The sequence below is a fragment of the Erithacus rubecula genome (genome assembly GCF_903797595.1).
Source record: "Erithacus rubecula genome assembly, chromosome: 26".
Classification (NCBI taxonomy): Eukaryota; Metazoa; Chordata; class Aves; order Passeriformes; family Muscicapidae; genus Erithacus; species Erithacus rubecula.
In genome coordinates, this window is record NC_136678.1 from 3,492,588 (window position 1) to 3,614,483 (window position 121,896).

The 121,896-nt window shown below is 54.1% G+C and overlaps 6 protein-coding genes across 8 annotated transcripts; 4 read left to right on the forward strand and 2 right to left on the reverse strand.

Annotated features, from left to right (window-relative positions):
* Nucleotides 1–8,360: 8,360 nt before the first annotated feature.
* LOC306812615 (green-sensitive opsin) lies at nucleotides 8,361–12,317 on the reverse strand (the record flags this gene model as incomplete). Its single annotated transcript, XM_079327356.1, has 5 exons — nucleotides 8,361–8,492; nucleotides 9,127–9,366; nucleotides 9,825–9,990; nucleotides 10,239–10,407; nucleotides 11,957–12,317. The coding sequence occupies 5 exons, from the start codon at nucleotides 12,315–12,317 to the stop codon at nucleotides 8,361–8,363; spliced, it is 1,068 nt and encodes a 355-aa protein (XP_079183482.1).
* Nucleotides 12,318–26,378: 14,061 nt separating this feature from the next.
* MLN (motilin) lies at nucleotides 26,379–31,502 on the forward strand. 2 transcript variants are annotated; one of them, XM_079327379.1, is made up of 3 exons: nucleotides 26,379–27,534; nucleotides 29,012–29,128; nucleotides 30,243–30,528. In XM_079327379.1, exons 1-3 carry the CDS (start codon nucleotides 27,409–27,411, stop codon nucleotides 30,507–30,509), a joined length of 510 nt encoding a protein of 169 aa, XP_079183505.1. In that variant the 5' UTR covers nucleotides 26,379–27,408; the 3' UTR covers nucleotides 30,510–30,528. The 2 variants fall into 2 exon arrangements, 1 of the variants encoding a protein (XP_079183505.1); XR_013776887.1 differs by lacking the exon at nucleotides 26,379–27,534 and adding an exon at nucleotides 31,062–31,502 and having other exon boundaries at nucleotides 29,093–29,128; nucleotides 30,243–30,345.
* Nucleotides 31,503–35,687: 4,185 nt separating this feature from the next.
* Nucleotides 35,688–47,790, forward strand: LEMD2 (LEM domain nuclear envelope protein 2). The gene is made up of 9 exons (XM_079327043.1): nucleotides 35,688–37,150; nucleotides 38,210–38,250; nucleotides 39,273–39,348; nucleotides 40,531–40,607; nucleotides 41,252–41,331; nucleotides 43,735–43,880; nucleotides 44,749–44,850; nucleotides 44,938–45,040; nucleotides 46,063–47,790. The coding sequence occupies exons 1-9, from the start codon at nucleotides 35,701–35,703 to the stop codon at nucleotides 46,211–46,213; spliced, it is 2,226 nt and encodes a 741-aa protein (XP_079183169.1). The 5' UTR covers nucleotides 35,688–35,700; the 3' UTR covers nucleotides 46,214–47,790.
* Nucleotides 47,791–50,418: 2,628 nt separating this feature from the next.
* On the forward strand, nucleotides 50,419–66,235 carry IP6K3 (inositol hexakisphosphate kinase 3). Its single transcript, XM_079327367.1, has 6 exons — nucleotides 50,419–50,906; nucleotides 55,030–55,359; nucleotides 60,262–60,424; nucleotides 61,376–61,548; nucleotides 62,159–62,334; nucleotides 64,823–66,235. Exons 1-6 carry the CDS (start codon nucleotides 50,807–50,809, stop codon nucleotides 65,273–65,275), a joined length of 1,395 nt encoding a protein of 464 aa, XP_079183493.1. The 5' UTR covers nucleotides 50,419–50,806; the 3' UTR covers nucleotides 65,276–66,235.
* A 1,293-nt stretch (nucleotides 66,236–67,528) lies between these two features.
* Nucleotides 67,529–71,173, forward strand: UQCC2 (ubiquinol-cytochrome c reductase complex assembly factor 2). 2 transcript variants are annotated; one of them, XM_079327261.1, is made up of 5 exons: nucleotides 67,561–67,699; nucleotides 68,887–69,051; nucleotides 69,905–69,979; nucleotides 70,255–70,324; nucleotides 70,986–71,173. In XM_079327261.1, the coding sequence occupies exons 2-5, from the start codon at nucleotides 68,935–68,937 to the stop codon at nucleotides 71,078–71,080; spliced, it is 357 nt and encodes a 118-aa protein (XP_079183387.1). In that variant the 5' UTR covers nucleotides 67,561–67,699; nucleotides 68,887–68,934; the 3' UTR covers nucleotides 71,081–71,173. The 2 variants fall into 2 exon arrangements, with proteins under 2 accessions (XP_079183386.1, XP_079183387.1); XM_079327260.1 differs by lacking the exon at nucleotides 68,887–69,051 and having other exon boundaries at nucleotides 67,529–67,699.
* Nucleotides 71,174–72,123: 950 nt separating this feature from the next.
* On the reverse strand, nucleotides 72,124–114,435 carry ITPR3 (inositol 1,4,5-trisphosphate receptor type 3). The gene is made up of 58 exons (XM_079327255.1): nucleotides 113,986–114,435; nucleotides 108,537–108,607; nucleotides 104,583–104,704; nucleotides 101,793–101,879; nucleotides 101,537–101,695; nucleotides 101,340–101,438; nucleotides 101,172–101,255; nucleotides 100,016–100,162; nucleotides 99,832–99,927; nucleotides 98,755–98,805; nucleotides 98,190–98,332; nucleotides 98,003–98,102; nucleotides 97,225–97,385; nucleotides 96,442–96,583; nucleotides 96,079–96,240; nucleotides 95,823–95,995; nucleotides 94,768–94,887; nucleotides 94,231–94,413; nucleotides 93,896–94,147; nucleotides 92,806–92,950; nucleotides 92,513–92,660; nucleotides 91,523–91,719; nucleotides 91,265–91,394; nucleotides 90,922–90,979; nucleotides 90,607–90,772; nucleotides 90,307–90,471; nucleotides 90,069–90,137; nucleotides 89,597–89,722; nucleotides 89,346–89,468; nucleotides 88,992–89,192; nucleotides 88,361–88,612; nucleotides 88,150–88,275; nucleotides 87,797–87,922; nucleotides 87,580–87,700; nucleotides 86,024–86,208; nucleotides 85,767–85,915; nucleotides 85,538–85,646; nucleotides 85,306–85,396; nucleotides 84,933–85,102; nucleotides 84,340–84,514; nucleotides 84,081–84,265; nucleotides 83,603–83,803; nucleotides 83,191–83,301; nucleotides 82,344–82,439; nucleotides 80,840–80,941; nucleotides 80,542–80,628; nucleotides 79,862–79,972; nucleotides 79,295–79,487; nucleotides 77,946–78,071; nucleotides 76,941–77,113; nucleotides 76,696–76,860; nucleotides 76,022–76,214; nucleotides 75,613–75,708; nucleotides 75,205–75,329; nucleotides 74,854–75,019; nucleotides 73,857–74,017; nucleotides 73,258–73,419; nucleotides 72,124–72,974 (listed from the first exon to the last, which is right to left on the reverse strand). Exons 1-58 carry the CDS (start codon nucleotides 114,072–114,074, stop codon nucleotides 72,906–72,908), a joined length of 7,995 nt encoding a protein of 2,664 aa, XP_079183381.1. The 5' UTR covers nucleotides 114,075–114,435; the 3' UTR covers nucleotides 72,124–72,905.
* Between the last annotated feature and the right edge of the window lie 7,461 nt (nucleotides 114,436–121,896).

Here is a 121,896-nt window from a genome sequence, read left to right on the forward strand (position 1 = left end):
GAGCCGATCCTGCCCTCGGCTCCGGCATCGAGGGTTCTGCTGCCCCCGGTGATCCCTGCGGGGCAGGAACTGGGGGCAAGGAGGGGGAATTGGGGAGGGCAGAAGGGAATTGGGGGGAAGGAATAGGGAATTGGGGGGTGGAGAAAGGAATTGGGGAGTGAAGGGAATTGGGGGGAAGGAATGGGGAATTGGGAAGCGAAGGGAATTGGGGAGCGGGGTGGGGAATTGGGAAGGAATGGGGAACTGGGGAATGGGGAATTGGGGAGTGGAGAAGGGAACTGGAGAGCAGAGCGGGGAGTTGGGGAGTGGAGAAGAGAATTGGGGGATGGAGAAGAAAACTGGGGAGTGGAGAAGGGAATTGGGGGGGCAGAACAGGGAATCGGGGGGAGGAGTGGGGAATTGACGGGCAGAGAAGGGAGTTGGAGAGTGGAGAAAAGAATCGGGGAGCGGAACAGAAAATTGGGGAGCGGACCAGGGAATTGGGTAGTGGAGAAGGGAATTGGGGGGAAGGAGCGGGGAATTGGGGAGCAGAACAGGGAAATTGGGGAGCAGAACAGGGAATTGGGGAGTGGAGAAGGGAACTGGGGAACAAAGAAGGGAATTGGGGAGCTCTGGAGCTCCCCTGCCTGCTGAACCCTCCCCATCCACCCCAATCCCTCCATCCCTGACCCCAGGGACAGATTGTTCCTCTCCCCTTTCCCTCCAATCTCCTCCCTTTGCAGCCCCCCATCATTCCTGCCGCTCTCCCCGGGCTCATTCCCGGCACTTGACACATCTCAGCCGCACGAAGATTCATTTTCCCCGCTGGGATGCCTGGAAAGGGAAGGGGAGGTCACTGCTGTGCTTCGAGCTGGTTTGGAAGCTGGGAGAGCAGAGAGGATTTAATGGCACCTTAAATATACGGCTGATTGTTGGGTCCAATTCTCATTTGAAAGCAAATACAGGCCTGGGAATTAAGGGGGAAGATGAGTTTCACTAGAAAGTAAATAAAAATTAACTGGTGGTGATATAAACATACCTGGGTACAAATGCAGGCGTGTGGGGTTTGAAATACACTCAATTAGAGAAACGAGAGTTTGGGGTTATTTTTAATAAAAGCTTCATGGCAAAATTTCAAGGACTTACAAACAATAAAAACACCCCCAGCTCCACATCCAGCTCGGGATGTTTATGGCTGTTTAGTGCTCTGAGCATAAAATAAAAGCACCATCACAAATTAGCTGGTTGTTTTTGCCACCTCTTGTCCCCTGATCTCTGCAGGTGCCTGCAGACCCTGGCTGAGGGTGAGGAGGGGACCAGGACACCCCGGGATGCCTCTGGAAATGTGTCAGGCTTGCTGTCCAAGCTGGGAAATGGGGGAGGATGGAGTAATTAGAGGAATTAATTAGGCAGGGCGGCCCTTTGGTGGCATTTTGGGGTATGGGTGCAATTAAGCATCACCCTGACGTTGCTTTCACAGGGTCTGTTTATTCCCGAGGGTGTTGGTGCTGCTGGAGCAAATGTGGGGTGTGATAAAACTGGGCTGAGGCAGCTTTTGAGCAGCTAAACTTGCACTTTGTGTGGGCAGCGCTGCTCTGGTTTGGGAACCGAGCTGGGGTCGATGAATCCACCCAGAAAATCCCTAAAATGAGGCAGGAAGAGAGAGAAAAGAGAAAACAAGGAGGGAAAAAGCTCCTGCTGGACGCCTGTGGTTGTTCCCAAACTTCTCGCAAACAGGGAACAACAAAGAAGTGAAACGAGGAGATAATTAAGGACGTAATTGCACACACACAACTGCTTAATTAAGCTTTTCCTCTTTAAACCTGGCAGGATCTGCTTACAAGGTGCGAGCACGAGGGGAGGCTGCCCATATGCTGGGCCATCTGTACCACAGGCGGGAGAGGGAGGAGGAGAACGAGGAAAAGGAGGAAAAACAGAAAAAAAAAAAATTAAAGAGGAAAAGGAGGTGGTGGGTGCTGCCCTCAAAAAAAAAAAAAAAAAAAAAAAAAAAAAAAAAAAAAAAAAGCATCAGTTCTGTTCTGGCCATGTGCCAGTGGCTGTGCCTTGGTCCCTCCCTGTGCCCATGGCATGGATTTATCCAGCCCCCTGAGCTGCCTCTGCTCAGGATTTCCTGGCTTTAGGAGCTCCAGGATTCCCCAGAACTCGGGGCAGGGCAGGATGAGACCCATCCCTTACTTCTTTGGGATAGGAAATAGGAAAAACTGTATTTTTTTGTTCGTTTAAACAAGCAGGACTCAGTAATGCTCAGGATTTTTGTCCCAGCTCGGTCCTAAAGGTTTTTCTCCTCTCTGACCCTTGGGTATAAATCCAAATAAACCCTCTGGAATATCACTGGCTCTAATCAGGCCCTAAATTCAGGTGCCAGCCCCTCCTCACCACAGCCCTCAGTGAGGGCAGAGAAGGGGCTCAGTCCCTGGGCCTGGGGTCCCTCCTGGCTGCAGTCCCAGCTCCTCTTCCCCTGTTTCAGGACACATTATTAATGTTATTAATTAATGTTATTAATGCTCCTCCCTGCCTCCTTTTAAAGGCTGGACAGCAGGGCCCCCTCTGGCAGGGATTTTGGGGGAAAAAGAGTTCCCTAAAGCATTTTTAATTTGATAATTGTGTGCTGAGCCTCATCAGGCACCTGAAGGGGCTGAGATTGGGTTTGGAATTATGAGTGAGGGGTGCATGAGCAGGACAAGTTGTGACAAGATCCATGTGTTCCCTGAAAGGACCAGCAGAGAAAACCAAATTAAACCCCCAAACCTGAGCTCAGCTTGGCTGCTGTGGGGGTGTCCAGGGATGCAGCACAGAACCAAACACGGGGCACAGAGGAGTCTCAGCCACCCCTGACACAGATATAATTACAGAAAAAAATTCACAGAATGGCCAGGTTGGAAGAGACCTTGAAGATCGTCGAGTCCAACCCACCTCAAGTAGAGCATGGCACCAGGTGCTATATCCAGGATTTATTTAAACACACCCGGGGATGGTGACTCCAGCACCTCCCTGGGCAGACACATCCCAGCTCGGGGCAGGAGGAGAAGGGGGTGAAGCTGCTGTAAAAAAAAACACTTCGGGGCTGGGGGTGAAGCTGATTTAAAACCTGAGTTCGGGGCTGCGCTGGGTGCGGCAGGGATCGGGGTCGGAGCTGTCACATCCCTGCAAGGAACAGGCTCTGCTGCCATCTACCTCCGCTGGATCCGCGGGGCTCGGGGCTGCCCCGCTGCTCTGGGGAGCCCAAAATATCCCGAGCTGAGGATGGAAAGTGCTGGGAGCTCACAGCAGGAGCACTTGGACTCTCCTCTCCCACCTCTGCTCTTGCTCCGTGCTCTCCCTCCCAGGGATTCCTCGCTGGGAATGCTGCCCTGATCCCAGCAGAGGAGGAGGAAAGGAGGTGGAAACATCCCCTTGGCACCACATTTCAACAATATTCTGCTGCCAAAATCTTGTGTCCCTTCAGCTCGGCCCCCGAAGGCACCAGGCAGTGACAATTTGGGGCATCAGCATCCTCTGACACCTTCTTCCCTTCCCTCCCTGCTCCCCGGGTCATCCTTCCCTTTGGAGGGGCAGGACAGCCCTGCACATCTGCATGGCACAGCTGGCAGGGCACATCTGGACGGGATATTCCTCAAAAGTCGTGGCTGTGCTGATCCTGGTCCTTCCTCCCCTGGCATGTCCCGATCCTTCCCTTCCCGACACGTCCCGATCCTTCCCTTCCCTGCTCCAGGCCATCCCCTCCCTCTTTTTGTGCCCAATTTGCACTTTCGTGTCACTTCCCCCTCCCAAATCCCCGCTCCCGCTGATGTTCTCTAGACCTTAAAGAATATTTAACCATCTGGTAAATTATTTATCCCTCGGAGGTTCGGTGCGCTCGGGGCAGCTCGGGGCCCTCCTGGAGAATTAACGAGAGCCATAAATCAAAGAGACATCGGAGAAATTTCCCATTCCCGGGCTGGGCCCCCAAATGCCACTCGCAGGGTGGGAGCCGGGCGCTGCCACTTGATGCTGCTGCTTGTTTAGGAGCTTGTTAAATTTAGAAGTTAAATAGACTCCAGGAAGCGGATGAGACACAGCAATCGCCGGCTGAGGGGGGAATTGGGTGGCTGCCACCTCCTAATGCTCCTTTTGAAGGTGGTTTTTTTTATTATTATTATTTTTTTCCCCGGCTTTGCAAAGCCATTAATGCAGGTCTGGGGGAGGAGGAGCGGAGGGGGATGGGGACAGTGGCGGTGCTGGGGCTGGCCAGGCTGTGCTGGGGGTGGCACAGGGGACAGCAGTGCCCCAGGGGCTCCTGGCAGCGCTGGGAGTGGAAAAGCTCCGTGTTTTTTTTTTCCTTTTGTCTTTCAGATGGGGTGGGATGGGGATGGAGCGAGGTCTCTGCATCCCGCTGGATGTTCCTGCACTGCTCAGGTGCCTCCTGCCCAAGGGACAGCGACACATCCTGTCCTGGCTGTGCTGAGAGCCCCCAGAAAGGATTTGGGAGGAGCTGGAACAGCTTTCCCTCCATCCCCAAACCCTCCTGCTCCCCCTGCACCCTCAGCAGGGTTTGTCCTTGTTCCCACCCTTCAGCAAAGCTCAGGCTCACCCCGAGGGGCACAGAACTGGGGTCCCTCCTCCCCCTCCAAAACACAAACCCCAGCTCCCCTTCAGTAATAAATGAATTAATTTATGTCCCCGTGGGATGGTGTGAAGCTGCAGCCAGGCCCCCGAGGTGGGAGCTTCACCCCTCCCAGCCTGCCTGAGCCCTGCTGCTGATTCCCCACAGAAATGTGAATTTGGGTTTATCACGTCTGCCTGGCAGGCAGCAGGAGCTGCACAGCGAGCTGGGGGAAAGCACAAGGTAATAGAGGTATTTATTAAAGCAGGGAGGAAATTTATATGCTATTCCTGCTTTTTCAGCTCTCAGTCATTGCTGAGGGGAGAGGAGGAGTGGGCAGCCTGTGCAGGAAATCGCCAGGAGTCTGTTTTCTGCCCATTTGTCAGTCTGATGAACAAGAAAAATTTGGGCATGCTGGGTGAAGGAGAAATGGAGAGTCTGGAGGAGGCTGGAGAGCACTTCTGCACGGCCAGGAGCAGCCCCAGGTGCCTGGAAAAACCTCCCCAGATCCCTCTGGAGATTGGGAATTGTGTCACCAAGGGGTTGGGGTCCTGAGGGTCCCGTGGCAGAGAGCTGAGAATGGGAGGGTGGGGAGGGGGAGATGGGAGAGGGGGTGTGGGGAGGAGAAAAGGGATTTGGGATGGGATGGGGTGGAGGAGAAAAGGGATTTGGGATGGGATGGGGTGGAGGAGAAAAGGGATTTGGGATGGGATGGGGTGGGATTTGGGATGGAGGAGAAAAGGGATTCTGGAACGGAAAGTCTGGAGGAGAAAAAGGGGTTCTGGAGAGGATGAGAAAGAGAAGGAAAGAGAAAAGGGGCTCAGGATGGGATGGGATATGATGGGATGAAGGAGAAAAGGGATTCTGGAGAGGACAGGCTGGAGGAGAAAAGGGGTTCTGGATGGAACAAGCTGGAGGAAAAAAGTGTTCTGGAAAGGGCAGACTGGAAAGAGAAAAGGGGCTGGGGATGGGATGGAGGAGAAAAGGGATTTGGGATGGGATGGGATTTGGGATGGAGGAGAAAAGGGCTCTGGGAGGGAAAGTCTGGAGGATAAAAGGGGTTCTGGAGAGGATGGATCAGAGGAGAAAACGAGCTGTGGAAAGGACAGTCTGGAGGAGAAAAAGGGCTCTTGAGGGGCTGGGCTGCAGGTGAATGGGTTCAGGAAAGGACAGGCTGGAGCAGACAAGGGATTCTATCAGGGCTGGGCTGGGGCAGGGCCCTGGCAGTGGGGTGAGGTCGATGCCAGTGTCCAAAGCCATCACCCCAATCCCTGCAGCCCCCCTTGGCAGGGCCCTCCCAGCTGCTGGAGCGTTTGGCCCTTCCTGGAGAGGAGCACTGGGGAGTGCAAACCCAGCCAGTATTAAGTGCTAATAATTCCTCCCTTTCATTTGCAGTTATCCACCTCCATGTGAGAGGCTGGGATTTTGCTGACACTTTCTGACTGGGAATTGAATGCTGCCTGAATCATCCAGCCAGGGCCATTTGTTCATAAAAGTAAGGAATTGCTGTTTGAATCCTTTTATTGCTGCTAACGTGACACAGGCAGCCGTGATGGATTCGGGCTGGGGATGTGACACAAAGGTGGCCGTGCTGGGAAGTGACACAAATGTGGGGGCTCCTGAACCCTCCTGGGTGGGAGGCAAACACTGCCTGAGTCTCCCTGGGCTGCTGGGGCTGTGCAAAATCCCCCTGGCACTGTCAGGGGCACTCCCAAGCTGTAATCCCAGCAGTTTTTCCCTTAAGGAGCAGCTTTTCCCCCTGGCATCAGTGTCTGTGTGTGATGGCACAGAGGGAAGAGGGGAGTGCTGGAGGGTTTTAATCTTGTTCCTGGAGCTGCTGGAGTGGCTGGACAAGGAGATGTTTTTCCTTTGGCAGAGACAAATGGGCAGAGCCAGACCCTCTGGCACGGAGCTGCTCCTTCTGCACTGATGGGATCAAAAAGAAATCCAGGCAGTGCCACTGCCGCCTGGAGAGATCAGCCTGGGCAGGATCAGGATTGTGGGGAGCAGCACAGGACCCTGGTTTGGCCCTTTTGGGGGGCTCTGTCTGTGCCCAGGGCTGTGGGGCAGAGACCAAGAGCACCTCAGTGAGATTTACCCTCATCCCTGAGGATGCTCCAAATCAGGATGTGATTAACTCCGAGCTGCTTTTCCCCCAGTGCTGCTTGCACAAACGAGAACTGATTTAAAATGAATCGAGCCAATTACTGCAGTTTTCCCAAACCAGCTGACAGCAGTTCTGGGATGAGGAGGAACAGTCCCAGCTGCAGAAGGGTGGGAGTCAGACACTGAAATGCCCTTTGGGCCTGAGATTCCAGCTGTCTCCATTCCCTGGATAAGTCTGGCTGCTTTCCTCTGTTTGAATCTGAATTTAGGTGGCAGCAGTGCCAGGCCAGTGGTGCTGGAGCAGCTGGTGGTGCCTGCTCTGAGTGGGTGATGCCAGGATGGTCCCTGCTGGTTGCAAATGCAGTGCCTGGATATATCTGTGTATTTATGGAAAAGTGGAAAGAAAGAACTCCTGGGTGATTTTTCAAGAGGAACTTTTGAATGAGATGCTTTCTGCCATGGGAGGGTTGGGTCTGTTGGGCTGGGCGAGGTTTGGGGTTTTGGTTATCTGGTGGCTTTCCCCATGGTTTGAAGAAATCAGTCGTGAGCTTGGATATTTTGGGGTTTTTTAGGGATTTGGTCAGTGGCTGGGCAGTGAGAACTGTGCTCTGTCTCTTTTTTCCTCTAAACACCTTTGATGCCCAGCTAATGGGGCTGTCACCTTGTGGGGAATGGTGTCACCCACAGATCCCCCTTCTTTTGGGATTTTGGGACTTTGCATGTTTGTGTCTCCAGGAGCATCATCTTTTTCCCCCCACTGACCACCAGCATCTCATCCCCACAGCCCAAGAGAAAGGACAAGGACTGAGCATCTGTGTTTTTCTCTGTGCTGCTTCTGTTTATTGTGTGGTTTTTTTTTAAATCCCTACTCCTTGACTGCAGACATCCTTGTGCTGACATGAGATTATTTATTTATAAATATGTACAGGAAAGCGCCCGGGTCCCAGCCCCTCCCTCCAAGGTTGGCTGTGCCTGTCCAGCCAGAGCAGAAGTGGAAGGGGAATTTCTCTGCTTTGGAGTTGGGATGAGGAAAAGAAAGGAAAGGGCTGAGAGGGATGGAGACTTCAAAGGACGTGAGCAAATATTTACAGGTTCCAAGACAAAAAAATATATCTACAGTGTTGTCTTGGGGATAGAGGGAGTTGGGCTGGGAGCAGAGCCCGCTCGAGGCTCCGTTTGTTACATTGATTTATAGAGAGTGCAGGAATCGATTCCTGGTGGGAATCCCAGTGGAAGCACGGCTCCAGAGAACTCCAGGCTCAGGGTCCTGCTCCTGGGGCTTAGCCAGAATATTTAGATTTTTGCAAATGAGGCCTGGATGCTGCTGTGACACTCCCAGGAGCCCAAGGAAGGGCGATGCTGGTGGGGAGCAGGATTCAGGCAGGAGAAGGTTTGGGGTCCCCACTGCTGTTTGAACTCAAAGGGGACAGGTAGGGACAGTCCCCCAGAGGTGAGGTGCTCCTGGGAGCTGGGATAAGAGTGGCAGAGCTCAGAGTGCCACCTGTGGGTCCCCATGGAAGTGTGGGTGGGGTGTGCACAGGACAGGCTATGGCAGGACAGGCACAGCTAAATTCTGCTGCAGGGGAGGGGCTGGGGCACGAGGGAGAGGCTGAGGGGCGTCTGCCTGGGTCCCCGAGCTCTGCAGGTCACCCCAGTGTCAACTGTCCATGCTCTATGCGGGTGATACTTGGCTGGAGGAGACGGAGGAGACCTCAGTCTTGCTCTGGGACACGCTGGAGGAGGTGTCTTCATCCCCAAAGGGGTTCTTGCCACAGCAGATCGTGGTGATCATGCAGTTACGGAACTGGGGAGGGGAGATAAATGAGAATGTGGCACTGGGGGGCCAGCAGGAATCCCTGCAGGGACTGAGATCCAGCCCCTCCTGGGAAGGATAAGGTGCTGCAGGAATTCCTGCAGGGACTGAGATCCAGCCCCTCCTGGGAAGGATACAGTGCTACAGGAATTCCTGCAGGGACTGAGATCCAGCCCCTCCTGGGAAGGATAAGGTGCTACAGGAATTCCTGCAGGGACTGAGATCCAGCCCCTCCTGGGAAGAATAAGGTGCTGCAGGAATTCCTGCAGGGACTGAGATCCAGCCCCTCCTGGGAAGGATAAGGTGCTACAGGAATCCATGTAGGGACTGAGATCCAGCCTCTCCTGGGAAGGATACAGTGCTACAGGAATTCCTGCAGGGACTGAGATCCAGCCCCTCCTGGGAAGAATAAGGTGCAGCAGGAATTCCTGCAGGGACTGAGATCCAGCCCCTCCTGGGAAGGATAAGGTGCTACAGGAATTCCTGCAGGGACTGAGATCCAGCCCCTCCTGGGAAGGATAAGGTGCAGCAGGAATTCCTGCAGGGACTGAGATCCAGCCCCTCCTGGGAAGGATAAGTTGCCCGTGGAGCCCCCAGAGGTGCTGCCCATCCCGGGGCGCCTCACCTGTTTGTTCATGAGCACGTAGATGATGGGGTTGTAGAGGGAGGAGCTCTTGGAGAAGAAGGCAGGCACTGCCATCAGCGTGGCCGTGAAGTCGGCGCCCTTGTTGGTGAAGATCCAGAACGCCACCACGGCGTAGGGCGTCCAGGCCAGCATGAAGCCCAGCACCATGAGGATCACCATCCGCGTCACCTCCTTCTCCGCCTTCTGCGTCGTGGCTGATTCCTGCTGCTGGGCAGCTGCCTGTGGGCACAGAGGGTGCTGAGGGGCAGCTCCCCATCCCCAACCCACGTCCCCTGTCCTGCCTGAGCCACTGCTGTCGCAGGACGCTGAGAGTCGCATGTCGCAGTGGCTTCCTGAGTGTGAGAAGCTAAAGAAGCACTTCATTAAAAAACCAGACCATATTTATAGAGTGGTTCACATGTCTCAAACAGGACAGTAATTCATTGGACAACAGGAGAAAACATCTCCTGTCACATACAGCACAAAACTGTTTCTCAGTCAACACCAGGTGTTAATCTCTATTTATTAACTCCTTTCTGTTTACCAGAAAGTTATCCTGGGAAAAGCTGAGAAACTGAGAAAGTTTCCCAGCCTGAGAAAAAGAGCTCAGACCCCGAAAAAGGCCTGGCAAACCCTGGCTGGGCCTTCAGTGGTGTCCACAGGCTGCCCTGTCCCCGTCAGTCCCCTGCGGCCGTTACCTCGCGGACTTTGCAGACGAGGCGCCCGTAGGAGAAGAAGATGATGATGACGGGGATGATGAAGTGGATGACGAACATGTAGAGCACGTAGGACTCGTTGTGGAAGTCGGGGTTGTGGGTGTAGTAGTCAGGCCCGCAGGAGCACTGCATCCCCTCCGGGATGTACCTGGTGGGGAAAAGGTCGGGATCTGCTCCTTGGGTGGAATTCCCTGAGCATGGGGGATGCTGCAAGGGTGGCACTCATGGTTTAGTGCACTCCAGCACGCAGTGCCAGCTTGCTGTGACACTCCCTCCCATGGAATGGGACACTCATTCCCCTCCTCTGAGGCTGAGCATTCCCGTTGGGAGCCGCCTGCTGTCCCTGTGTGGATGGAGGGATCTGGGAGCTGCTGCAGGAGGGACCCTGGGGCTCACCTGGACCAGCCGAAGAGCGGCGGGGCGGCGCAGGAGATGGCCATGACCCAGGTGAAGGCGATGCCCATCATGGCGTGGCTGGCCGAGAAGCGGAAGTTGCCCATGGGCTTGCAGATGACGATGTAGCGCTCGATGGCCAGGACAACCAGCGACCACAGGGCGACCTGGCCTGAGGGGAGGAGGGGGACAGCCCATGGAGAGGTCAGAGCTCCTTGGGCTCCTGCTTGCTGCTTCCAGACATGGGGATCAGCGTGGGATAAGCAGCATCCTGCTAAAAAACTGGGAATCCTCCACTCATCACATGCAGAAGCTCTGGGAGCTGAGGGGATGCTGGGGGCGGAGGAGGAATCACCGTGGGGGTTTTAATTAATTAAAAATCAAGGGGGTGAATCCCACCTGGGCGTGGGGAAGCACAATTGCAGGCAATGCTGCCAGATGTCTCCAAACCTGTTGATTCCTTTAAATGTGCATTTCACGAGCCTTCCACTGGCGCTGGAACAGGGGGAGGTGTGGGGAGGGCTGTGTGGGTGGGTAAACGTGCACATGTATTTCTGAGGGATAATTAAACTTTGGGGGATTTGGGAGCGTTCAGTCGGTGCTGTAAGCCTGCTAATGCCCCCAGCTGTGATAAGCTGCTGATAACGACACCCTGTGCTGGGATTCGCTGGGGACCTGCTGCTTCCCAGCCAACTCCCTTCCCTGGGAACAGGAGCCTCCTCCTCCCCTGAGAGGTGCAAACATTGAAAAGGCAAAATAATGCCACCCAAGGCTCACTGAGTGGGGATGGGGCAGACTTTGGGATCTTCTGACCCCAAAGCCAAGCCTTTCCTTGCTCCTTGGCTTGGATCAGCATTCAGCTGTGCCTTTGGCAGAATATCCACGTTTTTAAAATAAGTATTTTTAGAAGAGCATCATGGCCTTGTTTAGAGGAATGAAAGCACAGTCCTTGTGGTGGCTCTGGGTGTCTCCAAGGACTGTTGGCTGTCAGATCCATCATGAGGTGTGGCGTGGGCAGGGCTGGTTGCGTGGGCTCTGGCTGCTGAGTGAATTCTCCCTGTTTTTCCACAGGGCAAAATGTTGTTGTCCCTGAGAAATGCCTCAAGGAAAATCCCAAGGGCATCCAAATCTGGTGCAGCTGGGACAGAGCTGAGCCATCCCTGCAGAGCCTGGGAACAGCCTGGATCCTCCTCCCCTTCCTTTTGCCCCTGGATAAGCTCTGAGCCCTCTCATCTCTCCATGCCTCTAGCTCTTCTGTGAGGTTCCCTTCCTGGGGGATTTCTGTTCCCCTTCTAAACCCTCCATTTCCCCAAAAAGGGAAGCCTTTGGGCAAAGGAATAATCATGGAATAGTGAAGGTTGGGAATAGACCTCTAAGGTGATCAAGCTGGTCTGAGCTGCTTGGCATTGATTGGGGAACACGCTGTGGTCACCCCTGGCAGGTCTCTGGTAACCACCTTGATGTGACACCCCCAGTGACCAGCAGGGCCAGGTGACCCCAAGCTGGATCCTGCAAACGAGGATCCCATTCCAAACTTCCTTTCCCTGCCACAATGCCATGGAGGTTTCTTTCTATCGACGCCAAACACGCAGAAATCTGCAGTTTTAAGCACAGGGTGAGGGCGAACAACGCTGCACACCCCAAGAGTGCCACGAAGGGATGGAACCAGACTCCCAAAGCCCTGCAGAAGGAATACCCAAGCCCCCACCCCCAGCCCTTACCTCCCAGCGTGGCAAAGAATCCCTCCACGGCGCAGCCGATGGGGCCGAACACGAAGTAGCCGTTCCAGGCGGTGTAGAAGGTGACGGTGAAGCCAAAGCAGGCCATGCACAGATCAGCCACAGCCAGGTTCACCAGGATGTAATTCAGTGGCTGCCGCAGCTTCTTGTGCTTGAAGGTGACCAGGAGGGTGAGGAAGTTGATGGGGAAGCCGGTGGAGATGAGGAAGAAGATGTAGCAGCAGACGAGGCGATATTTCCAGGGCTCGGCCAGGTAGTACTGCGGGTACTCGAAGGGGCTGCGCACCACGCCCGTCTTGTTGGACATAGGCACGTAAAAATTGATCCCCTCCGTCCCGTTCATGCTGCCCTGGCTACGGGAGCTGCACTGCCTCAGGGGTTTGCTGCAACGAATTGAGTTCCCACCCTGGTTAATGGAAAAAGGGAAACCCCACCCCACCCCACACCCAGTGAGAGGATTCCCCTCCGGTCTAAAAAGTGGAGTGACAGGGAGCAGCAGAAGTTGGGATGGAGGTGGTGCCCTGCCCTGCGCCGTGCTGCCCCCGGGGTGGTTTTATACCCTCCGGCCTCCTCGGGGGAGGGGGCAGCCTGACGAGGGGCTCGGCTAACTTTGTGTGACAAGGGCAACGGGATTGAGAGGGGTTGATGGTTTAAGCACCCTCTAAGCAGCCAGTTGGCCCCAAAACCTGCATTAAAGCGTATTAATTGCCATTAAGTGTTTAATGTTGTTTAAGGTGTTGGGGGCAGGAAGGGATGGGGTGGGGAGCGCTTGGGAAGAGGGACAAAGGTGGGAGGAGCAGTGGGGAGTTTGGGAGTGGCTGATGTGGTTATGGGGCTGTGCTGGGGTCCACAGGTTTGGGGTGTCCCTGGGTGGCTGAAAGACCCTTTGAGACCATTTGGGGACTGGGGAGTGGCCAGCTGTGCCCCACTAACCTTGGGGAGGTCACTGGAGGAAGACTGGACTGAGCTTTGTGGGTCTGAGCTATTGGCTGGGCTCTGTTTCAGTGCCTGGTTCAGTGTGGGGGCTGCTGGGGTCCCCATCCCAGGGCAAATCCAGGCTCTGCTGCAACAGCCAAGGGCCTGGAGCTGGGCAAAGGTAGGAGGGGAAGCCACTTCCCATCCCAAAGGTAATGCAGTTGGTAATTTTTTGGTTTTGGGGCAGGGCTCTTGGTTGTGTGACTCTGATCACACCCCTGGTTGTGCCACGGGGCAAAGGACAGCAAAGATGTCCTGAACTCCCTGCAGAGAGTGCAGAGAGACCAGCCCAGCCTGGGAGAGCCAGAGGGATGGAAGGCAGGCTCAGCCTCCCAGGCTCTCAGCACGGAGTGTGGGATCCCCATCCCAGCATGGCCAGTGCCAGTGCTCCATCTCATCCACCTTCCTCTTCCCCATTTCCTCCTTCTGGGTCATGGGTGCTCCTTCTCCAGGGGACCTGCCTAAGGCGCCTTAGGGAAGCTCTTCCATTAATCCTGGGGATGTGGGGCGTTAAGGGAGCTGATCGGATAACGAGGTAAGCTGGGCCTCCTCCTCCTCCTCCTCGCTGCCCTCCCCAAGGCACAGCCCATGGAAAAAGTCACCGTTGTCCCGTGGGATGAGCGAGGTCTCCTGCACGCCTGGCGCGTCTCTGAGCTGGAGGCCGTGAGCGGAAGGCTGAGGGGGTGTTGGGGTGGATGCTGTCCTAATCCCTGATCCCTGCGTGCATCCAGCAGCAGCAGAAGTAGGACATGGAGCAGGGATATGGGTCAGGACAGCCTCAGGTGCCCCCCATGAGGGCTCCCCCTGGGGTGGATGTGACCCTTGGAATCATCACACTGTGAAACCAACACTCACCAAATTACTGATCCACATCTTCTGCGAGGGGATGAGTGGAAAGTGGAGGAGTCCCATGGCCTTGCTTCTTACAGAGATTTCCTTGGAGGAATTTCCTGCCTCTCCTGGCCATGGTTGGGCTCCAGGTGTATAAAAATCGAGAGCATTGTCACAGGATGAGTTGAATATCAAAGGAGATCTCCCTCAAGCTGCATCAAGGGAAAATTAAGTTGGATATTAGGAAAAAGTTTTTTATGGAAAGAGCGGTAAAGTATTGGAATGATCTGCCCAGGGAGGTGGTGGAGTCACCATCCCTGGATGTGTTTAAAAAGAGACTGGATGTGACACTTGGTGCCATGGTCTAATTGAGGTACATGGGTTGGACTCGATGATCTTGAAGGTCTCTTCCAACCCAAAATTCTGTGAATTCTGTGTGAATTCTGAGATCCCAGAAATTCTAATCCACAAAACCAGCAGTGTATCCATCTCAATTCCAGTGTGCACCTCCCAGCTCCATTATTTTAACATGACCCACCTTCAAAAGAGAAGACAAGTCTTCAGCTCCAAAATTTGTCTTCAAAGACACCTGGGCCTCGCTGCCAGCACCAGCAGCATCCCAAAGCTCTGGTGCTTCTCCAAGGTTTTGCATGTGGACACGGGTATCCCATGGGAAAGTTAATGGTCACCCCCAATCCCTTCCTGGCTCCCCTTTGGGGTGTCCTGCCCTCCCCTAAAGTCAAGAGTGGTGCAAAGGAAGCTGTGGGGGGAAGAGGGACACTGAGTGCTGGGCTGCACTTTTTGGGAGAGGGACCTTTCCTGGCTCAGCAGATCCCCTCTCTCACCCTGGCAGCTGAGTGTGGAGGAGATTTGGCTTCCCCAGGCACCTTTCAAAGGGACAGCTGGGCTGAGAAGGTTTCAAGTGGCCACCAGCAAGGACAGGCCCTTCCCCCACTCTGGGGAATCAGGTAAGAGCAGGTAAGGCTGAGCCACCCGTGCTGTGTGAGAGCTGTCCCCTCTGTCCCCAGCTGTCCCCTTGGGTCACTGCTGGTGGATTTAGAGCTGTCTGCAGCCAGAGCAATGGCCAAGGCCTCGAGTAAACCCAGAGCAGGGAAATGACACCAGGGAGGGTGGCTGGTCCCTCCAGGACGTGTCCTGAATACACCCTTGAAAAGATAAGGATTTCATTTGGTGTCTGTTAGCAGGGAAAGTTTATGAGCTGCTCTCTCTCCTGGAGAGCTCCTGTGCTGACTCTATGACAACAGCAAATTCCTAATGCAGGAGGAGAGCTTTGCTGCTCTCAAGAAAAGGCTTTTCTCACCCCTTGCAGGTTTTCCTGCTTTGCCAAGTGCTCTGAGCTGGGATTGTCTCTCTCTCATTGTTTGTTCGTGACGGGGCCCTGAGCTGCTCTGGGCTTTCATGTCCTGTGTAAAGCAAGGGATGATAATTATAATCAAATAACCAGCTTGCACAGAGCCTGGTTCACAGGGATCAGCCACAGGCAGGGCTCACACAGGGAGGGGGCTCCTGGAGCCCTTTGTGGTGCCCATGCCCAGCCCTGCTGGGCACAGCAGCCACTGGAGCCTCTTGCCCAGGGGCACCCAGGGAACACCTGGCAGAGCAAGGTGGAGGGAAATGCAAAAGCACAACAAATCAGACATGAAGGGAACATCTGTGCTGAGCTCCTGGTGCTGGGCTGGTGCACAGCTGAGCTCACTCCTGTGCTCCTGACTGCTTTTGTAACAAGTGCTGCCCCAAATCTCCCTCCTGTGGGGGCTCATTCCTCCCCAGTGGGCAGGAAAAGAGGGAGGAATGTGCCTCTGGGTGCCCTGGGAAGACCCCATATCCTGTATCACATAGCAGCCACCCCTGGCCACGGTGCTGAGCCGCTTAGGCTGGGCTTGGGAGCTCCCACACCAGGAAAGGGGTTAAGGCAAGATAAAGCCAGAGCGTTATAGAGACCATATGGAGGGGAAGAAAACCCTTTATCCTGTAATTGGATTCTCTGTGTGCTGGAGGTGAGGCTGAGTGGAGCTGACAGGCCGTGATGGGCGAGGCGCTGCCAGCTGCCCGTCCAAAGCAGGATGTGTGTGCACAAACTTGTAGATCAATCCATTAGAGTGGATCAAATAGATTTAAACGTGTGGCAGGGAGAAGGAGGACACTGATGTATTTACAATTTGGCTCACTGGGCTGCCCTCCCCCCAGCAGGGATTACCTAGGCACCATCCAGGGCAGGGGGTGCACGGGGAGGTGCCCTTGCTTCTCTCCCAAAAATTAAGAGTGCACAGCAGGCTGCCTGCACAAAATTGAAGCAGGAGGGGCACCAGCTCCCATTTTCCATGCAGGTTCTCCATCTGCTCCAGGGTCTCCCCCCCAAGCCATACAGCAGCTGGGATGCAGACACAGCTCCTCCTTACCCAATCTCTTCTCTAAATACCTCTTCTGGTGGCATTTTCACTTGCTGCCAGCTCACATTTTCCATGCAGGTTCTCCATCTCCATCCTGCCCTAGTCTCTCCCACAAGCCATGAAGCAGTTGGGATGCAGACAGAGCTCCCCCTAACCCAACCATTTTTCCAAATACCTCTTCTGGTGGTATTTGCACACTCTGCCAGCTCACATTTTCCATGCAGGTTCTCCATCTCCATCCTGCCCTAGCCTCTCCCTCAAGCCATGAAGCAGCTGGGATGCAGACAGAGCCCTCCCTTACCCAACCTCTTCTCCGAATACCTCTTCTGGTGTTATTTGCACACTCTGCCAGCTCCCAGCCTTTCCCCCGTGCAGGTAAAGTCTCTCCAGGCTCTGCAGGATTTCCTTGCAGAGGCAGGCACTCCTCAGGCCCTGCATTTCCCTGCCAGGAGCTGAGCAATCCTGGCTCAGCTGTGAACCTGCTCCTCTCCGTGTGGTGCTGTCAACACTTCTCCCTTGGTGACAACCCAGGGCTGTGGCAGAGTGGGCAGGTGTGCAAGACTCTCCCCCAGCCCTGCAGCAAGGAGCAGGCAGCAAATCTCTGCTCCAGCAAAAACACAGCTCTGAGCTTCCTGATTTACAAACTGGAGCCAGTCTGGATTTCAGTCTGGTTTCTGGTGTTGGGAAAGAGTTACCAGGGGGAGATGGGGGTCAGGGATCTGTGTGCAGCTGTTTTAGTGGTGGGAGTTTTGCACTGCTTAATTAATGGTTTGTCTCAGTCTCTTCTGTCTTCACTCGGAGCTAGGATTTAAAAAATACACGAAGGAAAAGGATTTTCTCGTGTTCGGGCTTGGTTGTTTATTAAATTTTATCAAAAAGTACAGAGTGTACAACAGCACTTCCAGCTACCTGCTAGAAGTGAGGAAAATGGAGCAAAATCCAGCTGCTACAAGGTTTCTTAAAGCTCAACAGTCCAATAGAGAATTAACACCTATATTATTTATCCTTTTAACCAAATAACTGAATTCCCATGACCCTCAGTGTGACACTGACCAACCAACCAGAAACTACTGCCTGAAATCATTAAGAAGGAAAATGAGCACTGAGACACCACCCAAAAATCCTCCATCTTGTCCCATACCTATTATTATATTCAAAACCATTCAAATTTAAAACCCATCACCATGTGAAAGCACACACCTCTGTTTCACTACACCTGTGATTTTAACTCCATCACTCAAATTTGGAAACTTCTACAAGGTCTCATGTCAAAAGCAGTGTTCCCTAGTGCTAGAAAGCACAGAAAGCTCAAAACCCCAGATTTTTGGGATCCAACATGCAGCTCTCCTCCTTCTCCTGACCAGGGGCAGGTGTTGGGCTGCAAAGTCAGAGAGGCAAAGGAAAGGCTTTTCCCAAATTCTTCATTTTTCACCCTACAGTGTCCACTTGAGCCTGGCTGAGAGCCAGGAATGGGGGGTCAGGCACACAGAAACCACCCAGCACTTTTATTTTTAATTTGTAAATCTCTTTTGAAGTGGAATCCTGTTACTCCTGAGGGCCTTGTGGCTGCTCATGGGCTTCCACAGCGATGCCCTGAACGTGCTGCTTCGTTTTGTCATAACTGGGTCAATTTATTTTTTTTTTTTTCTCTTTCTAATACAAGCCCTTATTTTTCTCAGTGGAAATCTGGAGCCTGCTGTGACACGGGCAGCTGGGTTATAATCTTATGGGGATCAGCACAGAGGAAATTTGGGGGTTGCCTGCTTGTTTCCTCTTTCCAGCAGGGCTGTTCCCTGCTGCCTGGCTGGGCTGGTTCCTCACTCCAACATCCCCAGGAACAGCCAAACTGGTGTCCCAGCCCCCAGCTGCCACATCCTGGCAGAGTGTGTTGGGTTGATGTGGCCAGAAATGTGGATTCTATCATCATCTGTGGCACATATTCTCTGCTAATGGGCCATCTTTAAACCAGCTGGGCAATCATCTTTATCTTTCCCATGACCCACCCTTCATCCAGGAGGTATCACCTGTTAATGGGCCATTGTTAAAAACTGGGTGTGGCAGCGATTCTTATCCCTGTGGGAGATATCTCCTGTTAATGGGCCATTGTTACAAACTGGGTGTGGCAGCGATTCTTATCTCTGTGGGAGATATCTCCTGTTAATGAGCCATTGTTACAAACTGGGTGTGGCAGTGATCTTCATCTCCTGGCACACATTATCTGCTAATGGGCCATCTTTAAACCAGCTGGGACAATCATCTTTATCTTTCCACATCCCATCCTCCCTCCAGGAGATATCTCCTGTTCATGGCCATTCAGTCCCAGTGCATGACTGATAAAATTCCATCATCCCACTGGGAGATGCTCCAGCCAGGGGAGGAGCCAAGCCTTTCCTACCCAGATAAAAACTGAGATTTGGAACACCAGAGCACCTTTCCCACTGGATTCCAGAGGAAAGCCAGAGCTTTCCATATCATCCCTGAACCTTCAGAGTAAACTGCACCTTCTCCAGGAGCACTGCTCCAGCTGAACCACATCTGCCCCTGCAGGAGGATGCAGCCACCATTGAATGGGACTGTGCCACCACCCTGACTGACTGACAGGGTGTCAGCTTGGATTCTGACTCTGGCAGTGTTTTGGGATTGTTCTTTGTAATACTGTATTTCTATTTTAATTTTCCTAGTAAATAACTGTTATTCCTAATTCCCATATCTTTGCCTGAGAACCCCTTAATTTCCAAATGATAATAATATGGAGGGAGGGGGTTTACATTCTCTATTTCAAAGAGAGGCTCCTGCCTTTCTTGGCAGACACCTGTCCTCCAAACCAGGACAGAGTTTCTGCCCCAGCCAGGTGCAGAGCCCCATTGCTGCCTCTGCCCAGTTCCAATCCCCCCAGCTCCTCTGGCTGGTGGTCGTGTGTCCTGCACTGCAGTTTCTCTCCTTGCTGTCTCTGCTTTAAAGCCTTTTAGGGATTTGCTGCAGACCAAATGTGTCCATCCTCTCTCTCCCTGTGCCCTTCATCCTGTAATTGGATTCATTTCCTCCATCCAGCCCAGGTTGGGCTGCTCCCCATCCCTTTATGTAACAGTGCTGGCTCTGGGTTTGACCTGCAGCCACTGACACCCAGTGCAGGGTTTGCTGAACACTGAATCCCTTATTTGCTGTTTTTTTTGGCAGTTCCTGCTCCCTTTCCCCTCTCTCATGGGATGTGGGCTCTCTCCAGGCTCTGTGTGGCTCGTGCCATCCCAGTTCCATCCCAGTTCCATCCTAGTTCCATCCCAGAACGTGCAGCTCCTGCCCCACAGAGCCATAAATGCAACAGCCCCGTGCAGAGGAGCACGGGCAGGACTGCCTGGAGAAATGATGGATTTTCCCACCCCTTTCATTAATATTTATTCTCCTTAATTCCCAATCTTTACTGTTTAGCCCTCTAAAGCCTTTGTGGTTGAGAGGCTTTAGCTGAGGTTTGCTATTCCACTCCTAAGCAAACAGCCACGGATTAAAACGGGCATTTGATCAAAAGTGAGCCCTGTGCTGGGATCAGGCCTGGCTGCTCAGGCCCCCAGGCTCTGCAGATCTTCCTGCTGCTGTCACAATTTTCCATTCTGGTTTTCCCATATCCCAGCTGGGATGGATGTGCTGTTGCTCCTTCTCCCCAGTCTCACCCAGGATCACTGACCTGCCACATGTGAGTCTCTTTTTCACCCCAGAGCCATCCAGCTCTGTCTCCTTGTTCCTCCCAGGATGAATTGGTGCCTTGAGAGCCTGAACCCTTCTCCTGCATGGCAGATAAATGGCCACTGATTGCTGAGGGGTGCTGGGATGAACAGGGAGACTCTGTGAGAGCACCAATAAATCCTGGGAACCTGACATCATCCAGTCTTGGGCAATCTGCTGGCAGCTGCACTGCTGAGCACAACCTGGAGCCTTTCTGTCCCCCCTCTTCTTTATTTCCCTCCTTTTATTCTCCCCCTGCTTGTTTTCCGTGCTCTTCTTTGCCTCTCTTATTTATTTCCCTCCTCCTCTTCTTCCCAATTGTTTCCCCTGCTCTTCTTTCATTCCCTTCTCTTCCTCCTCCTGCTTGTTTTCCCTGCTCTTCTTCCCCCTCTTCTGTTTCTTACCTTCCTTTTATCCTCCCTTGCTTGCTTTCCTTTCCCTCTCTTTTTTTCCTCTCCTCTTCTTCCACTCCTAATCCCCTTCCTTCCTTCCTTCCTTCCTTCCTTCCTTCCTTCCTTCCTTCCTTCCTTCCTTCCCTTCCTCTCCTTCCTTCCTTCCTTCCTTCCTTCCTTCCTTCCTTCCTTCCTTCCTTCCTTCCTTCCTTCCTTCCTTCCTTCCTTCCTTCCTTCCTTCCTTCCTTCCTTCCCTTCCCTTCCCTTCCCTTCCCTTCCCTTCCCTTCCCTTCCCTTCCCTTCCCTTCCCTTCCCTTCCCTTCCCTTCCCTTCCCTTCCCTTCCCTTCCCTTCCCTTCCCTTCCCTTCCCTTCCTCCCCTTCCTTCCTCCCCTTCCTTCCTTCCTCCCCTTCCCACCTAAACCTTCCCTGAACCCTTCACCTACACAGGGCTGGACTTTGCAGGAGAGCAAAGGAATATCCTCCTTCTGCTGATGGGATGGTGTGAGAAGCCCCAAAAAAAAAACATTTGGGGCTTTTTCAGATGCCTTGGTTGTGCTGTCTTGCAGTGCTCAACCTGATCCACTGGAGTTTGATACAGGGCAGGGAGGGAATGAGGCAGTGAAAGGTCAGAGGGTGCCTGGAGTGAGGAAAAGCTGAATTCCTGCTCATCAAAGCAAACAAATATCCCCTGTGAGCAGGGCAGGGACCTCTTGGGCTGAAATCTGAGTGATTTCCCTGCCTCTGTGCTCAGCCCAGGGCTTGGCTGGGCTCTCCCATCACCTGCTGGGGTCAGAGCACCCCAAAAGCACAGTGGGGTGCCCAGGGACATCCCCCAGCCCCTCTCTGGGTGTCAGGCTGCAATTTGTTCCATTCCTAAAAATATTCCTGATCCCTCAAGTGAAAACCGGGTGGCTCAGATTTGAAAAACCAAAATGGGAACAGCTGAGCTGAATCCTGTCGTGTTTTCTCACCTCCTCTCCTTTCTCTCTTCACTTCTTCCAGATCGGGGAGAGGGTGGCAAAGGAGTGACCAAAAAATGTAGAGAAACGAGGCAAGGAAACATTTTTCTCCTGTTTATTTCTTTCCTTATTTGAGAGAAGAGAAAGTTTTTATAAGCACAGACATTTATTTTATTAGAAAAAGGGATTTTAAAAAATGTTTTGGGTTTTTTTTTTTTTTTTAATCCCAGTGGAAGAGGATTGTTATGGGATAAGACATTTTGGTCAGTGCTTGTCCCCTCCATCTCTTGCAGAGAAGCCAAATCCACCCAGGCTCTGTTCAGAAAAACATTTTCCCTCTCTTTTATTCTTTAATGGAGAAACTGAGGCAACAGGCAGAATTTCCCCAGTTTTGGGGTGCCCAGGTCACCTCAGGGCTGGTTTCTAGAGAGGCTTTGGTGTGAATTTTGGGCTGTAAATCCCAATCCCAGAGCTGCTGCAGTGGAGCTGCTCCTCAGGGAGCTCTGGGAGCTGCAGGTGGGGCCACAAGAGGAGGTAAAAGTGAGATTAAAGTGATATAAAAGTGAGATTAAAGTGAGATCACTGCCCCTGACAGGCTCCTGAGCCTCTGCTGCTCCCCCAGACCTTCCCTGTGTCTGCAGCCCCTGGAGCCTCCAGAGTGGGAGAGGCAGAAACTCCATGAGACAAATTCCCATTAATCTGAGACCAGCCTGAACTGTCAGAACCAGGAGCTGAACTGGGCTGGGGAGGCAACAGGAGGTGAATCCTCCCTATTGCTCCTCACCCAGCCAGGAATTGCCAGGAATGATCTGGAATTCCACCAGAGGTGGGAGTGGGATGGGAACAGGAAGGGGCAAATCCAGACCCTTAAAATATTCCCACTGCAAATGAAGAAGTGCTTTAAGCCTGTGATTCTGTAAATGAGTACCTGGCATTAATATTTGGAAAACTGCATTAAAATCTGCCTGAGGAGCCTGTGAAATCTGTGCCACATCCATGCAGGGGCAGCAGCTGGAGGATCTGCCTGGGCTGGAAAAGATTTCCTGAGCAGGAGCCCAAAGTGACCCACACTGACCTCACTGTGTGACCTCAGTCCTTCAACCCCTGCTGGGTTTTGGGCCCATCTGACCCCAAGCCAAAATAATTCCATGGGAATGGGGTGAGAGTGGATTCCTATGGGCTCCAGGAAGGGAACCAGAGGTAGGGGGTGGGATTTTTTCAATCCCAATTTCCTAATGGTGGGTCTGGCAGGGCTGTGGGAGCAACTGGTGCTGCACAAAATCCTGTCCCCCATTCCCAGCTCCACCCAAGCAGTTGTTGGATATTGGGGAAAAGGGGATGTGGCCCCTGGTGATGCTCAACCCCAAACTGGAAGCTTTGCTGTGACCCCCCACTGCCTGCCTGGGTGGGATCCTCAAAATTCCACAAATTCCACATCAGGCTCTGATCTCCTGCATCCCTCTGCCAAACACCCTGAGCTTGGAGCAGCTTGGAGGGGAGAAGCTCGTGCTGCTGGCACAGGCAGCTCATTCTGCCCCTTGTTCCTTGACACTGCAGCTGCTCCCAGCCCAATGGCTGCACTTCCACTGCCAGTTTCCTGGGAAAACGACCCCCAGCCATGCCAAACGTTCAACTTTCAGACCAAGCAGGACTGCACCCAAACCCATCCTGCACATCATGTTTCTGTTGAGCCTCTAACCTCTGCTGCCATTTGGCACTGGAGCCCAAAGAGGGGATTAAGGGCTGCAGGTTGCAAACTGTGCCAGGGATGCAGCAGGATGGAATTTTGGAATTATAATGCTGGCAGCGAGACCTCCAGCTGGGATTTTTTTTTATTTTCATTTATCCTTGTTTTGCAGCCAGGAGGTGCCAAAAGCTGAGTTTATAGACTGGGCTGAGCCAGAGCCAGGAGGTGCCTGTTGCTCCCACCTGCCCTGGCACTTCCAGATCCTTTATTTTCAGCTGCACCATTCCTTCCTGTCGGAGCACTCTTGCATAATGAAGAGGTGAAGCTGGCAGGCTGCATGCAGCTAATGCAGATATGATTAATTTTCATCCCTCTGTTTGATTTGGAAGGTTGTCCTTCCCGAGGCAGAAGGCTCCATCCCAGGTGGAGGGACAGAGGGACAAGACACGGGAAAGCTGAGCTTTGGAAAAGTGACCTTTCTTGGTAACTAATTTGTCACTTCCCAGCACCATCTGCTGACTCGTCAGCTGCATCCATCATAAGCATGCGAAGAAAAGGACTGGAAAAGTCAATTCAAACGGGAATCGGGTGGGGTTTGTGCAAATTGTTTAGGGAAGGGAGGGGACAACCCCACATTGTGTGGGTGACATCCTTTCCATCACCCCATTCCCAGGGAGGTTTCCAGGGAGCAAAGCTGTGCTGGAGGCTGTGGGAGCTTGGCAGGGGTGATAAGTGGGGAGGATGCTCAGGGATCTGGGAAGTGCCTGAGTGCTGGGCAGGAGGGTTTGCAGGAGGGCTCTGTCCCAAATCGAGCGTTATTGACGGGCTGGGACAGCAGCGGGTCCAGGTGACACCTGAGTGCCCGAGTCCTATTGACTGGCTGCGGTGGGGCCAGGCGACAAATGCCATTCCCAAGTGACAAATGGCATTCCTGGGTGACAATGCCATTCCCGGGTGACAATGCCATGCCCAAATGACAAATGGTATTCCCAATGACAATGCCATTCCCAGGTGATAATGCCATTCCCAAGTGACAAATGCCATTCCCAAGTGACAAATGGCATTCCTGGGTGACAATGCCATTCTCAGGTGACAAATGCCATTCCCAGGTGATAAATGCTATTCCCAGGTGACAATTCCATTCCCAATGACAATTCCATTCCCGTGACAATGCCATTCCCAATGACAATGCCATTCCCAGGTGACAATGTCATTCCCAGGTGACAAATGCCATTCCCAAGTGACAAATGGCATTCCTGGGTGACAATGCCATTCCCAGGTGATAATGCCATTCCCAAGAGACAAATGCCATTCCCAGGTGACAAATGCTATTCCCGGGTGACAGTGCCATTCCCAATGACAATGCCATTGCCAGGTGACAAATGCTATTCCCAGGTGACAGTGTCATTCCCAATGACAATGCCATTCCCAATGACAATGCCATTCCCAATGACAATACCATTCCCAGGTGACAAATGCCATTCTCTGTGACAGTGCCATTCCCAATGACAATGCCATTCCCAATGACAATGCCATTCCCAGGTGACAAATGTCATACCCAGGTGACAAATGCCATTCCACTTGACAAACGGCATTCCCAATGACAATGCCATTCCCGGGTGACAATCCCATTCCCGGGTGACAGTGCCATTCCCAATGACAATGCCATTCCCAATGACAATACCATTCCCAGGTGACAAATGCCATTCTCTGTGACAGTGCCATTCCCAATGACAATGCCATTCCCAATGACAATGCCATTCCCAGGTGACAAATGCCATACCCAGGTGACAAATGCCATTCCACTTGACAAACGGCATTCCCAATGACAATGCCATTCCCGGGTGACAATCCCATTCCCGGGTGACAGTGCCATTCCCAATGACAATGCCATTCCCAGGTGACAGCGCCATTCCACTTGACAAACGGCATTCCCAATGACAATGCCATTCCCAGGTGACAGTGCCATTCCCAGGTGACAAGTGCCATTCCCAATGACAGTGCCATTCCCGGCTGGGCAATGGCTGTTCCCCATATCCCTCCCCAGCCATGCAGAACGCTGCTGCTCCCACTCCCAGCACACAGATCCCGTTGGTTGCAGGAGGATTTCATGGTTTCCCAACTCGTTTTTCCCTCCTGCCCCTCGCCTGGCACCGGGATGTGCCTGGCCAGATCCCAAACCCGCTGGCATCAGCTCCCGGCTGATGAGCACAGATGAGTTCTTGCACAATCCCCTCCCTCTCTCAGCACCTCGTTTGTCTGCAGAGGGATGACAGTGCAGGGTTTGTGTTCCCGAGGGGGATCACTGTGCCAGCGAGGATCAGTCAGGATGGGAGAAGGGGCCACTCAAAGACTCCAAGTGCCAATTTTGATATTATTGTGATTTGCAATTACAGTAGAAATATAATTGACACAGGTGTCACTTTAGTGCTGGGGCATTCACATCCTAAAAACCTTGTCCTGCAGGCTTAGGATGTAAAAACACAAACCAGGAGAGAGGAATTTATCTCAGAGGTGGGAAAACTGAGGCAGCAGCAGATCTCATCTGTGGGACACAGGGAACAGAGGGAGCAGAGGGGCTCTGCCTGGAAACGAGAAATTCAGAACACTCCAGTGCAGATAACAACATTCCCCACCTGGGAAAGCTGTTTCCATGCAGGCCAGGCAGCTGGACAGGCCCACAGGTGAGTGATGCAGTGCCTGGATGGGTTTATAAAGGGAGGGGAGCCAGCAGGAGCACCCAGGTGTGACAGGAGGGAGAAGAGCTCTGAGCTCCAGTGTCCTGTGGCTGCACCCCCAGGTAGGTCTTGGCACCTTTTGCCCACAGCAGAGCCAGCTCAGAGGAGCAGGAGGGAACAAAACTGTTGCTGAGCAAGGGGGAAGGTGCTTTTGGCTCATCCCCATCTTGAGTGCATTGATCTCAGCAGCTCCTGCCTCCTGTGGGCATCCAGCAGAGCTGGGGGAGTGCTCTGAGCAGGCAGAAAACCACCCTCAGACAGGTCCTAGTGCCAGGAATGGTTGGATTTTTTTGGGAGACAGCTCAGCAGGTGAATGTCCCCTCCTGCCCCCACTTGGCATTGACTGGGTTTGGGGGGTGAGCAGAGCTGTCCCAGCTCCGTGTGCCCACAGTGCTGATGCTGAACTTGGCCCTCCTGCTTTATTCTTTTCCCTGTGGAGTAGGGAAGCAAATCCACCAAGTGCTGTCTGCCTGGAGAGGTGCTGAGCTGGAATACAGGTCCTGCCCAAGCAGGGCAAGGCTTTCAGCAGGGAGATTTCTGAGTGGAGAAGCCTGTGTGGGTGTTTTTCTGGGAGGGGAGGGAGAGAATCAATCCCAAAGGGATGAGCCAAGAAGAGATGAAGGAGGTGACTGGGTTTATTTTCTTTGTATTCAGCAGTATTTTATTTATTTATATATTTACTGCAGTGATAGAACAAATGAAAAAGCACCAAAGATTGATGCTGCTGAGGTTGCATTGCAAGGGGAGAGCTTGAGAATTCCTGCCTGGATCCCTGCAGGAAACAGGGCAGGGACACCCTGGGATGTCCCAGGGCAGGAGGAGGCTCTGGTGGCCCAGGGGAGATGGCAGCAGTGCCCAGGGAAGGGAGAGGAGAGATGTGACTGACAGGTGCTATGGAAAGGGAATATTTATTAACTTCCACTGGCCCTCAGTTCAATCCCAGCTGATACTTATGGGAAATCTAATTCAGGAGTCAAATCTGACCTAACAATGTCTTCTCAATAATGTCCAAACCAAGAGGTTGCTGAAACTAATTAAGGATCAGGCTCCAATCAGGTGGAGAAGTTAAGCTGTAGGACCAGACTTCATTAAGCCTGTCCAGAGAGAATATTTTAATATTTAAAGAGAACATTCAATGTTTACATAAGTCCTTTCCTGATGTGAAGTCGCAGTTAGATCACTTTAGAGGTGGTTTTTAAAGCCCTTTATTCCAGGCTCAGACAGAGCCAGGCTGGAAAATGCCTTTCCCATCTCCCTTGGACTCAATGAAGCTTCTTAAAAGATCCAGTCCATCCAGGAAGGTGAGAAAATCAAAAAGAAAAGTTAACAAAACCTGTGCAGGTTTTTCTCTTTGCAGCATCTCTGTCTCCCGTGCTGGTGCTGGGATTGATGGGTTTGCTCTGGATGTGTTCAGGTCTTAAACCAAGAGAGCTGCAGGGCTGTGAGAACTCAGGGAGGCTCCAGCAGTCCTGGAGGGCTGGGCTTGAAATCTCTGAAGGTGTTGCTCAAGAACAAATCTGTTTACACAAACAGCTTTGAGAAGAGAATTGTCAGTCAAGGCACTTCTATTCTCAGCTCAGGAGCAACTGGAAGAGTAAATATCCCTCTGGTGGGCTGGGGCTGAGCTGGATTGCAGCTGGTGCAGAGCCAAAGGTGTTTTTGTCAAAGTTCCCTCCCCACTCCTGCCCTGGTGTCTCCTTTCAGTGTTGTCCCGGCTCTCAGGATGGTTTCGAGGAAGGTGGTGGCCAGTTTGCTGCTGGTGTCCCTGCTGTCCGTGCTGGCTGAGCACACCCAAGGCTTCATGCCCTTTTTCACCCAGAGTGACTTCCAGAAAATGCAGGTAACCCCTGTGGAATGAATCAACCAGCAAAGCATCCCCCAAACGAGACACTGTGATATCCTTCTCCCCAAATCCACTTTGGGGGGGAAGCAGAGGGAATTTTTAAGGTGTGAGATAGAAAGGAAGAGCCTGGACCCTTCTGCCACACCTGTGGGGATGTCACCTGCAGTCCCTGCGGGTTCTTTCCCTTTCCTCAGTGATGGAATTCTTGCAGAGCAGCCGCAGCCTCCCATCAGCTCAGTGATGGCTCTTTTGTTGTAACAAATAATTAACCATCCCCCGGCTGGTTGTCACCTCTGGGACGCGCTGAGAGAACGTTTTTGCTTTTGAAGTGAAACAAATAGCGCTGAAAGGTGTCAGGCAGGCTCAGGCTCTGCAGCTTCAGAATCGCAGCCCCGGTGAGCTCCCCCTGCAGCGGCAGAAATCCCATTTCCAGCACCCAGCCCTGGGTAACAATTGCTTTTTGTGGGGAGCACGGGTATCCTTTTGTGTTCTTGAGGAGGATGGGGACCCACTCGGGCTGTGTTTGTACCCCCCAGTTCTTGTCGCTCTGAGTTTGCCAGGGATTGGATTTTTTTTTTTTGGATGGGGAAAGGGGAAATCTGTCCCCCAAATAGTCCCTGCTCCTCCTGTGCTCTCAGGCTGGACACTGAGCGTGGCCTGTGCCACATTTGACACGTCCTACTGCATCTGTCACATTCCCAAGCACCTCTGGCTTTTTCCAGAGGGTCCTGAAGGCAACTTTAGCCCCATAAATGGGAACGGGCTGACATTGCAGACCTGCAGAAAGGCTGAGAAAACGTGACCTCTGCACGGGGCTTTGGGCAGGGCTTGGTTTTATTTCCCAGAACAGAGCCAGGCCAAGTTCTGTGGGACAGCTGGGTGAGGTCCCAGTGCTGCCAGCTCCCATGGCCTGTGCACAGGGTTTCCCCACCACACGTGGGTCTTGTTTACTGCAGACCTTCACACCCTGCCCCGTAACCTGACCTTGCACTGCAGTCCCCAAAGGCCACTCAGGGCACAGCTGAGGGACCTTTCCCAGGAGGATTCCTTCATCCCTCAGTCCCTAAAAGCCACTCAGGGCACAGCTGATTCCAGGAGGATTCCCCCATCCCTCAGTCCCTAAAAGCCACTCAGGACACAGCTGATTCCAGGATTCCCCCATCCCTCAATCCCTAAAAGCCACTCAGGGCACAGATAATTCCAGTATTCTACCATCCCTTAGTCCCTAAAAGCCACCCAGGACACAGCTGATTTCAGGAGGATTCCCCCATCCCTCAATCCCTAAAAGCCACTCAGGGCACAGATAATTCCAGTATTCTACCATCCCTCAGTCCCTAAAAGCCACTCAGGGCACAGCTGATTCCAGGATTCCCCCATCCCCTGGTCCTGTGCCTATTTTTGTGGGTTCCTGGCTGCAGGGACAGCACAGAGTGGGTTTGCTGTTCATCCCAGCATCACCAGCTGCCCCCTCTGCTCTCTGCAGGAAAGGGAGAGGAACAAGGCAGGGCAGAAGAAATCCCTGAGCTCGCTGCAGCAGCTGGAGGAGGAAGGTTTCTCTGAGCAATCTGGTGTGGATGTCAACACAGCCAAGACCCTGCAGGTAAGTGAAGCCTCAGAGAAGCCCATGAGGACATGCAGGGGACAAGGAGTCCAAGAGATGTCCTCTGCCAGCCTGCCTGCTTACATCAGAGACAAGTTTTAGCTCCACCCCACAAATTATCTTGGTTGTTCAGCAGCCAGGTCACCCCTGAGACCCAACTGCTTCTCCCTGAGGAAGATGGGAACAGCTCAAGGTGCCTTTGCCAGGCAGTGAAGCTCAGCCAGGTGCAAGGCAGGAACTCCCAGTTCTGCTCAGCTCCTGCTCAGTGTCACCTCTGACCCCACAGTTCTCTGCACTGGTTAGGGCTTATTTAAAAACCTGGGCCCAAAGTCTGGACACAGAGCAGAAAATGGGCAATTTTAGGGATTGAAGTGCCAGGCTAAGCCCTCAAAGGCAGATTTACCTGGTGAGCCAAGTCTGAAAACTGTGCTTTTCCACTTGAGCACAGGGAACTTTTCCCTCCTGCCGGGATCTTGGCTGTTCTCTGCCAGCAAAAGGAGGGTGCAGGTCCCCCCAGACAGGGACAGACCCAGTGAGGCAGGCAGCAGGACCAATTTGGCCAAGGCACAGCTTAATGTGCAACTCCTCTTGCACTTGTGATGCACCAACACCCAGTTTAAACAGGATTTAAACAGCAAAAAAGCCCAGTTCAGTGTGAAATAGCCAGCACATCCCCACAGCTGACCAGCACCAGGACAGAGCTCTTTGCTTTGGGCACAGCTGGCTCCAAGCCCAGCAGGCTGGAGCAGGACCACAGCTCGTCCTCAGCTCTTGCTGGGGCAGGAGCTCTGCAGGCTCAGGCTGGAAGGGTTGATGTGCCACACAGTGGAGGATTAAAAGGTTCAGAAATTATTTTCTTCGCAGTCCCTGCTGCCAGGAGGTGCCTTTATCTGGATTTCTGAGCCAGCCCACGCGTTATGCAACAGCACTCTGAACAACTCAAGAGTGTGTTGCCTTCAAAATGTTGCTTTTCCCTATATGAGAATCATTCTCTTCCCTCCAAATCCACCCTAAACTCTCCACCAGCTCGATCCAAGTGGGATCAAAGCACCTCAACTTCCCTCCCTCTGCTCCCCTCACCTTTTCATTCTGACTTCTCTGGTTTCCTCCACAGCAGACCCTTCCTGCCAGAGCTTGGCTCACCCCAAGGCAGCTGGAAAAATACCAAGATGTCCTGGAGAAACTGCTGGCAGAGCTGTTACAGGACACCCCAGACGGTACTGTCACAGGGTTGATTTCTGCCTTGGGAATTCTGCCTTTCCTTCTTCTCACCAGCTCATCAGCATGGAGATATTTATATTCCCCAGCAGGGTTTTTGTGTCATGCTTGCTCAGTCTGTGGAGCCCTCAGACCCCAGCCTCTCCTGTCTGCACCTTTCTAGGGGTGCTGCCTGTGCCCCAGAGCTGATATTGAGTGGCAGCAGCAGCACAACCCTTCCCAACAGCTCTGTTTGCACTTCCCTCCTCCTCCTCCCAAAAAGTCCTCAGTCTCCAGGGAACAATTTCCAGCAGAGCTTATAACAGCAGCTGTACCTGTGAGGCAGCTCAGCACGTGCACCAGCTCAGAACACCTCACTGCCTGCACGGGGGCTTAACACTGACACTTAATTACACTCCAATTTGCTGCAAATCCTCCTTTTCCTTTGGGAAATGGTGTGTGGGAATTGCAGCAGCAAATATCCAAGGGCAGGATATTGTGCCTGCAGGTTGAGGGATGGTTGGGTGGGGCTGTCCCTGCACCTTTGCCTTTTCTGGGATGTTTAAGGCCAGGAAAAGGGTCCTGCTGTCCCTGTGGATTGCTCTGCTCTGCCAATCCCAGTTTGCCTCTGAGCTTTCAGCTGGGGAGCTGAGGAGGAGGCAGCAACACATAAAGCTCTGGAAAGACTGAATGCCAGATTTAAGGACACTTGTGCTTTTCTCTCTTTTCTATTTAGCTGACTGATATCTGCAGGATCAGAAGAGAAAGCGCTGGAGCTGCTCAAGCTGAAAGCCTCCACTTATGTAAACGAAATCTGTGAGAGAGATTAACAAAATTTGAGGTGAGATAATAAATGTGCAGCGTAATTAAAAGGAGGATTTGTGTCTTCTGTCCCATGAGCCTCTCAAACAGACAGGGAGTGCCCAGTGTGGGAAAGAAGAGAGGGGAAAGGCTCCAGGGTCTGGAGAAAATCCCAATTTCCTGAGCACGGCTCTGGAGGGTCCTGTGAGGAGCTGAGGGAGCTGGGAAAGGGGCTCAGCCTGGAGAAAAGGGGATCAATGGGAATTTCTGGCTCTGCACAACTCCCTGACAGGAGAGGGCAGCTGGGGGGGATTTGGGATCTCATCCCAGGGAACAGGGACAGGAGGAGAGGGAACGGCTCAGGCTGGGCCGGGGGAGGTTCTGTGTGGACACCAGCAGGAATTTCTCCATGGAAAGTGTGGTCAGGGATGTGGCACTCAGTGCTCTGGGCTGGACACAAGGTGGGGACTTGGCACAGCTTGGAGTCAATGATCCTGAAGGGTTTTTCCAGCCTCAAGGATTCTGGGATTTGGTGGAAGTGTGTGGCAAAGGCTGAGGAATCAATCTTTGAGGAGTACTAAGTCTTAGCCCTCCCTTTGGGCAATGAGGGAAACCGAGGCAAACCTTTACCAGATCTCCTGGCCAAACTGGTGACATGAGGGGGGGACCTGGATGTCCCTAACCCGGATACCTGCTCTGGCACATTCCCACACTGTGGAGAATGCAGGAGCCCTTCCCTGTGCCCAAACCCTTCTATCAGCCTGGTGCTGTAAATCCACCAGCAGGGTGAGGAGCAGCTGTGCCAGGCACAGTGTGAGGGAACAGCACTCTGCCCTTTCTCCTGCCTCTCCAACACACCCCGAGGTGAAATCCTAATTCCACTTGAACATCCTGCTCTCCATTTCCATACCTTTGGCTTATCTGAGAGCTACTCCTCTCTGCTGGCAGCAGGAAATCCAACATATGTAAAGTACGGATGGATGAGATCAATGGTATGTACGTGAATATATCCAATTCCAATCCAATTTTATCCTCCCAAGCTAACAGGAGTTCTGTTCTCACTGAGCTCATTCCAAGAGCTCTGTTTGTGCTGGAACAACACCCCTCAGAGCACTCTGCTGTAAGCAGCCCTCAGGAGGGGAGAGAGCTCCCAATGGATAATGGAACAGGCAGCGTGCAGTGGATTACAGCTCGAATGTTTGATCCAAAGGCACACTCCTTGTCCAGGGACTGATCAGCTCCAGGAAGCTCTCCCAGCCTTGCTGAGGCAGTGTGGAAGCTCTGTAATGACTCTGAGTGGGAGGGAGATGGGAAATTGCACATTCCATTAGGCTGGGAGTGAGAGCAGTCTGGGCTGCAGGAGCTCCATCTGCAGAGGGTGATGCCCATGCAAGAGCTGGCATGGGAGCTGTGCCACATTTACACCAGTGTGCAGCAAGGTCAGACTCCTGTTCCCTTCAGAGGGCACCTCTTGCCTTGTTACTTCAGAGACACCCAAACCTTTACTCCAGGTTTAATTCTGCCACATGAAAACAAAGAATTCCCCCTCAAGGGGCAAACTGCTCCCAAACTCCCTCCCCCAGCTCCACTGTGGGTCAGAGCTGTCCCTCCTGTGTGCCCTTGCCCAGCTCCTTCACTCCCATCGTTTTCCAGGCTAACACCTCCCCTGAGCCACCCAGGAAGGAAAGTTTTCCAGTGATGGAAAGAAGGAAAGTGAACATGAGCCTCTTGGATTTGCTTCCTGGACCATTTCCCACCGGGGTGATGGTGGGGCTGATGCTGTGGAAAATTCCAGAGGGAAATCCAGCAGCAGGACTCTGCTCTTCCCCTTGGACCCAGACAAGCTGCATCAGCAAGGGCCAGCATTGACCCCAGCCATGGATTCTGCCAGTGGCTCTTCCCAGTTGTCCCAGTTATAAATGAGCTCAGGATGTAATGGCAGGTTGTAACAGAGACCACAGGAACCCCTGGCCTGTCCTGCAGCACCAACTGTGATGTCCAAACATGCACCAAAGTACACCTTCAACTTTTGGGAGTAAATTCCTTCTACCCTCAGCAGCCTGAGCAGGAGAAGCAGAAGTGTTTTCACTGGAATGAGGTGGAGGGACCCCAACCAGCCCCCTCCAGGCTGTCAGGGCTCTGGGTGAGAAGGAAATGATCTCCAGGTTTCAGAACAGATCCATTTTCCCCGTGTCCTGGAAGGTGCTTTGGCAGCCAGCAGCACCCAGCAGGCAGGCAGGAAGAATCTGCTGCTCCAGAAACCAAACAAGAATTCCATGGTGGGATGAACATGTCAGGGGGACAGAGGCAGGGAAAGAGGAGGGAAGGGAATGGAGTCACCTCTGACTTCCCAAGGTGCTGAGCAGCCCCAGGACGGGCAGGATGAGAGCTCTGGGGTGACAGCTGTGAGTGACAGGGTGACAAACAGGCACACTCAGGTGCCATGGGCAGGGCTGACACCCAAAACCCACGGATGAGGAGGTGGGTGGGGATGTGGGGTTCAGCACTGGAAGGGTTCAGCTGCAGGGTTTGGGTGCTGCATTCCCAGGCTCTGCTCACACCAGCCCTGTCCTCAGGCTGCCAGAACAGGAGCAGTGTCTGCTCCTCTGGCATTGCTGCTGCTGCCAGCAGCTCTGAGGCAGCTTCTGGGCTCGCAGGGAAGGTGGAGGCTGTCCCTCCACGCTCTCCCAGCTTCCCAGTTCTGGCTGTTTCCAGCCAAAAATCGCTTTTTGCCGAGCCCATCTGCAGCCTCGGCAGCGCTCGGTGCTCCCAGAGCCACCAGGATGATGGAGGAGCTGCAAAAATAGAAAATCCACTGTCAAATTCAGCATTGGGACTGTGGGCAGGGGATGGGAACGATGATTGCCCGTGGGGATAGAGGGTCTGACACGTCTGTTCCTGCTGCTTTCCCTTCCAGGGAAGGCAGGGATTTCTCTCCACAAAGAACAGAATAACCTGATCCTGCTGAGCTTTGGTGCTGCCAAGCTCCTCCTGAGGAGGAATCACAGCTTTGCCCCATCCTCCAGTTGTCCAACATCAATCCCATGTCCTCCCCTCCAAAGATTGTGCAATGAGGCTGCTGGGCCTGGGGTAATTCTGCTGATTGGACAGAATCACAAAGTTGAAAGGATGGGTTTGGGCTTTTTTTGCTGTTTTCTCCAGAACAAGGTGTGTTCATATAATTCCCAGGCTTGCACCAGCTCAGCCAGCACGTATCTGCATGTCCAGGCAGAGCTTCTGCAAAGTGAGAGCTGTGAGCTCACAGGATCTGTGTGAGAGGAGCAAATTGGAATTTTTTATTTACATTAGACCCCTCTCCACATCATGAGCTGGCAGTGGAGCAGAGAGGAGGCTCAGCTTAGCACGTTCACACTTCCCAGCACAGCTGAGTTTGCTCTTTTAATGGGCTCCCTGGCCTCTGCTGAGGATGTATTTGCTGCTGCCAACCTGACAAACAAATCTCAGCATCTTGTTGCTGCTTCCTTGGATAAATTGAGAAAAGCAAGATGAGCTTTGGGGACTTGCTAAGGAAGAGGGTTCCTGAAAGAAGGATTAGTGACAGGACAAGAGGATATATCTCAGGTTGGACATCAGGAGGAATTTCTCCATGGAAAGGGTTGTTAAACATTGTTAAACATTGTTAAACATTGCAAGGGGCTGCTCAGAGAGGTTTGGAGTCCCCATCCCTGAGGTGTCCAAAGAAGACTGGACATGGCACTGGAGTGGGCATCGCTCACAATGGCGCTGGAGGGATTTTCCACCCTCTTTGCCTCTGGGATTCTGTGATTTATGTCGGGATTTATGTCCCTCTCCCCACAGTGCCATTCCCGAGGGACCACGGCGTGTCCCTCACTGCAGTGTCACATTTGTCACCAGTGTGACACATCTGTCACCAGTGTCACACATCCATCACCTCACCCAGCACACACCAGCCCTCAGCACCTCCAGCACCGCTGCTCCATTTCCTTTAATTAAATTCCGACATTACCCCACCGTATTTCAGCCGCTTTCATCGCTTTCTTTAGCGGCGGCGGCAGGAAAAAGCAATTACTGTTCATCACAGCCGTGCCAAAATAAATTTACAAGTCGCTGCTTGGGTTTGCTGTTTTAGGTGTGGGGGGTGGAGGGACCCCCCTTCTCGGGAAATATTTCATGGATGTGGATCCTGGCCCTGCCTGAGGTTCTGGCAGAGCTCAGATGATGGAAATGCGTGTGGGGGTGGCAGGTGGGTGGGAAAAGGATTTTCTTGGGAGAATGGTCCTAAAAGTGTCGGAACTCACTGGGGGTGAGTGAGGCAGGAGCTGCTCCAGGAGCATCCCCACACAGCGATGGGGCCAACCCTTCATGGAGACCAGCTCATGCCGCAGATGAGGCAGTTTCTGCCGTTTGTTTTCCCCATTTCTCCCCTTTTTCCCGGGTCCTCAGGGAGCAGAGCTGCCGCTCCCTCAGGGCACGGCGGGAGCCCACACCGTCCCTGACCTTCTCAACATGGCGCCCGCCCCGCGCCCTTTCCCCACACGCCCCGCGCCCTCCCCAAGATGGCGGCGCCAGGGGCGCGCGGGGCCCCTCCCAAGATGGCGGCGCCGCTTCCCGCCCGCGGGGCGCTTCCGGCGGGGCCTGGCGCGGCCATGGCGGAGCTGACGGACGCGGAGCTCCGCAAGGAGCTGCTGGCGCTCGGCTACCGCCCGGGGCCCATCACCGCCACCACCCGCAAGGTCTACATCAAGAAGCTGGGCTGCCTGCGGGCCGAGGTGGCGGCGGCCCGGCGCAGCGGCCGCACCGCGCCGCCCAGCCCGGGCCGCTCTTCCGCAGGGCCGCCGCAGGCCTCGCCCTCGCGGCAGCGCTCCGGCTTCACCGGCGGGGCCGCCCGTGAGAGTGAGGAGGAGGATGAGGAGGAGGAAGAGGAGGAGGAAGTGGGGCGGCCGCCCGCGTCCCGCTGGGGGCCGTCGGGAGAGAGCGGCGGGCAGGCCTGGGGGGACCCGCGGGGATCCCCGCCGGGCCGCGGCGGAGGCGCCAGGGCTGAGGGCGGCTTGTCCCGGGACAACCTCGGGAGGCTGAGCCCTTCCGAGCAGTGGGGGACGACTGTGCAGAGAGGGGGCGGTGGGCTGGGGGCGTCCCTGGCCGGGCACGGGGGGTTCGGCTCCCCCTCGCAGTGGGACACGTCCATAGAGAGGAGCGGGGGGCTGGGGGCGGACAGGGCCGGGGGAATGAGCTCTGCGTCCCCCTGGGACACATCCAGAGACGCGGCAGAGCACGGCCGGGGGCTCAGCCAGGGGCTGGGGGCCACCCTGGATGGCTTTCGGGGCTCTTCGCTGCAGTGGGGCGCCTCAGAGAGGAGCGGGGGGCTCAGCAGTGGCCTGAGACCCACCCTGGACAGGTTCCGGGGCTCCAACTCCACATCGCAGTGGAGCCCCGCGGCAGAGAGGAGCGGGGGGCTCGGCAGCCGGGCTGCCTCGGGCTTGGATGGGCTGGGGGGGCTGAGCTCCACACCCTACTGGGGCTCCTCGGCAGCCCCCAAACCCCTTCCCAGCGAGGAGAAGCCCAGGAGCCACTGGGGGACATCGGGAGGCGGAATTGGGGTGCAGAGCTCCCGGGGTGCGGCCGCAGAGAGGAAGGGACTCTCCTCCAACACCTGGTGGAGAAAGGAGAGCGAGGTGACCCCCAGCACCCAGTGGGGCTCCTCAGCCGCCCCGGGGAGGTTCAGCAGCTTCTTCAGGAGAGGCAAGGAGGAGCTGGCGAGCAGCATTGGGAGGGAGGCCGAGCAGGAGGCGGGCAGCAGGGCTGGGGGGCTGATCCGGCGCTTCCCGTGGCGAGCGGCCAGCGATGGGGGCCAGGCAGTGACCCCGCGCTCGGCCCTGCTGCGCTCGGCGCCCAGGCAGCAGCAGGAGGGCAGGAGGAAAGGTTTGGAGTATTACCTGTCCCAGTTCCTGTGCCTCGCCAGCTTGGTGCTGCTCCTCATTTTTCTGGGCATCCTGGTGGTGAAGATGGCTGGGTCAGGCTGGCTGGACGGGACAGAGGAGACATGTACGTGCACTGGTTTAATTTTCATTTAACTTCGTTCCTTACCTTTTGTCCTGCTTTCCCTTTCACATTTATCATCCTCACTGCCATTACCTGTTTCTGTCCCTCTTCCTATCTCCACTTTCCTATGGGAAACCTTGTAAGGCATGGGAGGCAAATCAAAAGTTTGTTTTTTCCAAACGAGTTTGGCCTTCACTCCCTCAGAACCATGGGGTTTATGTGGAGTGCCATTCCTGCTGGGCCAAGGATGGATTTTATGGATTCCTGCTGGGCCAAGGATGGATTTTACAATGTGACACGATGTCTGTGCAGCACCTGGGATGTGTTTTTGATGTTCCCTCTGCCAGCACTGCCCTTCCCAGCCTTTATTCTGTCCAAGGGGGAAGTGCAGCACTTTAATTCAGCACTTAAGGTGTGGCAGTTTCTTTTTCAGTGAGAAATGAAAAGGGGTTTCCCCAGCAGCCGGTTTTTAAAGCAGAGTTCCCCAGCTGGAACAGCTGGAAATGGGGATATTTCAAGCTTTGAGCTGAACAAAGAAGAGTTTTGGGGCTGTTTGGGGAAGGTGCTGCTCCTGAGGCTGGGCACACTGTGCCCTTGGTGTGGGCTGGGAAAGCTGCTGCATTCCCAAAATAAAACTGCCCATTGTCACTGGATTGTCCTGTGCAGCTGTGACAGGAGTTGTGGAGGCAGCACAGGGCACTGGGATGTGCAGCAGGAGCAATTCCCCCCTCCAGGAGGGTTCATCTCCCTCCCTGGCTGTGCTGGGATGTTTCAGGTGACCTGAGGCAGCACTGGAGTGTAAAGATCAGCCTGAAGCTTCTCCTCAAACAGGAGCTGCTGAAAGTTTTCACTCCCCAGCTGAGGACATTGATCAGCTCCATCCTTGGTGTGTTTTTCCTCCCAGAGCAGCTCCTGGAGGGGCTGTTTGCATCTCCAGGTGCTGCCAGGGGGAGATGAGCAACAGCAGAACCTTTAAGTTGAGCCTGCTTTTAAAAAGATAATTATTTTCTTGATCAGAGCTCTTGTTTGCAGCCAGCTAACTCACCCTCTTCTCTTTCCTAGTTAATCTCTTGCCTGTGGATTGTGACAAAAACACGGATGATGTAAGCATTTATTTATTTATCCTCAATCTTGTGAGCTCTCACAGAACAGTGATTATTCCAGGTATTCAATTCCACCCATAACAGTATCACTGTAAAATGATTAATTCTATCGTTTTACAGAAAAATTGGGACTTGATGAGTTGGAATTAATGGGCCAGATTAAGTTAGGAGTGTGTATGAGACTCTAAAAGATAAAAATTTAAATTCCCAATTATGTGAATCAATTTCTTTTTAACAGTTGTACCAGCAGTGGTATTGGTTTGCAATAAAGCTGTTTTCAGCTTTAACAGTACAAGATGTAATCCAGCTAATTCCCTGAGCTCCACTGTGGAGTTCCTGCACAGCCCTGCTCCCTGTCAGGATGGATTTTTGGAAAAGCTGGGGCTGCCCCATCCCTGGAAGTTCCCAAGGCTGGGTTGGATGTGGATAAAATGCAGCCTGGGATAATGGGATTGGATGATCCCTTCCAACCCAAACCATTCCAGGATTCCATGTGCTGGTTTGGATGGGATTTTGGGAATAATTCCCTCTCTGTGAGTGTGGGGAGGGGCTGGGCTGGGATTCCCAGGGAAGCTGTGGCTGCCCCATCCCTGGAAGTGCCCAGGGCCAGGTTGGAGCAGCCTGGGACAGGGGAAGGTGTTGGGGTGGAGCTGGGTGAGCTTTAAAGGTCCCTCCCAACCCAAAAATTCCATGAGGAGCAGGGAGCAGGTTTCCTGTTGGATTCTGGGTTCTGCTGGGCTGGGGGGTTCTGGAGGTGGGTCTGAGGCTGGTGCTGCAGCCTGGCCTGGGGGTTGGTAGCACTTTATAAAATCCCAGAATCCCAAACTGGTTTGGGTGGGAAGGGACCTTAAAACTCACCCAGTTCCTCTGGGCAGTGAGAAGATGCTCTGTGTCACCTGTGTGTGGGATGTTCTCTGCTGAGGAGGTTTGGGTGGAGCTGGTGGTGCTGTGGCTGTCTGGAGCTGCACTCCCACTGTCCCCATGTCCCCATGCTGATGTGTGTCCCTGTCTGTGCCCTGCAGTTCTGCCAGGCCAAGCACAAGGATGTGACCATGGCTGTGCTGCATGAGCTCTACAATTACCTGTCTGTGCAGGCAGGTGAGTGCCAGCCCCTCCCCAGCCCTGCTGACCTGCAGGAGCTGCCTCTCCCAGCCCTGCTGCTTTCTGCCACATCCTGAAGAGGTTTTTTGGAGCAGGCAGTTCCAGGGAATAGGAAAACAAGGAAAGAGAGGTTTATTTTTATTCTGAGTGCTGCTTGGCTAATGCAGTCCTGTCACCCTACCCGGGTGAGTGGGCTTTGTTTGTACTTGAAGTGTTGGGAGTTTCAGGTAGGATTGGTTGGGTTTGTTATTCTTTTCTACCAACAGCTTGAAATTGTCTTCAAGATAGAGCCAGGAGTGTAAGCTGATGTGTTCTTACACATGAGGTGACCTAAGAAATTGTAATTTCTGCTGAAATGTGGTGGCAGATGTGTGAGTGCCTCTCCTTTTCCTCACCACAGAGTGGGACAGGTTCTCTGAGATGAGGAGCTGACCCAGCACAGTCCCTACTCCAGGAATAAATCCACCCCATACTGGTATTTTAGGTGGAGCATGCTGCTAGAAATCCACTGTCTGAGCAGGGACTTGTTCAGCAGGATTCACAGCAGTGCTGATCAGTAAAAGGGTTTCAGTTCCATTTTCTGCATTTCAGACCTCAAGGCTGAAGCCTTTGGATACTGAAGCTGCACAGAATTCTTAAATCTTTTCAAATCTAACTTTGGATTTCCACTAGATTTACTTAGCACATTTGTTTAGTCAACTTGGTGAGGCAAGATTTAGAGGATTTAGTGCCTTGCCAGCATTTCTCTGCCTGGGTTAGAGGCAGAGCTGTGATTTCAGCTCCTTGGAGGCATTTGCACCACTGATCATTAGCTCCACACCTGATACCTGGTGGCAGCTGGGCTGCTGTGCTCTGCAAGGGGCAGGAGCAATACTTTTCCCCCTCATTGTGTGTTCAGCAGCTCTGAAGTGTCAGCTTTGATTGCCCTTATCCAGCAGCAGCAGCTCTGAAGTGAGAGGTTTGATTGCCTTTATCCAACCTCCATGCAGTGGCTGAGCATTTTATTAATAGTCATAATCTGATCTGCCTGCAATATAAATCTCACCCTGGAATCATTTTGCTCAGGGCTGGGGCTGATTGGAAAGGAGAGAATTTCTTGGTGTGCATTCAGAGCCTGGTTCTAAACTCTTCAAGGGCTTTTTTACAAACATAATTTTTCTATTTGACTTTTCTTACCAGGTAATTTTGAATGTGGAAACCCTGAGAACCTAAAAAGCAAATGCATTTGGATTAGTGAGGCAAAGGATCACGTGCTGGTGAGTGGGCTCTGAGCAGCTTTGTTATAACCCAGTGCTTAGTCTTTTATAAAGCAATAAATAATAGACACTAAAACAATTCACCATCCATTTTGCTTCCTCATCCTGCTTTGATTCCCTCCCCTATCTCTTGCTTCCCCTTTGGCCAGTCCTGTTCTCAGCAGTTCTTCTGAAAATCATTTTCTCTTCCATCTCTGATTCACCCCCTGTAAATCTTAATGGTTTGTTGTTTCACTGGAGCCATCAGTCTTGTGCAACCAGAAATTTCCCTGGATTGAGGGCTGGGCTGAAGAAGGATTTTTCTCTGCTGCAGAGTGTCAGGAGACAGACTGCTCTGATCCAGCATTCCATTTCTTTCCTGGTAACCTGTCAGTAAGATTATGTTGTATTTAGTGGTTAGCCCTAACAGTCTGGGATGGTGTTATTTCACAGAGTTCTTCATGCATCATCTCCCCAGTCAGAAGACTTTAGGCCAGGCAGACCTTCAGGCTTAGTTCTTCTCCTTCCAGTTTGCAGAATCCTGATAAGAATTAACCTGGGGACAGCCCCTGTGGAGTGAATTCTCCCACTGCTGTAATGAAATCATGTTGGTCAGTATTTGAAATGAATGGAGGGCTAATCTTCTTATGGCTTCCTTTGCACAGAATGTAACTGGCAGTTCCACAAAGAAGTTTAAAGCTGCCCTGGACTGGATACTGAACAGCAACAAGGACTTGGGAATTCGGTGAGCAAAAACCTTCTGTGTCAAAGTCAGGGATCTGCTGATACTGAGCAACAACAGGGATTTAGAAATTGGGTGAGCAGAAACCTTCTGTGTCAAAGTCAGGGATCTGCTGATACTGAGCAACACAGGGATTTGGGAATTGGGTGAGCAGAAACCTTCTGTGTCAAAGTCAGGGATCTGCTGGTACTGAGCAGCAACAGGGATTTGGGAATTGGGTGGGCAGGAGCCCACTGTGTCAAAGTTGGGGATCTGATGATACTGAGCAACACAGGGATTTGGGAATTGGGTGAGCAGGAGCCCACTGTGTCAAAGTTGGGGCTCTGGGTGTTGGCTGGGGTGGAATTTGACAGGGTCAGTGGTGCCCTTTAGCTCCCAGAGCTCTCAGCAGATAGGCTGGGTTTGGCTGTGGCAGAGCTTGCTGGGCACACTTCCAAGGAGAAGCAAACCCTGCAGCAGGAGGGGAGTTATCTCCCTCTTCATTCCCAGCCCAGGCTGTGGCACTGTGTCCAGGGATGTGTTGCAGGTGAGATGGGAGTGGGAGCTCAGGGCTGTTTGTGCCTCCTGTGGGGTGATCCTGGTGTCCTGCCCGTGGGCCTGTGCCTGCAGCTCTGCCTTAACTTGCCCACCTGGTCACTTTTCCCAGGATCACCTCTCTCCAGAGTGTTTGTGCATTTGTGGAGTTTTGGAGCAGGGGGTTATTGGCCAGCCCTGTGTGCAGTGGGGGCTGTCACCCACACTTTGGGGTCCTCTGGAGCAAATCCTGAGGAGCAGGAGAGGGAAAGGGGTGTTGAGTGATACCTGCAGTGCTGGTTGTGTCTGACAGAGCACAGTAAATCCCAGAATTACTGAGTCTGGAAAATCCTTCTGGGGTCACCAACCTGTGGCTGATCCCCCCCTGGACAACCCCACCAGAGCACTGAGTGTCACATCCAAGTGAAAACTTCCAGAGGTGGCAATTCCATCACTTTTCCAGCCCCTGCCAGTGCTGACCACCCTTTTCATGGAGTAATTCCTCCTGAATGGATGGTCTGACTGATGTGGGTGCTGCTGGGACACTGAGGGGGCATTTTTCAGGCTCCATCCTTGAGAAAGAACAGCAATACTGAGTTTTGAGGGCAAAGCCAGCCCATAACCTACAGAAAGAGTGTTACCCAGAGTCAGCAGCCATCATCACCTTCCTCTGGGAAGCGTGGGCTGCCTCCAGTCTGCTCAGACTCTAAAGCCTGAACAGTTGTTTGCATTTTCACGTTGCTAAATGTGTCTCTGATTAAGTGAATTGCAGCAAGTCGTGGTGCTGGGGTTGGTGGGCCAGGCTTGTAGGAATTCCCACTGCTCCATTTGCTCTTAAATATTTCTGCAGCTGCTGCTGTGATCCACAGATCAGACAGCATCTGCTGCTTTGATTCCTGGGGTGTGCAAATTCCCAGGACAGGGCACAGCTTCCTTAGGGGCAGGGTTGGATTTGTAGGTGGGCTGGGATGCAGAGTTTTTAAATCTTGTATTTTTATACTCCAGCACATTTCCAGTCAGAAGCCATGGGTTACAATATCCTCCCACTTTTTATTTTGTTAATTAGCAGCTCTGCTGGCTGGTCCCCAAACAGCTCTGCATCCCCAGAGCTGGTGTGGCATCCCCAAAACCCTGCCCCTGGCAGTTTTAGCTACATGAGATTATTTTTTAGTTGCTAGTCTGAGAGGCAGAACTGAAAATGAGCTTTGCACTGGGTGATTCTGCTATACAGGTTTTATATATTTCTGTGGAATTTGGGTTGTAAATAAGCCAAAGGGGTGGGAAACTCCTGCAGAACCCAGGACTGGGCTGAGCTCTGTGTGATTTGTGAGCTGTAAATTGAGCAAACCTCTTTGTCTAATGGGTTGTTCATAATTAGGAGCTTAAAAACTACAGTCCCCTTTGGTCCAGCTCCCCTGGATCTGAGCATCCCCTGATTCCTGTGAGCTCTGGGGATGGCTCAGTGTGGAGTGAGCCTGGTTTTAGGAGCAGCAGTGCTGCAGGGGGGGCTGGGGGCTCTGTGCTGATGCTCTGTCACTCTTTGAGCTGCTCCTGCTCCCACTGCTGGGGCTGAGCAGTGCCTCTGCCTCAGGAACATTTCCATCTCCGTGCTGGGAGGGGGGAATCCAATTCTGAGTTTAATCTTGTGCACGCTGAGAGGGGCTGTCAGAGGAACAGGGCAGGGATTCTCAGTGTGCCAGTGGGAGCTGCAGCCCTGCTGCTTCCTGAAGCCACAGCCATCCCTGGCTGAGCCAGTCCCAGCTCAGCCAGTCCCCAAATGTGGCAGGAGGCTGTGCTGGCTCTGGGGACATTTCCTGCTGCATCTGCAGTTTGATTAAAGACTGCAGTTGCAGCCTGCTCTCTTCAGTGAGATTTTCTGCCTCTTCCTCTCAGGTTGAAAGGCAGGGACATGTCAGAGCCAGTTTCCAGTGTGGAGGAAGTGTTCTGCCTGGAATCTGCTCACCCCCAGATGGGGCTGGGCTGCCGCTTCCGCCGGGCCGTGCTCACGGCCATCACCAACGTCTTCCTGTTCTTCTGGGGTGAGTGGCTCCCCTGTGATCACACATTCCTCAGCCAGGGGAAATGCCTAACTGAGGTGAAAGAAATCTGCTGATGAGTTAATGTCTAATTAACCTTTGTTCTGGCAGCACAGGAGACCCACAGCCCTCCTCTTGTGCTGTGAGTGCTTAAAAGTTGCTTTAAATCAGGCAGCTGATGAGCTCTCTGGGTATTCCTCAAGTGCCCATTATTATGGGCTGCAGAATAAGTGTGTTAACTTACCTTAAGGAGTCAGTTTTTCTTTTTTTCTTGCTCTAAGCTCCCAAGTCCTCCTGCCTCTTTAATGATGACTTGTAGCATTTCAGGGTTGGAGGTTTTATTGGAATAGTCTGTCACGCCTCAGCTGAGACAGGGGTTTTACCCAGCAAGGTGATAACGAGAGCTGTGTGACTGCAGGAGCTTCTAATCCAGCCTGACAGGGAGGGGGTGACAAGGGACACTTCTGTTTATTGCAGACACTGAAGTCCTTCTGGGGGCAATGGAAGTACTAAACCTTCCATACACATCTCCTGCATTTTGGGCTGCCTCTGGAGCCCCAGGCTTTATTTCTCTGCCCAGCAGCTCTCCATGAAGCAGTGAAACCTGACAGTTTTCCAGAGTGATCCTGGTGGGGGAGGCCTCTGGGATTTGCAGAACTGGGGCTCTGTGGTTGTGCTGAGGTTTCTTGTGTGAGGGCAGCTCCATGCTGAGGCTTTCACCTCATCCCACAGCCACAGGTGCTGGGGGCAGCACCCAGGGGGTGAATCACTGGGATTCAATTCCAAACAGGCTCACAATGTCAGAACTAAACTGCATCCAGCCAGCAGACAGCTGTGAGTCCCTGAATTCCCTTTGTTTTTATTCCCCCAGGTCTGATAACCCTTTGGGGGATCCTGCTCTACCTCCGGTACCGCTGGCGGAAGATGGAGGAGGAGGAACAAGCCATGTATGACATGGTGAAGAAGATCATAGGTAGGAGCTGAGGGAGCTGTGGGAGCTGTGGGATCCCTGCTCTGCTCCTGCAGGCTCAGCCCTCACTCTGTGTCCCCCCACCCCCAGCTGTTGTCCAGGACCACTACAAGGAGTGGGAGCGGAATCTGGAGCGTTACCCCTACGTCGGCATCTTCCACGTCAGGGACAGCCTGATCCCTCCTCAGAGCAGGTGAGCTGGTTCTGGGCACTCTGCAGGGCTGGAAGCAGCAGGAGGGGACTCAGCACAGCTCCAAAATGCATCCCTGGAGCTGCTCTGCAGCATGAGGCTGCAGCCTTTGGGTTGGGGAAAGCTTGGACACAGCTCAGGCTGCAGGTCAGTGTGGCAGCCCTGGGGCTGCTGCCTGTGCAGTGCCACAGGTGTGTTGTCACTTGTGGTGTGGTTTTGTTCTGTCCATCAGTGCCTGGGTTGGGTTGGGTTTGGTTTGGTTTGGTTTGCTTGAACCTGGAGCATCAGGTGTCCCCTTTCCCAGCCATCCCAGGCTCTCCAAACCAGACCAGAGCAATTCCCATGAGCTGAGCAGGAGGATATTGGGGCTCTTCTGCAGTGATTGTGTCCATCTCAGCTGGACTGAGATGATTTTGGTTTGGGGCTTCCTCAGGTTGGGTTTGGTGTTTCCTCAGGTTGGATTTGGTTCTTTCTCAGACAGGAAGTGTGCTTGAGGTCATTACCCTGTAGGTGGTGGGGCTGAAGGGCTGCAGGGCTGGATCCTGGTGCTTTGTTCCATCTCTGCAGGGTTATTTTCTTGTGTTTTGGTTAAATGGAGCTGCCTTGTCCTCCTGTGAAGTGTAAAACATCCTCCCTCTGTATCAGACACAGGATTCCTTTTCCTACAAGGGATGACTGCAGCTCTTTGAGCCATCCCTGGGTGTGAGATGCTCAGAACTGCTGGATCCAAAGCTGGGGTGAACATCAGGGTGTGCTCCTGGCTGAGATCTCTGTGTGCAGGACAGGGGAGGGCAGTTTGCTCATTGAGTCCCTTTGCAGCACAAACAGGCAGAAATTCAGGCACTGACTGAGCCTCTCATCCTCCCCCCAGGCAGGATTTATGTGGCCATGCCCTGGCCTGGAATCTCTAAACCAGCTTTTGTTTGATGCCTGCACAGGGAACAGGAGGCAGCCAGACCCACAGGCACACTTGAAGCACAACCAGCTTGGGATATCCTCATTTCTTTTCTTGCTGTTCCTTGCAGAAAAAAGATGAAGAGGGTGTGGGAGAGAGCTGTGGATTTCCTGGCCTCCAACGAGTCAAGGATCCAGACAGAATCCCACAGGGTGGCAGGGGAGGACATGCTGGTGTGGAGATGGACTCAGCCCTCCTACCTGTCAGACTCAGAGCACTGAGGGCAGCAGCAGGAGCAGCCATGGGTCAGGCTGGGGCCGTGGAGCCTGTGCAGGGCTCAGGTGGGAGGAGCAGGGCCTGGCCTGAGGGTTGGATTTGCACGGCTCTGTTTGCTCTCACTGCTGAAACTCTCCAAACAACAAACGTTCAGGGCAATACTGGCTTGGAAAGAAGATGGGCTTGAGCTGGTGGGAAGCTGGAATTGCACCAAAGTGAGCCTTCCACAGAGACCTGGCTCCCGTGGCAAGCAAACAACAACCTGCAAAGAACAACTGCACACCCCTCTCCAGGGCTGGGGGTGCAACATTTCACCTCAGTTCTGCCGAGGCCAACGGTGGCAGAGCCCATCTGCAAGAGAAACATTTCCCATGGAAACATTAGGGTGGCAGTGCAGGCGTGTCTTTGTTTGTGTTTGTTTCAATCAGTGCAAAGACAGCGAGGAAGCACTTGCTGCTTCCCAGCCAGGAAAAATGTTTTGTGTTGGTATCATCCATCCAAAATTGGGGAGAGGGGGAACTGGGGGAAGCTGGGCCTGGAGAGAGGGGGGAGCCTGACGTGCCTTGGTGGTTTGGGCTGGGCTGGGGGTGCTGGAGGAGAGTTTGTGACCCTGTTACACTTGTAAGTCTGCAGTCTGTGTGCTTTATTATTTTCTGGGGGCATATGGGGGGAGGGATTTGGGTGGAAAATAAAGGATATAGGAAGCTTCTAAAGGTGCTTTTCTGTGGCTGCAGGAGGGCTCTGTTGGTGTTTGAGCTGGGCAGCTGCAGTGTCTGTGTTTGTGTCAGAGCTCTGGGGCTGGTGCTGCTCCTGCAGCCCCCCGAGGCTCCCAGGAGCAGCCTGGCTCCATCCCAGCCCTGCTGCATTGTATCTCGTGTCTGTAATCACTTGGTTACTTCAGCTTCTCTTTCTGTCCAGCAGAGGAATGTTTGTTTCCCAGGAAATGGCACCAGTGTGTGGCAGCACACAGGAGCTGCTGCTCTGCTCTTCCCTGGGCTCTGCAGCAGCTCCTGAGGCTGCAGGACCCAAACCCTTTGCAGAGTGAAGCCAGCAGTGCTTTGAGCCCTGCAGCCCCTGGATGTTCTCCTGGATTGCAGGTGGTGCCACTTCCAGGTGTGTTCCTTGTGCCTGCTCACCTGGAGTCTGCAGCTCTGGGCACCAGGGATGGAGCAGAGCTCTCCCATTCCCATGAAATGGGGAACATCCTGCATGGAGGTGGCTCTGACCCCAAATTTTGGGGTGTGAGTGTTTGGGCAGACGACTCAACAGCTCTTGGAGGCAAAGACCAGCCCTTGCACTGTAATAAAGGCAACCTTGATTCTTCCTAAATGTGTCAAGATCATCACTGCTGCCAGAGAAATTCTCTCAAACACTGGTGCCTCTGTTCTTAAACCTTTTTAAACTCTTGCTGGGGTTTGGGTGAGCTTTTTTAACCGTCCAGAAGTGCAGAGTCAGGCATTGCTGTCATCCTTTTGTATTAAACCTGGTTTTTGTAGAACAAACTTCAATGGCTTGGTGCTGTTTCTATGTTCCATTTAGCTCTGTAAACAATCAATATCAAAAATAAATTTATTATCAATAATTTACTACTTTTATTTGTGCTCAGGCATCACAGACTGTCCCAAGTGCTTTAGTTTGGATCAGGTCGAGTTCCTGCTTCTCTCAGGTTCTGGGGTGTGGCAGGAGTGGTTTCCCCACTGCTGGGGAAAGGGGTGACTCACACTGGATTAATTCATCTCTTCCTGTGGCTCTGGGTGGCAGAGGGGATTTCCAGTGGCACAGGAAGGGGGTGGCTCTGTGGCCAGCAGGAGCTGCAGTTGCTGTTGAGCTTTGGGAGCAGAAGGGAATCAGTGCAAGGCTGATTCTCCTCAGATCCCACGTTCCTGGTGGGATGCTCTTACCCAGGTGAGGTTGCTAAGTTACAGCTGGAATCCATTCCAGGTTAGGAAATGGTGCTGCTTGCAGCCATTCTGTGTGCCAGGGGCTGCTGTCTGTCTGTCTGTCTGTGACTGTCACCCCCACGTGTCCCCTGTTCCACCTCCTCCCCCCAGGGCAGAGCAGCCCCATTCCATCCAGACTGCACTGGCAATTCCAGCAGTGCCAGCAGTTTTCCTGGGAAAAGCAGGTTCTGTCCCCCTCCCAAGCAGAGCTGCTGAGGGCCCTCTCCCAATTTCTTGCTAAGTAAATTTCTATAATTAACCACATTTCTATAAATAGCTTCTCCAGTGGAGCAGTTGTGTGCCCTCCCTGTCAGGAGGCAAACGTGGCCCAACTAAAGCAGCTCTTTGCCTTTTCCTCTCCTGCTTCCATTTAAAGCCCTTCCCACAGGATGTTGGTGCTGCTGACACGACAGCTGATGCTGCACCTATGGATGGGCAGGGAGTCAGGGCATGGGGCCAGCCCTGGGAATGTCCAGGGGAGCTGGGGGGGATGGGCATAGGGACAGGGAGTGAGTCCTGCCTGGAGCTGCTCCCTCAGCACAGCCCCATCCATCCGTCCATCCGTCCATCCGTCCATCCATCATCCATCCATCCATCCATCCATCATCCATCCATCCATCCATCCATCATCCATCCATCCATCCATCCATCCATCCATCCATCCATCCATCCATCCATCATCCATCCATCTATCATCCACCCATCCATCCATCCATCCGTCCGTCCATCCATCCATCCATCATCCATCCATCATCCATCCATCCATCATCCACCCATCCATCCATCCATCCATCCATCCGTCCATCCATCCGTCCATCCATCCATCCATCCATCCATCCGTCCATCCATCCGTCCATCCATCCATCATACATCCATCCATCATCCACCCATCCATCCATCCACCCATCCATCCATCCATCCATCATCCACACATCCATCCATCCATCCATCCATCCATCCATCCATCCATCCATCCATCCATCCATCCATCCATCCATCCATCCATCCATCATCCACACATCCATCCATCCATCCATCCATCCATCCATCCATCCATCCATCCATCCATCCATCCATCCATCCATCCATCCATCCCTCATCTGTCTATCCACTGCCAGGGAAAGATGGGCTTTTCTACAATGGAAATATGAAATGATTAATGAAATATGGGATGAAATATGGGCTTTGCCTGAATGGGAAGTGGGCTCTGCCATGGGGAAGGTGGGCATTGCCAGGTGGGCATTGCCAGGTGGGCATTGCCAGGATGAAAGGTGAGCTTTGGCAGGATGGAGGGTGGGCTCTGCCAGGGGGGCTGTGCTGGTGTCCCAGGGCACACCTGGCTGCTCTCACTGAGCCCCAGGGACCCCCAGCATGAGCCTGGCCCCTCCTGACCAGCCCTGGGCTGGCTGCATTGACAGCCTGGCACGTTTGGAGCCTGGCTGCCCTTTGGGGGCTGTTGGAGCTGAGAGTGAGGGACAGAACAAGTGCAGGGATGTCAGGACCTGCTGGGCACGGGGAGAGGAGCTGGGCTGGAGCCTGCCCTGCCCTGGAGAGGGAGGAGGAAACTCAGTTGGACTCGGGGGACAGGAGAAGAGGAAGCAGAAACCCAAGTGTGGCTGTGCAGAGTGCTCAGATCAGCTCTTTCTCCTTCAGAAATCAGCCTAATAAAAAAGAAACAAATAAAGAAGTGTTTTCCTGAGCTCAGATTGTAGCATGAAGCAAGGTGAAGCCAGGCCTTGGTAATCTGGGTCTTTCTTTCATCCTTGTCCTTAATCTCAGCCTCTGCCCCCACCTCTGCTTGATCCCTCTGCTTCTCCTGAGCCTGGTTTCCCCCTCCAGGAATTCCCATTTCCCTGGGGGAATTTCCACATCCACCACTCCTTTTCCTAACTGTGATTTTTTTTCTTGCCTGGCATTCACCCCTGGAAATTCCCTGGGCATGGCTGTGCAGAAATCCTCAGGCTCCTGCTGGGGACTGGGAGTGAGGAGTGGGCACCGACCCCTCCTTGTCCTGGGTGCTGCCCAGGCTGGGTGTTCCCGGTGATTCCCTGAAAAACACACGGGTCCCATTTTCTGGGGGTGCAGGAGGCTGGCAGGAGCCCTTGGCACAGGCTGGGGGGGGCACACGGTGTCCTTGGGTGGCAGCAGGGGACAGGGTGGCCCTGGCAGGAGCTCCCTGGGACTTTTCCATTCCCCACACGCCTCCCGAGCTCTGACGTGTCTCTTTTCCCCTTGGCAGCGCTGGAGCTCTGGATCCACTCATCTCCTGCCCACTTTGGGCAAAGCCCAGCATTTCCTCCGCTTTGCCCAACACCTTTTCTCTGTCACAAAGGGGGATTTGGTGTCCCCCAGCCCCTGTCACACCCTGGGCTGTTTTTCCCGGTGGTTTGGAAGCTCCATCCCTCTCCCAGTGTCAGCCCATTCTGTAGGGAGGTGACAAACCCGGCGGGGGCCGAGCCGGGAGGGGGGAATTCCGTGGCAAACAGATGGACAAATCCCCAGTTGTTTTCCTGGAGAGCCGATTTCCCAAGCCCACGGCCGGCTCCTCTCGTCCTGTTCCGAGCCCTCTCACGCTCCCTGGGTGTTTCTCCCAGCACAGCCCCGCTGGAATGTCAGCTGGACATTCCGGGCTGCTGCCAGCGCCGACGCACTCGGGCCATGCCCAGAAGTTCGCTCATTCCTCGCTCCGGAGCCGCAGCGAGCACAGGCAGCGCCCCGAGGCTCGGGCGCGGCACCCGGAGCGCACCTGCAGCCGCAGGTGAGGCTGGGCTGGGCTCCGGGCAGGGGGATGGGGATGGGCACGGGTTTGGGGCGCTGCTCTGGGGAGGGTCTGGCTGGAGGGAAGGGACAGGAGGCACCTGGGGCTGGGGGGGGGTGTCTGCAGGGAGCTGGTTTCTCCATGGTGCTCGTGGAATGGATGAAAGTGTTGGGGTGGGAGGGGAGGGAGGTGCTGTGGAGAAAGGGAGCAGGGGAGTGAAGGAACCTGTGCCCTTTTCTGCAGAGTGGAGGCACCGGGTCTGTGGTGGCACCATGTCCATGGTGGTACTGGGTCCATGGTGGCACTGGGTCCATGGTGGCACTGGGTCCGTGGTGGCACTGTGTCTGAGGTGGTTTCAGGTCCATGGTGGCACTGGGTTTCTGGTGGCACTGTGTCTGTGGTGGTTCCAGGTCCATGGTGGCACTGGGTTTGTGCTGGTTCCAGGTCCATGGTGGCACCATGTCCGTGGTGGCACCATGTCCGTGGTGGCACTGGGTTTCTGGTGACACTGGTCCATGGTGGCACTGTGTCTGTGGTGGTTCCAGGTCCATGGTGGCACCAGGTGCCCGCTCTGGGTTCCATGCAGGGTTGGTTGTGCCTCCAGGTGAGCTCCAGCAGCAATCTCAGCCACCTTCTCCTCTTGCCTTTTAATGAAGCCAAGAACCTCCTCAGAACTCACCCCTGGAGCTCTGAGAGGCTCCTGGAGCAGGGAGGTGGCACTGAGGAGTGACACTGAGGAGTGGCCAGGAGGGGTGGCACTGACAGCACAGAGCTCTTGTTTTTAAAGGGATTTTACATTTTGATATTCCCGGGTGTTTCTGCACAAGGACCCAGCTCAGCCTGGCTGTGCATTTCCCTCCAGCCCTGTTTGGGATGGGATGGGGCAGGTGCCACTCATATTTTAGAGAATTGACCCTGCCTGGTTCCTTTTGGCTCAGTTTGGAGTCGGGGATGCACAGCCTGTTTAGCTGGGACTCCTTTGACCTTTGGCCCTGCCTGGGAGCAGTGACAATGCCAGGGGAGCAGCACTGTCCCAGCTCTGGGGCAGAACTCATCCAGCTCCAGCCCTGCCAGCAGCAGGGACACTTCCACAGCTTCTCCAAAGCCTCATCCCTTTCCTGCAGAATGGAATATTTCTCTTCTGTGCTGAGGAAAATTCTCCATATCCTCCTCCTCCTCTCCACCTGCAGCACCTGAGCTGCTTTTCCTGTAGCTGAGAGAAAAACGCTGATGGATCCTGGTTTTGCTCGGAGGGTCTGGATTTATCTGTAATTCTGTGTATTTTTAGTGACGTAAATATCTCCTGGCATTTGTGATACCTTGAGCCAGTGGAAGTGATTTATTCCCAGTGTCTTGTTTCAGGGGAGCTCAGTGTTCTCAGGAACATTTATCTGCTCCGAATGGATGAGCTGCTTCCCAGCAGAAACTCCCAGAAAAGAACCTCCTTCTCCTGCTGCAAATCCTGCCCCGAGTCTTGCTTGGGAGAAAACATTCGGGAGCTTTATCAAATTGTGGATTTTTTTCCCCAACTCCCTTTGCAATGCTGAGGTTGCCAGAGCTGTCAGGGGGTTGTGCAGCCTTGGACTGTCTCAGAAACAAGAAAGGATTTAAGTTGTGTTGTTCCCTGCTCCTAAGAGGTGTTATGACAAATCCGCTTGCTTTTGGCTTTTCTCCTTCTTTTTAAGGATGGGAGGAAGGGAGGGGAGAAGCTGCACAAAACAAACCTGCGGTTCCCGAGGCAGAAAATCCTCTTTAAAAATTGCCACAACTTAACAAAATGCTTTTATTAACGCTCCGAGGAGTTGCTTTCTTCCCGGCTGGAAAACGCCCGGCTCGGGAGCCTGGCTTTGTTCCTCCAGGGAAGGAAATTGTAGAGCAGGAATTCCTGTCAAAAGAGGAATAATGAGAGGGGGGAAAACCCATCCTGGGGGAGATGAAGGAGCTACTGGTGCGTTCCGAGGTGGGAGTGGCTCTTCCATCCCACTCCATCCCACTGCTCCAGGTGGGAACAAAGCAGGGACCTGAGCCAGGAGCTTCTCCCTTGGGCAGGGGAAGGGGAGATCTGAGCATCACAGAACATCCCGAGCTGGAAGGGACCCCGAGGGATCATCCTGAGCTCTGGATCCTTCCTGCAGGATGGGAAATTTGCTCTGAGCCAGCGGATCCAGCTCCGGGTCAGTGCTGGCTCAGTTCCTGCCCACCAGGGAAGCTCCAGGTGCTCCCAGGAGGTGCCACCACCCCTCTGCTGTGTCCTGGCTCCTGCACCAGGAGGGTGACAGGGTCACATCTGTCCCGTGGGGCTGCCAGGGGTGGAGCTGCTCACCTGGAGGCTTTCCTGGCAGAACTGGGTCTTGCAAAGGCATCACTGACCCCTGGCAGAAACTGCAAAGCTCCCCAGGTTGTGCTGAAGCTGGAGCACTCAGAAGAAAGAGCCTGTGCTGCCACGGACCCACCCTCAAATGATGATTTTAATATTTTTTCCCATCCCTGTGAGTCTGGGATGTGGAGTGTCCACGTCTGCTATTCCAGCTCCTTTCTGCTGTCCCTGGTGCCTGTGGGATTCAGTTCCTGATGTCCCAGAGCCATCCATGGGTTTCTTGAGAGGAATGGGGGAAGGAGCAGATGCTGCTGGGGATGCACCACGGATGTGCTCTGTGATTTCCCTTCACTGCAGCTTTAGAGCCGAGACTTGTTGCTGTCAGAATCAAGGAGAAATTTCTGGAATCAGGCATGGATCCATTGCTGGGTGCAGAGTGGAAAGCTGGGTATGAACCCTGCTGTGACACATCCACATCCCCTGGGTGTGTCTGACAGCCTGGGAAGGAAATGCTCCTGCTGCTGTTCTGGTGTTAAATGACAGGGAATGTCCCAAACTGAGTTTTTTGGAAGGTGTAGAAGTTGTTGCTCACCCCACCCGCAGTGTTGTAAGGCAAGGGAGTGCCTGGGGGCTTGTAGGGTCTTTATAACAACACAAGGAATGTCCCAGGGAAGCCTGAGGCCACCCTAACACAGCATCACAGCATCAGTGCAGTGTGTTAATAATCTGTCCATGGAATCCCTGATCTTGCTGCCTTGATGTCACTCACAGCTCTTCTTGATCTCTGTTTCTTGTCCCCACACAAGGAAACTGGGACATTCCTGGACTCTGTGTCAGGCTGGGGCTCCCTGCCAGCCCCTGAGCACTGACAGATCTTACCCCCCACCCCAGCTGCTGGGTGTTCCTTCTCCTCTAACTCCTTGGCTTGGGTTGCAATACAGGATGTGGCCAGAAATGTGGATTCTGTCCCCATCTGTTGCAGCCGGGTGGGGCAGTGACCCTGATCTCCTGGCACATATTCTCTGCTAATGGGCCATTTTTAAACCAGCTGGGGCAATCATCTTTACCTTTCCCATGACCCACCCTTCATCCAGGAGGTATCTCCTGTTAATGGGCCATTGTTACAAACTGGCAGTGATCTTTATCTCCTGGCACACATTCTCTGCTAATGGGCCATCTTTAAACTAGCTGGGGCAATCATCTTTATCTTTCTCACAGCCCATCCTCCCTCCAGGAGATATCTCCTGTTCATGGCCATTGAGTCCCAGTGCATGACTGATAAAATTCCATCATCCCACTGGGAGATGCTCCAGCCAGGGGAGGAGCCAAGCCTTTCCTACCCAGATAAAAACTGACATTTGGAACACCAGAGCACCTTTCCCACTGGATTCCAGAGGAAAGCCAGACCTTTCCACATCATCCCTGGAGCTTCAGAGGAAACTGCACCTTCTCCAGGAGCACTGCTCCAGCTGAACCACATCTGCCACTGCAGGAGGATGCAGCCACCATTGAATGGGACTGCTGCCACCACCCTGACTGACTGACGGGTGTCAGCTTGGATTCTGACTCTGGCAGTGTTTTGGGATTGTTCTTTGTAATACTGTATTTCTATTTTAATTTTCCTAGTAAAGAACTGTTATTCCTAATTCCCATCTCTTTGTCTGAGGGCACCTTAATTTCAAAATTATAATAATAATTTGAAGGAAGGGGGTTTTACATTCTCCTTTTCAAAGACAAGCTTTTGCCTTTATTGACAGATACCTGTCCTCCAAACCAGGACACTCCTTAATTCCCTCTGTTTTACAGATTCCATTGGTGAAAAACCAGCGTGGAGGAAAACCCAGCATTGGGAAAACACCGGAGTGGGTGAAAACTGTCCTGGCACTGCCCATCCCAACCTGTGCTTCCCACCTCTGAGTGCTGCTGCTGAAGGAGTGCCTGGCACCATGGTGGGGCAGAACCCTGGCGAGGGCAGGGCTGCTGTGCTCCTGCAGCCCTTTGTGCACCAGGTGGGCGGCCACACCAGCATGCTGACCTACGACGAGCACACCATCTGCAAGCCCCTGGTGTCGCAGGAGCTGAGCTTCTACGAGTCCCTGCCCCTGGCCATGAGGCAGTTCACACCTCAGTACAAAGGTAAGGGCAGCTCCAGAGCTCTCAGCTTCCTCAAAAGCATCCCCAGCTGTAGGAGAGTGTTGGATGTGACGTGGTCAGGAGGGTGGTGAGGGATGGAGGGATTTTTATAAGGCACGTCTTGAAACTTTTGGTTTATTGCACAGGGTGTGGATAAAAAGGGCCCTGCAACAGCTCAGAGCAGGGCAGAAAGAGAGAGGGGGTAGTGAGAGTTCTAAGACATAAAAGAGTGGTAAGAGAGGGAGGAAGAGAAGGAAGTAAGAGAGTGATTTTCTCGTTTACAATACAATAAATCTTCTATGTTGAATATTCTAATTTCCACTACCCAATCTAATACAAGATACAAATCCTACAGCATTTACATACAGCCTATAAGAATCATTACATTACCATAATGTGGTGTACTTTAAACCCTAAAAATGACTCTGGAGCCCTTTCTGCCAAGCTAGCAGGGTCTTCTCTGACCTTTGGACCATTGTTCTATCAATAGGGGATTACTTTTGGCCAGCCATCCTATTGTCTTCTAGTTATTTACTAACTAAGGTTTGGTATCTCAAGGATGGCTTTCATTTCAATCTTGCTTATGGTTTCCATATTCTCAAAATCTTTTGCTAGCCAGTCATATTTGTAAGGTTTTCCTGATTCATCCTTCCCAGTACCCAGCTGCTGCAGGTGAGGCCTTTGCAGGCACAGAGGATTTTCCTGCCTGTCCCTGTGCTTGCTGCTCCATCCCTGATCCCCATTGCCAGCCCCTGGAAAGCAGCACTGGGATTTTTTTAAGGCATCCTCCCTTCCCTTTCTTATTCCTTCAGTATTTTGTGCTTTTACTGCCAGACTTGTGCTGCTCATAAAGCTCCTGACCCTGGCTTTTGGGGGAGGCGAGAAGCTGGGTTGTCACGTAAAAACTTAAAATATCTCCTGGTCCTTCAGCATTGCAGCAAAGAGCTCAGTCAGCCATGGCTCTTCCAGCCCAATTCTCCCTTTCCCAGAAAGTCGGGGGCCTCTGCAGATTTATGGGACAATATTAAAAAGATGCTTAAGGGAGAAAAGTTTCCTGTGAGCGGTTTCCTCTGGCGGGAGCTGGGTGCTGCAGTGCAGCTGATCAAGCTGTTAAACAGTCCCAGTTTAACCAGTCCAGGGGTGCCCTGGTTATTCAAACCTTTTTGTCTTTTCCTCTGCTGTTTCAAACCCCAGTGAGTTTTATGATGAGGGGAAATCGAAAAGAAATTCCTGCATTGGGCTCACAGGTTTATTCCTCTGTCTGCTGGGCCAGGCAACTCCAGAGGTGGGACAATTTCCTGTGAGGATGATGAGGGGCATGAGCGACCCAGGGGGATGATCCTGGTGGCTCCATCCCCCATTCACACGTGTCCATGTGCCTAATCTCTATTTCTGGGCTGTGGGAACAGCCCTGGGACCATTATGTAATGGTGACATTCTCCACAATGGGGATCAAATATCATCCAAGCCTCACCCTGAGCCCGTGGTTTTCCTGCTTGCCTCACCCATATCAGGCAGTTTGCTGACCTTGGGACCAGCTTTTATCCCTTTTGAAGGCCCAGTTGAGTTCTCAGGGGGATGCTGGGCTTGTTTTCCAGCCCAGTTCTGCTCAGGTTCCCAGTGCCCTCGGCAGGAGATGAATATGCTTGTAAACACAAAAATAAACCCACCAGGGCAGAGTTACAGAGTGAAACCTCCTGAGATGCCACCAGCATGGTGACAGCACCCAGAAATACCCTCTGGCTCCTCACTAGGGGATTGGGGTGTCAGTGACCCCAAAAGCCAGCACAGGCAGGATCCCAAGGCTGTGCAGAGATGTTTGTTCACTGCAGCAAAGGAGGAGCTCTGGGGGTGTCTGCCACACACAGGTCATGGCAGGACACCTGCAAACCCCCGTGGAATCCCCCCAAGAAACAAAAAACACTTTTCAGGCTGAGCTGTAGGTATTTTTGAAGATTGAATTTCCAGCTGGGAGGAGGGAGAGGATGACATTCCCTTCCAATTTAACGCTCTGTTCTCGCCTTTGAAAATCTCCCCATTAATTTTCATATTAATGGCTGATATTTAACAACTCTTACTTTCACGCTATATAGAAGTTTTTTTTTGGGGCCAGCCCGTCAGCACTATGCAAATGAACACAGCCCTGCTGATTGCAGGCAGGAACTGGGACAGTTTTTAAGGTTATGGTGTTTGCAATCGAGGCTCTGGTCGCCTCCCTGTGACTTTTTAAAATGAAAAAGGCTTTGATTTAGGCAAAAGACACGATGTTTTTTTTTTTTTGTTTTTTTTTTTCTTTCCCATGCCTACATCCCCTGAAAATGTGAAGCAGTCATCCAGGCTGAGAGGAGATTTGTTTGCTCTTAGAAATATGGATTTTTAAAGAATGGGACTCGGGGAAAAGGCATGAGGAAGATGGAACTCCCTGAGTTCACCACAGAGGGCTGGGAAGGCTAAAAATATTCCTTTTCCTCCTGATGAAGGTGTGCAAAAATATTTCTTTTGCCCCTGATGAAGGTCTGAAAAACTATTTCTTTCCCCCCCTGATGAAGGTTTGCAAAAATATTTCTTTTCCCCCGATGAAGGTCTGAAAAAATATTTCTTTTCCCCCCTGATGAAGGTGTGCAAAAATATTCCTTTTCCCCCTGATGAAGGTTTGCAGCCCCTCAGAGCAGCCTGGGTAGATTTTCCCCCATTTCTGTGCAAAATCAGCCCATTTAACCCAGCCTGTTCACAGTAATGCTGATAGAACAGCAGAAGCGACCAGCAATGCTTGTGGTGAGGGGAAAAACCCAAAATTTTGGGGTGCAGGACCCAGGGAGGGACTGGGGAGGGATGGCTCCCCCAGTGGGGGTGGCTGCAGGGCCAGTTCAGGTGGGGAAACCCCCCTGAGGCAGCAGAACTCGACAGGCACGGGAGGCAAAGCCTCTGCTCAGTGTTTGCTGCCTGGAACCAAGTGTGAAATGGAGAGAAGGAGCTTTGCACGTTTGTTTGCTTTGGCACCTCTGCTGGGAGAGCAGAGCTGTTTGCTGAGCTGCTGAGATCATCTCCCACACGCCCAGCAGACCTGGGGAGGATGCCCTGGGCACAGCTGGATCCAACCCAGCTCCCCAAATGCCCAGCAAACCCCTGGGAACATCTGGATCCAGCCCAGCTCCCCAAATGCCCAGCAAACCCCAGGGCACATCTGGATCTAACTCATCTTCCTAAATGCCCAGCAAATCGCTGGGCACATCAGGATCCAGCCCAGCTCCCCAAATGCCCAGCAAACCCCAGGGCACATCTGGATCTAACTCATCTTCCTAAATGCCCAGCAAATCGCTGGGCACATCAGGATCCAGCCCAGCTCCCCAAATGCCCAGCAAACCCCTGGGCACATCTGGATCCAGCCCAGTCCCCCAAATGCCCATCAGACCCCTGGGCACATCTGGATCCAGCCCAGTCCCCCAAATGCCCATCAGACCCCTGGGCACATCTGGATCCAGCCCAGTCCCCCAAATGCTCATCAGACCTCCTGGGCCCAGCTGGATCTAACTCATCTTCCTAAATGTCCAGCAAATCGCTGGGCACATCTGGATCCAACCCAGTCCCCCAAATGCCCATCAAACCCCTGGGCACATCTGGATCCATCCCAGCTCCCCAAATGCCCATCAGGCCTGCTGGGCACATCTGGATCCAGCCCAGTCCCCCAAATGCCCAGCAAACCCCTGGGCACATCTGGATCCAGCCCAGCTCCCTGTATGCCCAGCTGGGCTCCTTCCTTTGCTTTGGCTGCTCCCACTGCCCTGTCCCTGATCCCTGTCCTCTCTGGGAGCTGGCAGCCCCCTGAGCCCCAAATCACAGATTGAACCAGACTGGAAAAACCTTTGAGATCACTGAGTCCAGCCTCTGACCTGACACCTCCCCTGGCACTGAGTGCCACATCCAGGCCCTTTTGGACAGACAATTCCAGTGCCAAATTTCTTCCAGCAAAGAATTTTTTTTTTTTTTTCCCCTGACATTTAACCTAAACTTCCCGTGGTGCAGCTTAAGGCTGTGCTGGAAGAAGGAGCGTGGGGAGGCTCAGGCGGCCGTGGCGGGGCGGGCTGGCGTTATCAGCCTTTCCCAGAAAGGTCAGAGCCCGCGGCGGTGACATCGGTGACATTCCTGCATGTCACTTGAGACGCGCACTCAGCCCAGCCCCGTGCCAGGGCTGGGCTAAATCCGTGCTGGGCTGGCTGGCATTTGAGCCCTGTGATTCCTGTCAGAGTCAGGGAAAATTGCAATGTTCAAATGCAGAGTGGTGTTTTAAGCATTCAGGGTGGAAAAAAATAACCTCTGCTCACAGTGCTGGTGTCTGTCATGCACAAACAGCGGGGGTGTGACACTGCAGCCCCCTGTGGGGTGTCTGGGTGCTGGTTCCTGGTGCTGGGGGGAAGGACACGAGCATGACAATGAGTGGCAGCAGTGCCAGCCCAGGGCCACATCCCTGCCCTGCTCCTGGAGCTCTCCAAATAAAAGGAGCTGTTGGCACCCTGGGCGTCCTTGGAAAATGTCTTGTCCCCAACCCTCCCTTTGCTTCCTGCCAATGAAAAGTGTTTCCAGCCTCGTGCTGTCTTTAAAAAGCACTTAAATCCCTTGTGATAAGTAAGCTGGGAGCCCCTGATCTGGAGCAGGGGCTTTTCTGGGTCACCTGGGGCACAGCAGAGCTTGGAGAGATGGGGGACAGAGGAGGCAGGTTTCAAACTCAGCTCCAGAGGGGGAACACTTGAAAATCATGAGAGTATTTTCCAGAATCCCAGCCTAATGATGCTTTATTTGGCTTGAAATCAGAGTGGGATCACCAAAACACGAGGTGGTGGCAAACTGGTGGCCAGGACTCTGATACATCATGGGCTCATGTGTCTTGTTTGTTTTCCTATTTCCCAGGTATTGTGTCTGTGCACCTCAAGAAGGACAGTCTGGGCAACCTGACCCTGATTGCCAGCCCTGGCCTGGGCCAGCCAGACAGTGCTGGTGGTGACCCTGCTGTCACCTTGTGGCACAAGTGCAAGTGGAGCCACACCCAGGTCACCAAGACCTTCAAAGACAGGTGAGGGTCTGTCAGTCCCTGCAATTCCCCTGGTTGGCATCGGCCACTTGGGTGGGGTTGGAATGGGTTTGGGATGGGGTTGGGATGGGTTCAGTGGCAAAAGCAGCCCAGCCAGGTGAACAACAGCAAAGCCAAGGTCTGTGTGTGTGGTTCTGCTCTTCCCTGGCATGGGGATGGAGTGGGGTGGATCTGGGATGTTGTTGCTCAAATATGTGCCTCAAATTCTGCTCCAAACCCCATTCCTTGGAGCACAGCACGCTCCAGGAGAGGAGAGGCCATGGGAGAACAGTCACTGAGCATGGAACGTCCCTTTGTTGGCAACAGAGGGACATCAGTTCCATCCCATCCCATCCCATCTCATCCCAGGTAGAGCTCTCCCAGGAAGGCTCCCAGTGCTCCCAGCAGGACACCCTTCATCCCAAACTGGTTCAGAGCAGCCATGGGACTGAAGGTGGACTGTCCCTGCCATGGAGCTGCTGCCTTTGGAGTGGTGGATTGGGATGAGTGAGGCCAAGGAATGACCCCCAAGGAGAACAGATCTCCTCATCACTTTTTCCCTCCCTCCCCTCCTTGGAGCCAGCCCCTCCAAATTGGGAATCATTCCCATTGTTGGACCATTTGCCTGTGCTGTGCCCATTAGTTGGATAAATAGAGATCCCTGGCAGCTGGGGCTGTGAATGGCTTTTCAAAGGAGCCAGCACACTTTAAATTATAATGAAAAAAAAAGTATTGGCAGGCAGCAGTAGCTGGCTTTCTGAAAATTACTGTTATGGAGTAACAAAGGATCTCTGCAGGTTGGACATGATCAATATTGTTCCTTTGAGAGTCCCTGAAAATCCACCTTATCAAGTTTGAGGCTCTATAGAAAAAAAAAAAAAAAAAAAAGAGGGAAGGGAATATTCTCCTCTGGAACTTAAAAACCTGACATGTCCCTTTGTGTGCTTTGTCTAGCTGCCCTGGGAAGATGCTTTTGAGGACAGACCTTCAGTACCACACAGATTCCCTTTTGGAAGATGCAAATGGGAAGCAGGCAGAAAGGAAGAGCTACAACCCCTGGGGGCTGCACTGTCACCGGCAGCACCTGAACCGCATGTCCTCCAAGCACAGCGAGAACAAACTCCACCGTATCCTTTCTGCTCTCCCCTCTCCAGCACACTCCTGGCTGCAGAAAACAGCTGGAATTCAGTGCAGGGTTTATTGCATCCCCTCCTCTGCACAGACCCTGGGAAAAAAAGGAATATTTCTGTTATCTTCTCTCGCTGTTAAAAAAAGAAGAAAAAAAAAACCGTTTCCCATAAAGAGTTCTCAGCAGAAGTCAAAGATCCCCTTGGCATACATTTAAAAACACAACTATACAGGAATTAGCAGCTGCCTCGCCTTTTATTTTCCTATTACACTTCATTACCCACCAGTCATGTGAGTAATAGAGTTTAACAACTTCCCCCACCCACCGGAGCCAGCTCGGCACCCAGGGAAGGTGTCGGAGTGACAGCCCAGGGCTACAGTGTCACTGGAGAATGGAGCTGTTGGGGCTTTAATTGGTAGGGTTGTAGTACAGTAAATTAACTGGAATTGGCAGCGAGAGGCCCATAGCAATGACACGTTGGAGAAATTGGCTCAGAAAGTCTCATTACAGTTGTGAGCTGTTATGGAGAGTGTCAGCAGTTGCTTTGATTTAAGGCCTCTTTCAATTAGAATTTAAAAGTATTGGGTTTCCCTTAAGTCACGCTCCAGAGTTTCTCCTGCTGGAAAACGTGGTGTCCAAGTGCAGCTATCCCTGCATCCTGGACCTGAAGATGGGCACTCGGCAGCACGGGGATGATGCCTCGGAGGAGAAGAAAGCTCGGCACATCAAGAAGTGTGAGCAGAGCACCTCGGCCTCGCTGGGCGTGCGCATCTGCGGCATGCAGGTACGGCCTCCGCCCCCTCCTCCCTGGGCCAGGAAAATTAAACACAAACTCCGGAGGTTGACGTCCAAAAAGGAGGCAGAGGAGCCTTTTGATTTGTTTGAATAAAGGGAGAGGCCATGGGGTATTGCTCTGGGGTCTGTCAGATTTTTGGAGGATGCAGCCTCATTTTTATCCTGATTTCCCTCTCTCTTTCCCCATGGGCTGAGGTATTTGAGAGGCACAGAATTCCCAGAACCCTTGATACCTGAGATTCCCCTCTAATATACAATCCTCCCTTTTAATTTGTAATTCTTATAGAATCATGTTTTTTCCCCATTGCTTCTTTCAATATCCAGTTTCATTTATCAGTAAACCTGCAGTTTGTCTGTAAAGGCAAATATCTTTTTCGCCCCCATTCATCAATAAGTGGAATCCTTCCCATTTGTTTTACCTCTCAGTGCTGGTTTTATCTACCAGCAGACCCACAGCTCGTTTGTAAAGACAAATCCTTCATTTCCCTCAGTTGGAACCAAGCTGGAATCTCCAGGGGCTCTTGGCTGGTGTGAATTGAAGGAATTTTTTCTCTTTCCACCCCAAACTGTAAAAAGTGGCCTCTCAGAGAGGGTGTAAAATATGGCACATTTAGGGTGACCCTTTCTCTGTGCCACTGCCACAGTGTGAGCAGCTGGAACCCCTCACCCCTTCTGAGATGCTGCTTTTACACACAGATTCCTGCTCAGCTCTTGGCTGCTGCACAGAAAATCCCCAAAAGCAACAGATTGCCCCATTTGTGCTTTCACTGAGCCACCCCATCTCAGAGCTGTGAGAGCCAGGGGTTCATTTTGGACTAAATTTCTCCTGCTGGGAATCACCATCTTTCCTCCTGGAAACCCAAATCTTGTCTTTCCCTCACTCACTATTCTCAAGCAGGTTTCAAAACCCTGCCTGAAGGATAATATGAGAGTTAAGAGAATAGAATATAAAGCAAAATGATAAATCAAGTTAAAACCCCACGTGCTTTTCTGATCTCTGGCATCTTGCTATGGGCAGAGTTAAACTTTAGTGGTCATAGTGATGCCTTGGAGTGGTGCCTAGAAAAGAGGCTAGACAGAGTTAAGAGAATAAAGTGAGGATTTATTAAAGGCCTTCAATAGATACACCTTGGGCAGTCAAAGCCTCCCAGAGGCTACACCCAAGATGGACCATGGTGATGAGTCTTTCAGACAGATACAAGTTTGCTCTGTTTGCATTTCAGGGGTTAATTCTCCAATTACAGCTCCAGGTAATGAAGTCACATTCCCTCATTTCTCTCCTCCCCAATTCACTTTTGTTTGTACTTTTCAGGGCCTGAGGCTGTAGGGTGTCCTTGGGTCCCAAGCCCAGAGGAATTGTTTTGTCTGACCAAAGTGTGCCAGTGTCAAATGTTAACTTGTAGTTAACACTTTATGTGAAATTAATATGAAGTTTAGAGTTATGCAGTAATGCAGTGCAGGATTTGAAAAATATAAAGCCTAAAATCTTAAAGCACTATTCCTTGATCCCTTGCAGCTCAGGATATTCTGATTTTATGGATTATTCATCTGTCTAGTTTGAAGGACAGGTGTCTGCTAAGAAAGACAGAAGCCTCTCTTTAAAATGGAGAATGTAAAACCCCTCCCTCCAAATTATTATAATTTTGAAATTAAAGGGCTCTCAGGCAAAGATATGGGAATTAGGAATAACAGTTCTTTACTAGGAAAATTAAAATAGAAATGCAGTATTACAAAGAACAATCCCAAACCCTGCCAGAGTCAGAATCCAAGCTGACACCCGTCAGTCAGTCAGGGTGGTGGCAGCAGTCCCATTCCATGGTGGCTGCATCCTCCTGCAGGGGCAGATGTGGTTCAGCTGGAGCAGTGCTCCTGGAGAAGGTGCAGTTTCCTCTGAAGGTCCAGGGATGATGTGGAAAGGTCTGGCTTTCCTCTGGAATCCAGTGGGAAAGGTGCTCTGGTGTTCCAAATCTCAGTTTTTATCTGGGTAGGAAAGGCTTGGCTCCTCCCCTGGCTGGAGCATCTCCCAGTGGGATGATGGAATTTTATCAGTCATGCACTGGGACTCAATGGCCATGAACAGGAGATATCTCCTGGAGGGAGGATGGGCTGTGGGAAGATAAAGATGATTGCCCCAGCTGGTTTAAAGATGGCCCATTAGCAGATAATGTGTGCCAGGAGATAAAGATCACTGCCACACCCAGTTTGTAACAATGGCCCATTAACAGGAGATATCTCCCACAGAGATAAGAATCGCTGCCACACCCAGTTTGTAACAATGGCCCATTAACAGGTGATAGCTCCTGGATGAAGGGTGGGTCATGGGAAAGGTAAAGATGATTGCCCAGCTGGTTTAAAGATGGCCCATTAGCAGAGAATATCTCCCACAGAGATAAGAGTCACTATTTTCAGCAGGTGGTGATAGAAATCATACTTTTAGTCCTGTACTGCAACCTAAGACATCCTCCCTTCCCTTGCAGGTTTACCAGGCAGACACTGGGCATTTCCTGTGCAAAGACAAATACTTTGGCAGGAAGCTGTCGGCGGAGGGGTTCCGGCAGACGCTGCGGCAGTTCCTGTGCAGCGGGAACCAGCTGCGCACGGAGCTGCTGGAGCCCATCATCCTGCGCCTCAAGGCCCTGCTGGCCGTCATCAGGAAGCAAAGCTCCTACAGGTTCTACTCCAGCTCCCTCCTCATCATTTACGACGGGCAGGAGCACAAGGAGAGCGCGGATCATCACCTGCCCTTCCCCAAAAGTCACGGCACGAACCCCTCCAGGGTGGATGTGAGGATGATTGACTTTGCCCACACCACCTTCAAAGGCTCTAAGAGTAACCCCAGCTCTACCCTGTACGACGGGCCCGACCACGGCTACATCTTTGGCCTGGAGAACCTGATTAAAATCCTTCAGAGCCTGTCAGAAGGGAAGTGAGAATTTCTGTGAAACGGCCTGGATTTCCTAGTGACTGATAGCCCTGAAAATCCTGCCTGGGGTCGGCTGCGTGGGACCCTCTGGCTGCTGGATATGGCATGGAATTAGCATGGATAAATCAGGAAGTGCTGAAAATTCTCCGTGTGCCATCGCTGAACTGAAGTGTGGAAAGCAGAGAGCTGGAAGAATCTGCTCTCTCTGCCATCCATCAGAAGATTTATTTTCCTTTCTGGTTTTACTGCTGTCCTTGATTTATTTGTGAGCCGAAGAAAGCATTACTTGGGAAGAGTCTTAATGATAAACCAGGAGCTGCTCGCCCTGCAGATGAGCAGGTTTGGGGCAGGAATGAACAGATGGAGTTTTCCTTTGGAGTTTCCCTTCTTGCTCCTGCTCAGGTGGGAGGGTAAAACACCCTCCAACATTCCCAGTGCCCCTGGTCAGGATTCTCTGTGCATGTGTTCAGACCAAGAGCTGCGCCTCTCCAAGCTTTAACATCCCTGTGAGGTTATAACAGGGGATTTTCCATGGATTTTCTAGGAAAGAAGCTTCATTTGGGCTGGAAGCGTGGGAATGCGAGGACTCTGTCAGGTACCAGCCACAAAAGAACATTCACATCAAGGGATTTTTGCTTAAAAAACAAATACAAGGAAAAAAAAAGTAAAAAAAGTGTGAGATTGAGTCAAGGACTGGACGTCAAAGGTCACCCAGAAATTCTTTGATACAAATACTGTGTGTGTGTGTATGTGTGTGTGTGTGTGCGTGTGTGTTTGGAGACAGTAACAAAAGACTCTAAAAATAATGTTTACAGCTTTTGTGGACTGATTTTATTGTTATGACGGAACAAATACAATTCCTTCCTGCATGGTGTGGGAAATCTGAAGGAAAAGTCTTTGCACAAGGAATGGAGCTACAGAACTCCACTACCGGGGAGTGGGGATATAAATAAAATTGTGGAAGTAACTCCCGCTGTTGTCCATCTCTTTTTCCCTCCTGAGCATCCTTGAGCTACATTATCCTTTGTTTAAGCCTGTAATTTTTTAAGAGAGCCACAGGTTTAAACACCAGATCCCAAGGGAGACGCTTCACTTGGATTTCCAGCAGAAAGCTGGGGAGTTTCTGCAATTTATAGCAGGAAAATTTAAGACATCTGGCCCAGCTGTGTATTTTGCTTGGCCCAGAATCCACTTGGGAAGATTCTTGTTCAGAGTCTTGGGTTATTGCTTGACCACAAACTGTAAAAAAAAGCCGCAAAAACCCAATTTCAGCAGGAATTGAGCCACGGGTTGTCCTGGGTCACATCAAAAATCTGTGATAAGACTTTGTGGCTTTGTGGGTGAGTTTGTGCAGGACACAGGGTGGATGAGAAGAGTCTGTGACACCACAGCCAGAGCTCCTCTTTGGGCAGCCCCTCACTCTTCACTGCTGCACAAAAAACAACTTGTTGGTTGAATAATTAGAAAAATTATTTTCTATAATTTTTCTTCCCTTTTTACCCCTCATACACCTGCACAATGTGGCTGCCTCATCCCTGGGAGTGTCCAAGGATGAGACAGTGGGAGGTGTCCCTGCCCATGGCAGGGGTGGGATGAGATGGGATTTAAGGTCCCTTCAACTCAAATCATCCTAAATCCTGTGAAGGGAGGCTGAGGGACCTGGGAAGGGTTTGGAGAATTGTGAGGGAGCTGGGAAAGGGGCTCAGCCTGGAGAAAAAGAGGCTCAGGGGGAATTTCTGGCTCTGCACAACTCCCTGACAGGAGGGGACAGCCGGGGGGCGTCAGGCTCTGCTCCCAAGGGACATGACAAGGGAAAACGGCCTCAAGCTGAGTGAGGGGAGATTCAGGTTGGAATTTCCTCACGGAAAGGGCAGTCGGCTTTGGAAAGAGCTGCCCAGGGCGGTGTAGGAATCTCCATTCCGTGAGGTGTCACACTCAGTGCTCTGCGGTGGGGACCGGGCGCAGTTTAGGATCCGCCACCCCCGGCAGGGCTCTGTCCCCTCGGACATTCCAGGCAGGGATCGGGCGCAGTTCGGGACCCGCCGCCCCTCACAGCGCTCTCTCCTCTCAGTGTGGAGCAGTTCGGGACCCGCCGCCCCTCACAGCGCTCTCTCCCCTCAGTGTGGAGCAGTTCGGGACCCGCCGCGCCTCACAGCGCTCTCTCCCCTCAGTGTGGAGCAGTTCGGGACCCGCCGCCCCTCACAGCGCTCTCTCCCCTCAGGCGTTCCCGCCCTGCCGCGCCCCACGTGACCCGGCGGCGGCGCCACGTGAGCGGCGCACGTGACCCGGCGCCATGGCCGCCAGCCGCTACCGCCGCTTCCTGCGGCTCTGCGAGGAGTGGCCGGTGGAGGACAGCAAGTGGCAGCGGGACCTGGGCTCGGTGCTGCGGCAGAGGGTGGCACAGGCCTTCCGTGAGGGCGAGAACACGCCGGTGAGCGGCGGGAGGGCGGCACCTTGGCGGCACCGGCCTGGGAGGGCGCGGGGGGGCGGCCGGCGGTGACTCTGAGGGGACTCTGAGGTGACTCTGCGGGAGTTCTGAGGTGGCCCTGGGGGGAATCTGAGGGAATTCTGAGGTGGCTCTGGGAGGGTTCTGAGGTGGCTCTGAGGGGGCTATGGAGGGGCTATGAGATGGTTCTGAGGGGAATCTGAGAGGAATCTGAAGTGACACTGAGGTGATCCTGAGGTGGCTCTGAGGGGAATCTGAGGTGACCCTGAGGTGGCTCTGAGGGGAATCTGAGGGCTCAGGGTTGGAGCGCGGGGTTTGGGGCTCACACACGGCTCCGTCTCAGAGCTCCGTGGAGATTCATGAAATTTTAGGACATCCTGAGCTGGGAGGGAACAGGGAGCGCAGGGGTGATGGAGTTCTGCTGCCCCCAGCTCCTCCCCAGGAGTGTGAGCACTCGGTAACTTTGGAACACACATCCTGGGAAGCCTTTGGGATACAGACCAGGGGCTTGTGTCTCCAGGAGACAAACTGCAGGTTTGGGACACCTGGATTGTACCTGGGACTAATAATTGGTACCCAGGACAGCGGGTTTGTACCCAGGATAAATGATTCTTGCCCAGGACACCTGGTTGGTTCCCTGGACAAATGGTTTGTACCCAGGACAGCTGTTTTATCCTGGTTTATACCCAGTTCTTGCACCTTTTACACCATGTATTTTGGAGACCCCCATTGCTGTGGTTGTGGGAGTGGTGTATGGAGGTTTGGGAATTCCAGCTGTGCTGGGATCCAGATAATTCCTGTGTCTCATCTCCAGGATGGGATGCTGGGATGCTGCAGCACTGCCTGACACTGATGGAATGCAGCAGTTGTACAATTGAATTCCGCCTCCAGCTGTAATTCTGTTGGAGTTTGGGCTTTGCTGCTGAAATAAATTAAGGAATCTGATGCCTGACTTGGCTGCAGACCTTCCCAGGCACGGAGGTGTTGCTGCAGAATGCAAATGTGCCCTTTCTTAGCATAAAAACATTGTTCCAGAGATGTGTTTTCGACCTCAAGGGGCCATTATAGGCTCCTAATCCTGTACTGGTGACCAGAATAGTCTGCAGCAGGCATTTTGGGAAGGGTTTTATTGCTTTTCCATATGCTCAGGACAGCTTAATGTCTTGCACCAGTTGGCTCCAAGATCCCAAAGCTGCCACTGATTGTGGAAATCTGAATTGATGCTTGCAGCAGCAGTGGCATTTCTGTGCAGAGTGGCTGAAATGTGCTGGCAGGAGGCAGGAGGAGCTTCTGAGAGGGGAGCCAGAGCCACAAGGTCTCTTCAGCCATCTGATGGAATGAGATTTTGCTGGATTTCCAGGGGAGGGATGCTGTTTGTGCCACCCTTTTAATGGCTGGAGCCTTGGCAGGGGGTGTTGGGCACAGGTGGGGATCACCTGCAGGAGGATGTGGCTGTCCCTGTGTCCTCTCTCCTGCAGCCCTGCTGAACAAAGAGAGCTTTGCCTTACTCTTCCTGCTTCATCCTTTCTGTTGATGTTATTTTTACTCTTGACCTGTTTTAACCACACATGAAGCAGCCACATTGAGTTCTGGGGTGAGCTGAGCTCACTGTACCACAAAAAATAAATCAGGAAAAACATTGTAGGCTTGGAAAAGGAGCAGATCAGGGGCTGTGCCAGCAGAGACACCTGGCACAGGTTGGGGATGAGCCGGATCTTCCAACTGAAATAGAAATCCAGTTACCCTTCAAGCTGTTCCCTGTCATTTGTGCTGATTTCCCTCATCAATTACAGGCTATTTTTAGCACCCTACAGGGAACTTCCAAGGTCCAGCCTGGCACCTTGTCCTGTGTGATTCCCTCCCATGAGGCAGGTGACAGAAGTGGCCTCACAGCAGGAGGGGCCACAGATTTCCCAGCAGCAGGCAGTGATGTTCTCTGTGGCTGTGCATTCACTGTCAGGTCTTGTTGATGCAGTTTCAGATCCATCCTGGAAATTCCAAGTGTTGTTCCTGCTGCAGGGATATGGGAGATGGAGATGGGCTCCTGGAGCAGGACAGCACATGGACATTGTCCAGCAGTGCACTGGGAGTTCTGAGCTGCTCCCTCACAGCCATTGTCCCTTGGAACAAGCAGGGTTTTTGCTGGGGATGTGTAAAACCAGACTTGTGTGCCACTTGTGTCCCCTGCAGATCTCTGACCCCGAGGCCTGTGACCAAATGTACGAGAGCTTAGTCAGGATCCACTCCAACTACTACAAGAACAAGGTGAGAGCTGTGCCACTGGCCACTGCCCCTCTCTTTGGGGGGATTCACCAATCCTGCTGCAGCATTGCTGGGAATGCCTGAGCAACAGCTCAGGGGTGGATGCAGCAGTGCCTGTGCTCACCCAGGGCAGCTCCACACCTGGTTCTTGGTGTGGAGGAACAGAATCCCAGCTGGAAACACACTCAGGCTGTGCCAGCTGTGACACTTGGATCTTTAACATGCACTGCAAGTGATTTCTTTGTCTCTCTCCCTCCTTTTCCTGCTCTCCTGGGAAGTACCCACGCCTGAAGGACACCACCTTTACTGGGGTGACACAGGAGGATTGCAGGATGATTTTGGCCACAGGTACTGCATGGTCTGACAGGGCAGGGCAGGGGGAAAGGGACTTTCTGATCTTTGGGGTGCTCCCTTGCATCCCTCCTCAGCCCCTGGGGCTGGAGGGCACTGAGGGGCTGCCTGCAATTCTGTGAAGGTGTTGGATGAGGAGTAAGCTCAGGAATAATTCAATTGAGGAGCAACTCGGTATATTGGGCTGAAGAATCAGTTGGATTTTGCAGTGTCAGGAACAACAGAGGGTTTGCAAAGGCTCTGTGGGGTCTCAGCAGAATCTGTGTGGAAGGAACACATTTGTTACATCACCCCAACACTGAGCTCAGCTGCTCTTGCACCATTTTCAATTCCCTTCATATTCCTCGTGTGTCAGACCTTGGGAAGGAGCCCCACACATCTCAGCACATCATTTATGAGGGGCAGAGCTGGCAGCCAGAGCAGTTTTGTTCTGCTCCAGTTCCTAACTTTGATTGCAGTACATGGAAACTGGGTATCAGTTGTTGGTGATAAGAGACAAACCAGCCTCGCCTCGGGCCTGGAATGAAAATTCATTAAGATGAAAACTCAGGAAAGGAAATTAGATGGAAGGCAGAGCTGTTTTAAGAGGGTTTCATTTCTCTGCTCTCCTGCTTATCTTCCTCTGGCCCCATCTCTGTCTCCCCTTTTCCTTTTGCAGACATTCTGAAACAGATGGAAGACATGAAAAAAGGGACGTGGAAAAGACTGCGGGAAAAGTTCTCTGCCAAGAAACCCGAGGAGGACTCGAAGTGAGGGCCCAGCTCTCAGCTTCTCCACTGTACATATCCCTGAAGCTCTGTGTGTTGCCATGATGAATAAAACCACTTATTCCTCTTAGCAACAGCATTTTTGTTCAGCTCTACATTCTTCATATTTAGTGCCTCCTTTTTTTTCTCTGTTGAGAATCTGGGGCAGAGCTTAACACATCCATGCTGGAGCAATGGAGGGAAGGGAACTTTGTGGTGTCAGACCTGGCCTTTTGTATCTCAAAAAATGGAACAAGCAGGAGCTGCCCAGAGGGAGGATGTGCAGCTTTAAATGTTCTTGTGAAGAGAACAGAGAGGATGTGAAAAAACCTCTCTGTGCTTGTGTTTGTGTGTTAGCCCAGGGACCAGGGCAGTGCAGGGAGGGAGAACTTTAATCATCACATTTATTTTCCTTCGGAGGAGACAGAGAGGACAGAGGGTGACTTTGCCATGGTGACAGTGGAGCACTGCACGAGTTTAATTGAGGTTTTAATCAGCTGCTGCAGGGCTGCTGCTGCTGGAGGAACCAGCTCTGTGCAGATCCCCCCAGCCTGAGCAGAGGGATGTGTGGGTTAGTGCAGAGCTGAGGGTGACATGCTGCTAGATGGGGCCATAAACACATTTCAAATGCTCTGCAACTTCACTGTTATGGGCTTTTTTACTCCTGTTTAGAGCTTTACTGCTTTCAGCAGTGTCTGTTCGTGGGCTTGGAGCTGGGGCTGGTTTGGGAAGGATGAGTGTCTGCAGCAGAGCTGTGCCAGGGCTCCACAGCACCAACAGCTGCTCCTTTTTATGGCTTTCAGCAGTGATTTCCTGGCAGGCAGTGAAAGAGTTTGAAACTGCAGCAGGCTCTGGTCCAGAGCTCCAGGAACCAAGGCTGGTGCTGCTGGTGGCTCTTCCTGGCAGAGTTTGGCAGGGGATGTGCAGCACCTGGGGCTGGGGAACACCTTGGGTGCCAGCCCTGCTGTGGGTTCTGCTCCTGGACTTGTGCTGTGCTTCTGTTCCACAGCCCCATCACACACCAGAGGGCACAGGAAAGGGACTTTCTTTACCACGTTGAAGTTTTTATTATAACATGATTCTGTGTTTAATTTAGTTAAGGCAATTTACACTTCAGTTCTTAAGTAACAACGGTAACAACTAAAAAAAAAAAAAAAATTAAAAAAAAAAAGTAAAACATGACACCAGAGATGAAACTAAAACACAGGACACCCCTTCACAGTGAACTCCTGTAAACCTGCAGGCTCCTACTACTGCTTCCCAAAGATCCTTGGTCCACAGAAGGCAAAAGACTTTTAGTTCCCACCAGGACAAGCTCAGCTCCTCATCTGGAGAGTTAAGTTAAATCCACCTCCTTGAGTTCAGCTGCTCTTTACTGCACCACGGGATGAAGAGAATTGTGGAAATGGAGAGGGGTCAGCGTGGAGCAGGCACAGCAGATAACGAGGGCTGAGTGGCAGACAGCCACAGGGACAAGTGGCACTGGGAATAAGTTAAATAGTGCGGCCCTACAGCTACTTCCCCCACAGCCGAGGGGCTGGAGCACATGGAGATAAAGGTACAACCCTCCACAGTTGCAAAATAAAGAGTTATTGCAATGAGGAATGAAAGTCCTACGAGGGTGTTAGAAAAGCACCTGGGCCCAGGTGTGGGGAGGGCTCGGGCCAGTCCCTGCTCCTGGGATTGCTTACAAGCGCTCTAAGGGAGGGGCTGCACGTTCCGTGTGCTCCATTGTCCCCAGCCAGTGACAATCCGTGCCTGGAGCCCGGGGAGGAGCTGAGCAGCCTCCTCAGCTGGCACAGGTGCAGTCCCTCGGTGGCTGGAGCTGTGTCTCAGTGGTTCATGGTGTTCTGCACATCCACAAACCCCATCCTCTGCCTGCGCTTCCGCTGCTCCGTCATCTGCAATTCCAACAAGGACAAGCTCAGGCAATTCCAGGCCCTCCTGCTCTTGGATGTGCTTCCCGAGGGTCTGACTGAGCTGCTTTGAGCCTCTGCCAGCAAACTCTGAGCTGATGAGGCACTACCCAAACCCACGTGTCCCCAGTGTCCCAAATTCCCCCCCAAAAAGAGCTGCAGGAGCCTTGTGCTTTGTACTGTTGTGTCCTGCCTCCTGCTCCCTGCCCTCAGTGGCTATTTTGGGAAGGACAGAGGCTTCCTGCAGGGGATTTCCCATTTCCCATACCTGTTCCTTCAGCTCATTCAGCTGGGAGGTGAGGTGGGACACGAGCTTCATGGTGGTGTTGAGTTTGTCCTGCAGGTTGCGGATCTCGTTCTGCTCGCCTTCCCCTTCATTGCTGACCAGAGACATGGCTCGCATCCGGGGGAACCAGTCCAGGTTCTTGTTCTGGGAACATGAGCATGGACAAGGGGAGTTGGGGTGAGGGGTCAGAGGGGAGGAGGGAAGATGGGCTTTAACAGGCTGTGCTTAGGAATTAAAGAAATCCTGTTTGCAATAATCTCCAATTTTTCCATGTGTGCTCCATTTCTAGGTTGGTTCATGGGCTCAGGTGCAGCAGTTTTTCTTTCCTTGCTTTCCTTTCCCTCCCTTGCCTCAAAACCCCCTTGAAGCCCCACTCCCTGCTTGCTTCAATCCTTCAACTCACAGGACAAACCCTCCAACAGACCACGTGGAAAAAACCAGCAAAGGAAGACCACAAGCATTGCACCATTAAGCAATATTTTCCAAAAAGATTTCCCAGAGCTGTTTTTCCTTGGCCAGCCCCTTGTTCCTGATCTCCCTGGGGCAGGCAGGGTGGGATGGCCAAGGAGCTGCCCCTGTACCTTGATCATCTGTGCCACGTAGCTCTCGGGCCCGGTGTAGTCAGTCTTGTTCTTCACCCTCACCAGCACGATGAAGTACAGGTAGTTCCACATGTTGTGCTCATATTTGATGTGCTCCTCAAAGGACACAGTCTTGTTGTCAAACTTGTCCCTTTCCAGCCCTGGGAAAGGCAGGGAAGGATGGAGGAGGACAGGGATGGGGAGGAGGTGAGTGAGCAGCAAACACATGGGAAGAAACTCAGTGCATCCCCTCCCAAATGTGACATTCAAGTGCTTTTAATAATTACTTGGCATTTAGCACCTAAACATCCAAACCAGGGGGCAACAACCCAGCTGGGGCTTCAGAAGACTTCTGTTTAAAATCACAGAAGCAGAGAAGCATGGAATGGGTTGGTTTGGAAGGGACCTTCCATCCCCTGGGCAGGGACACCTTCCCTTATCCCAGATTGCTCCAAGCCCTGTCCAGCCTGGCCTTGGGCACTTCCAGGGATCCAGGGGCAGCCACAGCTGCTCTGGCTTCCCCACCCTCACAGGGAACAATTTCCTGCTGGCTTTGCCTCTGCCCAGTAAAATAAACCCAGAAGATCTTTAAAGGAAAAAACAGAGAGATTTACTAGGGTTTTCTATTTTTTTTTAAATGCCTACTGCTGACTGAAAGGATTTCAGAGCATTTTCTCTATTATATTTCTCCAGTGATATGCTGCTTTTTTTTCCCCACAAGCCAAGGGAAGGTCTCAGTAGTGAGATGCACAGCGACAAGAATCCCACAATGTGGTTTTAGTTTAACACCTCATTAGCAGGGTGAGGAACAACACTGAGAATTTCCCTCCAGCTGTGTCCTTGTTTAAACCCCTCCCAGTGCAATGACCCCTTGCTGAATAGATTCAAGTTTTGCAGCAATAAATAAAAACCAGAATCCAGCTGAAATTCTTTTCCTTCCCTCAAGCTTAAAAAGGAAGAAGAGCTTTGGGGCAATTCCTGTATTCCCAGTGCTCACCACAAATAAAACAGGTGGTCTTCAGGATCTCTTCCTTCTTCTGTTTCTCACTCCTCAGATCAGCAAAAGTGTCAATGATGACCCCAAAGATGAGGTTGAGGACGATGATGATGACAATGAAGAAGAAGAGGAGGTCATAGACAACTCGAGCAGGGAACAGGGACTCCTGTAATGGATGAGAGGGAGAACTGGGTGTCTGGCACAGCTCTGCTCCAGCCACCCCAGCACCAGAGGAGGAGCAGAACGTCAGGGATGGAGCTGGATGTGTCACAGCTCCCAGGCAGGAGGGCCAGCAGTGATTGCAGCAGGGTTCAGCAGAAGAAAGAGGTGTCAGGTGCTGTCCCCACTCACATCCTTGGAGGGTTTCCTCAGGATGTCCCCCACGCCGCCGCCGTTGCGCAGCCCGTGGTTGAGGACGGTGACAATGCACATGAGCAGCGTGTCACAGGCACGTTCCCACTGCTCTGGGTCAGCTTCTGGGGAGGAGAGCAGAGCAGGGCTCAGAGCCTGCCCCTGGGGTGCTTCCAGCTGCAGTGACACAGGAGCAGCTGCCTCTTGTGATGTCCCAGCAGCCGAACGCTGCTCCCACCTCATTTCTGATTAAATTAATCCACCCCAACGTTTTTTACGCCAGGGTCAGTGCAAAATTCACAGGCCTTTTGCTCAGGAAGTGGATTTAGTTTCTACCTTGGAAAATCTGGGGTTTTCCTCAAATCCACACTGCCACACAGAGCTGGCATTTCCACAGGGCTCTCTTACCTTCCAAGGCAGTGGGTGCAGCAGAGCAGCTGATTTTGTCACTGCTGCACGACTCCACAAAGGTCTCCACGTTCCTTTGCATCCCCAAGGGATCATCTGCAAGGAGGAGAGCCCAGCCCTGTGATGGCAGCACCTCTCCCCAGCAAACCACTGCCATGGGCTCCCAGGAAGATGCCAACCTTCTCTGGGATAAAGTTGCTTCACATTCTACTTTTTCCAGACCCTGAAGCTTTTTCTCAGAGTTGAGACCCTGCAGTGCTGACCATTCATTTTTAGCTCTGTGTCCCCTTCTAACCCCAAACCCTGCTATGTGCTGTCCTCTGTGTGACCCCAAAACCAGCGCTCCAAAAACCCACCCTGAGATGCGTGTGAGGGTCCCCCAGTGCCCCACCACCCCATGATGCCCAACCTTTGGCTTTGCTGTCCGGCAGCCTGTCCACCTCGAGGATGAAGTCATCCTTCAGGAAGAGGAAGCCCACGATGGAGAAGAGGTAGACGAGGATGAGGGCCAGCAGGGCTGTCAGCAGGATGGAGCGCCCGTTCCGCGTCACGCTCTTGATGACATTAAACAAGGTCTCCTCACGGTAGATCAAGTCAAACAGCTGAAAGGACCCAGGAGCAAAGAAATGCTGCAGGGTGCTTCTCTTGATAATGCCTGGCCTATCTATATCTCCTTTTATCCTGAGATCTTGGATCGCTCAGCAGACCTTGACTAACTTTTCTCACAAAGCCTTTAAGTTTCCCAGCTCACTGAAGGGAAGCAGAGAAGAATGGAGTGACTTATGCACAGCAGGAGAGCCAAGAATAGGCCACATGTACCCTGGCTCTGCCCTCACCAGCTCACGTTGCCTCCCAGCTGACCCAGATAAATCACACATAAAGCAGATTAGAAGGAGAGATACAGCCCAGGACCAGCAGAGAGACAGCAATAGATACTGTCAGGAGGCAGAAAGCTGAGCCCATACAAAGATTAGAGCACAGGGAATTGTTCTCTCCACCATCAATCAGCCCCTGGAAGGTGTCACAGCTCCTAAAGCAGCAACCAATCCGCCTTGTGCCCCAAGCCAGCTGAATTTCTCCTACCAGGATGCTGTAGAAGAGCTCGTGCACGAAGAGCCCCAGCACACTGGTCACGATGTAGCCAACATGGTACAGGAACTCCACATCCATGATCATGGCCTTGTAGCCACGGATGAAGGTGCCTCGGTTTCCCACAAAGCTCACCACGAACACGATCTTGTTGGTCAGCTGGGGACAGCCAGAAACAGGAGGGAGTGGGGTTTGGAACCCAGGACAGCCTCCTGCTCCCCAGCAGGTGGAACACTCACGTTGAGAGCTCCCAGGATGTTGAGGGTGAGCCCGATGCCCAGGTAGTAGATGGAGCGCAGGATCAGCGCCACCAGCAGCGGCCTCACCCCGTAGCGCCTGGTGAACAGGGCCATGATGGAGAAGCAGATCAGGATCCAGAAGAGCAGGGAGATCAGTGGGGAATCCAGCACTCCTGGGAGGGGAACATGTGGGTGTTAAAGGCACTGCTGCTGCCAGGCTGTCCGTGCTGATGAGCTAATATCAGAATTGCTGCTGCTGCGCTGTGAGGATTTGTGTTGGCCCCATGTGGACACCACTGAAGGCCCAGGCAGGGTTTGCCAGGTCTTTTTCAGGTTCTGAGTTCTTTTTCTCTTTCTCAGGTTGGGAGGCTTTTCCCAGGCTGAGGCAGTTTCTCAGCCTTTCCCAGGATGATAACTTTCAGGTAAACAGAAAGGAGTTAATAAACAGAGATTAACACCTGGTGTTGACTGAGAACCAGTTTTGTGTTGTACATGACAGGAGATGTTTTCTCCTGTTGTCCAATGAATTGCTGTCCTGTTTGAGACTTGTGAACCACTCTCTAAATATGGTTCAGTTTTTTAATAAAGTGCTTCTTTAGCTTCTCATGCTTAAGAAGTCATTGTTGTTATTACATGTGACTCTCTGTGTACAGCGACACTGCACTGTGAGCATTTGTGTTGGTCCCAGTGGTTTTTACTGATACATTTTCTAACATCTTTTATCCAAGAGCTCAGAGCCACTGGAGGTGATGGAGGCTTTGCCCAACAACAGGAATGTATCCATCTCATCACTGCTTCCCACATTGTACAAACAGGGGAAGAGAGGTTTTCCTGGGAAGGAAAGGGTAGCAGGGCTGGAAACTGAAATCCTGATTAATTCTTTATCCAGCAGAAAGGGCTGTAGGAGCCCAAAGGAGCCCAAGGATGAGGGCAGTGCCAGTTTTCCTGCATGTAAAAATCCCTTTCCCTTCCACCCTGAGGAGCAGCAGCTGTGGGGGCACTTACCCATGGAAGTGGCTTCCACATAGGGGTAGAAGAAAGCAATGATGATGTTGATGAAGACAGCCAGGTTGAAGGAAATGCTTCCCCAGAGAGTCATTCTGCGGGAGAACCAGTACATCAGCGGCATGCCTGGGGGGAGAGGAGGCAACACACAAACCTCAGCCAGCCTCGTGCCAACCGGGTCCTCCTGGAGCCCCTGTGTCCTTCCTGAACCCCTTGTGTCATCCCAGACCCCCTGTGTGCTTTCTGAACCCCTTGTGTCATCTCAGACCCCCTGTGTGCTTTCTGAACCCCTTGTGTCATCCCAGACCCCCTGTGTCCTCCTGAACCCCCTGTATGATCCCAGACCCTCTGTGCCATCCCTGTGTCCTTCCTGAATTCCCTGTGTCATCCCAGACCCCCTGTGTCATCCCTGTGTCCTTTCTGAACCCCCTGTGTCCTCCTGGAGCCCCTGTGTCATCCCAGACCCTCTGTGCCATCCCTGTGTCCTTCCTGAATTCCCTGTGTCATCCCAGACCCCCTGTGCCATCCCTGTGTCCTTCCTGAAACCCTTGTGTTATCCCAGACCCCCCGTGTCCTCCTGGAGCCCCTGTGTCATCCCAGACCCCCTGTGTGATCCCAGACCCCCTGTGTCCTCCTGGAGCTCCTGTGTCATCCCAGACCCCCTGTGTGATCCCAGACCCCCTGTGTCCTCCTGAACCCCCTGTGTCATCCCTGTGTCCCCCTGGGTCACCTCCCAGACCCTTAGGGACTCTGCAGCTGCTGGCCCCAGACTGACCCAGCTCCCAACTCCTTCAAACCCTTCATGAGGTGTTTTGAAAACATTCCTGCTCATCTGCTGGAAGAGGAGTGCACTTTCTAAGTGTTTCTGCTCGCATTCCTTGGTTTCCCAGCCCTCTGGAGATCTACTCTGACTCCTGGAATGGTTGGCTCTGTCCTCCCTCAGAGCTCCTCAGCTGCATCCCAGTGTCCCCAGTGTGATCACAGTGTAAATCCCATCAGTTCCTGGGATTTACAGCTAGGATTTCCACCCTGGAAGCCCCTGAGCAGATCTGCAGGGGGCAGAGAAACAGGATTTATTTCCCATGTGCAGCTACAAGACTCTGCCTTAGGGAAAGGGCTTTCCAGGGAAAACACCTCAGCTGGAATCCCAGGGAATGTGAGCAAGGTGCACCTTGGACTGTGGAGGAACTGCACTGACAGCACAGAGCTGGGATTTCATCCCTCACTCCCTGCACTCTGCTGGGTGTGGGTGCTCTGCAGAGCAGTGGCAGCTCAGCCACGCCATTCCCAGCTGGAATGTCCCCCAGTTTGACCCAGTTTGACCCAGTTTGGCTCTGGCTTGTTCTTACTGCGCAGCTTCTTCTGCCACTCCATCTCGTTGTGCAGGAAGGAGGACTGGTCGAAGAAGTCGCTGACTTTGCTGCCCTGCTCGTCCTGCTCCGTGGTGGTGAAGAGCCGGTACTTGGTCTCCTTGGTGAGGAACTCGCAGATGCCAGGCACAGGGAAGATGATCTGCTCCATGCTCCGGTCCAGCCGCACGATCTGCGGGAAGCACAGCCCTCAGATCCCGCCCTGATGAGGGTTTTTCCTCCTTCTCCTCCTCCCTCCCACTCCACAGCATCCAAATGTTGTCAGCCACTCGTTTAAAAGCTTCCAAACTGCCCTGAGAAGAGGCAGCCCAGGCTGGGTAACTGGGAATGGGGGATCCATGCCAAGGATGAGGCTGCTGGATCAGCTGCATCCCACTGATGCTGGGAGAGAAGGGATGGTCCAGGGGTGCTCATCCCTCAGATCCTGGAGCTAATGCTGCTGCCAGCATGGGGATGGGAAGGAGGGACAAAATAATCAGAGATGAGGCATCTGGAGCCAGGTGGGATTTGTGGGCCATGAGCTGTTGGAAAGCCAAGAGGTCTTGCCTCGATTTGGGATGTGTGTTTTTCATAATAAGCCAGTGGATCCTCCTCTTCCTCCTGCACTGGGGCCGTGGATTTCAGCATCTGCGACAGCTGCTTGTTGTTGAGGCTGAGCTGGATGGGGAGAGGGAAAGGGAGAGCATGAGGATCTGACTGTTCCCACAACGTGCCTCAACATCTCCCACAGCTGATGAGGTTTTCAGGGAAGAGCAAATGAATTAAAGCTTCCATAAGGGGTGCGAGTGCTCCCCGCAGTGACAGACAATCGATTCCCTGCAATAATTACATCCAAGTGCTGCTAATCCACAAATTACAAACCAGTGCTCACAAAACCCCCGGGGAAATCACATTCCTGCTGAATCTTGTCAGGATCTGAGGTACCCAAGCAAGGAACAGCAGCAAAGGACTCAGCCCTTCCTTTCTGAAGGGAAGGGGGGATGTGGGTGAGAGCAGAACCCCCCAGGGCCACCAGCCTGTGTCACCCCACAATGGGGCACACACACCTTTGGGCTTCTACCTCTGCCTAAAAGGACATGGAGGTGTCTCTCACTCTTTAATCCCCTGGGGACCACCAAAATCCATCAAATCCTGAACAGCAAATCCCAGGAGGGCTCTGCAAGGGCTCTTTGCAGCCTCAGCTGAGGGCACTTTGTGGGGGCTCCATCCCCAAGGCCTCTCCATACCATGGATGAGATTCCCTCCTCCTCCTCCTCCTGGATTCGCTTCACTGGCTTCAGGAGCTGCTGCAGGGACTTGTTGTGTCTGGAGAGCTGGCAGGGGGACAGGGATGGTGACAGTGAGAACAGAGAGCCACCAGCAGTCCCAGGGAGGGTCAGGGGACACAGGGGTGCAGGATGTGCTCCCCACAGCACATTTGGCTCCCCAGAGTGACCAATCTGGCTGGAGGAAATGTGCATAAATAAGGAGAAAAAAGTGCAGCGTGTGAGCACAGCCTGGCAAGATGCTCTTACAGCTCCATACCTGCAGTGCCAGGATATAAATGTTGTGCCCAACTTCCCGGGGGGAAACCTCAGCGTTCTCACACTCCTCCTCCTGCAGATAGGCTTTCTTAATCACATCCACCTGCAAGGCAGCACAGGGCACAGAGCTGATTCCTCCTCCAGCCAGGATGATGTTATAAGTACATATTATATTATTGGCTTTTCACAAATATTAAAATGAATGCTGTATGTATAATGTTGGAAAATTGTGCTGAATAAATATAGTTTTTTTTTTTAGTTCTGCTATTAACAAAACTTAGAAATTGTAGTATAACAATTATGTATTTTTTTTATTGGAGTATAACATGGTGATGTAAACAGCTTTTGTTCATGTAACTAATTCAGAGGATGGTAAAAAGACAATCAGAAAATTCTGCACATTCTTGGATTATCCTGTCTGGATGAAGACAGGGGTGACGATCACCAGAACTCCAAAGAAGGAATTTATTGATCTCTGTTATTGGGGAGTGCGCCAATAAGAAGAAGCCACAATGAAAAAGAAAAGTTGATTTACAGGCTGGGGGGCTGATTTTGAATAATGGATAAAAGTCTATAAATATGCAACAAGTTGATGCATTTAACAAAGTGTTTTCTGAGTTAAGGTGTGCTCTTAGCAGAATGCCAAGCACCCAGCCATTATAAACTTCTACTTTATTGTCTCTTATTGTCCTTTATTAAACTTTTTAAAATCTACCAAGGAAGTGAACCTCATTTTTCACAAGGAGCAGCAGTGGGGCAAGGGAGGCGGTTCTTGGGTGCAAAGCAGAAACTGCAACACAGTGTCCTAGGTTACAATGTAAAGATGTGCCCAAAAGTCTGCATTCTATCACCATCTGCTGAAACCAGGTGGGGCAGTGATTCTTATCTCCATGGGAGATATCTCCTGTTAATGGGCCATCTAAAAACCATCCTCCCTCCAGGAGATATCTCCTGTTAATGGGCCATCTAAAACCCATCCTCCCTCCAGGAGATATCTCCTGTTCATGGCCAGTGAGTCCCAGTGCATGACTGATAAAATTCCATCATCCCCCTGGGAGATGCTCCAGCCAGGGGAGGAGCCAAGCCTTTCCTACCCAGATAAAAACTGAGATTTGGAACACCAGAGCACCTTTTCCACTGGATTCCAGAGGAGAAAAGATATCAGACCTTTCTACAGGATAATGCTTCAAGCAGACCACTTCATCTGGACTGCTACCACCACCTTAACTAGCAGGGTGTCAGGTTGTATTCTGACTGTCAGTGGGGTTTTTTGTACTTTTGTTTCTTTTGTATTTTATTTTTTTCCCTTGATTTTCCTATTAAATCCCTATATAAATTTCCTATTAAATTCTTATATAAAATTTCCTATTATATTTTCCTATTATATTCTATTTCTGACTTGGATTCTCTCATCGGTTTTGCTTTCAAAACCACTACAACGAGCCAGGGCAGGGGATGTTCAGCCATGGGCTGGGGGCTCAGTGGGACATTCCCAGTCCCCTCACCAGTTCCTGGGGACGGAGGCTGATGAGGATCCTCTCGGCGTTCTCGCTGTCGTGCCTGCTCTCCATGAGGGCCAGCAGGAGCTTGGAGGCATTGTCCTGGTGAGGAGAAACCTTTGGTGAGGGGAGCTCTGCCCTGCCAGCACCTGGGCTTTGGGGTGGGCAGAATTACCCCCACCAAATCCCCGGTGCCAGAGATGTCTGAGTGGTGGAGATGCCCCAGCTGTAGCAAGTGCGCCAGCCAAAATATATTTAGCTGTTTTTCTACATTTCTTAGTTTAAACCATTGTTTATAGCAAGTACATTGAATGAGCCATATTTATGTGTTTTTCTGCAGTCTATCCAACTTTCTAAAACTCTTCAAAGTTACTAAAGCATGAATTGGGCTAAATTAAGAAAGAAAAAGCTAAAAAACAGAATACCAAAATTAGAAAAACCCAAAATGAAAGTAAGCACTAATGTACTGAACTACAACCAATCATTTTACCTGCAAAACTCATACAAAGCATGTCAACAAAATAAAAGCAAATAAAAAAATACGTAATCAAAATGTAATAAGTAAAACAAAATACGTAATACAAAACCAATCAAAAAATACGTAATCAGGTAGACAGCAGATTTAAAATGTATAAATAAAAGTAAACAATAAATCAACTTCTACATAATCATATTAGTTTGTTGTCCAAAAGTCCTTTGTTTCTGCACCCAGCCCTGTGTGCCCACACAGGCAGGGTCCCCTCTACAGTGACCACACACCCCGTGCCCTGCCAGTGAGTTCTTGCAGTGACACAGTGACACAGTGACACAAAGTGACACACAGACTCATCCCCTCCACCCCAGCCCAGCCCACCTTGAGCTGCAGGACCAGGTCCATGCGGTACTTGCAGAGGGGGCTGATGTCGTTGAGGATCAGGGCTGTGATGATGTCGATCCCGTTGGACTCGTGGGTCACGATGCAGCTCTGGGGTGTTGGGCAAAGGGTTATCCCACAGATCCTGCCAGTCCTCCCAGCTTTACTCTGAAACACTGCCCTGCCTCTAGCCCTGAGCCCCCAAACCTCCCTTCTCCCTGCAAAGAGGGGAATTATTTACCCCCATCTGCATTCACCACATTTTGCAGCAGCTGGTTACCTGTGCAGGAGCCCTGTGACCTCTGCTGCCCACATTCTGCTTCTGCTCACACTCTGAACCCAAAATCCACCCCCTACATCCCCCCCCAAACCTCCCCTGGTCCGTGATGAGGTTTGGGGAATGAGGCCAGACCTGGTTCTCATGGCAGGGCCCCTGGCAGTACTCGGTCAGGGTCTCCAGGGTCTGGGTGATGAGAGCCACGTTGTACTCGTTGATGTAGAGGCCGAGCAGCCCCAGCCCGCCCGTGGTGCTGCCACACATGATGTCCAGGAACTGCAGCGTCTCACACACCAGGTTGTAGTTGGTTTTGTTGTTTTGGCACCGCAGGAAGTTCTGTGGAGCAGAGCCCAGGGATGGGGTCCTGATCTCTCTCTTCCCACACCCCTCCAGCTGCAGTCTGAGGGATATTTGGGCTGGAACTGCCCCTGTAACCTCAGCCCCACAGCCATGAACTCCACCCACAGGTTATCCACAAGGCACAGTGCACTGCACATGGGGAAACTGAGGCACAGAACTGCTGCTGCCACAGCATTTTGGGGCCATACTGGGACAGATCCCACCCCTTCCCCAATCCTTAACCCACAGCTGACCCCCAGAGCCCAGCACCGACCTGCAGGTCGCGGTTGTGGTTCTCGCAGAGCAGCTGCAGGAAGCGCAGGATGGGCTCCATGATCAGCACTGTCACCCCCATCTCGTTGTTCTGGCCCTGCTCCCCGGGCTCGTGGCCCTTCCTGAACCCCACGGCCATCGGGTACCGCGTGGGGGTGCCGGGCAGCAGGAAGGTGTCCCCTCGTCCTGGAGGGAATTGTGCCCTCATCACTCAACTGTCACCCAGCCCTGCTGAGGGGACAAAGGGACAAAGCCCTCACCTTTGTTGCCAGGGTCTGGCTCGTCCTTGTCCTCGCGGGGTTTGTTCCCGATGTCGCTCATGTTCACCGACACTGTGGACTTGGTCTCCTGCTGCGCCTTCTTCATCCGGTCGTGCAGAACCTTGAAGAACTTCTCGGACTTCTTGTCGCTCGTCATGAGGTTGTAAAAGGATTTCTGGTGAAAAAAATGCTCGTTCAGGTCGCCACCACAGTGTCCAAAATGTCCCTGCCTGTCCCTTTGAGTGGCAGCCTTGGCACTCAGACATTGCCCAGGATAACCTGGCTTTTGCACACACCATTTTTCAGCTTCCCTGTGACAAAGGGTTTGGGATGCAGGTGCCCCACAAGAGCTGCAGCCCTGAGCCATTTTAGGAATTCCCGGCAGAGGGCATCAGCAGAACTCCAGAAACAACCTGGAACCACCTGCCCCTCCTGCAGCCTCCAGCCCTTCATCCAGCCATAGGGCTGAGAAACTCAAATCATCGATTTCAGCACAAACAAGAAGTATTTTGGCCAAACCCACTTCCCAGGACTGACCACTGGACCCTCACACTGCCCACACCAACCCCTGGCAGCCCAAACCCCCTCAGCACCTGGATCTCGGTGTTGCCACCATCCAGCAGGCGGATGGCCAGCAGGATGCTCTCCTGGAAGATCTTCTCATTCTTGGTGTTCATGATGAGGTCAGCCACCAGCTTGGTGGCCCCTTCACGGTCCAGCCGGCACTGGACAGCTGCAATGGCTGACCAGTCCTGGTCCTGGCCTGCGTGGGGACACCAGGGGTGTGATGCTGTGTTAGCACAGAGCCAGCACAGCTCCACAACTGCCAGGGCATCTCAGAGCCATCCCTTCACTCCCCCAAATCTTCTGCTCCCGTGGAGGTGGGGACGTGGCAACCAGCCACAGACCTGGTCCCATCACTGCTTGGGAGGATTTGTGGGGAAGGGGCAGAAGAGGGGCACTCACCTCCCCCAGCAGCATCCCCCATCTCCCCCTTGGAGCTGGACCTCTTGTTCTGCAGGTAATTGTTCATGAGCATTTTCCGCAGCAGGTTGCCCTGCCAAGGCAAACAAACGTCACCAGTGTCCCCTGCCAAGGCCAGGGCTGAGGCAGAACAGGCTGAGCACCCCTGGGTGCCCTGGGTGGGCTCTGCCAGCCCAGGAGCAGGGCCCACATGGGCACAGATCACAGTGCTCACCCTCTCTCCATACTTATTCCTCTTCACCAGCATCTGCTGCAGCGTCCTCAGCACCTTGATGCAGAGCTTCTCCTCCGTCTCCATCAGGTCCTTGGTGTGCTGCACCAGCCTGGCACAGCAAAGCCATTGTCACACGCTGGGAGGGATCCCTGAGGGAACCACCCTGCAGGCTGCAGGCACACGGGATGAGGGTCCCAACCCCTCCCCAGCACCCCCAAACCAGCCTCACTTGGACAGGAACCCCCCGCTCTCGCATCGCTGGAACGCCTCCGTCCCCTCCATGAACAGCAGCTCCGGCCGGTGCAGGACATCCACCAGCACGGACAGCTCAGCCTCCACCAGCGGCTTCAGGCGATCCTCCAGGGCGTTGATGATGTCCTACAAGCCACAGCACCCCCCTTCAGAGCCAGGGGGACACACAGCAGAGGGACCCTGCCACGCCAGCACCCTCCTGCCACCCGAGCCCCGCCACGCCCTGCCCTGCACCTGCAGCTTCTCGATGATGTTCTTGTAGTCCCACTGGTTTGGGGTGGTGGACACGCGGGGGAAGGTTCGTGTGGCTGCCTTGTAGCTGGAGGTGTTCCTCTGCACCGTGCTGGTGGAGCTGCTGTTGAGCAGGGAGCTCACGTGGGCGTCCAGGTCCATGGGCAGCGCGATGGAGCGGCTCTTGGCTGCGAACAGGGGGGTGTGTTGAGTCAGGGAGTCAGGGGTCTCTGAATTCCTCAGAGAGAAATCAGAGTGCAGGGATTGAATTGAATTAAAGTCTGTGGATGGATTGATTGAAGTGTGTTAAACCACTCACAGATAAAGTAGACATTTAAGTAGAAGTAATTCAGTAATTTAGAGTGAGTTCTAATGCTTTTAGTAAGTGAAAGGTTTCAAATGCCACAGTAGCAGTGAGTGTTCTAGTGAAGGTTGAAATGTACTGATATCTTCAATAGAGGCTCCAGGCCCACAGTTGTAGACAAGAATTAGACATGATAGAGGTATAGTATGAATATTGCTGACATTTTTTAGATAGAACAAGATAGATTGTACGCATAGTTCTATACATAACCTGGTGTGCTAAGAAACTAGAATTCTAATAGCTTAAGGAGTGTGGTCTGAGTTTGCATCTTGGCTTGTTGGAAAAGTCCTATATAAGACTGTGTATTCAGGAGTGTTGTTGCTTTTAGCCATTGGCTTTTGCCAGGGCTTTAAGCCATTAGCTCTTTGCCAGGTTTTTGCTTTGCTACTGCCACTGCCTTTGCCATTGCTTTTTGCTATTGCTTGTCTGTGGACTGCTGAGACTGATGTGCTTGTAATAAGATGTGCTTTGTAATAAATAACCTTTTAACTATTAACTGCTTTGCTTATTTTAGATAACCAAATGAATCAGGACCCTAAGAGCTCCAGAGTTGTGCCTAGAGCACTGGAGGTCCCAAGAACCTCCACAGGGTTGGGACAGCCAGCACCCAGCTGGGTCCCACCATCTATCTGGGCACCCCTTTACCAGCGTTCACCTCATTTGCAGCAGAGATTTGGGGTAAATGCACGAGTAAACTCCTGCAGGCCAGTATGGGCTGGAGTGTTCCCACACACCCCAACAGCCACAGCCCCACACAGGGTGGAAACAAGCCCCAGTCCTGGTTTCTGGCTGGGGAGGCTGCTAGCAGCCTGCCTGGAATTCCAAAGGGAAATCCCCACCCAGAGCCCAGCCACCAGCAAGGCTTTGCACGGTGACTCAGTGTTAACAGCCTGAGTCAGGCACACCGAGGGCAAAGTCCTGCCCAGGGAAAACCACAGTCACTGTTGGCTTTGTGTCCGGGCTGGGACACCCCAGGGAGCTCCCAGCCAAACCCAGGCTCTGGTTATCCCCACATTATCCTGGGTGTGCTGAGATGAAGCTCACAAGGAAGCACATCCTGGAGCTGAATGTCCCCATCCCCAGCTGGCAGCCCCTCACCGTGGTGTCCTGCCACCCCCAAAGGAGGGACAGGGTGTCCTGGTCACTGCTGGGCAGGGACAGCCCAGGATCTCTGTCCCCAGCAGTGGCTCCTTACCGACCATGGCCAGCGTGCGGATGCAGGACTCCACTGAGCTCTTGTGCTGCTGCTGCAGCCACGGGCACTCCAGCAGCCTCATGGTGGACTGGAGCAGCTGCACCACGATGGTCTGGTGGGTCTGCAGGAGACAGCAGTGTCACACACACATCCAAACCGTGTTCTGGGGGCTGGCTGAGGCACTGTCCTCCCCCTGCCACCCTGCCCAGCTCATGACCTGCAGAGAGGTGCTGTTCTCTGAGAAGGGCGAGCTGAAGAAGGCGTTGATGGTGTCCAGCACCACTGTCAGCACATACTTCTCCAGCGTGGCGTCCGGCAGCCGCTTCTCCCGCTTCTTGCACATCTGTGAGGGCAGGGAGGGCGCTGATGGCATGGGCTGAGCTCAGAGGCTGCTGCCACCACACTGAGCTGAGGGATGTGGATGGTGACACAGCTCCTGTGGTCACACCAGGCAGCCCTGGCCATGCCCCAGCCCCCAGTGTGGCAGCTGTGTCCATGCCCTGCAGAAGGCTTCAAGGGACCCTTGGTGACATCACCCTGTGTCCCTCCCACCCAACCCTCCCCATGCACCTGCGCCATGTCCAGGGTGAAGTTCTCAAAGAGGGTCCAGATGTGGTTGCTGGTGTAGATCTCCTTCATCTCCACCTCCGTGTCCACGTAGCAGTGGTTCACAAAGTTCACATAGGCCATTTTCACCTGCCAGGGAGTGGGGAAGAAGCAGGGACAGTGTCAGGGGACGATCCCTGCAGAGCCCCATGTCCTCCTGGCTGCCACCCCGTACCTCTGTGATGCAGTCCTCGTGTGTCACCACACGCACCACATCCTCCAGGGGCAGCAGGGACGTGCACTTGATCTCGGTGTAGACGTTCTTGCCCTCAGCACAGGCAGCCAGCAGGTCCACCAGGGAGATGTGGTACATCAGGGGGCTGTTCTCCTCCACCCCATCCCTGGCTGCTGTCATCATCTCCAGCAGGGTGGCCAGCGAAGCCTTGTCGTTGTAGAAAACCACCACGTCGTCCCCTGCGTTGGTGAGCTGCAGGGAAGGGTCAGTGCTCAGTGGTCACCACTCTGAAAAAGGAGGGTCAGAACCTCCAAGGACAATGGTGTCCCCTCTGCTGTGGGGGATGAGAAGTGGCAGGGAAGGGGCACAAGGATTTGTGTTTACAGGGAAAATCAGGCATTTGCAGCACAATCAAAAATTGTGGGACTCCCAAACTGGCTCTTGGACCTCGCATTGATCCCCTGGAGATGGCTGATGGCCACTCGAGACGGCCACCAGCACTGGGGCTGGCTGGTTCCAGGGAGGATCCAGCACAGCTGGAAGGCTCTTCTCAAGGGAAAAGCCAACAGTGCAGCTTCTGAGAGCCTTGTCCTGCTTCCCCCCACTCCTGACCCACAGGAGATGTCCTCACCTCAGTCATGATCATGTCCTGGCACTTCTTGACATACTTGCCCTCGGCCTTGATGATGGTGTGCAGGAAGTCGAGGTACTGGACGTGGCGGCCGTGGGTGGCCACGCAGTGGATGAAGTGCTGTGGCACCGTCTCGTTGATCTCTGAGCACAGCTGGTAGTTGTTGAGGAAGATGTGCTGCATGGTCTCTGCCTCCAGCAGCTGGGGACAACAGGCAGAGTGAGCTCAGGGGGATGCAGGAGCTGTCCCCAACTCCTGGTGTCTCCTCCTGGCTTTGCCATCCCCTGCTCTCAGCCCCAGCAGCGATGCTGAATTCCCTCCCTGTGCTGCTGCCCCTCCGTGTCCTCTCCTCACCCCTGGGGTCAGGAACAGGTTGAGGTGTTTATGCAGCAGGGCCTGGTTCTCCTGATTGCCAGCACAAAACTTCTGCAGGAACTGGTGGGTGAACTTGAGGATCTCCATCATCTTGGCATCCCCCTGAGGAGGGGAGAGAGGAGAAACCCGTGGAGCTGAGAGGGATGGCAGTGGCAGGAGGCCACTCAGGGGGTCCCTGTGTGCCATCTCTTCCCTGGGTGCTCAGGATCAGTTGGTTTCTGCCCACCCACCTTCTCATAGGGGATCTGCAGCAGGTCCAGCATCACTTTGTGGGCATCCATGTTCTTCAGCAGGCGCTGCTGCTTCTTGCGCACCTGCTCCCCCACCCCGCACATCTTGTTGAGTCGCTCCAGGATCTGGGGACAGAGGGACCAGGGCAGGCAGGGATTGAGCCTGGAGACACTCAGGATGGTCAGCAGCACTGGGGCTGGTTTGCATTCCTAATGCTCCCTCTGTAATCCTGGGTGTTCCCTGCTTTGCTCACAAACCTTGGGGATCATCCCTGCTGCACCATGCAGAGCCCTTGTAGCCATCACCCACCCAGTCCACCCCAGTAAAGGATGTGACAGCTTTTCCCTGTGCTGAGCTAGCAGGAGCAAGCCAGGCTTGGATTTGTTTCTACTGAAGCACAGAATTTGGAAATCCCCCCAGGATTTCACCCCTTTCCTTCCTGCTGGTTTGCTGGGGTTTGGTCTCACTCACCCCCTTCACTATCTGGTAGTTCTCGCTGCTCTTCTCTCCCGGAGCAATGACCTCCTCGTCAGCACCGTGCTGCAGGGGACACAACAGCACTGGGGTCACACTGTGCCCCTCCAACCACACCCCACAGGACCCTCCTGGAGCCATCGAGAGGCATCAGGTGTTGAGTTAAAGTGAGCAGCCCCCCTGCCTCCCAATCCTTTCCCACCCTGGATCCCAGTGTCTTGCTCAGGGCTCTCACCTCCTTCTTCTCCTTCTTGTTCCCCTCCCCTGTGCTCTCCCCTTTGTTGCTGCCCTTCTTGTCCACCCAGAGCTCTGATTTCTCCACCATCGTGCGGAGTTTGTCCAGCTCTGACTTGATCACCTTGTAGTTCTCCACATCCTGGGCTGAGATCAGGAGCTGGACCTGCAGTGACAATCCCAGGGGTTTCCAGTTCGAGGCACAAATCCCACTCCCAGCTCTCCCTCCCAAGGAATGGTCAAGGCTCCACCCCATGCCCCCCACCCACAGCCAGGCATGGGGTGCTCCAGGTGCCCTCACCTGTTTGAAGGTGTGCAGGACCTCCTGCCTCTGGCTGAAGTGCTTGAAGAGGAGCTGCAGGGAGTCGGAGATGAGCGGGGGGTAGTCGTGCATGGTCAGGTGGATCAGCACCCGCAGGAACATCCTCCCTCCCTCGTCATCCACCTCCAGCATGCTGCTGGACTTCCTGGGGTGGGATGGAGGCATTAACAGGAGCTTAGAGGCTGATAGGGGCAGCTTTAGAGCCTTAGAGCCTCAGCCTCCTCATCACCTGCAGCTCCAGCCTGGGTGGGATGGGCAGGAGGGGAAGGGGAGCTATGGGGAGCAGGGACTCACCCCACACCAAACATGGCCTCAGCATGTTCCCCAATCCGGTCCAGGTTCATGGCTGCAGCTGCAGGGAGAGGAAGGGAGTGACAAGGGTGGACAATGCCAGCACTTTGTCTTGGCAGGAACCCACAGGAACCAACCAAGCTCCCTGATCCTGTTCCCACCAAAACACAAACTCCATCCCTCCCTGCCCCCTGCCAGCAGCAGCTGCTGGAGATGTCACTTCTGAGATGTCAGTCCTGCTGGAGATGTCAGTCCTGCTGGAGATGTCACCTCTGCCCCCCGTGTCCCCCTGGCCCCTGGGGTTTGCTGAGCTGGGGGTGTACCAGGAGCAAAGTGGGAGAGTTACTTGTGGAGTCAAAGGCTGGAGCTGTGCCATCAGCTGCGCTGTCCTGCATGGGATAAACCTCCACAAACTCCTTCTTGAAAACAGACAGCAGGTAGGAGATCCTGTAGTCCAGCCGCACATTCAGGATGAACTGGAAGCAGCAGGGAAGGAGAAAGCAGAAGTGACTGAGTGCCTTCTTCACACCAACTGTGCCCCTGCTGGAGAAAATCCCATTACACACCCCCATCCCACAGATCCCACAACTCCATCGGCTCCAACCTGCAAGATCTTCAGGATCTTCAGCTTGGTCTCCATCACCACAATGTTCTCGTTCTCAATGCTCCTCCCTCTGTCCACTTGCTCTGGGGCAGAGCCGGTGCTGAGGCTGGGGGCACTGAAGATGGACTGCTTCCTGCTCAGCACCATGGTGGACATCATCTGCCCCACGCCCTGGATCGACCTCCGCACGTTCTTCCCTGTGGGTTCAGCCACAGTTAGTGTGGGTGGAGAGGGAGGTGGCAGAGGAGCAAGGAAGGACCCACTTGGACAGGAATATGCTCTAGATTTAATCAGAGAATGAGCAGAAGGCACCGAGTATTTCTTCCAGCATGCCCAAGGGCTCACCACCCTATGTCCTACAGCACACCCAGCCACAGCAGCAAGCCAGTGTCTGGTTTTCTTGCCACAAGAACTGGAAAACACTGGGCAGGTCATGGATAGCACTGGGCAGGCCATGGAAGGCACTGGGTAAACCATGGAAAGCACTGGGCAGGCCATGGAAAGCACTGAGCAGGCCATGGAAAGCACGGGGTAAACCATGGAAAGCACTGGGCAAGTCATGGAAAGCACTGGCAGGCCATGGAAAGCACTGGGCAGGCCATGGAAGGCACTGGGCAGGCCATGGATAGCACTGGGGAGACCGTTGAAAGCACTGGGCAGGCCATGAAAAGCACTGGGCAAACCATAGAAAGCACTGGGGAGACCATGGAAAGCACTGGCAGACCATGGAAAGCACTGGGGAGACCATGGAAAGCACTGGGGAGATCATGGACAACACTGGGCAGGCCATGGACAGCACTGGCAGACCATGGAAAGCACTGGGCAGGCCATGGATAGCACTGGCAAACCATGGAAAGCACTGGGGAGACCATGGACAGCACTGGGCAGGCCATGGACAGCACTGGCAGACCATGGAAAGCACTGGGCAAACCATGGACAGCACTGGGCAGGCCATGGACAGCACCTCCCTGGCCATGAGCAGGGACTCACCTGTCACCTCGTCGTTGTAGACCGCCTGCATCATCAGCTGCGGGTTCTGGACGCAGTCGATGATGCCCAGCAGGGTCCGTGTCAGCCGCAGCAGCTCGCTGAAGCTGTAGAAGCCGAAGTAGATGAGGTTGTGGGCAAGGCTGACGACCTGGGGGAGGACAAGGCAGCTCCAGACCTCGCCGTGGCAGGGGGCTGAGCAGAGTCCGTGGTGGGGGACAGTGACATGGCAGGGACAGCAGCACCCAGGGCGTGTCACACCCCACAAGGTGCCGGTGACACCATGGTGCCCGCACCTCGGAGGTGAGCTTGTTCTTCTCCTCGTTGGCGAAGGGCACGGCCTCGCTCACCACGTTGTTGAGATAGTCCTCCACGAACTCCATGGTGCTGGCAAACTTGTTCTTCTTGTCGTCACGCGAGGCGTTGAGGTTGGAGTCGTAGCTGCAGGGGGACACGTCAGGGTGAGCTGGGGACAGTGGGTGTCCTCACACCCTGCTGGCAGGAGCGCTGTCCAGGTGGCTCCTGAGCTACCATGACCAGCAGTGACGCTGTATGAGGAGTTGATGTGGCCAGAAAATGTATATTCTGTCACCATCTGTTAAAACTGGTGGGGTAGTGATTTCTTATCTCTATGGCACATATTCTCTGCTAATGGGCCATCTTTAAACCAGCTGGGGCAATCATCTCTATCTTTCCCATAGCCCATCCTCCCTCCAGGAGATATCTCCTGTTCATGGCCATTGAGTCCCAGTGCATGACTGATAAAATTCCATCATCCCACTGGGAGATGCTCCAGCCAGGGGAGGAGCCAAGCCTTTCCTACCCAGATGAAAAAACCGAGATTTTGGACGGCAAGTCACAGTCTTTCCACTGGATTCCAGAGGAAAACCAGACCTTTCCACATCATCCCTGGACATTCAGAGGAAACTGCACCTTCTCCAGGAGCACTGCTCCAGCTGAACCACGTCTGCCACTGCAGGAGGATGCAGCCACCATTGAATGGGACTGCTGCCACCACCCTGACTGACTGACGGGTGTCAGCTTGGATTCTGACTCTGTCAAAGTTGAGATTGTTCTTTGTAATACTGTATTTCTATTTTAATTTTCCTAGTAAAGAACTATCATTCCTAATTCCCATATTTTTGCCTGAGAGCCCCTTAATTATAATAATTTGGAAGGAGGGACTTTACATTCTCTATTTCAAAGAGAAGCTTCTGCCTTTATTGGCAGATACCCGTCCTTCAAACCAAGACATGACTCCATGACAGATGGACCCCATTTTCTTTTGAGGGCTCAGACCTACCCAAGTCTGCACAAGCACTCCCCCGCCACAGCATCTGCCACCCCTTGTCCCCCAAAGCCATCCCCAGCCCCTGTGTGTCTCACTCTTTGATGGTGATGGCTGTGGGGATCTCCGTCCAGAGCCGTGCAAACTTCACAGGCATCACCAGCTCCTGGGGGTCCCTGTCCACGTGCACGTGCAGCATGAGGTGGCAGAAGGAGGCACGCAGGTCGAAGGGCAGCATCTCATCTGCCATGCACAGGAAGATCAGGTCCACCCCCAGCTGCTGGGAGATCTCCTTGATGGCCAAGTACTGGCGGTCCAGGCACATGCGGGCAAAGAGCTTCAGCTGGTACCTGCCCGGGGTGAGGGGAAGAGGGAGTGAGGCCATGCAACCCTCACAGCCTCACCTGGGCAGGAGGTGCCACAGGAGCATCACCTGTAGTAGCTGAGGACGTTCTCGTCGTGGGCATTGCCAGCCCGGGCCTCCTGTGCCAGCTGCCGGATGCTTTTCTCGTGGTGGTCGTTGTTCTTGTCCGTCCAGGTGAGCCAGACCTCCTCCTCCGAGTACTCGATGCTCAGGTACTCGTGGGTCTGGGACATCTCCTTCACTGGCCTCAGCCTGTGATGGGAAAGGGGAAACCTGGAGATGCTCCCATGGGTGGAGGGGCTGCACCTCGAGGGGTGACAGAGCTTCAGTGGGACCAGGACCACCCTGTACTGGGTTTCTTGTAGGGTGGGGAGGAGGTATTTATAAGGGTTCTATTTAACTCATTATCCTGCTCTGATTTAGTTAAGAATAAATTTCATTCATATCCCTAACTACAGCCGGTTTCACCTGTGATTGTATTTGATGAGCAATTTCTCCTGGTTCTTATCCCAACCCATGAACCCTTCGATAAATTTTTTCTGCCAGCTGCAGAGTGAGCAGCTCTGACACCCTGACATGTGGAATACCTCTCCCTCAGCCACTCACTCAGTTTTGATGAGGATGTCGCTGTTTTTAGAGTCCAGCACACACTTGCAGATCAGCTCCTGGGTGACAGGGATGGCGATGTGGTTGGACACACATAGATCCGAGAGATAATCCAGAAACCTGCCGGGGAGAGGCAGCTCTGCTGTGAGAAGGGGGTTCCCCAGGGCTCCACCTTCCCTTCCCACCCCAAAGAGCCCTGTGTTAGGTTGGTGTGGCCAGAAATGTGGATTCTGTCCCCATCTGTTGCGGCCGGGTGGGGCAGTGACCCTGATCTCCTGGCACATATTCTCTGCTAATGGGCCATCTTTAAACCAGCTGGGGCAATCATCTTTACCTTTCCCATGACCCACCCTTCATCCAGGAGGTATCACCTGTTAATGGGCCATTGTTACAAACTGGGTGTGGCAGCGATGCTTATCTCTGTGGGAGATATCTCCTGTTAATGGGCCATTGTTACAAACTGGGTGTGGCAGTGATCTTTATCTCCTGGCACATATTATCTGCTAATGGGCCATCTTTAAACCAGCTGGGCAATCATCTTTATCTTTCCCACAGCCCATCCTCCCTCCAGGAGATATCTCCTGTTAATGGTCATTGAGTCCCAGTGCATGACTGATAAAATTTCATCATCCCACTGGGAGATGTTCCAGCCAGGGCAGGAGCCAAGCCTTTCCTACCCAGATAAAAACTGAGATTTGGAACACCAGAGCACCTTTCCCACTGGATCCCAGAAGAAAGCCAGACCTTCCCACATCATCCCTGGACATTCAGAGAAAAACTGCACTTTCTACAGGAGCACTGCTCCAGCTGAACCACATCTGCCACTGCAGGAGAATGCAGCAACCATTGAATGGGACTGCTGCCACCACCCTGACTGACTGACGGGTGTCAGCTTGGATTCTGACTCTGTCAAATTTGATATTGTTCTTTGTAATACTGTATTTCTATTTTAATTTGCTTAGTAAAGGGACTTTACATTCTCCATTTCAAAGAGTAGCTCCTGCCTTTCTTGGCAGACACCTGTCCTCCAAAGCAGGACGAGCCCCCACACGCACCGTGGCTCGCGGTTCTTGCGCACCAGGCTGACAAAGGTCTCCACCTCGGTCTTGGTGATGTGCTTCTCCAGCAGCTTGCGGTTGTTGTGCAGCAGGGCCGTGATGGTGTCCTCGGCCAGGATGTCGTAGCCGATCTGGGACTGCATCATCCCGAACTGCTTGGCAATGTGCTCCTGCAGGGGCACAGAGGGGCTGTGAGCGGTGCCCCCCTGTCCCCCCCGGGGCTCCACGGGGAGGGGGAGGCGCCCCCCGGCACCTGGTTCTTGCGGTAATCCTCCTGCGAGTGCCGGAGCACGCGGTAGCACAGGCGGAACATGTACTGGTAGGGAGCATTCTTCTGGTCCGACAACTCTTCCAGCCTCACCAGGGGCCCTTCCCCGCCCTTGTCCTTGAAAGGGGCTTTCAGGATCCCAAAGATCTGCCAAAAAAAGAGATCAGGGCTGTGTCCTGCTCCACACCAGCCCCCTGTGCCGGTCATGGTCATGACCATGGCTGGACACCATGACTTGAGACCATGCCCGGTGGGATTTTCCATCCCTCTGCCCCTAAAGTGAGCAGGACAGGACACCTCCACGTCTCCACATCCCTTGCTGGGATGCAGGGCCCCAGGGCCACCCACCTGCTTCAGGATGTTCTGTTCTCTCATCAGCTTCTGCCGCTCCCTGTTGGGTTTGGTCACCACGATGTCCAGCACGTTCTGGCCATTGTTGGGGACATCGCTGACAAAAAACACCAAGTCCTCCAGCAGCTGGATCACAAACCTGCCAAGGGACATGAGGTGAGCGGGCTGGGGACTGTTCACCTGCCCAGACTCAGGTCCCTGCAGTGATGCTGGTGGGTTTTGGGGAGCAAAGAGCCTCAGAAACCTGCCAGGGGAGCTGCTGGCCGATCCTGCTCTGCCTGCTGGACATCAATGCCTAGATTTTCAGCCCCTATGGATCCTATACCTGTCAGGGGGAATATCTGAGGGGCTTTGCTTGTGGCTTACACCAGGGATTCTGCATTTAGCACTGCTGCCCCTGTGGCCACCCCTGTGGGGCCCATGTGGGCTAGGCTGGCAGGACGGCAGCCGCTCGCTCTGTCCCACAGGGATCTGTGTTTGCTCAGGAAGCACCAGGAACCCACCCACCTAAAAATAATACAGTGACTAAGGCAGCTGCCCCTATCGTGGGGCCATCTCCCAGCCCCTCAGATATTTTTCTAGGATATTTTTCTAGGATATTTTTCTAGGATATTTTTCTAGGAGGGGCCAGAGCCGTTATCTGGTTTCCTCGCCAGGCTCCTGGGAGAAGTAGGAGTGGATTAGGGTTGTGGGTGGCACCAGCACCAGGCAGGAGCCTCATCCTGCTGGGGAGTCCCTGGAGGAGCCCAGCACAGCCCCATCTCCCAGGGGCTTTTTTACCTGCGATCATTCTGGCTGAGGAAACCCTCGTTCATCTTCTCCACCACGTTGGCCAGCATGGAGCTGGCGTCGTTGGCAAAGTCCAGGTCCCGGATCTCAGACACGGGCACAGAGACAATGGCAAAAGCTTCTTTGTCCTCTTTGGTGGGGCACGTGCCCAGCTGGGAAGCAACAGAGAAGCAGCATCACACAGATAGGGCCATGCAGGGGTGTCCCCAACATCTGCCACCACCCCTGCTGGCATCAGTGACCCAGTTTGTCCCCATCAGAGGGGCTGGGGCGGGCTCTGGGTGACTAGAGGGGGCTCTGGGTGACTAGAGGGGGCTCTGGGTGACTGGGATGGGCTCTGGATGACTGGGGTGGGCTCTGGGTGACTAGAGGGGACTCTGGGTGACTGGGGTGAGCTCTGGATGACTGGGGTGAGCTCTGGATGACTGGGGTGGGCTCTAGCTGACTGACGTGGACTCTGGATGACTGGAGTGGGCTCAGGGTGACTGAGATGGGCTTAGGGTGACTGGGGTGGGCTCTGGGTGACTGGGATGAGCTCTGGGTGACTGAGATGGACTCAGGGTGACTGGGATCAGCTCTGGGTGACTGGGATGGGCTCTGACTGACTGGGGTGGGCTCTGACTGACTGGGGTGGGCTCCAGGCTGGTGTCCACCCACCCCAGGGTGTTTCAGGGTTCCAGTCACTATCCAGGGCACTGGGAGGGAAGGAGCACCCACAGAGCTGTCAGGGAGCAGGCAACAAGCCCAGGGGGAGAGGAGGGAGCTGTACCATGAGGCGGATGGGCCGCTCCTCATCGATGTCGATGGGCACGTTGGTGCTCTGGATCCAGGTGTTGGTGCACAGGTGGCGCAGCCTCACGTAGGAGTTCCTGCCAACAGCAGGGTGTCCTGGTGAGTGACCCCCATGTGGACACTGCCCTGCCCAGCACTCAGCCTCCCCTGACCCCCAGCCGTACCGTGGCACGAAGGAATCTGTTTTCTGCAGCGTGGTGGGGTCCAGCTCGAAGAGGGAGGCGATGTCGTTGCCGTGGGGCACGGCCACCAGCCGGTACTTGATCTTCTCCCCGGTGTTCCTGCGGCTGGCACGGCTGCTGCCCCCCTGCACGGTGGGGAGGGGTCTCTGAGCCCGGCTCGGGGGTCCCCAGTGTGGGGACACAGCAAAGCTTTGCCAGGGCTGAGCTTGAGCGGAGCACAAGCGGCGTGGATGCACCTGAGCTACGAGACCTCCCCCTGATCCAAACCTCACCAACAGCACTGAAAAACCCCCCTGAGCATCCAGCTCTCTCATCTACCAAGCATTTCCCTGTGGCCTGGGAGCCAACATCCAACTGGGATGGTTTTGGCAGGGTCCTCTCAGGGTGGGACACTGCTCTAAGTGCGGGTGGGGGGTGCTGTGCTGGCACAGTGGGACAGATTCTGCTGCAGCCCCCTCAGGGGCTCTGTTTTGGGGCATTTCCCTGCTTTCAGGCCCTGGCTGAGAGCTGGCGTGGTTGGGGCAGCGGCAGCAGCGGTTCTGCTCACCGTGGGCGCTGCTTTGGGCTCAGCCACGTCTCCTTTATAACTTGGGTTTTCCTGAAAAGTTAAAGAGGGAGATGAAAAGGCAGCTGTCAGTCCTCCCGCTCGGTCCCTCCAAACCCCTGGGGATGGATGGATGGATGGATGGATGGATGGATGGATGGATGGATGGATGGATGGATGGTGTGTGATCCCTACTCCTGCCTTCCCTGAGCACAGCACGGAGAGGAAACCTGCCCAGGTGGGGCTGGAGGGTGTGACCTGAGCCCAGTGCACGGTGTCCCAGCCCTGGGGGAGCCCAGGGGAGCAGACCTGGGCTCTGTGTGGTAGCAAGAACCCCCTGGAGGCTCCAGGCTGAGCTCCCAGTGAGCAGCACCAGCCCAGGATGGGCTCAGTTCCAGATCTTCTTTCCTGTTCAGGTGTCAACTGAGTGACTTTGGGTTTAAAGCACCCATTTCAGAGCCCCAGTGTTTGCTGTTTTTCCATCCTGCAGTGAAGGAAGGGGCCTGAGGTTTGCCCTTGGGTGTCTTCTCCAGCTGGGGAGCATCCCCAGGATGTCCCTGCTGCCCTGGCACCAAGCACAGCCCAGGTCCTGGCAGTGCCAAACACACCCCAGTACCCAAGAGCAGCAACTCTATCAGGAGGCCTCAATCTGGCCTTAAAAGGGAGAAGAAAATCCTGGCAGATGCTGCTTCCAGACCAGCTTTGCCCCCACCCTCTGCCAGGTGAGGACAGCAGGATGAGTCATGTCCCACTCCCAGGCTGTGCCAGTCAGTCCCTTGGCATGGGGTGAGCACAGAAACGCCCCAGCCACCCCCTCCCATCCTCCTGGGCCAGAAAAAGAGCCAAACCAGCCATCTGAGCAAGTGAACCCCTTCACTGGGGGACTCCAGGGGGAAAGTTTGGTCCTAAACAAGGTAAATGATGATGGTGATCAGGTGTCAACATTTGCAAACAAGGAGGAGTCACTGGGGCTACCAGAGCAGACCGGAGGAAACGCTCCCTGCCCGAGGTGGGCACTGCCTTTGCAAGGGGTGCCACAGCCCCAGGGCACGTCCCTGCACCCCTGTGCCACCCCCTCACCTCAGCTGCCAGGTAGTTGCCCGTGGCGAGGTGCTTGAAGCGGTACAAGCCATTCCAGTGGCCGGCGCCCCCTCGGCACGGGTCGTGGTGAACCACCTGGGGAGGCAGGGGAGAGAGAGCTCAGCCACGGCACAGGAGGGGCTGGGACATCCCCAAACGCCCCCTCCACAGCCTCCCTGCTCACCTCCACCTCCCACAGGGCGTTGGAGCTGGTGGCCGAGGTGGCTGACTGGCGCAGGGTGGTGCGGAGGAACACGTGCAGCTTGCCCTTGTACTCGTCACAGGTGAGGAACTTCTCCTGCTCGGCGTGGAACAGCCTCACCACGTCCCCCTGCACCACAGGGACATGGGGGTGAGGGACAGGTTCAAAGAATCCTGCAGTCTTTCAGGTGGGAAAAGACCTCCAAGATCGTTAAGTTCAATCTTTCACCACGATGGCCACTAAAGCATGTCCTGAAGTCTGTCTGCTCATTTTTTAACACTTCCAGGGTTTCTGACTGTCCTGGGGAGTCTGTTCCTATGTTTAACCACTCAGGCAATGGAGAAATTTCTCCATGGCTCTCCTGCAGTGCATTTCCTCTTGTGACCCCTCATGCTGCAAAGGGGACAGGATTCCTCCTGGACACAGCTCCCAGCTGCATGGCAGGACTGTGGGACAGGGCACTGTCACCTCTTTCCACCCAACCTCCCTGAGCTCTGCCAACACCTGCCCCAGGCAGCACAAATGCTGCTCTGAGCCCAGGGGACAGGGCACAGGCACCCTGCACTGCTACCACTGCCCTGATCCACGCAGTGACCCCTCTGCTTCCACCCCCAGGGGATAAAATGACTGAATCCATCCCTTTCCACCCTGCAGCAGGCAGAGGCTCCACTCCCCGACGTGATTAAGGCATTAACACCCCAGCAAGGAGGATGTGGGGAGCTGGGAGAAGCACAGAGCCTGGGGATGAAGGGCTGTAAGATCCTATCAATCCACATCCATCCAGCTGCTTCCTGGAGCACGAACAATAGCTCAGCAGGGAAAGTTCCTTTCCCAGGCAGCAGCCACCCTGCTGCAGGGCTGAGCAGTGGAATTGTCCCCAAACAAGGAGCCACTGCTGGCACTGCGTGGGCCTGGGGTTGTCCCCAAAAGTTAATTTAACACCCTGAGGTCGGTAATTTGTGCCAGCAGATCCTAAAATATCCCACTCAGCCTCACTGTGCTGTTCTCCAGGTGACGAATTCTCCCAGGAATTGCAGCCCTCAGGGCAGGACCTCTTGTTTGCCCTTGTCACAGAGCCAGGTGGCTGCTCACACGTCCTGTCCCCCCGGGTCCTGCACAGCCAAACCTCCTCCCTTACCCCCTTCAGCACTTCCTCCAAGTGGTCGCAGAACTGCATGAACAGGTTGATTTTCCAGCTGGTGTTACAATTGACCGAATTCACCTACAGAGTGAGAGAGCGCGGTCACGACCCCAGAACAAAGGGAAAAAAAGGAAAAAGGAGGAAGAAAGCCAAGCCCTCCTGTACCTCCTTGCAGCCAGCATTGTCAGCCAGCTCGTAGTTGCTGGCGTGCAGCGGCTGCCCGGCGTTCACAGGGTTCAGGATCACTTTGTCTCCCACGACTACCTGGGGAGCAAAATGGGAAAAGGGCAGCGAGGATGAGAGCGAGTGCCAGGCACAGAGCTGTGCACAGCCCTTCAGGGACTGCTGGGCCCCACACTCACGTTATCCCCGTTGCTCCTGAGCTTCCAGAAGGGCTGGATGAAGAGCCAGGAGCCCTCGTTGCCGGTGGCATCCAGGGTGACGCGCATGGCGTTTTTCTCCAGCAGCGCCGGCAGCCGCTTGTTCACCGTCAGGTACTTGTTGCTCTTCATGTGCAGCAGCTGGAGGAGCCAAGGGTGGGAGAGATGAGACCCCCAAGGCTCCCCCAAAGCCCACCAGTCCCTTCCCAGGTGTGCTGGATCCCTGCTGGATCCGTACCTGGATGACGCTCCCGTACTTCACCACGTCCCCATGCACCTTCTTGTTCTCTGTCTCGTTCTGCTTCTGCTCCATCTGGGCAGCGTGCTGTTCCAAAAGGAGAAGAGCTGAGTGTGCAGCAGCACCCTCCTCCCTCCCCAGGAGCTAATCCCAGCAGGATTCTCACAGCCTGGGCTTTGGGAAGGGCTGGGATCAGGGTCAGCATCCCTCTGTCCTCCAGGGCCACAACAGGGAGCACCCAAGAGCTCCATGGTGTTACCCTGACCAGCCCTGGGAAGTCCTTAAATTGAAGACTTTAAAAATTAGGGCAGGGACAAAACCACACCAAAATTCCTCCAGGACAGCAGGATTTGGGGTAACACCGAATGAGGGCTGGGCTCAGGGTGGGGATGGGGTAAAACACCCAAAATAGGGGCTGTGGGGGCTGAGGGCTCTCAGCAGCACCAAAAGGAGCCAAAGGCACCGTGCCAGCAGTGCTGTGCCCAGAAATGGAGCAGGCAGGGACCTGCTGCTGCAGGATGTGTCCCCAGGAGTGGAGCTCAGCAGCCCATCTCCAAAACCACAGAGATTTTCCATGTGCTGGCTCTGGCAGTGATGGGATGCTGACACATGTCAGCGAGGCAGGAACTGTTCCCACGGCACATCGGGGAAGGGCGAGTGAGCACCAACAGCCCCGGGGCCAGGCTGGGCACAGCCCCGGCAGCTCCAGCCCAGGCTCCCCCAAAGCTGGGATGGGAACAGCGAGGGATGGAGCAGGGAGAGCCTCTGCCCTTTCCCATCCTGCTCTCACCCCTTTCACCTGAGGGCAGAGGGATTGGGAGGAGCCAAGAATTTCCTACCCAGATAAAAACTGAGATTTGGAACACCAGAGCACCTTTCCCATTGGATTCCAGAGGAAAGCCAGACCTTTCCACATCATCCCTGAACCTTCAGAGGAAACTGCACCTTCTCCAGGAGCACTGCTCCAGCTGAACCACATCTGCCCCTGCAGGAGGATGCAGCCACCATTGAATGGGACTGCTGCCACCACCCTGACTGACTGACGGGTGTCAGCTTGGATTCTGACTCTGGCAGTGTTTGGGATTGTTCTTTGTAATACTGCATTTCTATTTTAATTTTCCTAGTAAAGAACTGTTATGCCTAATTCCCATATCTGAGGGATTTGTCTTTGCAAACAAGTTGTAGATCTGCTGGTAGATAAAATCAGCACTAAGAGATAAAAAAAACAATGGGATGGATTCCACTGATTGATGAATGGAAAAAAAAGATATTTGCCTTTACAAACAAACTGCAGATAAATGAAATTGGATATCAGAAGAAACAATGAGGAAAAACTATGAGTTCTATAAGAATTAAAAATTTAAAGGGAGGGGAATCTCAGGTATCAGGTGTTCTGGGAATTCTGTGCCTCTCAAGTGCCTCAGCCCACAGGGAAAGAAAGAGGGAAATCAGGATAAAAAGGAGGCTGCATCCTCCCAAAATTCTAGAGATCCCAGGGGAATGCCCCATGGCCTCTCCCTTTATTCAAATAAATCAAAAGGCTCCTCTGCCTCCTTTTTGGACATTAACCTCTGGTGTTTGTGCATTAATTTTCCTGACACTACCACGGGCATGGTGAGCAGGACTTCTCCACTCCAGACCTGGCTGCTGCTGCCTCAGGAGATGCTCCCAGCCCTGGGAGATGCTCCCAGCCCTGGGAGATGCTCTCAGCCCTGGGAGATGCTCCCAGCCCTGGGAGATGCTCTCAGCTGTCCCAGGCTGGAGCCTGGCAGGGCTGGGCTGAGCTCTGGCCGTGAAGGGGAACAGCAGGAGCAGCAGAAAGGAGGGAGGAAATGGCAGAATCTCTCTGTAAGACAAGCCCAAACCAAGGTGCAATCAATCAGGCTCAGAAATGAGCTCTGGGTCCACTCGTGGCCAGCACACTGTGACGTTACAGCCCCGACTAAGGGAGCAGGAAAATGGAAAAAAAATGGGGGAAAAAAGGGAAAAAATGGGGAAAAAATGGGGAAAAATGGGGAAAAAATGGGAAATGGGGGTTCTGTGTGCCAGTGACCACACAGGGCTAGACCTGGCAGCTGGCACTGCCCCTGTCCTGGCCGAGCAGAGCTGGGGTGAGGGGCTGGCTCAGGGCCCCATTAGATGATTTTCAGTGAAATCTCTCCCCAGCCTCGGTTTTATGAATCATCCTCGGGCCTCGCCAGCTGCCTCAGGCCATTGTGCAATGTTTGATGTGGGCCCTGGCCAAGGCTGGGGGAAGCCAACGGGAGCCTTTCCCTTCCCCAGCCCTTTGGAGCACGGCCTGGGATCAGGGCTCTCCCTGCATGGGTGCCCTGGGGTGTTCTGGGGTGTCCTGGGGTGCCCTGGGGTGCTCTGAGGTCCTGAGGGGTGTCCTGGGGTGTCCTACAGAGCCCTGGGGTGTCCTGGGGTGCCCTGGGGTGCTCTGATGTGCTGAGGGGTGTCCTGGGGTGTTTTTGACAGTGTCCTGGGGTGTCCTGAAGTGCTGAAGGGTGTCCTGGGGTGTTTTGGGGTGTCCTGAAGTGCTGAAGTGTATCCTGAGCTGCTGAGGGGTGCCCTGGGGTGCTGAAGGGTGTCCTGGGGAGCCCTGGTGTGCAGGGCTGTGCTCCCAGAGCTCCTGTCCCACTGCACCTCAGCACAAGAAGCATGGGGAGGGTGACACAGCAATGGCTGGGCAGGGGACAAGGGTGAGAACACAGCTGGAAATCCTTTCTCATCCCAAAGCAGCGTCACCAGAGGGCTGGATGCCATCACCCACCCAGCTCTGGGCCTCACCTGGAGCTTCTGCAGCAGCACCACGTCTGCAATCTTGTCCTTGTCCTGCTTGGTTTGTTTGGCCTTCCAGTACTGCTTCTGGGCAGAGTAGCGGTTCATGGGACACACCTTGAAGAGGCAGTCTGGGGACAGAGCAGAGCCTGTGAGGCTGCAGGGTGTCCCCAGTGTCCCCACGGGGCAGGGACACTCCTGGAATGGAGTGTTGGGAAGGATGAATCAGGAAAACCTTATAAATATGATTGGCTAGCAAAAGAGAATATGGAAACCATAAGAAAGATTGAAATGAAAGCCATCCTTGAGATACCAAACCTTAACTGCTAAATAACTAGAAGACAATAGGATGGCTGGCCAAAAGTAATCCCCTCTTGATAGAACAATGGTCCAAAGGTCAGAGAAGACCCTGCTAGCTTGGCAGAAAGGGCTCCAAAGAGCAGTTTTTAGGGTTTAAAGTACAACACATTATGGTAATGTAATAATTCTTATAGGCTGTATGTAAATGCTGTAGGATTTGTATCTTGTATTAGATTGGGTAGTGGAAATTAGAATATTCAACATAGAAGAAGATTTATTGTATTGTAAAGGGGGAAATCGTGCTCCTACCTCTCTTCCTTCCCTCTCTTACCTCTTAGAACTCTCACTGCCCCCCACTCTCTCTCTGCCCTGCTCCAGCTGCAGCTGGCAGCTCCCAGCAGGGCCCTTTTCACCCATGCCCTGTGCAATAAACCACAAGTTTCAAGACCAGAAAATAGAGAGTGCCTGAGTTTGTCCTGACCATCGTAGACTCTCCTGCAGACCAGGTCCCCCCATAGACCAGGGAGACACAGCAGGGGCTGCTGGGGTCACATCACATCAGCTGCTGGGCCAGCTTTAAATCAGGATAAATAACGAGTCCAGGAATGACTGCACTGCTTGGACTCGTGGTTAGAAGTGTTCCCATCGGAAATGGCTGTGCTGTTCGGGAAGGGAAGCTTCAGGGGGGAGCAGAGCTCTGATGGAGCCCAGCTGCACCACAGGAGGAGAGGATCCCGGCAGGCTGGGACAAAATCAGCCACCTCCACGTCCCTTGTCACCCACGGGACACCCTGAGCGGGCAGAAGGTGTGGGAGGGACCTGTGGTGGCCGTGCCATGGGGACACACACACCCCTCCCTCCGTGACCTGCATCACCAGCCCTGGATGCTCCCGAAATCTCCGTGTCAGCAGCTCTATTTTGAGATCCTAAAGGATGCACAAGATGCATCCCAGCTCCTCCGAGCTCCCCCTGCACTGCAGATCGGCCTGACCCGCCTGTTTTTCCCCCAGGATGGTGGGTGGGAAGTGCAGACATCCCCGGCCAGGCTCGGGGAGCAGGAGAGCAGATGTCTGCAGACAACGAGGCTCTCACATCTCCCAGCCCCCTTCCCGTGCAGGAAGGGCTCTGCAGCCTCAATCACCCTCATTATGCCTGAAATAGCAGCCCAGAAAGTTCAGACACAAAAAAGAAAACGAAAAAAAATTTAAAAAAAAATCCCTTCCCTGTCTGGCGGCGGGCCCGAGTCGCTGGCGAGCTCGTGTTTATTTACCTGGGAGTGCCGCTGGGGCAGCGCCGAGCGCGGCTCTCACCGGCAGCGCTGCGGCAGCGCCGCCTTCACATTTCGATTCACAGCCCCGCTTGCCAGTGCTACAGCCCGGTTTGCCCATGGCACAGCCCCGTTTGCCCATGGCACAGCCCCGTTTGCCCATGGCACAGCCCAATTTGCCAGTGCCACAGCTCGGTTTGCCCATGGCACAGCCTGGTTTGCCCATGGCACAGCCCGGTTTCCCCATGGCACAGCCCCATTTACCAGTGCCACAGCTCGGTTTGCCCATGGCACAGCCCCGTTTGCCAGTGGCACAGCCCCATTTGTCAGTGCCACAGCTCGGTTTGCCCATGGCACAGCCCGGTTTGCCCATGGCACAACCTGGTTCGCCCATGGCACAGCCTGGTTTGGCAATGACAAAGCCCAGTTTGCTGACAGCACAGCTCGGTTTGCCAGTGGCACAGCCCAATTTGCCCATGGCACAGACAAATTTGCCCGTGGCACAGCCCAATTTGCCAATGGCACAGCCTGGTTTGCCCATGGCACAGCCCAATTTGCCCATGGCACAGCCCAATTTGCCCGTGGCACAGCCCAATTTGCCCGTGGCACAGCTCAATTTGCCCGTGGCACAGCCCAATTTGCCAATGGCACAGCCCAATTTGCCCATGGCACAGCCCAATTTGCCAATGGCACAACCTGGTTTGCCCATGGCACAGCTCAGTTTGCCAATGGCACAGCCCGTGCCAAGCAGCTGGAGCAGCCATGTGCCCCAGCACCTGCAGTGCTCTCCGTTAAATATGAATTAATGGGAAATGCTGCAAAAGCTGCTGGTGGGAAGGGGGAGGTAAAAAAAGAATAAAAATCCAGCGCAGTGACTCTAAAGCCTGGCTGTGAGCATGCCCTGAGCAGGTTTTGCCAGGAGGGAAACTGAGGCACGGCGGGGCTTGCGTGCAGAAAATCGGCAGCACAGCTTGGGCTGGGAGCTCGAGATTTTGGTATTTGGTCTGAAGAATTGCCAGATTTATGAAATGTGGATTGGAGTGGAAAACAGGGAAGGTGAAGGAAGCTCCTGCCCAACACTGCCCAGAGGGAGCAGCTCGGTGGGGCTGACCTGCCAAGACCCAGAGTGGCTTTGGGGACAAAAATTCCCATCCAGAGAGACTTTGAGGGCAAAAATTCTCATCCAAAGTGGCTTTGGGGGGCAAAACCCAAAAGAGTGACTTTGGAGATAAAACTTCCTGTCCAGAGAGGCTTTGGGGGGTAAAACTTCCCATCCAGAGTGGCCTGGAGGGCAAAATGTCCAGGTGACCCTTTTTTGGGGACAGCAGTGGCACAGCTGGGGGTCCCGCTGCCCCCTTGCCTGGCAGGGTGGAAGATTTTCCTGACATGCCTGAACTGGGCTGGGAAGCGCCTCAGCAAGGAAAGAAACCGGGAAAAAAAAAATGCAAATAACGGAGAGGTGTCGAGCGTCTCTCCGAGGAGCCGCGGGCAGGAGCAGCTCCCAGGTGGGTTGTGGCATTTCCAAAGAACTTTTTGGAGCTGAACTCGGCAGGAGGGTCCCGTTTTCCCAGCGGGAAGCCCCGGCACGACCCGTGTGCGCCTCAGGATAGGGCAGGGTCCGGCCACAGGATGTGGGGACGGCGACAGCGCATGAAAATCCCCTGCAGCCCCAGCCCTTGTTTCCACCTCGCTGCAGGCGATGGCTATCGAGCAGGGAGAGCTCTACCTTTCCGGCCATTAAAACAAACGCCTGGATATCCTGATAGCGAGAGCAGCGAGCAGGGCTGAGCCCAAAAAACCTGCGGCTGGAAAAGAGATTGAAGGCACAAGCACATGGCCGGGCAGGCTGCTCATCCCAGAAATTTGGGAATGGAGCTGGGCAGGGCTGGGGGGTGCTGGAGATGCTGGATGGGTGCTAATTAGACTCATGAATAAATTAACGGCAGTAACTCCCATGGAGAGCCGGTTTAATGCTTGGTGGAAAAATATCTTGAGATATTTTGGGGTGTTGGGGGAGAGGAGGGATAGGTGCTGTTAAAATCACTCTGAGAAAAAGGTGGAGGCACAAGGCAGAGTGGGGAACTTAAAAGTCTTATTTAAGAGAAGACATAAAATGACAACAGGGGGGATGAAAGGAGCAGCTGCCCTAAACCAACCCCAAATCCAGCACCACAGGCAGGGGTTTGGGGAGATTTCCCAGCTCTCTAGGCCCTGGCTGTGTGATCCAGGCACTGAGATCCTGCTGGGATAGACCCTTCCCTGAGTGTAGAGCATCCTGGGGCGGTCAGGAACAGGCCAGCACTTCCCAGCTGGGTGCAGGGCAGAGCTGTGCCCCTGTCCCATCCCTGCTGTGGATGCTCAGGGCCAGGATTGACCCCAAAGCTGCCCCATCTCACCTCGGAATTTCTTGGGGGGGTTGTCCAGGTCTCCAGCCGCCGGCTCCACCACGCACCGATCGTCCACCAGCCTGAGGGGGACAAAAAGCAGGGTGAGGAACAGCAGGATGGCAGCAGCAATGAGTGGTTGTGCCACCATCACCTGGCCCTGAGTGACAAATCCAAAGCTGCACCTCCTGTTTCCCACCTGGAAATATTTTTCAGGAGCTGAGCACCCCTTCCCTCGGCTCCCAGTGCTTCCGGCTGTTTTCCATGCTGCTCCCCAGGGTTTGTGCAGCAGTGAAGGACCAGGGAAGGTTTGTGGCCATCACTCCAGGCCTTTTGCTCTGTGACTTGTGCCAGAGGGGATCCTGCCCTGCCCAGCTCCCTCCTGGCACACAGAGCTCTGTTATTGCACCCTTAATCCAGCAAAAACGGGAGGAGTCCAGCTTGCATTCACCAGCTCTCCTTGTCTGGCTGGGAACTCTTCCCACAGGGACAGGGAAGGTGCAGGAGCTGAGGATGGAGGTGGCAGGGCCCCCCAAACCCAGTTATTAATTATTATCTGATCAGAGCTGCAGGCTCTGCCCATCAGATCAAGGCTCCGTGTCTCCTCCCTGCCCACCTCTGTTTTCCCAGCGCTGAGCAAAATCCCTCGGGCTTGGGGCTGGGGAACTGATCAGTTGGGGGCTGATTTTGGGATGGATGGTTGTTTTTCAGAGTTACCGAGAACAGCCAAGCAGAGCCCGGCAGGGGGATCTGCCCGGAGCACAGAGGGGCGAGCACGGCCCGAAGGGCTCCGTGTGCTGGGAGCTCCTGCGAGGCTCCCGGGGGAACCGGCTGCTCCAGCAGGACAGGCTGGACCCGCCCGCCCGCTTTCCCAGCCCCGGGAAGGCAGGAGGAGCTGGGAGCGAGAGGGGAGCGTGTCCCCATCTGCCAATGTGCCTCCTGGAGGGAGAGAGCATGGTGGGACAGGGGACAGTGCCAGCCGGGAGCAGTGAGGTGCGACAAAGGCAAAGCGCATCCTGCGCTCTCCCCGCCGCCCCCGAATCACTCTCGGGGTGCCCAAGAAACCAAACGACCCGAAAATCGCTGGAGATGGGCGCGCTGCTCTGTAAAGGGATAAAAATCAGGCAGATCCATCCCACTCGCAGATCCAGCCTCCTTCCCTCTGAAGAGGGAGGATTCCTTTCGCTCGGCAGAAAGGAATTTGGCCTCGTTGCTGATGGATGGGGACCCGGGACCCTGGTGCTGCCGTGTCCTCGGTGAGGAGGCTGGGCTGGCACCGGGCTCTGACACCCCTGTGCTCATCAAGGGAAGAGCAGCCTCAGATTTCACATCAAGACAGAAAAGCAATTTGCCTGGTGGCAGCAGAAGCTTCAAAACAATTAGCAAAGACCTGGAAGGTTGGAAAAACCCCAAAGCCACGAGCTGCGGCCAGACAGGGCTGCCCTGGATTTCCAAATGCCCGTGGGCAGCAGCGTAGGGGATTTAGGTCTGTCCAAACTCCTTTTCCTTGGGTCATGACAGCAGGGAAGTAGCCTGGGACATTCCCAAATCCCTGCAGGGCACGGAGCCTTGGGAGGGCAGGGAAGGAGGGAAAGGGGAAAACCAGAGCGGCTGCAGCAGCACAAGGGACATGCAGAGCCCCAGGCCAGCCCTGGTGTCACTCGGGGGCAGTTTTGGTTTTTGTTCTGCTATTTTAATGGGGTCAGGGCAGAACAAACCCTTGGGATGTGCATGGGAGCAAAAACCACCGAGGGCTGAGGACACCAAGTTTCACCAGGAGTGAAACCCTGATCCTCAGCACATCCCCAGCTCCCATCAGCTCCCATAGAGGCAGAAGGGATTAATTAATTCATTTATCTCTGCATTTTAACCCCAAAATCCTTCACTCTTATTGCTGGAGGAAGCGCCTGACCTGTCGGGTTTATTTTCAGCACTGAAGAAAACAGCACGGGAGCCTCTCGCTGCTGCACCGGGCAGGATTAGTGACAGTGACCTGCCAGCCTGGAAATCTTAATTAGTTAACGATCTCAAGGCACTTTCAGCGTCTTTAATCCCAGGATTACACACTCGGCAGGAACGCGAAGTGCTCTTTTTATTAAACTGATACTTTGGGCGAACTTTCCTCAGTTAAAAAAATTGCTGAAAATAATAATAAAAAAATAAGGGTTCTGACAGAGTGGACATGAGTCACCTGGAAGGCTGCTGGGGCCAGGCCACGCTCCCGCTGAAAACCGGAATTCCCGCAGTGGGATGGGCCAGGGGAGCTCCCTAAAGAGCAGCGGGAATGTGCGAGGGCACTTTTTAATGGGAAAGCGGTGTCCGAGCACCGGGAGGAGATCCTGAGCGGGGCAGGAGGCGGGATGCACCCACGGAATGTCATTTTGCCATCCCAAATTCCCCCCCCTCGGGAGCAGGAGGGGCGGGATCCAGCTCTGATGAGCCCCTCAAGGCGCTGGCGAGCATCTGGCTGGCTCTTAGCCCCGGAGTCCTCGCCGAGCTTCCAGCGGGGCTTCCTGGGGCTTCCAAAAGCCGAGCACAAAGTGATTCCCTGGCCCGGGGCCAGCGCGCTTGGACTCGTGCGAGGCAGAGCTTTCCCCGAGGTCAGGGCAGCAGGAGCTCGGCCAGAGCTGCAAAATCCGGGGCAGTCGGACCCTCCCGACCCCTCCCCGGGGATGAGCCCCAGCTGGAGCTCGATGGATTGAGCAAAAACCTCCCCCAGACGTGGCACAGACGATGCCAAGGGGAGCTGAGGCACGCCGGGGTCCAGGGAGGGCTCTGGGAGAAAGGAAACCCCACCAGAGCCGGGAGAACCCCAATACAGAGCCCAGCGATCGCTGAGGTGAGGAAAAGGAGGAGGAGGAAGAGGAGGGTGATGAGAGCTCAGCTCAGCTCCTCTGGCACCCGCAGGGTGGGCGCTGCCCCAGGGAGGAGAGAGGAAAGTGAGCGGGGCAGCCACAAAATTGCAGCTTTTTGGTGCTGTCGCGGTGCCAGGAGGGCTCGGACTCCTCCTCCTCCTCGTCTTCCTCCCCCCGGCAGGGACGGGTTCATCCTGACCCGGCGGAGCTGGAGTTACCCTTTAACCAACTGCATCTCCCCGAGCTGCTCCACCCCGAAATCCACCTGCAACCACAGGTACAGGTGTTGTTTCACCTGGAACAGCTGCCCTGCACCCAGCTGGGTTTGTCACCGACCCTTCCCCTCTGCGAGTGCCCGTTCTGAGCCCCTGAAGGGTTTTAGGAGCCTGGCGGGGATGGAGCAGTACAAAATCCTCCTGGGCAACTTCCCGTGTTCCCAAAACCACTCCAACCTGCCCATCCCGTGTCCCAGCCCCCCAAGGGTCACTCCCAGGCCGCTGTGACCAGCTCTGAGCCCTTCCCAGGGCGCTGCTTTGGGCTGACTCGACCATTTCAGCTGGTTTGGGTATCTTGGCTCGTCATTCCCACCGAGCTCAGCTCCACGCCCGGCCCGGGATGTTTTTCCTGCTCACACCCGCTGCAGAGAGGGGGTGAAAGGGAGGATTCGTGCCCTGATCCGGGAAGCAGAGGAGCCCCAGGTGGGGCTGCAGGGCTCCCCCCACCTCCACCCCACACCCTGGAGACCCCAGAGATGCTCCACAGGGATGTGACAACAGCCACCCTAAATGTGACACTGGTGATCAACACCTGGGACACCCCGTGTCACCCCATAAAGGGAGGATCCCATGCAGACCCCAGGCGATCCCACAGCCCCTGCACAAGGAAGGATGTCAGGAACTCTTCCGCAGGGCGCCCGCGTGGGCCGGCAGAGCTGTTTGCCTTGCAAATGAGCTGAGGAAGGTCCCTGTGGCAGGAGAGCACTCTCGGTGAGTCACCTGGTCCCTTATCACAGGAGTGATTTAAGGTGTGGTTGGGTCTCCCAGGTCGCAAGGCACCAGGGAAAACAATTTTAGGAGGGGGGGGGGGGGGGGGGAAGAACCTGCAGGGAGCAGAAGCCTGGGAAAGTGGGGCTGCCCAGCAGAGGATGTGCTGGGCCAGAAGAGGCTCCTGCTCTTCAGGGGCTTCTGAGGAAGTCTGGAAAAACACCTGGCAAAAAGGGGGATGTGAGGGCCAGAGCTCTGAAAAAGCCACACGTTTCTAGCTGAGCCACTGGAATGTGTTCTGGGGACAAGAACCAGCGCTGGGTCCCTGCAGAGCCTCCTGCAGATCCCATTTCCAAGAGGCTGCAGGGGTGCTCAGCATCTGGGACAGCTGCAAGGAAACCTCTGCAAAACCACCCGTGGGGATGCAGGAAGGGCTGGCGCAGACAGGCTGCACCTGCAGGAGCTGCTGCCTGACACTGTGGCTGTGCCCACGGGGATTTCAGGCACTCTGCACCCCATTTCTGGGCAGCCAGGTGGAGGGAGCCCCGGTGGGCAGCCCCCAGCGGCCACACGTGGCCGGCGGTGGGTGAGGAAGGCGTGTGGGCGCAGGTATGTGCGGCTCGGCTGGGGCACAGGCATGTGGGAGCAAGTGCATTCAGCGCAGATTATAGAGCCGGCAGCTCCTGCCCCAGGAATCCCATCCAAGTCAGCATTCCTGCCTGAGCTCAGCCTCTCCTACACGCAGCAGCGTGGGGCAGGAGCGCTGGCACGGCCCCACATCCCCCCTGCCCGCAGCTGCGGGCACATTTTGGGGTCCTGAGGAAGGGTAAGGAAAAACCCACCCGTGCCCCAGGGGGGTGACAGAGCCTCCCTGTCACCCACCCTGTCCCCGTGCCAGCGGGCAAACATTCCCGGTGGGAGCAGGCTGGAGGATGCAGAGGGCAGCGTTGGCCTGGCAGTGCCACCGTTGGCTTGCACGGACACAGGTGTGACACGGGACAGGTCCCCAAGGTTGGGCAGAGACTCCCCCGGCCCAGGGAGCTGTCACAGCCCAGAGCTGGCACTGCCCTGTCCCTCAGCCCCTGACAGCCCTTGGTAGCCACGGGCAGCCCGGCTTGGTGACCTGCAGAGATTCCCGCTGGCCACCGGCTGTGTGGGACACTGAGGGGACAGCAGGAGCCAGCACTGCGTGTGCAGGGCCAGCAGCCTGCAGCCACGCTGCACAGGGCTGGCAGCACCGAATGACCCAGGGGGGCTCCGAGCTGTCACCTTCGCATGTCCCCGTCCTCACCCCACCGAACCCGCACGCTGCCCAAACCCATTTCACCCCAGCCCCTCACTGGGGGGAAGCAGCTTCTGGCCAGGGGAAGGAGAGCTGGGGGTCCCTCCAGGGTCACATCCCGCCCTTGACAGCGGCTGGAGCCGGGGGCGAGCTCGGGGACACAACTGGGGACACATCTGGGGACACACCTGGGGACACCCTGTCCCCACGTCCAGCACTTCTCCCCGTCCCCGCTGCAGCAGCCGGAGCTTCCCCGCTCCTTTTCCCACCGCGCTCCAGCTCAGCCGCCCCGTCCCGTCCCGTCCATCCCAGAATCACCGCCGGGAGCCCCCCTGGCTCACCCCAAGGTGCTGATGAAGCCATTGACGGAGCCCTCGGCGTACAGGGAGACGATGTCCCCGATGTGCAGGAAACTCGACATCTCATTCATGGTTACCCTGACCCGGCGCGGCGCCGCTTCCTCCTGCAGTCAGTCACCTTCCCGGGCCGAAATCCAGCATGGGCCAGCGGAGCCGGGGGGTCGCTGCTCCGGGGGGCCGGAGGGGGGTCTCTGCCCCGCGGGGGGACGGTCCCAGCCCGGCTCCTGCCGCCGGCAGCACCGGCAGCGGGACGGGAGCGGAGCGCGCACAAGTTTTACATGTGCTGGGCAGGAAGGGAGCCGGGCAGGGAGGGAGGAGGAAGAAGAGGAGGAGGACGGGGGGGCGGGGGATGAAGCTCAGCGAAGGGTCCGCATGGGCTCTGTCCGTCTGTCCGTGCCCCGTCCCGCACCGCCGCGCTACCTGCGGCCAATGCAGCGGGATCAGGAAGTCGCGCCGGCAGCAGCGTGCGGGGAGGGGACCCGGGGCCGCCCGGGACGGGGGGGGGACGGCGAGAGGCCCCACCCCAGCACCGCCTCCCGCCGGGGGGGGGCCCGGTACCCGCGGGCAGCCCCGGCTCCGCTCCCCGACTCGGCTCCGCGACCCCCGGTCCCCGGCACGGAGCCCCCCGGCCCCCGGGGACAGCCCCGGCTCCGCTCCCCTGACTCGGCTCCGCGACCCTCGGCCCCCGGCACGGAGCCCCCCAGCCCCTCTCGGAGCCCGGGGGTCGCGCCCCGCTTGGAGCGGCACCGGGAACTCGGGGGGTCGCGGGGAGCCCCCCACCCATAGCCCGCAGCCATCGGGCACTGCCGGGACTCCTTCCCTGTCCCCGCGGCTGCAGCCCCCTCCTCAGGTGACATCTCCTGTCACTGTCCCTTCCCTGTCGCTGTCGCCGTCCCTGCCCGTGTCCCTGCGGCCCCAGCTGAGGCCAAGGCGGCTCTGGGTGGATTTTTCTGCCCCGGGCGAGCACTTGCGGCTTCCTGAAGCTCAGGTGGCTCCTGCCGCTCCCAGCTCGCACCTGCTTTGCCTCTCACCAGCGCCGTCCCCTCCTGTCCCAGAGCCAAACCCTGCCTGGCCCTGAGAGCGGCACAAAGTGCCACATCCCACCCCTCCATCACCGCCAGCAGGAGAGACCCCCACCCGCTCCTCCAGAGCCCACCCTGCACTCCTTGAAGGAGCTTTTAACACCTCCAGGCTGGCCCAGCTGCTCTGGGCTCCCAAATGAACACTGGTGGGAAAGGACCACGTCCTCAGAGCATCTTCTGGACAGCACAAGCGACCCAGTTCTTCACTTTAATTAAAACTTGCCTGCTGTAAAAACAATATTGGGAGGGGAAAAAAAAAAAGCCAGCATGATGCTTTTCTCATTTATTTCCCTCCTGTCCTCTTTTCTTGCAAACAAACACAGGTTTCGGGAATATAAACCTTGCCCTAAATAGTGATTTTTTTTTTTTTTTCTTTCCACTAGGAAACGGACAGGTCCCCTGGCAGAACAAAGGGAAAAAAAAATTAGTGCAATTCCTCTGGGGGGGAGATGTGAATTCAGGTCCATCAGGATTAGCTGCGTTTTCAGCACAGGACAAATTTAGCAGCCTTTATCTCAGGGCAACAGAGGGGGAAAAGAGAAGATCATGAGAAAAAAAATAAAAAGCCAAAAAACAACTCACTGCTTTTAGAAACAAATTAAGGTTTCACAACAGGAGCTCAAGGAAAGCCCCAAGGAACCAAGGACCAAAATTTCATGCCTGGATCTGAGCAGAGACACGAGTGATGTCTCAGCTCAGGGGCACTGTGGCTGTGCCATGGCAGTGCCACCAACCTCACTGGGCATGGCTGGGCAAGGAAAACCCTCTGGGAGTGAAAAAAAAACAAACAAAAAAACAACAAAACCATGGGGTTTTGTGCAAAAAACATGGCACTGGACAAACAGGCACCTGGCCTGGCTTCTGCCACTCAGGAGGATGGAGAACAGCAGGATGGAGACTCTGGAAGGCTCCATCCCACCCATGGCACCATGGCGTGGTGACAGCACCCAGGGCTGGATGTCCCAGCTCAGCTGAGGGTGGGAAACCCAAAATATTCCAGGGGTGTCGCTCTGCCCACTGAGAACCCTGGGAATGGTGACACAGCATCCCCAAATCTGAGCTGGGTGGAGATGGGAGGGATGAAACCCTTCCCATCCTCCAGCCAGGACAGGAGAGTTCTGTCCTTTGGGGGGGCACAAACAGGGACCCCAGGATTGGTGACAGCTCTGTCCTTGTGAGGGGCAAAAGGGAGACCCCCAGCAACCCAGGAATGGTGACAGCTCTGTCCTTTTGGGGGGGCACAAACAGGAACCCCAGGATTGGTGACAGCTCTGTCCTTGTGAGGGGCAAAAGGGAGACCCCCATATACCCAGGAATGATGACAGCTCTGTCCTTTTGGGGGACACAAATAAGGACACCCAATACCCCACAAATGGTGACAGCTCTGTCCTTTTGGGGGACACAAACAGGGACACCCAGCAACCCAGGAATGGTGACAGCTCTGTCCTTTTGGGGACACAGACAGGAACCCCCAGCACCCCAGGATTGGTGACAGCTCTGTCCTTGTGGATGGCACAAACAGGGACCCCCCACCAAGGTTTGTCCCACACCAGCAGCACGAGCAGGTGGCCTCAAGGCAAAAACCCGGACTTTCCCTGGGGCTCAGTGGCTCTCAGGTGCCCTGGGCGTGGCTGTGCCCACCTTGAGCCACCCCCTGCCCACCCTGCGTGTCCCCACTCTGTCCCTCGAGCACTCCCAGGTGCGGGGACACTCCGTGCACGGGCTCAGAGCCCGTGGGGAGCTGCCAGCAGCCCGCAGTGCTCAGGTGAGGGGGAGCCCTGGCCACAGGGATGCTCCTGGTGGCCACCTCGCCGTGCCAGCGCTGGCCCGGGCCCCGGGGAGACCGAGGAGTTTAAATTAAGAACATTTCCTTCCTTCGCCCCTACTTTAAGCCGTGTGATAAATAAAAACTGCGAGTTTCTGCCTGGCGGAGAGGAAGCGGCTGCGAGGAGGCAGCCAGTGAGTCAGGCCAGCAGAAATCATCGCTGCTCCTGAGGCACAGCCTCCATCCCATCCCATCCCATCCCTGGCAGGGCCGGCAGCCACATTCCTTTCTCATGCTGAAATTGCTGCTTTGAAGGAGCTGCAGGGTCCCCTCCCTGCCCCAGGCCCCCGCCCTGCCCGCGGGATGCTCCCTTGGCAAAGCTCCCCTTACCTGCCCGCCCTCGGCACGGGGAGCCTGGCAGGGCTCGTTCCCTGAGCTGGGATGGGGTTGGATCCCAGAACTGGTTGTATCTTCACCCCCAAAGCTCCCTCGAGATTTTCCAGAAGCTTTGGGAGCAATCCCATGTGGATGGAGGGGATAGAGCAGGTGTGCTAGATGGGGAGGGCAGGTGGCTGCTGGTGCCCAAATTTCCAGCGCCCTGCCAGGACCCCCTCAGGGGCTTCTGGTCCCCTCAGGAATCCCAAATCAAGGCCGGCAACTCAAGGGTGAAACTACTTGGAAGAAGAAGGAGAAAAATAACTGTGGCTGTCTTTGTTCGAGGAGGAGGAGGGAGACACTCAGTCCCTTGTGCTGGGCACAGGGAGAGGGGGCTCAGCTGAGGGTCAGGCACGGCAGGGGGGCTCTGGGGCCAGGAGGGGAATTTGCCCCCTCACCCTGCTGCCTCTGGGTGCTGCCTGACCCCGCTGCTGCCCCCAGACCCAGCACAAAATCCGGTGCTGCTCGTCCTCCCAACCGAGAAACAACGTCAGGGCTGGGATGGATGAAAGCAAAACTGACCCCAGGCCAATAAAAAAAGGGTTGTTTCAATCCCATTTCTCCTTCTGACTGAGGATTTCAGAGCCCAGAGCAGCCACCACTGAACAAAATCGCTGCACAGGCATGAGGATGAACCCCCAAATCCTCTCCGAGCTGCAAACCCAAACCTCCCCTTGCGGCAGCCGCTTGAAAGGCGCCCCAAGGTCTGCGGGGGAAGGGCTGAGCCCCCCGGGGCGGTTTCATTAGCGGAGGAGACGGGGGCAGCTCCCTCCTGGCCGTCCCATCTGTGCCCGGCCGGCTCCGGCGGCGGCGCTCCCCCGAAATAGCTCACCCTGAGTGACTTTGGCCCACATCCTCAAAGGTGGGGTTACCTCGGGGCACCTGAGCCCTCCCCACACACACACACACCCAGGAGGAGATTTGGGTCTGGCAGAGGGAAAACCGAAAGAAGTGCCAGAGGGATTGAGGGTAAATCCCTCAAATCCCACATTTCTTGCTGTCCGTGTGTTCAAACCCATCCTGCTCCGAGCAGGAGATGAGAAAAAGGAAATAACTCCCCCCACACTCTCCTTTCCTCCCACTCTCCCTCCTGGGAAGGGTTAAACGGCGCTGGCGTGGAAGACACTTTGTACTTGGATTTAAAAATACAGCCAAAGCCCCGGTGGCCCAGCGCCATGCAAGGCACAGGTATATTTCCACACTCGAGCCAATAACCTTCCCCGAGGGAAATTTAGGCTTTTTATGATTAAAAGGGGAAAAAATAATAGTGGGGAATTAAATATAGTACAGAGCGCGAGAACAATTAGCAGTTGCCGTTAGCGACACCGGGCCAAGTTTGGGACAAACGGCGGGGGTTGGGGACAGCCAGCGGGTGACACGGCGCTGGCTGTGACACCGGGGATGCTCGGGTCTCGGCTGGTGGTCCCGGGAGCCCCCGCTCGCCCCGGCTCCCGGGGAGGAGCCTGCGGGGCTCGGCCACACCTCACGGGCAGGGGCTCTTATCCCCGCGCTTTATCGGAAGCAAATGGAAGTGTTTGCACAGGCTTGTGACTTCCTTAATAAGCAAACATGGGTTAATTGGGGGGTGGAGCAGGGGATGGGGCTGCCAGCTGTACCCTCAGCCCGGGTCAGGATGGGTGAGGGAAGAGCCCTGATCATCATTCCCCATCCCTTCCCTCATTTATCTTCCCTCATTCCCCATCCTTTCCTCGTTTCCCATCCTTTCCTTCATTCCCCATCCCTTCCCTAATACCCCATCCCTCATTCCCCATCCTTTCCTTCATTCCCCATCCCTTCCCTCATTTCTCATCCCTCCCCACATTTCCCACCCCTCCCATCCCTTCCCTCATACCCCATCCCTCTCCTCATTTCCCTCCCCTCATTTCCCTATCCCTTCCCTTGTTTCCCATCCTTCCCCTCATTCCCCAAGAGGTTTTTGCACTGCCCAGCCCTCCTGGCTTGCTCAGGTGTCACCTGTGTGTACCCACCTCCAAAATCCCCAAATCTGCTGCTTTTTTGCCTGAGTGAGAGCAGCACTGATGGCTGCTCAACCCCCCAAACCATTTCAATCCCAGGAATAATCTCCTTTATCACCCTTCTCCTGCACATCAGGGCAGGACCCAGACTGCTCCCAAACCAATCTGTGATTCCAGATTTTCTATGCAGAGCTGGAATTCAATCCTACAGCGTGCTCAGCCCATGGAGAAACCCAAAATGCTCCATCACAGCCCCTTCTGCAGCAGCCAGGCACAGCCCCTGCTCCAGCAGCTCCTTGCAGAGGCACTGCCAGGCCAAGCCACGTTTCCTCTGCTCCCAAGTGGGCCACGCCGGCCCTCTCATGTGGCCTGTGGTCAGCACACAGCCGTGAATGAAAGCACATCTTATCAGAGCTGGGCAGGAAATGTGCTCCAGCTCCAGCCTGGCATGCTGCCCTGCCAGCACCAGGGCAGCTCAGCTCCATCCCAGCCCCAGCTGGGCCTTGGAGATGCTGTGTCAGGCAGATTTGGAGCAGGGGGTACAAGAGTGATGCTGATCTTGGGGGTGGTCTGCTCTGAAAGGAATGCTTGGTCTGCTGACTGAGAGCAGGGACAGAGGCAGCCCTGCCCTGGCTGCATTTCTCCCAGTAAAATCCCACATAAAATGGCTGAGCTGCAGCTTTTCCCCTCCTCCCTGGTGTTTTGAGGCAAGTTAGTGCCAATCAGCCTAATTACAGCCCTTGCTGAGCAAACCACATGCCTTCCTTCCTGCTGAGTGTCAGCCTGGGGAGAGAGTGGCCCAGGGCCTGCTGCCTCCCTGGCAGGGCCAGCCACCACCTCTGTCACTCTGGGATGTCCCCAAGGTGTGGGGGACAGGCAAAGGCTGCTCCCCTTGCAGCACACCCTGCCTGGGCTCCTCCAGGTGACAATGTCAGGAAAGTGGTGCCATCCTGCTGGGATGGTACCAGAGATGCTCAGGGCAAAGCTGGAAGGGACCCTGTGCCCTGCTGGACCCTGTGCCCTGCTGGACCCTGGGCCCTGCTGGACCCTGGGCCCTGCTGGACCCTGTGCCCTGCTAGACCCCATCCAGCACGGCCAGGAGTGCCCTGGGCACCCTGCACATCCTGCTGCTACAGGATCAGGGATGGGCTGGGAGGATCTTAAAGCCCATCCCATTCCACACCCTGCCACAGCAGGGACACCTTCCACTGTCCCAGGGTGCTCCAAACCCTGTCCAGCCTGGCTTTGGATCCACCTTGGATCCCTGCCAAGGATCCAGGGATCCACCACAGCTTCTCTGGGCACCCTGTGCCACAGCCTCCCCACCCTCAGAGGCAGGAATTCCTTCCATATTATTCCTTCTGTGTACATATTCCATTACCTCAAACTGGGCACTACAAAGCCTCATCAGACACGCTTCCACCCTCAGGGGGTGGCTGTCCCTCCCAGGGTAGAGGAATCCTCACTCCCAAAGCCAGGTGAAAGAAATTCTAACTCCCAAACCCAAGTGAGGGGAATTCTGACTCCCAAATCCAGGTGAGAGGAATCCTGGGGGGTGGCTGTCCCTCCCAGGTGAGAGGAATCCTCATTCCCAAACCCAGGTGAAGGAAATTCTAACTCCCAAACCCAAGTGAGGGGAATTCTGACTCCCAAACTCAGGTGAGAGGAATCCTCAGTCCCAAGCACACCGTATAGTGCTGGAGCATGAGGACAAGCTAAGTACAAACCCCAGCAGAGCCAGACAAACCCTCTGGAGAGGAAACAACCCAAGCAGCTGGGGAGGACGGGCAGTTCCCTGCGGGGATGTGATTTCAACAGCCCCAGCACAGCTCCCGCACCCTGCGGGTGAGATGGGGGAGCGCAGGAGGAGCCGAGCCCTGCACCGGGACGGACATCACCTCCCGGGGACGAACATCACCTCCCCGGGAGGGACATCACCTCCCCGGGGTGAGTCCCGGGACAGACATCACCTCTCCGGTGTGGACAACACCTCCCCGGTGTGAGTCCCGGTGTGGACATCACCTCCCCGGGGTGAGTCCCGATGTGGACATCACCTCTCCGGTGTGGGCATCACCTCCCCGGGACGAGTCCCGGGACAGACATCACCTCCCCGGGAGGGACATCACCTTCCCAGGACGGACATCACCTCCCCAGGACGGACATCACCTCCCCGGGGTGAGTCAGTGCCAGGGCGGATCCCGGCAGCTCCCAGCAGCGCGGAGCGAGGCGCCGGACAAAGCCCGGGATCGCTGTTTGCTGCTCAGGGAAGAGTTAGTCATGTTTGTCTGAGTCACCGCGGCCGGGACAGGGGACCGAGGGACAGCGCGGGCTGGCAGCGACTCTGTTGACACCGTGAATCAATCGCCAGCTTGTGACGATGCCATAAACCAGGACAGGCACAGGCGGAGGGGGAAGAGCCAGAGCCGGGCGGGATTTACAGCCGGGAAAGAAAAAAGGGAAGCGCATAAACGCTTTATTTTAAGAATTATAGGTGATGTTACAGTGTATTTCACATCCCAGCAGCAGAGCCCGAAGCTGTTTGCTGCGCTGAGCAGGGCTGGATGTGTGGATGCAGCAGCTGGGGATGGTCCAGCCCTGGAAATATTCTAGGAGAGGTTGGACAGACCTTAAAGAT

What these genes read in the sequence shown, in the direction of transcription:
- ITPR3 (XM_079327255.1), bottom strand. Translation starts at nt 114,074, where the DNA reads ATGAATGAGATGTCGAGTTTCCTGCACATCGGGGACATCGTCTCCCTG. An exon ending in CCCCCCCAAGAAATTCCGAG is followed by an intron (nt 104,705 to 108,536) that starts GTGAGATGGGGC and finishes CTCTGTCCCCAG; the next exon opens with ACTGCCTCTTCAAGGTGTGT. An exon ending in ACCTGGTCCTGCAGCTCAAG is followed by an intron (nt 82,440 to 83,190) that starts GTGGGCTGGGCT and finishes TCTCCTCACCAG; the next exon opens with GACAATGCCTCCAAGCTCCT.
- LEMD2 (XM_079327043.1), top strand. Translation starts at nt 35,701, where the DNA reads ATGGCGGCGCCGCTTCCCGCCCGCGGGGCGCTTCCGGCGGGGCCTGGC. An exon ending in AACAAGGACTTGGGAATTCG is followed by an intron (nt 41,332 to 43,734) that starts GTGAGCAAAAAC and finishes TCTTCCTCTCAG; the next exon opens with GTTGAAAGGCAGGGACATGT. An exon ending in CGTCTTCCTGTTCTTCTGGG is followed by an intron (nt 43,881 to 44,748) that starts GTGAGTGGCTCC and finishes TTATTCCCCCAG; the next exon opens with GTCTGATAACCCTTTGGGGG.
- UQCC2 (XM_079327260.1), top strand. Translation starts at nt 67,562, where the DNA reads ATGGCCGCCAGCCGCTACCGCCGCTTCCTGCGGCTCTGCGAGGAGTGG. An exon ending in GTGAGGGCGAGAACACGCCG is followed by an intron (nt 67,700 to 69,904) that starts GTGAGCGGCGGG and finishes TGTCCCCTGCAG; the next exon opens with ATCTCTGACCCCGAGGCCTG. An exon ending in CAGGATGATTTTGGCCACAG is followed by an intron (nt 70,325 to 70,985) that starts GTACTGCATGGT and finishes TTCCTTTTGCAG; the next exon opens with ACATTCTGAAACAGATGGAA.
- MLN (XM_079327379.1), top strand. Translation starts at nt 27,409, where the DNA reads ATGGTTTCGAGGAAGGTGGTGGCCAGTTTGCTGCTGGTGTCCCTGCTG. An exon ending in AGAAAATGCAGGTAACCCCT is followed by an intron (nt 27,535 to 29,011) that starts GTGGAATGAATC and finishes TGCTCTCTGCAG; the next exon opens with GAAAGGGAGAGGAACAAGGC. An exon ending in ACACAGCCAAGACCCTGCAG is followed by an intron (nt 29,129 to 30,242) that starts GTAAGTGAAGCC and finishes TTTCCTCCACAG; the next exon opens with CAGACCCTTCCTGCCAGAGC.
- IP6K3 (XM_079327367.1), top strand. Translation starts at nt 50,807, where the DNA reads ATGCCCAGAAGTTCGCTCATTCCTCGCTCCGGAGCCGCAGCGAGCACA. An exon ending in CAGCGAGAACAAACTCCACC is followed by an intron (nt 61,549 to 62,158) that starts GTATCCTTTCTG and finishes GTCACGCTCCAG; the next exon opens with AGTTTCTCCTGCTGGAAAAC. An exon ending in TGCGCATCTGCGGCATGCAG is followed by an intron (nt 62,335 to 64,822) that starts GTACGGCCTCCG and finishes CTTCCCTTGCAG; the next exon opens with GTTTACCAGGCAGACACTGG.